Raw genomic sequence first — 144,179 nt, forward strand, 5'->3', positions numbered from 1 at the left:
GGACCAGGCTCTATACTGAGTGGTCTAGAGGAGGAGGGCAGGTGTCTATGGGTGGGCCAGACTCTATACTGAGTGGTCTAGAGGAGGAGGGCCGGCATCTATCAGAGGACCAGACTCTATACCGAGTGGTCTGGAGGAGGAGGGCCGGCATCTATCAGAGGACCAGACTCCATACTGTTTGGTCTAGAGGAGGAGGGCCGGCGGGTCTATGGGGAACCAGACTCTATAGTGAGTGGTCTGCAGGAGGAGGGCCGGCGTCTATCGGAGGACCAGACTCCATACTGAGTGGTCTAGAGGAGGAGGGCCGGCGTCTATCAGAGGACCAGACTCTATACCGAGTGGTCTAGAGGAGGAGGGCCGGCATCTATCAGAGGACCAGACTCCATACTGTTTGGTCTAGAGGAGGAGGGCCGGCGGGTCTATGGGGAACCAGACTCTATACTGAGTGGTCTAGAGGAGGAGGGCTGGCGTCTATCAGAGGACCAGACTCTATACTGAGTGGTCTAGAGGAGGAGGGCCGGTGTCTATCGGAGGACCAGGCTCTATACTGAGTGTTCTGAAGGAGGAGGGCCGGCGCCTATGGGGAACCAGACTCTATACTGAGTGGTCTGGAGGAGGAGGGCCGGCATCTATCAGAGGACTAGACTCTATACTGAGTGGTCTAGAGGAGGAGGGCAGGAGTCTATTGGAGGACCAGACTCCATACTGAGTGGGCTGGAGGAGGAGGGCCGGCGTCTAACAGAGGACCTGACTCTATACTGAGTGGGCTAGAGGAGGAGGGCCGGCGTCTATCGGAGGACCAGACTCTATACTGAGTGGTGTAGAGGAGGAGGGCCGGCGTCTATCGGAGGACCAGACTCTATACCGAGTGGTCTAGAGGAGGAAGGACGGTGTCTGTCAGAGGACCAGACTCTATACTGAGCGGTCTAGAGGAGGATGGCAGTCGTCTATCGGAGAATCAGACTCCATACTGAGTGGTCTGGAGGAGGAGGGCCAGCGTCTAACAGAGGACCTGACTCTATACTGAGTGGTCTAGAGGAGGAGGGCCGGCATTTATCGGAGGACCAGACTCCATACTGAGTGGTCTGGAGGAGGAGGGCAGGCGTCTATCCAAGGTCCAGACTCTATACTGAGTGGTCTAGAGGAGGAGGGCCGGCGTCTATCAGAGGACCAGACTCTATACTGAGCAGTCTAGAGGAGGAGGGCCGGCGTCTATCGGAGAACCAGACTCCATACTGAGAGGTCTGGAGGAGGAGGGCCGGCGTCTATCGAGGACCAGACTCTATACTGAGAGGTCTGGAGGAGGAGGGCCGGCGTCTATCGGAGGACCAGACTCTATACTGAGAGGTCTGGAGGAGGAGGGCCGGCGTCTATCGAGGACCAGACTCCATACTGAGTGGGCTAGAGGAGGAGGGCCGGCGTCTGTCGAGGACCAGACTCCATACTGAGTGGTCTAGAGGGGGGGGCGGCATCTGTGATAGAACCAGACTCCATACTGAGTGGTAAGGGTTCGGTTTCAGGGAAAGCAATTTAAGTACTATCAGATATCACAGTTCAACTAACTTAGTGTGAGTGAAACACCATGAAAAGGGGTCTCACTGCAACCCCAGTGGTGTAATAAAACTTTAGGGGGCCCCCTTCAAAGTACAGGCAGGGTGCCCCTTTCCCCACACTACGGACCCAGTCTGGAGCTCTCAGGCCAGGAACCAGCCAGTGCCGGAGGGGGCCCCTAGAGCTCTCCGCTCCCCCGTGGGAGTTGCAGGGACTTTTGATACACCACTGCGCAACCCTTCCCACCAAATATACTCAAGGGCTCAGCAACAAATAAAACTCATCAGCAAAGATCTGACAGACAATGACCATCAGCGCCATGTACACAGGAGTCTTAAAAAATACACATAAAGTCTCGTTTGCAACCATCAGACAAGACCCATCAACAAAGCTGGTGTGGTGTGGTCGAAGCCCAACGCCGGGGCAGGTACCTAGTAAACTCAGGGGCAGATTTACAAGCCCCGTACGCCACATTTGCGCCGCCGCTGTGTCACTTTTGTGACGCAGCGGTGGCGCAAAGCCAACGCCATGCTGCAGGGTATTTATAACGTGACGCATCTAGGGTGATGCATCATGTTGTAAAGTCCTGCGCCACATATGGGCGTTCCGGCGCAGGTGGGGCGTTCCAGCGCAGGAGCGCCTCCTAAAAGTGGCTGAGTGAAATCTACAAGATTTCACTCAGTCACTTTTCCGGCCATGCTGCGTCGAAACCCTGCGCCTGCTTGAAGCAGGCGTAAGGATTGACGCAGCATGTTAGGCATAGGGGCACCCCGAGCCTTGCTGGAGCTGCGTCGCGCTTGCGACGCGACTCCAGCAATGCGTCACCTTTACGGCAGCAGATGCGTCACGCATCTGTCTATTCTTGCCCCATGGTGCGCCGCATTATAAATGCGGCGCATCCATGGTGGCGCAATAGGTGTCTGCCATGACGCAAAATAACTGGGGCGTTCCTGCTGATATGCAGGGATGCGCCAGTTATTGTAAATCTGCCCCTGAGTGTTTTGAGAAGCAGTAAAGAGGGTTTTCATGAATACAACATATGAAAAGCTTAAAATTAAATAAAATTAATGTTATGTTTGTGAATATCTGAATGAACAAAAAATGTATATCTTAGAACCATAAAAAGAGCCCTTCATGTCTAACAAAATAATGACACTGAGTGAAAAAAAGAACTGAAGTTGTCTGGACGTTAAGAATGGCTGTGTGCTGGCACTGGGCACTGTCGTGTCGTGATGCAGTCTAGTGGTTGGGGGGCGGAGCTAGGAAGGAGGAACAGGAATAGGAGGGACAAGGACTGAAGGGGCAGTCATGAGCAGAGCATGAAGGAATAAAGATGCAGTGAATATACTCTCCGGCTCCTGTGGTAATTAAGGGGAAGGCATGACAATGGCGACGAGGGTGGGATGGTAACTGAAGCCCACATTGCCAAGACCCCTGCCGCCCGTGGACGGCCAAGAAAACAGAGAGCCTGCAGCCTGTGTCAGCGCAGCGCGTGAGGAGCGCGAAAACGGAAGGCTCCACATGCCGTGCCTGAATGCTGCCCAGAATTCAATAGAGCTGCTTGCACTGTCAGAGGGCCACCGGAGTGTCCCTAATTCGGGAGGAATAGCCAGCAGACCCGGTGAGTCTGCAGCCTGTGTCGGCATAGCCTACGGGGGTTTAGAATCAGGATCACCCCTCGCAGTGCCTGCGTATGCCGCCCAAAGCGCTGTGTCAAAGACACTGCTGCCCGTGCCCCAGACCCACCGATCAATATAGCGGAGGTATTGCCCGCTGACCTGTGTACCTCCGGAGAGTGGCCCGACACCCGAGAGCCTGCAGGGGTTCCAACGCGATGCTCGGAAAGAGCACGGAAATATCGCAGAGCACCCTGTGAGCCAAAGAAAAGCTGCCGAGAACCGTCACTCACCCCAAGCCCAGCCGCGTGAAGATTGACCCGGCTGAAAACGTGGAGGAAACGTGGAAGGCATTGAAAGAGAGAAAGCGAAGACCGGACTCAAGACCGCCTGCCGAGAGCACCAAAGAGGTGTGAGGTGAGTCCTGAGTGATCACGCTCCCAAGTGATGAGTCAGAAAACCAGAGACTTTAGATTTGGCACTCACATTAAGAAAATCTTGAGTAAATATAAGCACAGTCTGTCTCGAGCGGCGGCCATCTTAGAGTCAGGCGCCAGCCATAGGCCCCCATTGAATTGTATATGTCGGCCATGCTAGAGTCAGGCAGTTGTGGAACCTGCCAACAAGTGTGAGAAAATACAACCCTCTGAAGTCAACAGAAAAACACAAGTAAAGGCAAGAGGCTTAACAAAGAAACAAGCACAGGCAAGTGCAAGTAAGAGCAATAAGCAAAGTGCAAGAGACGGAATAAGACCGACACACATACGAGACTGCGTAAACACAAGAAATAGAATAAAGAAACAAACAGCGGTGAAGACGAGAGGAAACCACAAGAGGCGCTGGCAAACACAAGAGAACAAGCCTGGTGAGCGCACACAACAAATATAAGCAAACACGAACAACCACGCGCAACAACTACGCCAACGGCTGAGTGACGACCAAGTTGATCTCAAGAAATCAAGTCCGTCTACCTGAAGCCTGCGTACTACACCATCATGCCTGTGAGGAAAGACACGCATAAACCCAACTCCTGCATTGGAGTACCTCCTCCAGTGCCACAGACCAACGCCCACTGTTTAGGTCCTGAATGGTCAAGGTGGCTGGAGTCATTGGACGAATTCCTCACAACGACCGGTGAGCAGAGGGATAGCAGACGTCGACTACTACTGCTTCAGCTGGTGGGTCACGAAGGCCGACGTTTAATCAAAACATTTTTAGCAAAAGACACAGAGACATATAGAGGACTCAGAGAGACGCTGCTCGCTCATTTTTACGCGAAGGAAGACGTGGACCATGAACGCACTGTTTTCAACGCAGCACGGCAGGAACCATTAGAATCCTTACCAAGCTTTATTACCCGGCTGCAACGTCTAGTGAAATGTTGCCACTTCGACACCTTCACAAATGAAGATGCTATCCGACTGCGGGTGATTGAAGGCTGTTCAAAACCCGACACCAAGCGCAAGATCATTCAAGGGCGGTTCTCGCTAAAAGAGATCATCAGGAGAGCCGAAATTGGAGAGCGGGTCACAGCGAGGGAAGCGTCCAAAGAATTCCACCAGGACGCAGGAAACAATAAGAGAAGAAAGGAGACGTCCCCCATGTCCACGAGGAAAGCTCAGGAGTCAAACAAAACCCGAGAGAGGGAGGGCGAAAGCGGACTAGAGGCAAGATGTCATGAGAGACAAAGTGACAGGGAAGCAGGAAACAAAAAGAGAAGAAAGGAGACATCCCCCATGTCCGCGAGGAAGGCCCAGGAGACAAACAAAACCCGAGAGAGGGAGGGCGAAGGCGGACCAGAGACAAGACACCATGAAAGACGAAGTGACAGGGAACTCCCTGAGTCACCAACACAAAGGACAATGGATAAGGGTGTACGAAAGACTGGGACAGCCAGGAACAACCGGATTGACATAACGCCGAGAAGTCACTCACCACACTACTCTGGAGACATATCAAACAGTGACACAGACCACACAGAGGAGACCGACGACAGTCGACTCAACGGTTATGAGGAAAGGACCAAACACAGGCGAGGGGACAAGCCACGCCATCCCCAGAAACCGATATACACATACACTCGAATGACTCAAGACGCATACGCTCAAGCCATCTGTGATCAGGAGAAAACAGAGAAGAGTTGAATATTATCCCAAGACCAAACCAAGGAAGTAAATACGGGGCTAGCAAACAAACCCGTCACAGCAATAACACAAAAGATGCACCCAGAGGAGTGCCTCCTCGATAGCATCGACTCCAAGAGTGTGTCATCGCTTCAAGAGAGGCACCCAGAGGAGTACCTCCTCGACAGCGTCAACTCTAGGAGTGCGTCATCGACCGATTCAGAAAGCATGTCCGGACAATCACTTAAATCATCAGAATCCTGGTACCGACAACAGTCACGGTGTCCACCACTTGAAAACACTGGGGAAGCAAAGACCGTCGTCCCTGTCCGAAACAACACACCTCAGGCCAACAACCTGCAATGCCTGAACTCTCCACAAGACAACATGCCATGCCAGCCCCAGGAACATCATGAAGTGAAGAATATACCGTCACCGCTGAAGGGGTCAGCAAGGCTTACACAAAAGGGACACAAAAGAAGCACAGATGCCGCTGACTGTACCCACTGGGCGGGAAGGGACCACCCAGTCACCCTACCCAGAGGGGCCAACCCGTTGGGAAAGAGAGGTCACTATCATCAGTCAGAAGGGAAACGTGCACCTGGGTTATCTGGTATGCCCGTCCACAGACAGGAGGACAGGGAGACCCCTGACCGAATAAGACAACGAGAAATAGAAGTGCATGCAGGCGCTCGGAATAAAACTAAAACAACGGACACATGTGTAAGAGATCAATTGCCACTCAAACAAGAACTACAAAAGAAAACGGACAGCCGACATCTAGCGGAGCCATCCACAGCCACATCACAAGAAGTGACACTCCTGTCAAGACAGCCGGAAAGACACAATGAAGTATCTCCAACAGACTGCACCCTGCCGACACCTGAGAAACAGACCGAGTTTGAGTTTGTAATGGAGATGGGTTCCATGACTCAAACAGGCGGGCCGCAGCCCTGTGCAGCTGATCAAGGAACTATAGACGCTTTGAGAATCAACTTTGTTTTGTTAAAAAGGGGGGAGATGTCGTGTCGTGATGCAGTCTAGTGGTTGGGGGCGGAGCTAGGAAGGAGGAACAGGAATAGGAGGGACAAGGACTGAAGGGGCAGTCATGAGCAGAGCATGAAGGAATAAAGATGCAGTGAATATACTCTCCGGCTCCTGTGGTAATTAAGGGGAAGGCATGACAGGCACCACACACAACCACACAGGATCACGAGGTTCACACCTAAGGTCGTATCTCAACCATAACTCCCACCCACCATTCACTCACACACACAGCCCCACATTACACAATCTACAAGATGAAGGGTTACCTAGAAAAATATTACAGATGAAGAGACTCACTTTTCTAGGACCAAAAATCTATGACGTCATGCAATGTTCTATGCACCATCATACACTGACTTAAAAGGGTATGTAATAAACCATGATACCTCATGACCACCGCAACAGGCTGACCAATCAGCTCACCAATGGCAAATATTGTCACGAAATACTAATACGTTTTCAGACATAAAAAAACAGACGAACCACCTTCATTTCAGTCAGTGTCACTCTGAATACGTCATCGGCCAGTCATGCATACTCACTGTGTCATGTGCATCTCAGTCTCACTCTTCCCAAGCGTTGGAGGCTGAGGTGGAGTTTATAGGGGAGATGACACAAAGGGACAATCTGTTTTTCATCCGACCCCCGCCCCCCGACCCCCCCCACACACACACACATACACACACCTTCAATCTTCCCTTTAACTTCGTTTTTTTTCAGTGAATAGATGTCTCCCCCTCGTACACTGGCGGAGGGGCCTCTGATTGGCCCCGCGCTGCTGCCTGCGCGCTGCGCGCCTCGGGGCGCTCGCAACGCGGCGGCGCTGTCAGCTCCACCTTCGCCGACTATTGAGAGAATGAATCCGATCAGCCTTTATTTTGCCGGGGGGTGTTTTGCGGCGACGGTGTTATTACTTCGGCATCTTTGCTTACAGTTGCTTTGCATCGAGCGCTGCCGTATCATTCACAATAATTACCCTGCCCATTCAGGCGTTGCATCTTGTTGACAAAATTATCTTTATTTTGTATGTTTTTCTGTTGTTGTTGGTTCACACGAGAACGCGCTGCAGAGGAATTACCGCGTGATTAGCAGCTGAAACAAGGCGCCTGATTAGCCGCGGCTCATCAGCCCCCGTTACCGCCACGAATGCGCCGAGGAGAAACCTGCGAAGCGCCGCGTTTATCACCCGGCGCTGTGCGCCCCCCCGGGGAGCGGCCGGAGGAGGCAGGGGCCGCGGCGGGCCAGCCAAGGGCTCCCGGCGCAGGTGGAGGCTTACCCTGCACCGCTGGGGGCTCATCCTGCACAGCTGGAGCTCACTAGCCACGGGCCACCTACACAGCTGGGGCCTCACTAGCCAAGGGCTCTCAGCACAGCTGAGGACTCACCCTGCACAGCTGAAGCTCACTAGCCAAGGGCTCCCTGCACAGCTGAGGACTCACCCTGCACAGCTGGGGGCTCACTCTGCACAGCAGGGGGCTTACCCTGCACCGCTGGGGGCTCATCCTGCACATCTGGAGCTCACTGGCCAAGGGCTCCCTGCACAGCTGAGGACTCACCCTGCACAGCTGGGGGCTCACCCTGCACAGCTGGAGCTCACTAGCCACGGGCTCCCTGCACAGCTGAGGACTCACCCTGCACAGCTGAAGCTCACTAGCCAAGGGCTCCCTGCACAGCTGAGGACTCACCCTGCACAGCTGGGGGCTCACTCTGCACAGCAGGGGGCTTACCCTGCACCGCTGGGGGCTCATCCTGCACATCTGGAGCTCACTGGCCAAGGGCTCCCTGCACAGCTGAGGACTCACCCTGCACAGCTGGGGGCTCACCCTGCACATTTAGGGGCTCACAAGCCAGGGGTTTCCTGCACAGCTGGGGGCTCACTAGCCAAGTCTTCCCGGCACAGCTGGGGCTCACCATGCACACCTGGGGGCTCACCCTGCAAAACTGGGCTCACTGGCCAAGGGCTCCCGGCACAGCTGGGGGCTCACCCTGCACAGCTGGGGGCTCACTAGCCAAGGGTCCCGGCACAGCTGGGGGCTCACTAGCCAAGGGCTCCCGGCACAGCTGGGGGCTCACTATCCAAGGGCTCCGGCACAGCTGGGGGCTTACTAGCCAAGGGCTCCCGGCACAGCTGGGGGCTCACTAGCCAAGGGCTCCGGCACAGCTGGGGGCTCCCGGCACAGGTGGGGGCTCACTAGCCAAGGGCTCCCGGCACAGATGGGGGCTCAATAGCCAAGGGCTCCCGGCACAGCTGGGGGCTCACTATCCAAGGGCTCCGGCACAGCTGGGGGCTTACTAGCCAAGGGCTCCCGGCACAGCTGGGGGCTCACTAGCCAAGGGCTCCGGCACAGCTGGGGACTCACACGCGAAGGGCTCCCTGCAAAGCTTGGGGCTCACTAGCCAAGGGTGGTGGCTGCAGAACCAACATTAATGGCAAACTCTTATATGGCTCCCACTCTAAATAGTATTTTGTAAAGGGGCCATGATTCAGAGTGGGGCCCTGCTGGCTCCTACCTTCCTCCTCTGGCGGTAGAGCATGAGTTTTGGTTACCGGAGGGTGAGTCCTGTTTCATGGATCCACCGATGGCCGATACTCAAAGCATGAATGAGATTGTTCTATTCCTAAGGTGCCCATCTGTGGCGTCTCTAGTATGTTACCAGAGTGAAGGCTGCAGTCAGTTGGTGGTGTTTCATGTTAAGTTTCATGGTGCCCAGAGGGCAGGAGTGATGTGATCATGTCTGGATCAAAGGGACAGAAAAAATGCACTAAAGCCCAACAGAAAACACCCCAAAATAATACAATGTTAAACTGCACACAATACACACCACAGACAATACAATATCAGTAAACAGAAAATCATATTAAAACTAGAAAGTTACTGATCCAGGAGCCCCACAGAGCTGGTAACAGCTTCACAGTGTCTGTGTTTAGTGGCTGAGCCTCAGTGGGTGTGGTTTATATGTTTGTCCTCTCTGTAGGGATTTGTGGTGTGCCTTTGCTGTTGGAAGTAAGCAACTTAAGAAAGAGGAATGTAGTAAGAGTCTTCGGTCTTGACATAAAATCATGGTAGTTGGTAGGTGCTCCCCTTCGAATGCTATTCGTCTTTGCCATGCCTCATGGGCATCTCCTTGGAGGAGGTTGCGGTGGTGTGAGGCTGGAAGTTGAGGCATAAATCTATGGAGCAATCCAGATCATTGGGAGGGAAACAAAACGGAATGTGTCGGGGAAACTTAGAGAATGATAAACAATTGAAGGAGTATACCCCGCAGAAGAAAAATATCAACGAGATACGAAGAGGACACCAAAGGAAATATGTTTCCTTTTTAGGAAGACCCCTCACTCGCCAACCTAGTTGGAAACATGCTTCATCATTGGGGTCCCACCCAAGTAGCTGAGTGGTGTGGCTCACTGGTTAGAGGTGGCAGACCCGAGAGCAGAGAACGGCCTGGGACCAGGGTTCGATTCCCGACGCGGCAGGGTCTTGGACCAGGATCAGCAGACTCAATAATTCTCGCCTCGGTGCCTACTATAACCAGGGATCACACTCGGCAACTCTGGGCATTAAGCTTGCCTCATCTCCACAACGCCCCCTCACAAACGCCGGGGATGCCTGGTTTCACCTTGGAGACTCCCAGGAGGGACTATCTCACAGGGAAATCCAGGACGGGTTCCCCAGCGGTCTATAGCGATACGAGGCCTGCGGTGCGGGTAGCAGTGCGCTTTACAAGACACACAATTTAATTTTCATTTAAGAAAAATATCAACGAGATACGAAGAGGACACCAAAGGAAATATGTTTCCTTTTTAGGAAGACCCCTCACTCGCCAACCTAGTTGGTGACATGCTTCATCATTGGGGTCCCACCCGAGTAGCCGAATGCTTCCCGGGTGTGCTTCAACACCTGATTATAGTGGAGCAGGTTATTCGCAACAATGGTGCAATTGAGTGAAATAGTGAATTAAAATAGTTTTATTTAACTCCCTAAGACTTTAATATGGAGCAATAAGACAAGGTTAAAAACAAAGTGAGACACCTAGATAGGCTAAATTTACCCGTGGTATCTATATAAAAGAAGAAGTGATCATGGTCTACATGTTTCAACCTATTGGTGATATTACCAGGTTTTCATCAGGACCTATCTCGGTGACCCGAGCGGTATGCACATTCTAAGATGCACCCTACTCTGGGTCAGTCGTCAGACACGCCCTATACTTACAGTATGACAATCCCTCAGCCTTCTGTGAAAGGGAAAGTAATCTGAAAGAAACAATGAACAATCACACGTTGTTGGGATTGTTAACATGTGCATTTGACCATAAGTTGGTCATTGCGATCCTCTCGTACGGGGTCCAAATGAGCTTTCTAATGTAGTGCACACGGTGTTGCACACTTTCCATGCACAGCGTATTACGGTGTGCAAAGCAATATCACTGATTGCTGAGTGGACAGCTACAAAATGGAGGAAGGAAGGACATTTGTCCAAGTTTATGCACATGGGAATGTTGTGGTGAAAAGGTTACTGGCACAACACCTCACTGATTACGGTGTATGAAGCACCACTTGAAGGTTTTTTTCCTCTAGATATAACCGACAGTGATATAACCAATTTGTACTTGGTCACCAAATCATTACGTTAGTCTTGATATTATGTAGGGTTTGATATGGCCAAACTTATGATGACATTGTATTGTTTTTGTCAATGCAGAGATAGTTTAAGGCACATATAGATATGATAGAAAAGGTGCTTGATAACATTAGTTAATTGACCCTATATGTTTCAAACAGAATATGTGAGAGACCTGTCAGAGGGAGAATTTGTTATATGTGGACAATCTAAATATCCAACGTAGTTCCTTTTCGAATAAGCGTTGTTGGATCAGTTCTCCGGTTTTGATCTGTTCTATTATTGTCCATTTCATATCATTTGTAGTATGGTTGACCTGGAGGAAATGTTCTGTGAGTTTTGTTGTCACTTTTTTGCACCTGATGGTGCTGTGATGATCACATATTCTTTGTTTGATTTTTCTACCCGTCATACCCACGTATTTCAGGCCGCATGGGCAAGTTATGAGGTAAACAATGTTCACAATGTTGCAATTCATGCGTGCTTATTGTGTCCAGATTTTTCCAGGTTCCAGGATGAGGGTTTTTGTTGCGGTGTTAAGGTGGCACACACTGCAAGTGCCACAGGGAAAGTGGCCTTTGATGTTGTGTAGGCCTCATGCGTTAAGTACAGTTGGTGGATTGTCTTGTTCTTTTCTTCCGGGACTTGTGTTCACCAATGTATCTTTCAAACTCTGCGCTTTCCTGAAGGAGAAGAAAGGTTTCTCCCAGAGCAGGTTGCCTGTCGGGAGAATACCCCAATGTTTATTGATAGAGCATGTCACCTGGTTAGAGGCCGTACTATAAGTGGCGACACGTGTCAATGGTGTTTCTTCCACTGTAGATCGTTTATCCTCTAAGAGTGCATCTCTAGGTTGGTTGCGAGCACGTTTTTGACCTTGTTCAATATTTTTTCTGGGAAGCCTCTTTCTGATAGTTTTTTGGTGAGGTCTGCTGCTTGGGTGAGGTAATCAGCAATTTTGCTGCAATTGCGACGCACTCTAAAGTATTGGCCGTATGGCAGATTTTCCCTCAATGCCCCGTTTTCTTTTGTGATCACGACCAGGAACATCATGATTTTTGGATCAATCACGTGGGTGACTCTCAAGTTCCTATCGCAGGTATTTATCCATGAGGTTAAATCCATTAAGATGCTGTTAGGTCCTTGCCAAATGACCAGGACATCAATGTTTCTCTTACAAAACAAAATGTATGAAGAGAAAGGGTTGATGTCACTCAGTTTGAATTTGTTTTCAAAGTCGAAGACGTAGAGCCCGGCCACACTTGGGGTGAATGTGCTGCCCATTGAAGCCCCGCCGATTTGGAGGTACAGGTCCCCCTCAAATTCAAAAAATTCCTTTTCAGGACTAGTGTGGCGCATTCAAGGATGAAGCGTTTGGATGTTCTATACGTCCATTCTGTCTCATCAAGTGCTTTTCTCAGCATCTCGAAGGTATCATCTTGCGGAATGCTGGTGTAGAGGCTTTCTATATCGAAGTTCACTTGTCTCGTCTACTGTGAAATCATTCAAGAGGATCAATAAGCTCTTGGTATCTTTTAAATAAGTTTCTGTGTTTTGCACCAATGTTTTCCGAAAAAAAATCACAAAACCGCGATAGGGGTTCTAAGAGAGATCCTATTCCAGAGACGATAGGTCTGCCCGGTGGAGGGTTTTTGTTTTTGTGCATTTTGGACAGCGTGTAGACTTGGAGAATGACAGAGTAACAATAGAAAGGATATGAAAACACATACACCACCAAACCAAGGAATTCAATACACAACAGGGTACGAAAAGAACTAAAAGGAAACATGAAAAATAAGCAAAAGTAAAGAAGAGAATTGAAAAGGACCAAGGAATCATCATGAGCTACAAGAAGGATGGAAGTGTGTGAAAACTGATTGTGTGGGACTTTAAAGACAACATCTTCCTGTAACCACCAGAAAGATGTGTCCAACTTCAAGAGAACAAAAGGCACAAAATTGATGGACGGAATGCAGAACAAATCAAAACATTCACCCCAGTCAAGAGATCTGGGTTAAATACATTATTCTTTTGCTCACCCTGCCACCCCAGTTTAGAACTGGCCATATGCAAATCAGTCTTGACCCTGTGCCTCATGGGAACAGTCCAGCCCGAACTGCTAAGCCAGGTCTTCCCTGAACTGGAAACAAGCATCCAAGGACCGGTTTCTGGCTATCAGCCTTCATCAGCCCGGATAGCTTGAATCCAGTGGCACAGTGAGCCCGGGACACACGTCTGGGCATACCCGGCGCACTTAGGGTGAGAGAGCAAAAGACACACAATTGATGGACGGAAGGCAGAACATTGGTCACCCCGAGTGGGACGGGTATGCCCAGATGTGAGTCCGGTGCTCTGCATGCCACTGGAGTCACGCTATCCTGGCTGATGAGGGCATTTGTAAGAGAAGGCTGGGTGCTTCCAACCTCCTTGCTTCTTCCATCCATGTCTTTTTTGGCATTCGCTGCTCGCGACACGCGAAAGAGAGGATGTGAACAAGTGCAGTCACAAACCACGAGTGATGACGCGGAGCTCTGAGAGAGGGATGCCAGGTTTACCTGCTACAAATCCACGCTTCACACCTTGCCGCTCTGGGCTTCTCAAGTCTGCACGAGCGCTTCCCCGGAGGAGCCCTCCTGTCAGCAAATAATGAAATTAATCCGATTTGTGAGTGGGGTGTTAAAAGACGGGCTGTGCGCCCCCATCCCTTCCCCTGCAGCCGGTGTAACCCTAGAGGCCCCCCTGGTTACTGGCGCGAAACCCCAGCTAATCCCGCCCCATCTGGGGCTAATCTCAGGGGGCAAATGTAATACTTTCCAACAAAAGCGCTAGATCCCTTTCCAGCGTGGGAGGGGCGCCTCGCGAGGACCGGGGGGGCCTATAAAGGGCCCTTTATGCGCGCGGAGCCGGGAGGCCTCTCCCGTTGCAGGCGCCGAGGAGGCCCCACGGCCTGGGTTAAATTTTTTGACCCGGGCCTGGTCCCCGGACACCTTTGTTACTGCTGCGCCTCTGTCCCGAAGTAAACACCGCGCGGGGGCAAGGAAACAGTTTGTTTTACTTGAGGACAGAAAGGGCCAGGGTAATTGGGCTGGGATGATTGACGGCGCCAAAGGAGGCAACATGGCCGATGAAGTGCGTAATGTAGTGGTAGGGACTCCTGCAGGGAGAGGGTGGCCCCGCTGCTTTGAGGGGCTGCAGCCTCTCAGGCAGAGAGGAGGGATGGGGCAGGTACCGTCGGCCCCTCACCTGCACACTCAACCACCGCTTGGGCGGTATGGTGCACATATAGGGAGCAGCGGGTCCGAGGAGTCAGCTGGAGGGGAGGAGGGGTGGGACACCCGGAGCACACACACAGCAGGTTGTAGAGGGGCCAGGCACCCTTTAACACAAATAGAGTTTATACTCTAGACTAAACTGCAAGAAACTGGATAAACAAACAGTGCTTAGAAAACCAAACCTCCAGAATATTACGGAACAGTGGGAAACTCATGGTGACTGTGCCCCAGATGTGCAGCACACAGCAGGAATCTAATGCACCGTACCCCAGATGTACAGCACATACCAGGAATCTAAGGCACTGTGCCCAGATGTACACACACAACAGGAATCAAATGCACACTGTACCCCAGATGTGCAGCACACAGCAGGAATCTAATGCACCGTACCCCAGATGTGCAGCACATAGCAGGAATCTAAAGCACAATGTACCCCACATGTGCAGCACGCAGCAGGAATCTAATGCACCGTACCCCAGATGTGCAGCACAATACAGGAATCTAATGCACTGTACCCCAGATGTGCAGAACATAGCAGGAATCTAAGGTACCGTACCCCAGATGTGCAGCACATAGCAGGAATCAAATGCAGCGTACCCCAGATGTGCAGCACATAGCAGGAATCTGATGTACCGTACCCCAGATGTGCAGCACATAGCAGGAATCTAATGCACCGTACCCCAGATGTGCAGCACATAGCAGGAATCGAATGCACCGTACCCCAGATGTGCAGCACATAGCAGGAATCTGATGTACCGTACCCCAGATGTGCAGCACATAGCAGGAATGTAAGGCACTGTGCCCCAGATGAACCCACACAAAAGGAATCTAATGCATACTGTACCCCAGATGTAACCACACACAACAGGAATCTAAAGCACACTGTACCCCAGATGTGCAGCACATAGCAGGTATCTAATGCACACAGTACCCCAGATTTCCCCACACAACAGGAATCTAATGCACTGTACCCCAGATGTACCCACACACATAATCTAATGCACTACCTCTGATGTACTGACACACAGGAATCTAATGCACTGCACCCCAGATGTAACCACACACAGGACTTTAATGCACACTGTACCCCACATATACCCCACACACAGGAATCTAAGGCACTGTGCCCCAGATGTTCCCCACATGACCGGAATCGAATGCACTGTGTCCCACATATACCCCCCACACAGGAATCTAAGGCACACTGCACCCCAGATGTACCCCACACAACAGGGGTCTAAGACACTGTACCCCAGATGTCAAGTCAAGTCAAGTCAGGGACATTTGTATAGCGCACAAATCACAGCACACAATAAGAATCTAATGCACTATACCCCAGATGTAGCCCACACAATAGTGCGAAATTCTGCTTCGAAACCGACTCTTGACAAGCAGCTGCTAAAGCCTGCTTTAATATCAAGTCTTGACAACAGCTGTGAAAGCCTGCTTCAATACCAAATCTCGACATGCAGTTGCAATAGTCTGCTTTGATACCAAGTCTTGACAAGCAGGTGCTAAAACCTGCTTCAATACCGAGTCTTGACAAGCAGCTGCAAAAGCCTGCTTCGATACCGAGCCTTGACAGGCAGCTGCGAAAGCCTGCTTTAATAGCAAGTCTTGACAAGCAGCTGTGAAATTCAGCTTTAATAGCAAGTCTTGACAAGCAGCTGTGAAAGCCTGCTTCAATACCGAGTCTTGACAAGCAGCTACGAAAGCCTGCTTCTATACCGAATCTTGACAAGTAGCTGCGAAAGTGTGCTTCAATACCTAGTCTTGACAAGGAGCTGCAAAGTCTGCTTCAATACCAAGTCTTGACAAGTAGCTACGAAAGCCTGCTTCAATACAGAGTCTTGACAAGTAGCTGCGAAGTCTGCTTCAATACCGAGTCTTGACAAGTAGCTGCGAAAGTGTGCTTCAATACCGAGTCTTGACAAGCAGCTGCGAAAGTCTGCTTCGATACCGAGACTTGACAAGTAGCTGCGAAGTCTGCTTCAATACCGAGTCTTGACAAGTAGCTACGAAAGCCTGCTTCGATACCGAGACTTGACAAGCAGCTGCGAAAGTCTGCTTCGATACCGAGTCTTGACAAGTAGCTACGAAAGCCTGCTTCGATACCGAGACTTGACAAGCAGCTGCGAAAGTCTGCTTCGATACCGAGTCTTGACAAGTAGCTGCGAAGTCTGCTTCAATACCGAGTCTTGACAAGCAGCTGCGAAAGTCTGCTTCGATACCGAGACTTGACAAGTAGCTGCGAAGTCTGCTTCAATACCAAGTCTTGACAAACATCTGCGAAAGCCTGCTTCAATACCGAGTCTTGACAAGCAGCTGCGAAAGCCTGCTTTAATACCGAGTCTTGACAAGTAGCTGCGAAAGTTTGCTTCAATACCAAGGCTTGACAAGCAGTTGCAAAAGTGTGCTTCAATACTGAGTCTTGACAAGCAGCTACAAAAGCCTGCTTCAATATCAAGGCTTGACAAGCAGTTGCAAAAGTTTGCTTCGATACCGAGTCTTGACAAGCAGGTGCAAAAGCCTGCTTCGATACTAAGTTGAGGAAAAACAGCCCAAATTACAACCGATGCCCAGGCTGCTGGCACAAGACGCCTCTTATTTCCCATTTTGAACAGTTACCAAATAAAGAGACGGGCGCTGGAAGCGGGAGTGCAAGAACAGATTTTTATTTCTCATGAGGAGAGCCTGTCATTTCGGACACGCGCACAATGTCTTCAAGAGGTGCTCTAACAAGTTTCTCTGAGGCTCCGTCTTTTATACACAGGTTTATGATGCACAAACATTCCTTATTGCAATAAAGGCACTTTGAAGTACGAAAAGCTACGTTTGGGATCCCAGCTTCAGGCCTATTCCCATACCTGTCGCTCGGATGTCGTTTCCCCTCCCAAATGTAACAAGTGATTGTAATCTTGCAGCCGGACATTCCAACAGGACACGAGGGCAAGACGGGGTGGTCAGATCTAAGGTTGGGCAGGCGATAAGATCGGGCACTTCGGTTGGTGTATCACGTTTTGCTATGCGGGGCCGGGGGGGGGGGGGTACATCCATGAGGCTTTGTTTTATGACTTGGGACCGGGTCGAGAGGCCAGGTGTAGCCGGGGGGGGTCATCAGAAGAGGGGAAGGGTGTTCCTGGGAGGAATGCAGGGGGTGTCGGTCAGGCAGGGGTGTCACTTTTAGAGCAGGGTCGTGCAGAGACGAGAGGGTTTTATGGCCTATGCATGAGAGAGCGGGGGTGTTCAACGGGGGGGGGGGCGTGCTGGGGATTTAACAAACGGGCAGAGAGGCCTTGGTGCCTAAAATGGCTGTCGTGTACGTGCGTGCATGGGCCTATGCTGGCGGGATGATGCGGTCAATGCTTCGCGGTATTCGTTCTGCTTACAGCGAGGGGTATGGTGAACACAAATGAACGCCGCTTATGTACATATACATTGTCATTTTCCACAGTCACCGCTTTTTAACATAAGTTAGTTCATTTCCGTGTTTATCATAACTGACGGGGTGTACATATAGCCATGTGTGGTCAATGAAATAGCGTTTGTCAATACTGGCGGATTGCATATAACCATGTGCAGTCGATGCGATAGACGAGGTGCAATACATATGAATTTATATTTGTCGTGTTATATATGCGAGTCTAGAGATCGGTATACTACTCAGTCGGAGTCAATCAAGGAAATGTTCCGACACATTATGGAACCATGTTCTGACTCTCTCTCCGGCGGTATCAATGTACAGTTAAAAGTGACCGATGAAACATTTTGAAAGCAATACAAAGTGGTTGAGGGAGGAATTCAGTTCAATACAAGCAATTAGTCAGGGGGGGGGGGGGTAGAAAGTTCAGTAAGGGGAGGGGGGGTCTTCGCCACAGTGTCTTTTTAGCAGCGAGCCATCACTGGTAGGCTCTAGTAGTTCGTTTTCTTCCGTTGGCGCTGTTGAGCACCGGCGGTGGAGCTATAGGTCCAGCTCGGATCCATCCTTACACGTCGCAGGGTGCGATCTGTCCTCTGCTGTTAGACCACAGACCTGTTTCCTAACTAATCTTTTTAAGGGTGCCTCATGCTGGGCACCTGCATTTCTTTCTCCTTCCGTGGCAAACCCTATTCTACCTAAATGCTGTTCTTCTTCTCTGAGTCAAAATCCATGTGAAAAAAGGGGGGGTTGTCGGATAATCGAGGGAAGAGAGGGCAGAGTGGGATCAGATCTTTGAGACAAACCAAGGGAGCAAAGGATAACGAGCAGGCAGGCCCATCAATCGGGCTCAAAGGGGCGGGGACTTCTGGCACGCGTGGGTCAGCAAGCAGAGGGCTTCAAGGCAGCCCTCCATCCTTTCATTTTCCGTGTTTGAGAGTGGTGCCTCGTCCCGCGTCTCGTTGCTCTGCGGCTCCACCTTTGGTCGAGGTCACATGTGCTTCATGATCTGCGGCCAGGCTGTGCGTCACGTCCGGCCCCTCTCCTCCGGTGATTGTGTATCTTTGAATGGGTACAAAACAAGCTTTAGAGAAGTGGCAGGAGAAGACATTTATACATTTCAATTCCGCCCCCAATCTTAAGTAGTTGGGGATACGTTCATCGGTCACGGTCAGAAGTTATCACTATGGAGTATGTATGCGGGCATTTCTACTGAGTTTGTACTAAGTCTATTTGGCGTTCATTCATGACGTATATGGAGAGAAGTCAGACTCCTATCAACTGCGTATTCCATCAAACTCGAAATCGGATCCTTCGGTAGAGACTCGTCTTTCTAACCCGAGCCCTGGCAGTCTTCTATCATCATGAGAGAGGGACAGAGGCTAAACATTCTTTTCTCGGGGAGCAACGGTTAATCAGGGTCATCAGTTATACTTCTGGATATGGAGCTGGGGTCAATCGGGAGAAACGAGGACGCTTTGGACATCCGTACTTAGGTGCAGAGAGGTGGGGCAATCTGGGCATTGGGGATTGTGTTTCTAACGAACTGAGAACAGAAGGCCACTGACATATAGTCCCCCTATAAAAAAAGGCCAGATTAGGGGACATCAGTCGTCTTACCTGTCCTTTCCTTCTTAGCCAATTCAAGTTCCATCATTTTACAGAAAGGAGAGGTAGTAATATGGCAAATTACAATTGTTTTAGTTTCTGTCAATTTTGCCGAACACCTTTGTGTTCAAAAACCAATTAGGCTTGTGCCGGCGGGGCACAACGTTACCACACAAAGGAAGAGGGAACAGGGGGACCCTCAGAGAGAGAGTCGTCCGCATTTTAAACGAACTATTCGGTACACGTACGACATGGAGAGAGAGAGAAAGAGAGAGAGAGAAACGTGTACAATAATAGGCCATTTAGTGCGCACACAACACAGAACAGCAAGGGTCAAGTTATATAGAAACACAGGCTGAGGGACGACGTAGATCCATACATTACGTACACATGAATTCAGGCGGGGGGGGGATAGTACATGTATTATATACAAAAATCCAAGACAAAACATAGAACAGTACTTGGCCAAAAAGATTTCTTCCTGCATGCTGCGCATCCTTAGTATCCTACTTAATTCATCTGGCTGCCTTTGCTGGTGGCCTCGGTTGCAAATACTTACACCTTTGTCAATTGTTCGGGAACTAACCTGGTCGGGCTAATACTCACGGTGGGATCTTCGAATCATTTTTAGCGAATGGGTATCCAGGCTGAGGCAACGGAGGGTGTCAGTCGGGAGAACAATGGGGCAGCTTTGAGTTTCATGTCTATGAGGGTGCAAGAAGGAGGTGGTAAATCTTAAACATTGACAATATTCCTAGTCTTCCAGGAGGAGGGTACTTGGGTAAACCTCACCCCAGAATATTCCTGAACCTTTCCCTATTTAGTTACCGTATGAATTTACTCATGGGTGCACGTCATTCTTGGTTGCATTATTTGGGGTGCCGGTTGGAGTCATATTTTGTCATACTGCAATAACCCGCCAAGTTTCTGCTTCAGGCCACCCTTCCAGTCGCTGGGTTCAGAGAGAGAGACAGTCGTTTCTAAGTAAGGGAGTGCTATATCTTTGTTGGTTCGTCGTGTATAGGCACCATGTTCAGACCCCTTTTCCCCATTCCATCGGCCGTTCGATCATCACTTAAGTCATACATAAAGCATTTCTCTTATCAATCCAAACGTGTGCAACGTGTATTCAGTCGAGCTATACACATCAGGGCATACACGCGTGCATTCATATCACACAAATTCGTCATGTTCTCAGGGGCAGTCCCCATAGATAATATACAATTTTTCCGTGCGGAACCATGGCGTGTTGCTTAGGTCTTCTCCATACTTTAGTCGACGTTCCGATGTGACCTGCAGAAAAGAAGGGAAAAAGAAGGGGTGGGGGCAGTGTTTTAAAACACATCAGCGCGCATAAACCCGAAAATGCTTTTACTTACCACATACTCGACCTATCTCCGCGGGATGCAGTCCCTTTCATCTCGGCGTTTAAGCCCAGAGGGACCGGTAGTGCGGGAGAGATAATCATTGATGGACCGTGTATTGCATAGATCGCCCAAGTGTGGTATTACGGATCGTGTGTAGGGAAGGGTCAAAACAAAGGGCAGTCAGTGTAAAGTGGGGGGTGAACTCGTGCTCTCCTTCGAGGAGGAGGGATGGTCTACAGTGGTACAGGGTCGTTTTTGTTCATCAGGCACGGAAACTAGAGGGGCTAGGTGGCATTCCTTCGGAGTGGCTTAGGGGCATCTGAAACAACTTCCCTGATACATGTGGCATATAAAGTAAAGGTTAAATACCGGGACCTTTATCGATTGCTTTACGTTGCACAAAAATAAAAAATAAAAATAAAAAAACACACACAACAAACCTGGACCATTCACATTTGCAATATTTCTGTGTACTTTGCTTTTTAACCTTTAAGTAATCGAGTTGCTTCATTTCACCTGTATTTTACTTATATCGGAAACAGTGGCCATTTATTCGAAACTTACCAATCTAAGCGCTACAACTATGTTTGCTTTTCAAAAAACCTTTATTTAAAAATGTTGGCGCACAAATACGGGCCTACAACCACGTGGGCCGGCCACGGAGCAGACTGGAACTGTACATGAGGGGATATTTATTTGAGGAAAATGTAACGGAGTCGGTGGTCGTTGATTTCATAAAGGTGCGACAAGTGCAATAAACTCATATCGAAAATTCATTGTGGGCAAGTACCATAAGTGTCGAAAATTCGAACTTTCAATAATACGGTAATCAATGACGCGTCAGAACTTAATATCAATTCATTGTCCGAATGTTCAATCAGTACCCATCCCCTCCCGCCATGCGCTTCAAAAACTGCATATATATCTCATGATATCAAGGCTGAGCAACCGGAACACAACAGGGAGTTGCGAGTTTCATTTGTACCGGCGCCATTTTGGGTGAGGTCAGGCAGTTCCAAGTATAGTCAAAATGTCTCCACCAACTCGTGGTTGGACCAGAGCCTCTTTCGGCAGTCCAAAAGTTTCGTTAAAGGGCAACAGAAGGGGCCGTCGATATGAACCATCAGTCAAAGGGGGGAGGGAGGCAACAATCTTTCCTACCGGGTCATACTGGTGTTCCACCGGAACTGATCAAATCGGTAGTCTGCAGGATTTTGGTCATTCAAACTGAGGCTGGCGCCAGCATGAGAGCGCCAACGTCTCGTGGCTACGTCTTGGTTGTTCCGCGGGCAATCATGGCAGTCATTCCCCATCGGGGGGGCCCGCGGGGGTCGGGGGCCCCTGCAGTTCTCGTAGAATCTTCAAAGCTGAGGAGAACGCTTCTGGACGGGGGACTCATTTTCTAGCTGACAAGCGACCAGGCCATCTTTGCACGCCAGGCCCAATCCTGCAGAGTCGACCGCCATTTTATGAGTTCCGCGGCAACCGGCAGTCGCTGGATCGCAAGAGCAGACGGACTCCAGCCTGTCGGGCGTGGCGTTGCACCGCAAGAGGGGTGGGCGCAACTCAGCTGGGTGACTGTACCGCAGGAGCGGACGCAACTCATCTTGGTGAGTGAGGCGCAGGGGTGCAGCGCTGTGTCCCAAGAGTGGGAGGAACTCAGCTGGTTCGGGCGAAGCGCCGTTGTATCGCAACAGTGGACGAGACCCCGCTGGGTGAGTGGAGCGTTGCTGCACCGTAAAAGTGGACGAACCCTTGTCGGGTGAGTGGAGCGTTGCTGCACCGCAAGAGTGGACGAACCCTTGTCGGGTGAGTAGAGCGTTGGGGGTGCAGCTGAGGGGCCTCCACCTGGGGAGGTGGGAGAGGCTCGTCCGCGCCGCCTCTCCCTCCCAGTGCACCCCACGCCGTCTCCTGGCGCTGACATTCGTGATGGCCGGACCAGGCGATGAGAGAGGGGGGGGGGTCGGAGGCATAAGCAAGACATCCCCCCCCCGTGGCCTGCAAGGCGCCAGAAGAGGATGGGAAGACCAGTACATTCCGGGCCATCCACCCCACGACCTCTCCGGCCGATGGCGGCCAGCCGGGCCCCGCCCTGCACGTGTCGAAGCCTCGTCTTCCGGATGGGCGTAACCGTGGACCTGTTGCACTTCGGGAGCTTCCGGAATGGGGGTAGGTATCTGCTGACTTGTATCTATCTTATGTTACCGTTATTGGGCGTGGCGGGCGGTGGGACAGACATGTTTGGAACAGTGAGGGGCGGCGGAGCCTAGCTACCTCGTGGCTGCCGTGATGTCAAGCTTGGCTTCTCTCACCACTTTCATGTTTCTTATTGCGGGCTATTTCTAACGTTTCTTATTTCTAGCGAAGTCAAAAAAAAACTCATCAGTGGCCTACTGATTTTGCTCGAATTCCTTTTCTAGTGTGTTTCGTGCTAAAGTTTCTGTTAACAGGATACGGTGATTACTTCGTATTTTACATATGTCTTTTTTATTAGGGGCGCCCTCCGGTTGAGCCAGATGATCTACCTCTAATAAATGGTCCGGGTGGGACTAGTTTACCAATCAGTGGGGAGTAGATAGGCATGACAGATTACAACGGGGGACAAAGGTCTGCATTACCTACCTCTCACTACTTGCAAAGACTAGACAGAATATTTCTATTCCACGTTATTTGCAAACAGAGAATACCTCAAAAGAACTATTCCTTGAACAATAAATGTCCAGATAATCAATCAATCAGTGGGGAGAAAAACAGGCATGACGGATTACAACGGGGGACAAAAGTCCGCATTACCTATCCTTCGCTATCTGCAAAGGGAGACAGAATATTCCTATTCTTCTCTGTTTGTAGACAGGGAATATCTCAAAAGAGCGATAATCGATAAAAAAATCGATAACAAACAATCAGTGGGGAGAAAGATAGGCATGACGGATTACAATGGGGGACAAAAGTCTGCATTACCTACCCTTCACTATCTGCAAAGGGAGACAGAATATTCCTATTCTTCCCCGTTTGTAGACAGCGAATGTCTCAAAGAGCAACAGAGCAACCAATCAATCAGTGGGGAGACAAACAGGCATGACGGATTACAACGGGGGACAAAAGTCTGCATTACCTATCCTTCACTATTTGCAAAGAGAGAGGAACGTTCCTATTCGTCGCTGTTTGCAAACAGAGAATGTCTCAAAGAGAACCAATACTTCAAGTAGCAACCAAGGCTAAATGAACCAATCAATGAACAATACCAGTATTTAAATACCGATTCCAATATAAACAATCAATCAATCAATCAGTCAGATGGATAAAGCCATCCTATCAATCAGACGTAAAGACGTCCTACTTAACCTTACCCGGACCGGACCGTGTGGACAGTTCTTCGCCTTCCCTTTCCAGCGCCCGATCGTTCTCTTACTCCATGTTTTTACCGCAGCATTCCTGTGGGATCCCAGTCAGGACAGTAGGTCGCTTGAGAGAGGTCCGTTCGGAATCGGTGAAGTTCATTCAATCGGCAGCCGGACGAGGGCCCTCTCAAGGCAGGTATACTCCAATCGTTCAGATGTTCACCCCATCGTCTGGACCTCTCTTACCGGACCTTATGTCGCTGATGGGCCCCGCGTTGGGACGCCAATTGAGGAAAAACAGCCCAAATTACAACCGATGCCCAGGCTGCTGGCACAAGACGCCTCTTAGTTCCCATTTTGAACAGTTACCAAATAAAGAGACGGGCGCTGGAAGCGGGAGTGCAAGAACAGATTTTTATTTCTCATGAGGAGAGCCTGTCATTTCGGACATGCGCACAATGTCTTCAAGAGGTGCTCTAACAAGTTTCTCTGAGGCTCCGTCTTTTATACACAGGTTTATGATGCACAAACATTCCTTATTGCAATAAAGGCACTTTGAAGTACGAAAAGGCACGTTTGGGATCCCAGCTTCAGGCCTATTCCCATACCTGTCGCTCGGATGTCGTTTCCCCTCCCAAATGTAACAAGTGATTGTAATCTTGCAGCCGGACATTCCAACAGGACACGAGGGCAAGAGGGGGTGGTCAGATCTAAGGTTGGGCAAGGCGATAAGATCGGGCACTTCGGTTGGTGTATCACGTTTTGCTATGCGGGGCCAGGGGGGGGTACATCCATGAGGCTTTGTTTTATGACTTGGGACCGGGTCGAGAGGCCAGGTGTAGCCGGGGGGCTCATCAGAAGAGGGGAAGGGTGTTCCTGGGAGGAATGCAGGGGGTGTCGGTCAGGCAGGGGTGTCACTTTTAGAGCAGGGTCGCGCAGAGGGAGAGGGTTTTATGGCCTATGCATGAGAGAGCGGGGGTGTTCAATGGGGGGGGGGGCGTGCTGGGGATTTAACAAACGGGCAGAGAGGCCTTGGTGCCTAAAATGGCTGTCGTGTACGTGCGTGCATGGGCCTATGCTGGCGGGATGATGCAGTCAATGCTTCACGGTATTCGTTCTGCTTACAGCGAGGGGTATGGTGAACACAAATGAACGCCGCTTAAGTACATATACATTGTCATTTTCCACAAAGTCTTAACAAGTAGCTGCGAAAGTTTGCTTCGATACCGAGACTTGACAAGTAGCTGCGAAGTCTGCTTCAATACCAAGTCTTGACAAACATCTGTGAAAGCCTGCTTCAATACCGAGTCTTGACAAGCAGCTGCGAAAGCCTGCTTCTATACCGAATCTTGACAAGCAGCTGCGAAAGTCTGCTTCGATACCAAGTCTTGACAAGTAGCTGCAAAAGTTTGCTTCGATACCGAGTCTTGACAAGTAGCTGCAAAAGTTTGCTTCGATACCGAGTCTTGACAAGTAGCTGCAAAAGTTTGCTTCAATACCGAGTCTTGACATGTAGCTGCAAAAGTTTGCTTTGATCCCGAGTCTTGACCAGTAGCTACGAAAGCCTGCTTTAATACCGAGTCTTGACAAGTAGCTACGAAAACCTGCTTCAATACCAAGTCTTGACAAGTAGCTACGAAAGCCCGCTTCAATACCGAGTCTTGACAAGTAGCTACGAAAGCCTGCTTCAATACCGAGTCTTGACAAGTAGCTAGAAAGCCTGCTTCAATACCGAGTCTTGACAAGTAGCTACGAAAGCCTGCTTCAATACCGAGTCTTGACAAGTAGCTGTGAAAGCCTGCTTGGATACCGAGTCTTGGCAAGTAGCTGCAAAAGCCTGCTTCGATACCGAGTCATGACAAGCAGCTGCAAAAGCCTGCTTCAATACCGAGTCTTGGCAAGTAGCTGTGAAAGCCTGCTTCAATAGCGAGTCTTGACAAGTAGCTACGAAAGCCTGCTTCAATACCGAGTCTTCACAGGTAGCTACGAAAGCCTGCTTCAATGCCGAGTCTTGACAAGTAGCTACGAAAGCCTGCTTCAATACCGAGTCTTGACAAGTAGCTACGAAAGCCTGCTTCAATAGCGAGTCTTGACAAGTAGCTACGAAAGCCTGCTTCGATACCGAGTCTTGACAAGCAGCTGTGAAAGTCTGCTTCAATACCGAGTCTTGACAAGCAGCTACGAAAGCCTGCTTCAACCCTAAGTCTTTACAAGCAGCTTTTAAAGCCTGTTTTGATGCTAATTCATGACAAGCACCTGCTAAAGCCTGCTTCGATACCTAGTTTGGGGGCCTGTCCAGTGAGCAACTTTTAAAGCTTTCAGTGCAAAAGTACTTGCCGGGTCGTATTGACACCATGGTTAATTAGGGAGAATCTGAAATATTAACTTAAAAAAAGATACTGAAACTCTTTCCAGTGCAGCAGTAGAAGGGATGTGAGTGATGTTAGGTCTGACTGCATGGAATTTGCTACCAAAAAGACATTCTATTTTGAAGATATGTTTATTCTTTACTGTTGTCCATCCAAGGAAATATATGAACTTTACTGCTACAACTTTTGATGTGAGTTAGCTTGTGAGCTTAAAGGTCTATGGACAAAGTAGTGGGGCTTGTTCTCTCTAGGGCTAAATAATGGTGGTTTCTCTCTTGTGACTTTAAAGAAAAAAAGCATGGTTCCTTGTCCTTGTCGTCTGATAGGGACTATTTGTTGAATGAGCTTGACAACGGTTAGGGAGTGATGACTCATACCCCTTTTTCTCAAATTTGGCCGATCTCATTACTTAACCCCTTGCTTGCGGGGCTAATTCTCCCGCTGTGCTGGGGGGCGCGCACAGCACCCCGGTGCTCATGACGAGCTCAGCTCGTCACGGCCACACCCGTTTCTGTAGAACGTTCAGCACAGCGGGGTAATTAGTCCCGTGTGCGAGTGTTGAGCATGGGAGGGGTTAATTACTTCCACTGAGAAGCACTAAGTGGGACTGTGGACAGATTTTAGGCTGTCTCAGGTATTTTTCACCTCCATTTGTTTCTCTATGTCACAGTTATCTCCTGTTCCGGCCAAATATTTGGTCCCGGCTTAGGATGTAGAAGACCAGCGTAGTGTACCGTGGGAGTTGAAGTCCAAGGAGGTTTAGCCATTATGGGAGACTATATGGGATACTAATGCACATGCGTGGCCGCCCGCGCATGCGCATTAGGATCTAAGACGGCGGCGCCGGCGGCGCGATGACGAGCGGGAGCCCCAGGGTCGCGGCGGACAAGGTAAGTGGTTTTATAATTCATTTATATATTCATGTAAGCATTTAGGGAGGGCGGGAGGGAGGCGGGTGGCGGGCAACTTCGCTACGCCCACGAAGTGGGCATAGTGTTGCCTGCTTCGCCTACTTTGCAAAGGGCGAAGTGGGCAACACTACGCCCACTTCGTGGGCGTAGCGAAGTTGCCCGCCCAGGGTTAATTGTGACATCCTCTTCATCAAAGAGACATGGCTGGGAGAAAGTCAGCCCTAACCTGATGATTAACATTCCAGGTAAATTGAGATTATCCGAGCAGATATTCCCCACTGACTCTCTGTGAAATCTGGTTTGAAGAGCCTTCATTGGCTCCCTGTCAGAGAAAGAATTGAATTTAAGACCCTTTGCATTACTCATCGAGCATATTGGAAAACTGGTGCTGTCATCAATCACTCACTGATCACTCCCTACAACGCGACCAGACAGCTCAGATCGTCATCCTCTCTCCTGGTGACAGTACCCAGGATTAAGAGAGTCAGATGTGGAGGTCGGTCGTTTTCATCTAATGCCTCAATACTCTGGAATTCCCTCCCTTATCATTTACGATCAGAGTTCAATTTACTCTCCTTTCGTAAACAATTAAAAACCCTGCTTTTTAATAAAACTGATTAATTCCTAAACTGCTTCCTGCCCGCGCAGTCTGCAGCGCTAGGATGCCTCAGGGTAGCTATCGCGCTCTATAAATGGTCTTTTTTATTTAATTTAATTTCAGATAGACAGGTGGCGGAGTCGCTGTTATTTGCCGATCCGATGTAAGTTATATTCTTTTACCGCACTTTCGGGGCCTAAATGTGAGCACTAACAGTGAAACAAGCTGCAAAAAGTGACTTGGACAGTGTAATTTATCAGCCACCAAGAGGGAAGGATTTGTTTGAATCCCACCTATAGAACAATACATTATCTTCCATGTCCCTGAGAATATATTATACACATCCTTGGAGACTTTAACTAGTCGTTTGATGCTAGAGATGGACTTTGGACAAATCTCTTGTTAAGCTTATCACCTGAAAGGTCATGAGCCTGTCTAGATTTTAAGGTATTATCAGCCAGTGGGGTTTACCGGGACATTGGCAGTGGACTGGTCATGGTTTTGTCTGATGTTAACCACACCACTCCTGTTTTCAAGCTCAACAGCAAATCACTTGTTGAATAAAGACATTTCAAAAAGATTGAAAAGGAAAACCTTAAAGATGTCTTAAGGCATCATGCTATTGAAGAGAAGTGTGGCTCAGTGGTTAGAGGCGGCAGACCCGGAATCTGAGATCGACTGTGGACCAGGGTTCGATTCCCCGCCTCGGCGGGTCTCGGGCTCATAAATTCCACGGTCTCGACAATTCTCGCTCCGGTGCCTACTCGACTCACGGGGTCACACTCTGCGACTCTGGGCAATAGCTTGCTTAATCTCCACATCGGCCCCTCGCGGCGGGATGCCTGGCTTTCACCTTGTGGATACCCTGCCGGGGTTTCTCACAGGGGAATACCAGGACGGGTTCCCTAAGCAAGCGCGGAGATGCCCCAGGGTAAGTCCTGCGCTATATAAGTTTCATACATTTACATTTACTATCTATCAGAGACAGTGGAATGATATAACAACAGCTGGATTATGTTTGTGGACACGTGTGCACCTCTTCAACTTAAGGAAATGGAAAAAGAATGCTTGATTGGCATCAGTGCTCAAAGAAACAAGGAAAAAGGTAATATCTCCATTAGAAACTGGGGAAAAAGAAAATCATCTACTAATCTAGATGCATTAAGGACCTGTAGAAACGGATGCAAAAACATATTTGCTTAAACGTTCTCTTGACTTGTCAGCAATGTTAGGCACGGCCAACCCTGGCTGACTTCTAAAGATCATGGGGGAAATGAGTGGGGTCCAGAGGCGTAGATTGGATTGAATTTGAATCTTATCTGAACAGTCACTCTCAGCAAATAAAGTTGTTGCTCTCTCTCTCCAGCTCGTCTCCACTTCAGCAAGTAGTTCTTCACTATACTTTTCCTGATGCTTTTCAACTTGTACACTGAAAACCAAATTTCCCTTCTGAAAAAATCCCGCCTCGATGAAACACATCTGCTAGACTGCTGGCCTCCTGCTGCTGAAAGCACTCAAATTCCTAGGGTTCCCTTCAACACTGGGGGTGAATGTTTGACAATATTCAACATTCTGTCTATTCTTTTTGTGTTGCATTTTCACCCTGAGTGGGAAGGGTTTGCTCAGACGTGGGTGTCTTGCTCACTACACCACTGGGGTCAAGCTATCCTGACTAATGAGGGCTGGAAGTCCGAAACCGGTCCTAGGATGCTTGATTCTGGTCCAGGGAAGACCTGGCTCGGCAGTTCGGTCTGGACTGTTCCCATGAGGCACAGGGTCAAGAGTGATTTGCAAATGGCCATGTCTGAACTGGGGTGGCGGAGTGAGCAAAATAACGATGGATTAAACCCAGATCTGTGACTGGGGGTGAATGTTTGACAATGTTCAACATTCGGTCCATCATCTTATTGTGTCGCGTTCCCTTCAACAAACCCAAGTCTACATCTCAAGAATGATGCTCTAGCAAGAGAAGTGCAATACCAAAGCAGACTCCTTCCAGGGATGAATCCCCCATAGCATCAGAGGCCTGAACTTGTGGTTCAGTCTCTAGGCCTTCCAAGGTGTCCTTATGGCAGCTTGTTACTGATCACCATCCGGGGTATTTAATTTGCCCCTTTAAAAGCCGCCCTCTGAGTCACAGCTTGTCTACTGGCTGCAGAAGATCAGACCACATCACCTCAGCCTTGGTCACTCTAAACTAGTGTCTGATAGAAGCAAGAAAGGTAATCAAACTGGCATGTATTGTGATAAGGTTACGCATTAAGGGTCTGCAAATTACCTAGGACATAAAGCGGGAATTCCAGGAGGCGTTCTCTCTCTCTGAAGAACAGACTGTCCATGCCTGGAAACTCCAGCCCTAAAACAGGTAATAACTCTGAAACAGGGTTCCTCAGTGAGTACTCAATCAATCAATCAATCAATCAATAGAATTTGTATAGCGCGCTACTCACCCGTCAGGGTCTCAAGGCGCTGAGGGGGGGTCGCTACTGCTCGAACAACCAGGTCTTAAGTTGTTTCCTGAAGGAGAGATGGTCCAGGGTCAGCTGAAGGTGGGTGGTGAGGGAGATCCATGTCTTGGCTGCCAGGTAGGAGAAGGATCTTCCTCCGACGGTGGATTTGCGGATTCGTGGGACGGAGGCGAGGGCGAGGCTGGCAGAACGGAGCAGGTGGGTGGGTGTGTAGAATGTGAGTCGGCTGTTGAGGTACTTCGGGCCTGTGTCGTGGAGAGCCTTGTGTGTGTGGGTGAGGAGTCTGAACGTGATCCTCTTGTTGACGGGGAGCCAGTGCAGGTCTTTCAGGTGGGCCGAGATGTGACTGTGGCGAGGGATGTCCAGGATGAGTCGTGCTGAGGTGTTCTGTATGCGCTGGAGTCTTTTCTGGAGTTTGGCTGTGGTTCCAGAGTAGAGGGTGTTCCCGTAGTCCAGACGGCTGGTGACGAGGGCCTGGGTGACCGTCTTCCTGGTTTCGGTGGGGATCCACCAGAAGATCTTTCGGAGCATGCGCAGGGTGTTGAAGCAGGATGATGAGACGGCGTTGACTTGCTTGGTCATCGTGAGGGATGAGTCCAGGATGAAGCCCAGGTTGCGTGCGTGGTCCGTTGGCTTCGGTGCGGTGCCCAGGGCAGGGGGCTACCAGGATTCGTCCCAGATGGAGGGAGCTGGTCCGAGGATGAGGACTTCCGTCTTGTCTGAGTTCAGTTTCAGACGGCTGAGCTTCATCCATTCCGCGACATCTTTCATTCCTTCCTGGAGGTTGGCTTTGGCAGTGGCGGGGTCGTTGGTGAGGGAGAGGATCAGCTGGGTGTCATCTGCGTAGGAGATGATGTTGAGGTTGTGTTGGCGTGCGATGGCTGCGAGAGGGCTCATGTAGACTTTGAAGAGGGTGGGGCTGAGTGAGCATCCTTGCAGAACGCCGCAGATGACTTCGGTGGCCATGGATCGGAAGGGCGGGAGGCGGACTCTCTGGGTTCTTCCGTCGAGGAACGAGATGATCCACTCCAGGGCCGCTTCTTGGATTCCGGTGTTGCTGAGGCGCTGTATCAGGGTGCGGTGGAATACAGTGTCGAAGGCTGCTGAGAGGTCCAGAAGGATGAGGGCAGCAGTTTCTCCGTTGTCGAGCAGGGACCTGATGTCGTCGGTGACTGCGATGAGGGCGGTCTCGGTGCTGTGGTTTGCTCAGAACCCGGACTGTGAGGGGTCGAGGGATCCGTTGGTCTCGAGGAAGGCGGAGAGTTGTCTGTTGACGGTCTTCTCGACATCTTTGGCTGGAAAGGGGAGGAGTGAGATGGGGTGGAAGTTTTTTAGGTCCGTGGGGTCCGCGGTGGGTTTCTTCAGGAGGACGCTCAGTTCAGCATGTTTCCAACTCTCCGGGAAGGTGGCGGATGCGAAGGAGCTGTTGATGATGTTCCGGAGTTGGGGTGCGATGATGGAGTCGGCTTTGTTGAAGATGTGGTGTGGGCAAGGGTCGGTAGGGGAGCCGAAGTGGATGGTGTTCATCAGGCAGATGGTGTCTTCAGTGCTGACCGGGGTCGAGGTGCGGAGGGTGGTGGTGAGCTGGTCGGCGGTGATCTTACTCCAGCTTCTGCGGGGAACCTGTTGCGGGTGGTGGTGGGTCATGGTTCTCCTGAAGCTGAAGTGGATGCAGCTGTGGTCTGTCCAATGTAGTCCGGTTGAGTGGCTGAAGGAGATGTGCTTGCTGGAGGAGAAGATGGAGTCGAGCGTGTGGCCGGTGTAGTGGGTGGGGGTGTTCACCAGTTGTTTGAGTCCGAGGTTGGCGAGGTTGTCCAGCAGGGTGGCGGTGTTGCTGTCCTTGTTGTTCTCCAGGTGGAAGTTGAGGTCCCCTAGGAGGATGTAGTCTGTGGAGGTGAGGGCGTGTGGACTGACGAAGTCAGCGATGGCTTCGCTGAATTGTGTGCATGGTCCCGGGGGTCTGTAGATGAGGGTGCCTCTGAGGGTGGTCTTGGGGTCGGTGTGTATCTGGAAGTGGAGGTGCTCGGCGGCGGTGAGGGTGTCGCCGGAGTTGGTCGTGATGGGGATGGTGTTTCTGTGGACGATGGCAATGCCTCCTCCGGTTTGGTTGACGTGGTCCCTCCGGGTGATCTTGTAGCCCTCCGGGATGGCTATGGTGATGTCAGGGGCCGAGGAGGCGTTCATCCATGTTTCTGTGAGGAAGGCGACGTCTGGTGATGTGGAGTCGAGGAGGTTCCAGAGTTCGACGGCGTGCCTGTGGACGGAGCGGGTGTTGAGCAGGATGCACTTGAGGTGGTTGTTGCTGGGGCTCGGCGTGGCGGGTGTGGTGCAGGTTCGGAGGCAGGTGAATTGGCAGGCTTGGCAGGTGAAGGGTCCGTGGGTGCGTTTCAGGGTGGCTCGGTAGCAGACGGGGTTCTGACCGGCATTGAGTGCGTGGAGGGTGGCGTTGTCGTAAGTTCGTCGGGTGCGCTGGCATCGACGAGGGCCAGGGGTTCTGGAACTGGGCGCGGTCCAGGCGTGGAGGGGCGTAGACTGGCTTGCCTTTGGTGCGCCATTGGCGCACCAACGGCGCGCCCACTGCGCGTGACCGCTGCGCATACGCGTGGACTCCGCCATAAATGGCGTAGTGGGAGGGAGGAGCAGCTGGGAGGCGGGAGCGGGGTGGTGAATAGGAGGGGGATAGGGTACAGAAGAAAAAAGGGGGGCGGGGCCGCGGGGGAGCAGCGGCAGGGATCGGGGGAGCGGGGGAAAACCAGCGGGTAAAAGGCGGCAGAGGCAGCATAAAAATCGGAGAGATACAGGGGCACAACGGTCAGACAATTAAAACAAAATTAGACACAACAGCAGAGAAAAACACAACCAAGGGGCACTTGAGCCCTGGGGGCAGCGACGAACAGGCGGCAGCAGCAGGGGGAACCGGCGCACTCAGGAGGAGCCACGCGGCGGGTGGAGCGACCGGCTCTGACAAGGTCAGGTCAGGTCACAGTTCCCCGTCGCGTGTCCACCGCCTAAATAGCCAGTGGGAGGGAGGAGCAGCTGGGAGGCGGGAGCGAGGTGGCGAATAGGAGGGGGAGAGGGTACAGAAGAAAAAGGGGGGCGGGCCGCGGGGGAGCAGGGGCAGGGAGCGGGGGAAAACCAGCAGGTAACAGGCGGCAGAGAAGCACAAAAATCGGAGAGATACAGGTGCACAACGGTCAGACAATTACAACAAAATTAGGCACAACAGCAGAGAAAAACACAACCAAGGGGCACCTGACCCCTGGGGGCAGCGGCGGACAGGCGGCAGCAGCAGGGGGAACCGGCGCACTCAGGAGGAGCCACGCGGCGGGTGGAGCGACCGGCTCTGACAAGGTCAGGTCACAGCTCTCCGTCGCCTGTCTACCGCCTAAATACCAGCGGGAGGGAGGAGCAGCTGGGAGGCAGGAGCGGGGTGGCGAATAGGAGGGGGAGAGGGTACAGAAGAAAAAGGGGGGCGGGCCGCGGGGGAGCAGCGGCAGGGATCGGGGGAGCGGGGGAAAACCAGCAGGTAACAGGCGGCAGAGAAGCACAAAAATCGGAGAGATACAGGGGCACAATGGTCAGACAATTAAAACAAAATTAGGCACAACAGCAGAGAAAAACACAACCAAGGTGCACCTGACCCCTGGGGGCAGCGGCGGACAGGCGGCAGCAGCAGGGGGAACCGGCGCACTCAGGCGGAGCCACGCGGCGGGTGGAGCGACCGGCTCTGACAAGGTCAGGTCAGGTCACAGCTCCCCGTCGCGTGTCCACCGCCTAAATACCAGTGGGAGGGAGTAGCAGCTGGGAGGCAGGAGCGGGGTGGCGAATAGGAGGGGGAGAGGGTACAGAAGAAAAAGGGGGGCGGGGCCGCGGGGGAGCAGCGGCAGGGATCGGGGGAGCGGGGGAAAACCAGCAGGTAACAGGCGGCAGAGAAGCACAAAAATCGGAGAGATACAGGGGCACAACGGTCAGACAATTAAAACAAAATTAGGCACAACAGCAGAGAAAAACACAACCAAGGGGCACCTGACTCCTGGGGGCAGCGGCGGACAGGCGGCAGCAGCAGGGGGAACCGGCGCACTCAGGCGGAGCCACGCGGCGGGTGGAGCGACCGGCTCTGACAAGGTCAGGGTCTGAAACTGCATTCCACCCACTGTCAGAACAAATCCCTCACATGACACTTATAATAAAGATCTTAAAGTGCTGCTCTTTCAAAGGCACTTCCAGCTGTGAGTGGGTGAATGAGGATCTGGGAGGACAGATAAGAAAATCTGAACTGAGACTTTTGTTCTTCACTTTGGGTGAGAATTTCCTTATTTTAGTGTGAGTAGCACATACTATCCGTACTCCACTTTCAGATGTATCCTTTGTACTTCTGCTATCTGTGTACACTACATTTACTCCAGCTCCTATGTAAAGTACTCTGCCCCGTGTAATACTGTTGACTCATCATAAACCTGTATATAAACAAAAATAAAAAATATAAGTAATTATAAATAAATTTAAGTAAATGAAAAAGTACTTTGCCTTTAGTATAGAAAAGCTACCAATTCGTTGAAAAAGTTGTAAATGTCTCCAGATAAAGAGATGTGGAAAATATTAATTATTCGTTAGATTGGTGAACTGAGGTCCAGTCGGACTGTAGAAACAAAGTAGGAGGTATCGGGCAGAATACTGTGTCAAAAATCTCGAGGAGCAAAATATCGAGAAGGTAAGTGCAAATATGTAAGTATAGATTTACTATTCGGAACTCCACATCTACGTACCTTGAAGATACAAATATCACCACGGTGCCGATATGGTATATATAGTGACACTGTACTTACCTATGTATAACCTCACCATATGTTTGTGTTGAATATTTTTGACAGGATATTTGTGTTTTCGATATTCTGTCTAAATACCCAAGATATCAGAGGCAGAATTCTGAGTAAAGGTGAAGTAACTAGTCGAACCACTCTTAAACAACAAGTTACTAAGTTATTACCTAAACAGGCTGTCATGTCTGTCAAACATACATTTAAACTTTTATAATGAGCCCCTGCACATCCTATTGGGGGAAACTAAGATACAATTCCACACCTATGTTGATGGCACCAAGTGGAACCATGAACTCTTTGGAGAAAGAGAAATTGACAGAAAATAATGAATAATATTCACAGGCTAAGGGGATTATTACGAGTACGGCGGGTACCTTGTGGTGGCGGTTGACCACCGCCACCCCTGCGGGTCTGCCTGCTGTATTGCGTTGGTGGCGATCAGACTGCCTCCTTCACTGGGATCCAGGATCCCGCAGCACTAACAGTGTGGAAAGGGGCAGGAATATGCTGGCAGTGCTGATGCCGGCACCACTGAGCTTATTCCGTGTTGCATTTCCACCGCCCATTTCATGGTGGTGACCCCGCCATGAAAAGGTGGGTGGGCATGCAGGCAAGGGAGCCCTATTAGGGCCCTAGGCTGAATCTGCACCTTGGGGTGCATGCAGGGGGTGTGCTCCCATGGAATTGCACTCTCATTCCTGCACAGTGTGGCATGTACGACATGGTGCATGTCACACCGTGCAGAAATGTGCTACAGGTACTCTCACTGCGGCGGTCTGCTGGAAAGGCTCTCCAATGAGCCTAACACAGCCGCCACTGTGAGATCGCCGCAGCACCATCCACCCAACCCAGATTCAACACGGAATCTGGCAGGCGGGTGCACCACAGGATTGCCAGTCCTCCTGGCAGCAAAGCGGGGATATGGGAAGTTACAACGCCTGCCATTATATCGCATGCTGTTGAAACGCAAACTTTTACTCCGACTTGACCTTGCCCAAGGGCCGAGTCACTCCTCCTTGCCGCCTACTCCTCCTGATCGGGCACGCCCCTGCTGCTGCCTCCTGCAGGGTTCGGGCCCCCTGAGCCCCGCCAGCGCTCTGCTTGTGGTTGTACATTATTTGACATTGTTTTATTCAGCCTGTAATTCAGCTTACTGTTGCTCCTCTGCCTTTTTAGTTTTTTTCCTTCCTATAACTTTATTATCGGACCGGACACCCCCCTCCCACCCCCCACTCTTGCCTTCTGTGGCCTGGTTTCTCCTGCCGCTTCCCCGCGGCCAAGCCCCCTCGCCGCCCCGCTATCACCTGCCAGCCGCGCCTCCTCCCCCACCTCATATGGAGACCGCCACCCGGACGCGCAGCGGCGTGCACAGCGGACGCGCGCAGCAGGCCCGTGCAGTGGGCGCGCCTAAGGTAAGCCCGTCTGCGCCCGTCCGTGCCCAGACCATGCCCAGCGCCAGAACCCCTGGATCCCGAAGCTGCCACAAGACCAGATTGCACTACGACTCCAGCGCCCTCCAAGCACTCAACACCGGACGTGACCACTCCTGCTACCGGGCCACCCCGAAGCACACCCAAGGGCCCTTCACCTGCCAGAACTGCAGCTTCACCAGCATCCAGCCAGCTAAACCATCAACAAGAGAACCCAACCACCTCCAATGCATCCTCCTCAACACCTGATCCGCCCGCAAGCACGCCATCGAACTCTGGGACCTCCTAGACTCAACCACCCCGGACGTCGCCTAACTGACAGAGACCTGGCTGAACGCCACCTCGGCACCAGACATCGCCATAGCCATCCCTGAGGGCTACAAGATCTCCCGCAGAGACCACACCAATGGAGTGGGAGGGGGAATCGCCATCATCCACAAGGAAACCCTCAGAATCTGGACCAACACTGAAGACACCCTCACCACCGCCGAGCACATGCACTTCCAGATTCACACCGACCCCAACACCACCCTCAGAGGAACATTCGTCTACAGACCACCCGGACCCCGACCACATTTCAGCGACACCATCGCCGACCTCATCAGCACCCACGTTCTCGCCTCCACAGACTACATACTCCTCAGGGACCTGAACTTCCACCTCGAGAACAACAACGATGCCAACTCCACCGCCCTGATCGACAACCTCGCCAACCTCGGACTCAAACACCACGTGACGACACCCACCCACACCGCCGGACATACACTGGACCCCATCTTCTCTGCAAGTCCCCACGTCTCCTTGAACCACACCACCAAACCCCACTGGACCGACCACAGATGCGTCCACTTCACCTTCAGGAAACCCACCACACACCACCGCACCAAACAGTTGCCACGCCGCTGCTGGGGCAAAGTCACCAAGGACCAACTGACTACCGCCCTCGCCCTGAGACCACCCGCCGACCCCACCGACCCCGACACCGCCGCCACCAACCTCAAACAGTGGATCAACAACTGCGCCGATACCCTCGCCCCACTCAAGACCACCGCAACCAATCACACCAACAAGAAAGCCGCGTGGTTCACCGAAGACCTCCGGACCACCAAGCACACCTGTCGGAAGCTGGTGAAGAAATGGCTCTGTGACCATTCACCAGGCAGCTACGCAGCCCAAAAGAACGCCACCCGTAAACACCACCAACTCATCAGGACCGCCAAGAGGATCGCCTTCAAGGACCGCCTAGACAACAACGCACACAACTCCATAGAGCTCTTCATCATCGTGAAAGAACTCTCCAACCCCAGCTCCAACACCAACGACATCCCACCTTCACAGGACCTATGCGACTCACTGGCCACCTTCTTTCACCGCAAGACCACCGACATCCACGACAGCTTCAACTCCGACACCCCCACATCCACCGCCGAGACACCCACCCCTGCGACCTCCACCCGCACCAGTCGCCTGACCGCCTGGACCAACGTCAGCGACGAAGACACCATCAAGACCATGAACTCCATCCACTCCGGATCCCCATCTGACCCATGCCCTCACCACGTTTTCAATGAAGCCAGCGCTGCCATCGCACACCATCTCCGAAAAACAGTCAACTACTCCTTCGAGAAGGCAACCTTCCCAGAGAGCTGGAAGCATGCCGAGATCAACGCCCTACAGAAGAAACACGAGGCGGACCCCAAGGACCGCAAGAACTACCGGCCCATCTCCCTGCTCCCCTTCCCGGTGAAAGTCACGGAGAAGATTGTCAACAGACAGCTCACCCGCTACCTCGAAGACAACAACATCCTGGACCCATCCCAGTCCGGCTTCCACAGCAACGACAGCACCGAGACCGCCCTCATCGCCGCCACCCACGACATCAGGATCCTGATGGACAAAGGAGAAACAGCCACCCTCATCCTTCTGGACCTATCAGCAGCCTTCGACATGGTTTGCCACCGCACCCTAACAGTGCGCCTCCATGACGCCGGAATCCAAGAGAAGGCCCTGGCTTGGACCACATCCTTCCTTGTCGGCAGAACCCAGAGCGTCCACCTCCCATCCTTTCGCTCCAAGACCACCGAGATCATCTGCGGCGTCCCACAGGGATCCTCCCTCAGCTCGACGCTGTTCAACATCTACATGGCACCACTCACCCGCATCGCACGACAACATAACCTCAACATCATCTCCTACGCCGATGACACCCAGCTGATCATATCCCTCACCGAAGATCCTCACACCGCCAAAGCCAACCTCCACAGAGGAATGAAGTCCGTCGCCGAATGGATGAAGCACAGCAGACTGAAGCTGAATTCAGACAAGACGGAGGTCCTCATCCTCGGCTCCACCCCCTCAGCCTGGGACAACTCCTGGTGGCCAACATCACTAGGAACACCCCCAGAACCCACCGACCATGCACGCAACCTGGGGATCATCCTAGACTCTGCCCTCTCCATGACCAAGCAAGTCAATGCAGTCTCAGCGTCCTGCTTCAAAACCCTCCGAATGCTCCGCAGAATCTTCAAATGGATCCCCTCGAACACTAGAAGGACTGTCACCCATGCGCTCATCACCAGCAGACTGGACTACGCCCTCTATGCAGGAACAACAACTAAGCTCCTGAAGCGGCTGCAACGCATACAGAACGCCACGGCACGACTGATCCTTGACATCCCACGACGCAGCCACATCACACCCCACCTGAGAGACCTGCACTGGCTCCCCGTCGACAAGATGATCACCTTCAAACTCCTCATCCACCCACACAAAGCCCTCCACAACGCCGGACCAGTATACCTCAACGACCGACTCACCTTCCACACCCCCACCCGCAGCCTCCGCTCTGCCAACCTCGCCCTCGCCACAGTTCCTTGCATCCAGAAAACAACCGCAGGCGGCAGATTCTTCTACTACCTCGCCGCCAAGACCTGGAACGCTCTCCCTACCAACCTACGACAGACCCAGGACCTGCTGGCCTTCAGGAGACTCCTCAAGACCTGGCTCTTCGATCAGTAGCGGCGCCCCCTCCCCCCACCCCCAGCGCCTTGAGACCCTCACGGGTACGTAGCGCACTTTACAAATGGATTTTGTTGTTGTTGACTTTCTGTTGGGGGGAGAGCTGGAAGTTGGAATAGATTCATTTTCTATTCCAACTCCATTGTGTGCAACAGTAGGGAAGGTGTTGGAGTTAAATCCAACACCTTCTACCCACTGCTGCACACCTTTTGTGTTGCAATGGCATGCGATGTAATGGCATGCGTTGTAATTGGTGGCGTTGTTAAGGTTGTTTCCCGCGAAGCAGTGGCGGTACTACAGGATGACCACCATACTGGTAATCAGGTCCTAAGTCAGAGTTGAATAAATGAAAATTCTCTGAGTCTTAATCGAGGGAAGACTGGATTTGTACAGATTAGATTGTATATAAAGAGTAAATGGTTGTTTGCTGTGGCAGCTTTAGAGTTGAAGGTTGCTAGATTGGCACCAAGTCGACCCCCAAGATGCTGGGTGCTCTCTTTGATAAACAAATGTTATTAAATTATCAAGAAAAAGAAGGGATTGCCTCCATTAGCTGCCACATTAAACTTCTGTGGATGATCAGACCTCTGCTTGAAGAAACTGCTAGGGCAGCTATTGGCTTCTAAATCCAAATCAATAAATTACATGATTTGGAGAACTCCCCAGCCAGGGCAGCTCTAGGTTCTGGCTGAAGTTATCTGTGGAAAAAGAGAATTAATTTCAAGACTTTGAAACGGGCTCATAAGTAGGCCTGGCCAAATGTTTTGTTACGCCAGCGTAATCTATCATTATTTCAGTATTTTCCCATTATTCTTGTAAGGCAAAATTCCTGAAATAATGTTAATGTGTAATGCCATATAATTATGCACCATTCATAGTAAAGATTTACTGCAAATATATGGGAACAATGACAACAACAGAACGTGATGGGCAGTTGATTGTGGTGTTTTTGTTTTATTGCATTCTTTTTTTTGTGCACAAAATGCATTCTTTCATCAAAAGGGAACACAAAGAGGCATTTTGCACTAAAATATAGCACCATATGGCAGTTTTTAATTTTGTCTAATTGCACACAATGTTGCTTAATTTTTCCAAAGTACATGAATAGCCGCTGAATATTTGAAAAGAAGATTGCAGATTCATGATCCTCCACAAAAATTCCGTTTAAGGAGTAAACATTTGAAACAATATAAGAAGGCAAAGGTTAGAGAAGGAGGCTGAAAGCTTCAAGCCAATGCTACAGTGTTATACAAGTCTTTTCTTTTGGACCTCCACTCCTTTAGGAAGAAGCTAAAAACTCTTCTACATTAAGGTCTTAGTGTTGCACTTCGGAAAACAAGAATAATGAACTGACCCTGTCAACAGAAGCTGAAGACTATTCAAAACAATCAAGCATTGCATCAACCTGACCCTCCTATCCCACATTCCACTGACGAGTGCCACGCCATGAGCCACTTCTTAACTGAAAAATACAGAAGCTCTGACAGCACATTGACAACACCAAGACAACTCACCTTATAACTGCTATACTTACGTGTTGATTACTACAATGGTCGTCCTTTGAATCCCTGTACCTCACAGACTTCAGTGACACCCTCAACTCCCTCACAGAAACCACCCATGAAGATAATGTTTTACCTTTGTCCATCATCAAAGCCCTCTCGGGAGAAGATCCCTTACTTTGTGACCACCATTGTCCAAGTCTCCATCACTCAAGGCATCTTTCCTGAAGCTCTCAAAACAGGCCAGATCATCCCATTCTGCCAGCCTAGCCAACTACCTTCCCATCACAGTCCTACTCTTCATCAGCAAGATCATTGAAAAAGCCGTCTATGCTCAGCTTCAAGGTGACGTCACCTCCAGACATCTCCTATGCAACTATCAATCTAACTTCAGATCATATTACAGCAGGGAGACGGCTACCTTAAAAATCATGGCCGACTGTTGGACCTGGGGTTACCAGTCCACATAGGGTAGCCTGGCACAGAGTAGGAATGGCTATTCTCAAAGGCAAATTGTGTTGTGCTTATATCAATCACTTCTAACACGCCTCCCCCCCAGCTGAAAGTGGGGAGAGCTACCCAACCCCTTGGGAGTTCTCATGACTAAGGCGGAAATATCTAGAGAGACCGTCTGCATTGGCGTGGTCCACTCCAGGCCGATGTTCCACCCGGAAGTCCATTCGCTGTAGGGAGATGGACCATCTCAACAACTTGGGATTCTCCCCCTTCATTTGCATCAGCCAACGAAGGGGTCGGTGGTCAGTCTGTACAAGGAAGTGCGAGCCAAACAAGTATGGCCGCAGCTTCTTCAGAGCCCATACCACCGTAAAGGCTTCCCGCTCTATCGCACTCCACCTCTGTTCCCGGGGAAGCAGTCTCCTGGACAGGAAAACAGGTTGGTCCAGACCCTCTTCATTGAGTTGCGATAACACTGCCCCAATGCCATGTTCTGATGCATCTGTTTGGAAAATGAATTCCTTTGAGAAATCCGGGGCCCTTAAGACAGGAGCCCCACACATTGCTTGTTTGAGGGTGTCAAAAGGGGGTTGACACGCCGCTGTCCAGACTACCCGTCGAGGTTGCTTCTTGGAAGTGAGTTCAGTTAGTGGTGCAACAATTGTGCCATACCCTTTCACAAAGCGACGGTAATATCCTGTGAGGCCCAAGAATGCTCGGACCTCGGTTTGGGTCTTAAGGTCCACTAAGTAGGTGGCCTTGCCCTTCTTCTCAATCACCTCAAAGGGACCTGTCCAGCAATCCTGGAGGGCACTAAGCTCTCCAGGCTCCATCACCCACACTTTCTGGCCAGGCTCCAACTCCACCGGGTGAGCATTGTGGTCATACCACTCTTTCATCATTGCCTGGCTGGCTTCCAAGTTGTCTGAAGCTTGCTTCCACAACTTAGCCATTTGGCTCCAGAAGGCCAGCATGTAGCTCACCACATCCTGGGGAAGCTTTCTGGGAGTCTTTTCCCATCCGTCTTTCACCAGGCTGAGAGGTCCACGAACAGGGTGCCCATACAGAAGTTCGAAGGGTTGAAGCCCACTCCTTTCTGTGACACTTCCCTGTATGAGAACAACAGACAGGGCAGGAGGACGTCCCGTTACCTCCACAGGCTCTCAGGCAGACTTCTGATCATGCCCTTCAAGGTTTTATTGAACGTTTCCACCAGACCATTGGTCTGGGGGTGGTAGGGGGTGGAGAACCGGTAGGTGACCCCACACTCCTTCCACTTAGCCCGCATGTAGGCTGACATGAAGTTGGTCCCCCTGTTGGACACAACTTCCTTGGGGAAACCCACTTGGGTAGAAATCCCCATCAGGGCCCTGGCCACTGAAGGTGCAGTAACGGCCCTCAAAGGAATTGCCTCTGGGTACCGAGTGGCGTGATCCACCAGAACCAGGATGAACCTGTGACCAGCTGAAGTGGGTGGATCCAACGGCCCAACAATGTCGATGCCGACCCTTTCAAAGGGGGTGCTAATGACAGGTAGTGGTTCCAGGGGAGCTTTTAGCTTCACCCCTGTTTTCCCACTGGCTTGGCAAGACACACACATCCTACAGTAAGTGTCGGATGCCACCCTCATTGAGGCCAATAGAAGTAGGGGACAAGCCGGGCAAAGGTCTTGTCCTGACCCAGGTGTCCTGCCAAGGGTATCTCGTGAGCCAATTCTAAGAGAAAGGCTCGGTAACGTTGGGAGACAACCAAGGCCCGTGACGAACCATGCACTGGAGCCTTGGGTTCACGGTAGAGAAGACCATCCTCCCAGTAAATGTGGAAGTTCCCTGCAATGTTACCTGCTGCCTGGGCTTCGGCCTGTCGCCTCACACCCTCAAGGGTAGGGCACTCCTTCTGGCCCTGACGAAACTCTTCCCTGGTAGGCCCCCCCTCCACATGCCAATTGGCAGGGAGAGGTAGGTTCTCCAGGGAGACAACATCCCCCTCCGTGGCCTATCCATCTCACGGGGCATGGATGCTAAGGTAGGAGTCTCCTGTCCCCGGATCTTTCCCTTTTTGGCAGCTGGCTGGGCCTTTGTTCCAGCCCAGGCGAACTCCTCCTCCGGATAGTCGCGGACCTTGTGCTGGCACAGGCCCAGTCAGGTGTACCCAGCATCTCTGAGTGAGTCCGGTATTCCACCTCCTTCCAAGCATTGTGCTCCATATCATTCCCCAACAGACAATCAACCGGCACGGCAGGGCTTACGGCAACTCAAAGAGGACCTGCGACCCCTTTCCACTCAAAGGGAGCTTCGGCCACAGGGTAGTGGCCCATTCTGCCATCAGTCATCGCGGCGGGGTGGAGTACGTTTGGGATCACCTGCTCTGGGGACACCAGATGACTCCTTACCATAGTCATACTGGCACCTGTGTCCCTCAGAGCTTCCCCTCTTTGGCCATTGATGGTGACCCACTGCCCATACTTGGTAGTATTCGGGGGCACCTGGATCTTAGGAACCATCTCCCGATCTCCCAGGGACACTAAGGTGACTCCCGCCCACTCCCCTCCCTTATCTAAGGGCAACTCCTCCCCGAGCAGTACACTAGCTACTCCCGGGGCTTTTCCTCCAGTGGGAGGGGGTGGTCTCTTTGGGCACTTGACATCTCCTTTGTAGTGCCCAACCCCACCACACTCATAGCAGCGGACAACCCTTGGCTGCTGACTATGGTCAGTATGAGGGTTTCTCGGCGGGTTGGCCCTAGGAGGGAATCTTGATCCCTTTCCTTGGAAACTGTTTTGGGGGCCTTTTGAGAACTCCCTCTTTTTAACTCCCCCCTCTTTCTTCGGGGGAGCGCCCAGTCCAGTCCTTTGTGAATCCCCTCCAGTCCCCTTCGAGGACACCCGGGTACTAGCCCAGATGTCCACCTCCTCAGCAAACTTCCGGGGACTGGTCAGCTTGCTGTCCACCAGGTGTTGTCGCAGCTCTGGAAAACATTTCTCGAGTAGGTTCCTTTTTAGGATTAGATCATACAACCCCTCATAGTCCCCCACCTCGCTGCCTTGCACCCAACCCTCTAAGGCCTTCTTGGCATAGTCTAGGAAATCCACCCAGTCTGTTTAGCCAGTTTATGGCTGTTCCTGAATTTCTGTCTGTATTTCTCAGGAGTCAGCCCAAACTTCCTTATCAGTGCCACTTTCATGGTGGGGTAGTTAGTCTGTTCCTCCTGCTCTAGGGCTAGAAGTGCATCCCTCCCCACTGTAGGCATATATTTGTACAGGCCACCCCCCCCCCCAGTGACTTTCTGATATCCCATGGGCTCTTAGCGAGACCTCATAGGCAGCCAGCCATTTTGCAATATCGTCCCCTGCACTGTAACTGGCGACTACATCTTTTGGCAAGTAGTGTCTGGGTTCCCTGACTATTTCTTTAGGTATGCTGCCACCAACAGGAGTACTAGGAGTCCCCATTTGCAGGGCCTTGAGGTCTAACTCCTTTAAACTCAATTCATGAGCCATGCTCTTTTCCTCCCTCTCCTTCTCCAACCTAGCTAGCTCCCACTTCAACTGCCTTTTCTCTCTCCGGTCAGCTAATTCGGCTTCGGTCAAGCTCCTTACAGAGACACTACTACACTCCCTCGAAAGTGTCCTAGGACCTGTTAGTAGGTTCCCCCCTTCGGTTTGGCACAGTACATCCACTCCAATGACAATGTCCCGATCCCCCTCTTCCTCCTCCTCCTTCCCATCTGCATGGGCTGCCACCCATGCTCTCAAGCTGGTTTGGAGTTCCCCCTTTTTCGCACCACGCTTGAAGAACACCCCTTTTCTCTGGCAAAATTCCCTGAGTTGGGCGCAGTGTAGGTCTCCAACTCCTCCAATTCAAATTACATTTTGCCAACGGGGTCTCAGACAGTCACTTTGAAGAATTCAAGAAAGGGGCGTTAATTAAGGGCTACCTCCACCCACCACCAGAAGAGAATTTAGAAAAAAACAAAACTTCTAATCAGGGAGTCCGCTAGGAGAAAAATCCAGGTGTAGGCACGTGGTGCACACTAAGCTACTCTAAGTGGATGCAAGCACACGCTCTGATCCCACCACTGAACACCAATTATGTTGGGCCTGGGGTTACCAGTCCAAAAAGGGTAGCCTGGCACAGAGTAGGAATGGCTATTCGCAGAGGCAAATTGTGTGCTTACATCAATCACTTACAGTAACCCAGCGCCCAACCACTAAAAATAAATGACACCACACCAATTTAGAAAAATACGGACGACTTTTATGAAAGTTCTTTAAGTTCTCTTGTTCCGTTAATCTTAATATGGTTACACACATAAGGCACCTTCCCCATCAGTTTTCTGTACCAATAAAGTCTCAGCAATACATTGTTCCCCAGAATCAATGGATTAAGCAATTACACTTTGTGAGACCTGTCTGCTTTTGGGGGTCCTCTCACAACTATGATTTATTTTGTCCCCTTTGGCCTCCGAGTGTTATTATCTTTTTCTTTTATGTCCACCCAGATTTTTGGTTGTCAGCATTGACTGTGGGGCTAGGTGTTCCTTGAGTAGGACGTCGTACCTTATCCTTGAGGCCTAGTCATCTACCTGAAAATTTAGTGAGAACCCTGAAACCTAAAATGGAGTCCACCAACTGCCATAACAGACAACACAACCAAGCTGACCCATTGAGTTGCATGAGGAAGGTTCTGGAACCATCTGGCAGGTTCCAATGGACTAGGGTCAGCCTATAAAAGGCCAGTACTCAGGTGGCCATTTTGTGTAAGTCTGAGACCAGAGACAAAGCATTGTCCAGTGTGGAGGGAGGCGAATTGCAGAGGAGAGCTTTTGCACCAGCAGGGGCACAATTGACCTGTGGCCGATTGTGTTCTACTCGGATGTGACCCCTTTGGATCCGACCAAACCCCACTGAGACTGGGTCTTTCACCTCAAAATCACCGGAGATTTCCTTGGTGAACTTTGATCCGAACGGGGGTTCATACACCCCGGGGACCTGTCCTCTGCTAATCTCCTTCGGTTTCCCTGTGGACTCGGCACCCTGGTGATGAGGTTGTGAGCGGAAGGAGCAAGCGCCGTGTTTCCAAGGCACACTCACCGGGTGAGGAGAGCAGCAGTGTCTGCGGCAGCTGCCGAGCGGAAATCCCACCAACTTGCGGGGAACTCTGTGAGGTGGCATTGGTGGTCCCAAGTTGTTTCTGTACTGCGGAGCAGGCGGAGTTGAAGACGGACCAACGACAACAAAGGCGGAGCGAGTGAAGAGTTTCCGGAGCTGTGAAGGTGCGTCTGCGCAGTGGAAGGAACAGCGCCCGCCTTGGTGAGGAGATCGTGTGGAGCTGCGAAGGTGAGCCTGCGCAGTGGGAGGAACAGCGACCGACCCGGCGCGGAGATCGGGAAGAGCTGTGACGCGTCCTGCTACCGCCGCTGCCGGGGAACGTCCCATTCTTGACCTGGCCGCTGTGGGGGAGCGTCATCTGCCGGGCCCTAGGTGAGCTTGGTTCTGAGACTGGTTTCCACAGTTCGACGGACTCCGGCAGTGCCCAAAAGTAAGCTGGGACCTTGCTGGGGGGAGAAGGGTGGAATCGGCTCTTGGAGGGGCAGTGCTCGAAAGGGGTGACGGGCGATTCCCGTGTGAATTAGAAGCCGGCCAGAGTATTTCCCTGAACTTGACTTGCACAATACGAGTAAGCCTGTAGAGGACCAAGCCTGATAACTACGAGGAGAGGGAGAGAAACGAGTGGAACTCGTAAGGGGCTGTGGGTTAGAAAACAAGGAGTTGTGGGGAGATAGGTACAATCTCCTTCATAGGGAAGTGTGTAGATACCATCCTCCAATCTGAGGTGACAGTGTGATCAGAACCTACCAAGCTGCCTAAAGGTTAGCGGGGGTAATGTTACTTGGGCCAAAGTGAAATGTGATGTTAATCTGCCCATTCTTTCCTAGTGTAACAGCCGTGTCAACCCTTGTGAAGTATTGTGTACAGTGAATGTTAAAAGTGAACCGTACCTGAAGCAGCGGGGGTGAAGTATACACTGGTTCCTTCTTGGGAATCCTTTATTAATCTTTCTGGAAGCAACTGAATTGTATTGATTTCTCTAAAAAGTAGAAGGAGGGTCATGTAAATTGTAATTGCAACGTGTAATGTAACGAAACGTAAGAAGTGATAAGAATTGCATTCATTTAAAAGGTGTTGTACTAATGTATTAAGAAAGCTATCAAACCAAAGAGAACAGAGTCTATTTTTATAAAGTACGAACCTTATTTTCCTAACAAGGTGTAGTGTTATTTTTGGAATGGATGGGCGCTGAGTTCCTGAGAGGTTTTACGCAAACCTACACATTAGCCTTTGGAATTAGTCTTCCCCTCTGTGCCATTCTACCCACGTGTTGGCTAGGAAAACCCTAGTTGTTACTTCTAATTAGGCGATTCCTGGGTTGCTTGGATATGGTTCAATGGTAAACATTTCACATTAAATCAGATGAGCAAAATCATACATTAGGACAGTTTAGAGACCACCTTGTATAACTTCTTTAGCTGAATTAAATTAGGTGCTTGCTCAACAGATGCCAGATTTATTCCCCCCTCCCTCTCTGTCAGAATGAGAGTGGTAGGAAATTCAGCCTGTATCTTACATGGATTCAAAGGTCTTGAAACACCCTGGCCCCTAGGGTCACTTTACTAATCAGCCAGCGATAGCACTAGATCAAGCAGTTCTCAAGTCACAATTTTAGTAGTCTTGCCAGATTGGGCTCCCCTGGCCAGCACAACAGTTTCAGTAGGGTTCCTCCGGGCAGACCAACCACTAGGACCTGTGGCGTAGGTTTCTGTTATTAAGGCCCTCACCAGCCCCCAGATCCCTGCTTACTTGTGGCTAAGGGTTCTTATGTTCCAAGTCAACTGTCTCTGGCAGCTCAAAATAGCTCAAATCTCACCGCCAGCACTGTTGTCCTGCATCTACTCCCTCGCAGACCAGGCCGCTCTACCTCGGCGCCTGCAGTGAAGGGAAGATGCTCTCGCTGATGGTACCGCTGAATTCGCCTCACCTCGGCTCCTCACCAGGGCGCTTCCGTCGGTTCGCTAAAGATCCGCGCTACTGGGCCTGCGCGGGTGAACAAGGACTCCAGCGCGGCGCCGCCTTTTTCCTCAGGCAGCTGGCAGGCCCTCCTCCGGACCCACCCGCCAGCAGCTATCTCCTCGATGGTACTCCGCCCCCTGGGAGTAGTGTCTAACCCTCTACAGGGCCTGCACCAACATGGGTCACTACCGCTTCACCCCGCCGCTTGTTCCACTTCCACCTCAAAGCGGCGGCGGCTCCCGGACACCTCTTTCACCGGCTCTTCCCCTCTACCCTCCAGTAGGGAGCCTTCACAACCTCCTGGGACACCGCCCGCGTCACAACCGCAGTCCAGGCGGCCCTCACCACAGTGACCACGCTACCCACCAATAAGTCTCTGGAGAGGGAAGACGACTTCCCGGCAGCGCTTCATGGCACCGGTGAGAGGAGACAGGGGGGTACGGGAGTAGGCTGGATTTATTATTTTATTTTATTTTTTACATTTGTATGGCGCACAGCTACCCAAGAAGGGTTTCCCGGCGCCGATGATTCTTCTATGAACGGAGGTAATGGTGAGGCATGGGGACTTATTGCTGAAAGAGCCAGGTCTTTATGTTCTTTCTGAAGCTGGCGTAATTTTCTTCCTTTCGGATATTAGGGGGAAGTTTGTTCCACAAGGAAGGCCCTAGTACAGAGAAAGATCTACCTCCTATTCTTGCCAGTTTGAATCTCGGGGTCGAAAAGTTTGCTGCGGTAAGAGAACGCAGTTCTCTTCCCGGGGTGTAGGGGGTCGCTAAGGATAGGAGATACTTGGGTGCTGTGCTGGATTTTATCCTAAACATGTAGCTCAGGGCTTTGAACCTAACCCGGTTCTCTACCCTGAGCCAATGTAGGTTCTTCAAATGTTTAGACACGCTAGCCGTTTTAGGAATTTTACAGAGTAATCTTGCAGCCGAGTTTTGGACCAGCTGTAGGCGTTTGATGACTGCTTGATTCGAACCCAGGTAGAGAATGTTGCCGTAGTCAAGCCGAGATGTAATTAAGGCATTGACTACGGTCTTTTGTGTTGCAGGGGGCAGCATCCAGAGGATTTTTCTCAACCATCTCAAGATAGTGAAGCAGAGGCCTACTACTTTATTTGCTTGAAGTTTCATCGAGAGAGTATTGTCGATGATGACCCCAAGATTTCTAACGTGGGTAGCAGGGATGGGGATATTGCCTAGCTCCGCAGGCCAATGCGAGGCATTCCAAAGGTGTTTATTTTTCCCCAAGAGGAGGATTTCTGTTTTTTCACCGTTCAGCTTCAGCTGGTTTGTAGACATCCAGCTGAAGATTTTTTCTAGCCCTAATTTGAGGGTGGATGGAGCCGTCGGTTTGGACTCTGACAGTGAGAAGACGATCTGAGAGTCGTCGGCATATGTCATCAGGATGAGTCCCGCCCTGTCTGCCAAATCTGCCAGGGGTCTAAGGTACAAATTAAAAAACAAAGGGCTTAAAATGGAGCCCTGGGGTACGCCGTGCGGGGTACTGAACGTGTCCGAACAGTCGATGGGGGATGAAAACTGAAAGGTTCTCTGGGACAAGAAAGACTCAATCCATTTGAGCGCTTTGCCCTGTATACCGTTTCTCCCGAGCGTGGCCAGGAGTTTGGCGTGGGAGATGGTATCGAAAGCCGCACTCAAATCAAGCAAAATGAGTGCGACTGTCTGGCCATCATCTAGGAGTTTCCTGATAGTTTCGGTTACTCCCAGCAGAGCGGTTTCGGTGGAAAAACCCGCTCTGAAGCCAGACTGAGACGGGTGGAGGAGCGAATTTTCTTCGGTGAAGAGGGTGAGGGCAGAGTGGATGTGTCTTTCAAGTAATTTTGAAAAAATGGGGAGGAGTGAGATGGGTCGGTAATTTGCCGGTAATTCTGGGTCTGCAGAGGGTTTTTTCAAAAGTGGACAGACCATCGCATGTTTCCAGATTGATGGTACTATGGAGAGCTGGAGGGAAGAATTAAGGCTTTCAGCAATGATGGTTAAGGCTGGGTCATCCAGTTGTCTGAAAACAGAGGCGGGTAATGGATCGCAGGGGGAGCCAGATTTGACAGTCTTAAGAGTGGATTTCAATGATTCCAGGGTGAATTGGGGCCAGTGGTCAAGGGTGTTAGAGTTTGTTGTCCTTAGGGGCATTTCCTCTCTGGGATCATGAGCAGGGGTGTTCCTGGTGATGTCAAAAATGATTTTCTCAATTTTATCGGTGAAGAAAGACGCAAGGGCTTGGCATTTTGTTTTGTCCAGAGGGCGAGTTTTAGCAGCCGTGTTTGCGCCAGCAAGGTCTTTAACTGTATTAAACAGCGTTCTTGCCTTGTTTGGCGCCGTGTCAATGGTCTTTGCCACATAAGAGGCACGCGCTTTAGCACATGCAGAGTGATACTCGTTTCTGGCTTTGTGGTATGCCACTTTTTTGTCATGAGCATAGTCTTTGCGCCACTTTCTTTCTAGCACTTTACATTTTGATTTTTCAATTTTTAGGTTTTCATTGAACCATGGTGCTGGGGGACGGTGGATGTTACTCTTTAGACGGGAGAGGGGGAGACAGTTCTCACTGGCCTTTTCAAGCCAGGCGTGAGTGGATGTGGCGATACTTTCCATATCATGGCCAAAGGTCGGGGATGCATGGCTAGTGTATTATTAAATTTTTCCACATCTAGCATCTTCCAATTTCTCATGGAAGATGTCGGGCAGGGGTTATTTGGTTTCGAGGGTAATGACAGTTTTAGGCAGAATTGAACAAGGTGATGATCTGACCATCCGGTAGGGGACGTATTAAGCCATTTCAGTTCCGGGATATTGGAAAAGATGGGGTCCAACAAGTGTCCTGCCCGGTGAGTAGGCCCAGAGTTGAGTAGTGTTAGATTCAATGCTACTAGATCATCCATCAAATTATTGCAAGTCACATTAGCAGGGTCGTCAAAATGTAGATTTAGATATGGGATAGAGAAGGGTGTAAAGTTCCCTCAGTCCTGTCCCTAACCTTACGAAGCTTCTCAGAGTTCTTTGGTCAGTTCCCTTTCACTGGATAGCGGGGCAGAACTTTCCGCTCAGCTCAACCCCTTTCCAGCGGTCTCACAGATTCACCCCAGTGTCAGGGGTCAGTTCCTCTTGATTGGTGTGGACCCTATGTCCAGGTTCATCAGAGTGCAAATAAGTAGGGCCAGGTCTATGGTTAGAGGGGCGGTGACAGCAGTAAGGAAGCAACCCTTAAAGTAAGAAGTCAACCCTCTGAGTGTCCCAACCCCCTAGCGCCATAGCCTGCACTCCAACTGGCTCTTAGGTGATAAAATGGCCGCCCAGGTTCTGGCCTTATATACCCTAGGTCCAGTTAACTGGAAGGGGCCAGAAGGTTCTAGATTCCTCTAACTAGTCTATGGGCCAGTCCCTGAGGTAAAAGTCTTTGACAGTTGGCAGCCACCATTTTGTAATTGATTTCCTCACTACCACCTCCATTTTAAAAGAACACCTGTGCCCCTCATGGTGTAAAAAATAACTAGGCACCCAGAGCTCTAAGGACAACACCATAATTTTTAGTGGACACAAAAATAAAAGAAAGTTAGGAGGTGAGAAGGGAACAAAATAAATAGGAGGGACCACCCAAAGGGCTGACAGGTCTAACACCGACCATCTCCTGGACACAGATAAAGATTATCATTGGCTCCTGTTATTACTGGACCTTTCAGCTGCCTTCAGAACCATCGACCACCCCAACCTCAGACATACCCTGAAGTCTCAGATGGAATTCACTGGACACATCCTTCACTGGTTCTCCTCCTCACTTTTTGACCACAACACTTTGTTCACACGGGCACCTTCAAGTCTCAGAAGATTCTCATCACCTGCTGAGTTCCCCAAGCATCCCACCTTGAGCCACAGTCATCTTCAACCTCCAAACAGCACACCTTGGAACTCTGCTCACCAATAACAGTATTAAAATTCACCAATATGCCGAAAACTCACAACTATATTTGAAAGTCTCCTCAGCTATAGACATCCAACTCCTCGAACACTGCCTGTACCTCACCCCGGTCTGGATATCCTGCAGCTTCCCGAAGAATAACAGAATTCCTGCTATTCACCAAAAACAACAAGCAGCAACCACTCCAAACCTGGCTAAACAACATGAACCTGGACGGATTCAAACCCCAACTTTCACCCAATGCCAAGTCTGGCAGATTCACCCTGGTCTCTGATCTCACCCTCAAGGAGCATATGACCCAAAAAACCCCAAAACAGCTTAGTATCAGCTCACACTGCTAAAGAAAGTGAAACCATTACTCTCAGAAAGTGACTTCAGAACGGTCATTCTCTCTGTGGGGCCAGGGTGGTTTCTGAACCTGGATCGACATCCTCCTAGACAACACACTGGTCTCTATAAGCCTATCCTACATCGAGCAGTATGTCTTAGCAAAGGCCTGGAGAAAATGTCCGCATCACCCCACCTCAATCAATCAATCATATCATTTGTAAAGCGCACTACTCACCCGTGAGGGTCTCAAGGCGCTGGGGTGGGGAATGCTGCTACTGCTCGAAAAGCCAGGTCTTGAGGAGTTTTCTGAAGGTCAGCAGGTCTTGGGTCTGCCGTAGGTGGATGGGGAGGGTGTTCCAGGTTTTGGCGGTGAGGTGGGAGATGGAACCACACTTGCTCCCCGTGCCAGAGTTGCATCATCTTTAAAACCAGCAGCACCTTCTAGCCATCAAGCATCACGACTGGCACCCCTGCCTATCTGGCTGACAAGCCCACATCTGTGGTGGCTCTCGGTGCATGCGCAGCCAAGACGCTATCATAGCAGAGGTGAAGACGTGCAAACATTAAAAACGAGGCAACAAGCCTTCTTCATTTATGCATCAAGAATCTGAACGGATATCCCCCGTTCAACAGGACTGCTCCAACCCTGCTCTGATTTAGGAAAGAGGCAAAGATGGGCCTATTTCAAGGGCACAACATCATGACAGAGTAATAAGAAACCAGCTACCTCACCAATAACACACTGTGAGGATTGTTGTGTATTATATTGTGTGGTTGTGAGATCTCACAGTGTTATACATTCTTGGCTTGAATGAATGAATGGGATTTGTTGAGTGTACGGCTACTCAGAAGAGTGTCCCAGCACTATGCGGAGTGTAAGAAAAGGAAAGGGGTGCTGAGACACTAAAGAGTAAAGTGTGAGGTCATGCATTTTTTTCCCAATAGGCCCCTTGGCTTCAATTTGATGCAGTGCCACTGGAAGCCTATTCCAGGCTTGTGGTCCAAGAAGGGAAAAGGATCTGCCTCCTGTTTTAGGTGGCCACACGAAGACCGTAGGTTTCTCTTGGGTATGTAATGGCATATCCTGGATGACAGGTAACCCGGGCCATTGCTCCGTGCATTACCAGGAGGGTTTTGAATAATATCCACTTACTCACAGGAGCCAGTGCAGGACCCTCAAATGCAGCGACATATGGTCCCGGCTTGGTAGATTGAGCACAGACGAGCCGCCACATTTTGGACCATTTGCAATTTCCTCAGCAAATAATGTGGGAGACCGGCATAAAGGACGTTGACGTAGGCCAACCCGACATAATCAAGGACAGGGTCACTGGTGTCCTCACTGGTACAGAGAGAAAATGCAAAACATTTTTTGCCATGGGCAAAAGACCAAAACACGTGCCAACTATCCCGCTGACTTGGTTATACAGGGTCATCTGTTTATCACACTTAACTCCCAAGTTTTTGATCGCATCCACTTCCAGGTCGGGCAGAGAGGCCCTGTGCAGCCTGTGTGCTAGCAAGTTTAGGTTGGCCTTGTAACCAAAACTGAGAACCTCTGACTTATCTGTATTACATTTCAGTTGATTGATGTTCATCCAGTTAAAAACTGTGGATTGACTGTTTTTAATGACATCTGGGGCAAATAGCTCGCCTTTTGTTAAAGGAAAAGACGAGCTGTGTATCATCTGCACACGATATTATCTTGGCCCCAAAAAACTCGACCAGGGCTGCCAGTGGTGTCATGTAGATGTAATGCATCGTGGGGCTGAGGACGAGCCTCCTACATTGACACAGCTGTTGCCAGATGAAAAAGGAGGCAGTCAGACTTCCTGGCCTCTGTCTTCAAGAAAAGATTTTAGCCACTTGAGCCTTTGGTCCAGTCAGGCTCATCTGCAAGTCCTTTTGCTCAACCCTGGGTATCCGTGGCTTCGAGCAGTAAGGCTTAAACAAAGGAACTAGTGAACATCATTGAAAGCACCAAACAACGAAATAAGAAAGTAATGCAACATGAAAGGAATCCAACACCAATTTATAAAAATAGTTTTTATTTTTATGAATTTTTAGATACCAAGATGAGTGAAATCTACCGAAGGGTTCTGGATATATAGATTTTTAAAGTAAATGTACATCTCAGCTTTTTACTCCAAAGTCCAAACAAGCATTGGTAACTTTAAAGTGCAGAAACTTTTTTAAAGTTTGAAAGTGTGTTCAGCTACTCCGGCCCGACTTAGGCGACCAGTTCCAGGGGGGAGAAGATGGAGTGTTTGGAGTTTACCTGGTCACTAAAGCAGTCTCAAGTCAAGTTCCACGCTTTACATCAAGACCGCCCTCGACTTCAATGGAATGGTCCTGATGCTTGGGATACAGGATGCCCTCCGTGCTATGAGGTCAACGAGGGTGCCCCTATGGTATTCCTCGGTCCACGGGTAAGGTGGGGCAACTTTGGACACAGAGGTGAGTCTCCCTCAAAGTCCTCTTTGAGTCAGTAGAAGACCAGCTGCGGCTCGGCTACAGCTCTCCATACACAGCGGGTCCAGCGGTTTCCTTTGGTGAGGGCTGGTGTCCGTCTTTGGCCATCAACCTGGACGCGGATGACCCTCTCAGGTGCAGCAGACTCCGGTGCAACTTTTGGCCGTCGAGAATTGGTCTCTTGGTTTGCACGCCCGTGGTTAGCCGCAAATCGAGGAATGTGGCTACTGACTTGCCGGTGTGGACTACAGCTTTGATGGCCCTGGTGCTGGTTCCAGGAGGTCAGTTAACTGACCATTGAAGTCGCTTTTTTGGTCCGGGGCTCCGAGCAACTTTTCCATGAGCCAGGAACCACAGGCACCGTTCTCTCTTTGCTAGCCCAAGGAGTAGCAGGTGCAGTCCAGCAGTCAGTGTAGCCCCACTTGCCAGTCCTTATTTGGTCCTTTCTCCAGTTTCGTTGTGATCTGAGGTTTAGGGTGCCAGTGGTGCCCTATTTATGCCCAGAAAGTACCCTGGGGGATGATGTGGTCACTAGCCACTAGTCTACGATGGTCCCTTCCATCCTGTGACCACGTCTAGCTATGTGTGACATGTAGCAATCCCAGGCAGCACTATCCTGCCTACTCTCAGGATGTATGAACCTTCCTTGGATGTTAGGAGCTTGAAAGCCTACCCTAGAGGTGTGGCTATCTGTGGGCCACACCGCTCATGAGAAAACAAGTTAGGCCACTAGTCTCCCCTCTGTGTTCCCACTTCCATCCTGACTACAAGACCAAAGGGGCAGCCCTACATGACTGTGATGGCCAGTTCCGCACCAAAGGCAGCTTCTCCTTGGAAGCTTGCCTTTTGGGCCAACACCCTGAGTAGCTTCCTGTCAGGGGATGGTAACACTTTCCTCTGTAGCAGGCCTCCACTGCTCCTAAGCCTGGGAGTCATTTACACGACTCCCAGGAGGGCAGAGGGCTGTCTGGTGGCCAGGAACTGTGTGAGGCCACTGGATAAACTAGGCAACAGAGTGGCAACTTTCTAAAAGTTGCCTTTCCTTAAAAGTGACAGCAAATTCTACTTGGGCACGAGTCAGATTTAATGCCAAGAATAATAGGCTACCTTTAAGTACCTATTTTAATAGTCCCATTCAGAAGTTGAGAATTCGGCCGGTAACTCTGTGTTAGTCAATTGGGCTACTCACTTTTCCACAGCAAAAATGACTATTTGGAAGTTTTGCCGTTACGACGTATTAAAAGTATATGTCCTACTTCATAATAATATGCTCCCTGCCTTGGGGCTCTATAGACCTTCCTAAGGTGAGACTTATAGATATATTGTTAAGGTAAGTGGGGAATTTGTCATTGGTTTAAATTGCAAAGTCGAACTAGCAGTTTAAAACTGCTCTTCCATGGTGCAGTGCCAGGCTGGGAGCCATTTTGTACCTTGTCACACGCAGGGTGGCACAATCGGTGCTGCAGCCCTGGGTGGACATTTCTACTTACAGGCCCTGGGTGCCCTGGGTACCATATACTAGGGACTTTAAAGTAAGTCAGCTTATGTCAATTGGGTATAGCCAATTTAACATACTTTAAATGAAGGGTTAGAACACTTCCACTGTGGTGTGGTTAGCAGCCTCCATGCACTCTCAGAGTCAAAATAACAGCAGCATCAGTCCAAATTGTTGGGGGTGAGCATGCAAAAAAAGGTCTTTACTCACACATGTTGACTTTGATCAGGTACAACACTCTGCTGTCTTTTCATCTAGGTTCATGATATATGATGTTATATTTATCTCGTGCGCTGAGCTCGTGCCTGCCCTTGGTTGCCAGGCTCCGAGACCAATGCTCGAGCGTCCGTGAATAGCCGTTAGAGGCAGTTCGTGTCCTGACACTGTTGGTCGGGTTTCTTCTACGTTGTAGCTTGTTAATAAAGCTATCTCCTCAAACGACCCTCCTGTTTCCCGTGATCATTTACAACATTTTATGGCGACTTCGAAGACGGGGAATGAAGCGAGGAGGAAACCCGACTGAATTTAGATGAAAAGCGGAAAGCGGAAAACAAGCTGTTTCGAGTGCAGGACAACAGTACAGTAAGCCACACTGTTACTGAACATTTTTCTCGGAGGAGGTACGTGCAGTACATTTAATTTGACATTTTAACTTAAGAGAAAGGAAAGAAACTCACCGCATGAGTCAACGTTGACACCGGTGATTAAGGGAACTGCTGAAGTAACTCTGCGCATGCTCGTTAGTGAAGCAAGAGCGATCTCTCAGGCATTTAAAAGGGAAATACCGCTTAAAAGGGCAAAACACAGTCTGTGGGCCCGCTCCTGCACGAACAGTGAAAACGAGCATTTAACCCTTTGGAGTTACAAAACTGAGAAGTCCGTTTTGACATTTAAAAAAAAAAAAGGGGACAATATTAACAGCTGTGACACGCACACATTGTGGTAAAGGGCTGAAGTGTGTCACATTGTCAACTGTGATACACACACACGGTGATATGGAAATACCTTCAACAACTGTGATACACTCACACTATTATAGGAACATACTGAATCAAGTGTATTTGTGAAAGTAATAATTAATAGTAAAGGGGGAATATTTCATGCTAAAAATGAGTGTGAGCAATTCAATCCAAGCTCCAACTCCGTTTCTAAGCATTCCTGGGGAACCCTCCATGGAGTGGGATGACTGGTGTGAAGCATTTGAAAATTACATCATAGCTTTAGACGGAACAAAATTTTCTGCAGTTAGAAAGAAGGCATTGTTGTTAGAGGCACTAGGAAAAGAGGGGCAGAGAATTTATAAATATTTACCGAATCCACCAGTTGACATTGATGACGTTTATAAAGATGCGCTATTTAGATTGTACACTAGATTTGCAAAACAGGAAAATGTAGTTATGCGCAGACACAAATTTTACACTGCTCCCCAGAAACAAAATGAAACTATAGATGAGTTTGTCTCAAGGTTAAGAGAGTTATCTATAAAGTGTCAGTTTGGCAACATACAGGAAGAGATGATTAGAGATCAGTTGATAGTGCAATGTTTTAGTAAAAAAACACAAGAGAAGTTATGGGCAGCAAGGAACCCAACCCTAACAGAAGCTATCACTATAGCTAAGGTAGTGGAGGAAAGCGATAGGTGTATGAGAAAATTAAAAGCAATTCAATAGATGGGTAACCAAGAGATTACCACCTTGCAAAGTGAAACGAGTGGATCTGTTAATGCAATAAATGTTAAGCATGGGTTAGTTACTAAAGGAAGCAAAGCAACCACTTCATACAATAAGCCGGTCACACAAAACAAATACAAACAAAATACACGTGCCTGTAATAGGTGTGGTAGTCCCTTCCACCTAGCTGATTCGAAGAATTGTGGGGCTCTAACCAGGGATTGCCTGAAATATGGAAAAAGGGGACACTTTGCACGCATGTGCAGAACTGGCAACTTCAACAAGGTTGCCATGGTAGAGTGTGAGGGGAATGAAGAGGAAGCAGAAGTCATGATGATCATGTCAGAAGGAGATATCAATAGTGTTGAGAACATTGTGTTAGCGAGACCAAAAGCAGAATTTGGTATAAATGGGGAAATCTTGACACTCATGGTAGACACAGGTTCACTTTATACTATAATTCCGAAGTTGCTTTTTGAAACACCCTGTGCAAAGGTTAAGTTAATTGCTTCCGATGTGATTTTGAAAGGATATCAGGGTGTGAGCATTGAGGTACTTGGTTTCTTTGAGACATGCATCACATTCAAAGGGAGAGTCACACAGGGCAAAATCTATGTATCCCCTCATGGACCGGCAATTCTAGGATGGTTACACCAATACGACTTACACATCAGGGTGGACCCAAGAGCTGACCCGCCGGTATTGTGTGTTGCTGATGATAAAATACCAGATAAAATACCAGACTTGGCAGAGGGTATGAAGAGTATTTTGAGCAGTCATTCAAAGGTGTTCAGTGAAAAGCTGGGGGAAGCTATAGGTTATCAACATGTCATTAAAACTAGGAAATGTTTTACACCTATAAAGCATGTAGCACGTAAAATACCCTTATCAGCTAGGGAGGAAGTAAGGAAAATAATCAAACAATTACTAGATGATGATATAATTGAACCGGTTGAAGCAACACAATGGTTAAGTCCTGTGGTTATCACACAGAAACCGGACAAATCGTTGCGTTTCTGTGTGGACTTGAGAAGTGGGAATAAAGCTGTAATTATGGACAGTTTTCCACTTCCTAACATTAATGAGATTGTGTCAACTCTAAGTGGTGGTAAGGTATTTTCAAAACTCGACCTAAGAAATGCATACCACCAAATTAAGCTTCATCCTAGTTCAAAGGAATACACGGCGTTCATTACTCCTGAGGGCACCTACCAATTCAAGAGACTTCCTTTTGGATTATGTTCAGCAGCAAGTGCTTTTCAAAGAATAATTACAGACGTCTTAAAAGGAATTGAACGTGTTGTATTTTTCCAGGATGACATTTTGATACATGGCTTGGATTTAAATGAACATAATTTAATTTTGGACAAGGTGCTGACATGCATTACAAAAGCTGGATTAACTTTAAGAAAAGAAAAATGTGTCTTTGCAGTGAACAAAGTGGACTACCTGGGATACCATGTTAGTGGGCGTGGCATCCAACCAAAGCAAGATCTGGTTAGTGCTATATGCAATGTATCTGAGCCAGACGACAAGGACAAATTGCGCTCATTCATGGGCATGGTAGAATATTATGCGAAATTTGTGGAAAATTTTGCAGGGAAAGTCGAACCTTTAAGGAATATCTTGAGGAAGGGGAAGGGCTTTGTTTGGGGGAGTGAACAAAAAAATGCATTTGAGTTAATTAAGAATGATATTTTGAGTGCAAATGTCCTTTCAAGTTTTGTGCAAACCTTACCCACTATACTTACTGTTGATGCAAGTTCAATTGGAATTGGGGCAGTTTTAATGCAAAAAAATGGTGGGCAGTTGAATACTATTGCGTTTGCATCCCGTTCGTTGACAGAAAGTGAAAGGAATTATTCTGTCATCGAGCGGGAGGCACTGGCGGCTGCATGGGCTACCAGATACTTTCGGATTTATTTGTGGGGAATCACTTTTGTACTAAGAACTGACCATAAACCACTCCTGAGAGTACTAGCCCCTGGGGGAACTAAGAATTGTTCGGGAAGGTTAGCTAGACTTGCTGTCTGTGTCCAGGATTTTTTGTGTAATGTAGAGTATGTACCGGGCTGGCGCAACAATGTGGCAGATTGCTTATCAAGGTTACCTGACACCAAGGCAGAATCAAGGGAATTGGTAACGGAGAATGTGGTAGCATTTTTGGAAGATTTATCTGTGGACCTTCATTCTTCAATATCAAAGGAAGAGTGGGTGGAAGCCATGAAGAAGGATCAAGTCATGCAGGGTCTAATTAAGATGTGCAAAGAGGGAGTGTCCAGGATGAGCACTGTAACCTCTTCATTGAGACCGTATGTACAACTACAAGATGAGATTTCTATGCAGGGGGATTTTGTCTTAGTTAGAGGTGAAAATTACATACCTCCTGAATCACTCAGAACCCGCATAGTTGCTTTGGCCCATGAAGGCCATTTGGGCCAAACGCTCACTGCGAAACGTGTTAAAGAAAAATTCTGGTGGCCTGGGATAGACTCTTTAGTCAAATCTTGGGTGGAGCAATGTGAACTTTGCAGGGAATCAGAAAAAAGATTACAGGTGGGAACTGCAGGAAGTCCTTCACTAGGTAGAGTGGTGTCTGATGATGGTGTATGGAAAAAGGTTTGCATTGACTTTATTGGTCCTTTTCATGAGCTGCAGGACAGCGAAAGATTTGCCATGGTTTTGGTGGATTCAGCTTCAAGGTGGGTAGAAGTTGCTTTTTTGAGGAACATTAGTTCACAGGCTACCATTAAGGTGCTTAGTGAGATTTTTAGGCGAGAAGGCATCCCTTCAGTGCTTCTGTCAGACAATGGCACTCAGCTAACCTCTAAGGAAATGGAAGAATACTTTGCTCATGTGGGGTTAAAACATTTACGCACCTCACTATACAACCCGCAAAGCAATGGCTTGTGCGAGAGGGTGAACAGGTTGGTCAAAGGCACTATGCAACTTGCATTAGCTTCCAATCGCCCTGTACAAGGGGAAATTAAAGAAATGCTCTGGGCATATCGGACCACTTTACATCAGAATATGACGAAGACACCGTTTGAACTTATGAGGGGCAGGTCAGCAGGTACCAAGTTAGTTCCTACTTGGCTACATAAACCTACTAAGGAGATGGATCAGGTCAGGGGTAAATGTAATAAGACCAACATATCTGTAGGAGATCTGGTTAAAGTAAAGCCTGGTGGTAATCAGAGAATGTTCAACAAATTTAGGGGACCATTTCAGGTGAAATCGGTGTGCAATAACTATGTTAAGCTACAAAATGGGCAAACTTGGAATCTCCGCAGCGTTGCTCTTTATCAAAAGAAGGATAGCCAACAGAGTTTGGGTTTGTCACAACCAAGTGTCAAAAAGGTGGTTGTACCTAAAGAGCAAAGACCTGTTCGTAAGAGAGTTTCACCTGCTTACCTAAAGGACTTCGTGTAAATGTTTAGGAAAGGAGTGGGTTATTATATATTGTTACAACGGTATAACATCAATTACTGTGTTTTCTTTTTGTTGTGTTAACTCACAAGATTAGGGGCCAGATGTAGGTAGGCTTTTACCGGTCGGTAACGGCCGAATTCGGCCGTTACCGACCGGTAAAAGGCATTTGAGATGTAGGGGGCAGAATCGGTAAATTTACCGTTCTGTAAATTTACCGATAGGTAATTTTACAGAATCTGTAAATATACCGGTCGGTAAATTTACTGACCGGTATATTTACAGAATCTGTAAAATCGATATGTAGGTGGGACTCTTATGAGTCCCACAAGGCCTTAGAAATCGGTATTTTACCATCAAATTCAATTTGATGGTGAAATACCGATTCAGGTGTGCATGCAAATGTGCGCATGCACACCTGTGCCATATGACAGGCAGACCTGCCCTTAGGGCAGGTATGCCTGCCATATGGCCCCCGAACCTTTTTTGGGGGTGCTAGAGGGTGTCAAAGTGACACCCCCTGCACCCTTGCCAAAAATCTGTATTTACCGATCGGTAAATACCGACCTGTAATGCCCCATTCATTCCTATGGGCTTCATAGCCCATAGGAATGAATGGAGCATTACAGGTCGGTATTTACCGATCGGTAAATACCGACTTTTACCGATTCGGTAAATAAACATCTGGATTTCCCTACATCTCCCCCCTTCATATTTACCGACTTTTAAATACCGAATCGGTAAAATTCGGTATTTAAGGGTCGGTAAATATGCTTTACCTACATCTAGCCCTAGATGATGTATTTCTTTATTTTGTGCATTTGTTATGTTAACTTTATTGTTCTCTGCCAAAGGAAAGGAGATGTGTTATATTTATCTCGTGCGCTGAGCTCGTGCCTGCCCTTGGTTGCCAGGCTCCGAGACCAATGCTCGAGCGTCCGTGAATAGCCGTTAGAGGCAGTTCGTGTCCTGACACTGTTGGTCGGGTTTCTTCTACGTTGTAGCTTGTTAATAAAGCTATCTCCTCAAACGACCCTCCTGTTTCCCGTGATCATTTACAACATATGAATACCTCATGGGTGCACACAAGCTTCAAAGGAATCCAAGGGGCATATTATCAAGCCCATTTTTGCCGCTTTTGCAGCCGTTTTTGGCTGAAAAGCAGCGATTATTCAATTGCAGTATTAACAAGGAAACGCTAGCGCGTGTTTCCTTGTCTTAGCACCCATTCCAGTTACGCCGTGCCACGCATCGCTAATGAAATGCAAAGAGGGCATTCCCGGGCAACACAACAGGGAAAAATTGCAAACCGCACATCACGGTATTAACAACCCTGACACCCATAGCGATATTGAAACCCTCGCTAATCCCACTTATCGCTAACGTCCAGGGCTCGAGTCGGGGTACCACTCGGGTGGACGGCTTCCCCCCACTTATTTTACCGGGTGGACGCCGTTCCCCCTGCCAAACAGCTGGACTTCACTCTTTGGCCTCTCTGGGGCGAGATCAGAACTCACAGAACGCTGCACACGCGCTGACTTCTCGGATGCAATCGCATCTAAGGGGTGAGCTTGGGGAGGCAATGAGCCCGATGGGGCAAGCCACCTGTTGTGACGTCACTTCCTGTCATGACGTCACTTCCGGTGACAGCGCCCCCCCACTTCTTTTTTTAGGACTTGTGCCCTGCTAACGTCTGATAAATTTCAGACTTAGCTATATGTGTAAAGGGGGGTGTATTGTCAGGCTACGACCACCATGGGCTATCAACTAGGAATTCCCTATAGCTGCAGGAATATCGCTGGTTTTCCAGCGATATTCCCGCATTTCACTGACTATAGCTGGTTTTTTTATCCCCTAGGTGATTAGCCTTGTTAATAACGTGCTAACTGGGCGATAAAAATCGGCGATAATTAAAATCGCAGTGAGCGTGCATAGCAATATTTATCGCATTTTCTTGTTAATATGCCCACAACTTTTGAAGAGCCTGACCGCCAATTTGGGCACAAGATGATCATTTTAAGGATATCTATATGCAAATATCTGCCTATCCCTCAGACAAAGTTCACATGCAGAATGAAAATGCCCTTCTTTGCCCTCCAAAATCACTTCACGTGATGCCATCAGGGTCAAGGGTAGTACGACAACACTTCCTGTGATACAAGTGATATTTCAACAAGCCAGTGATGTCAACCTCTGGTGGTGTCATTGATTGGAGCAGAGAGGGAGGCCTTGTCATATCTTTTACGTTTCCCACGGCGTTTTGGGAAGTTTTTATCAACTGTGTTGTGATTGTTGGTGGAAAGTCATAAAACTGAAAAGACACTAGTGCCTGGGTGCCCATATGTAAAATAAATAGAAACACAGAAGGCATACACATTAAAGATATGCATTTCAGAATAATGTTCTAACTTTAAATGAATTCCATGGGGACTAAGGAACTCTGGAGCTAAGGGCTAGATGTAGGAACCCTAATACTGGTTGGTAATGGCCGAACGGCCGAAATTACCGAATTTAGGCCGTTACCTACCGGTATTAGGCATTTGGGATGTAGGTGGCTACATTTCAGATTCGGTAATTTACGGAATCGGTATTTAAGAATTCGGTAAATTACCGAATTCTTAAATACCGATTCGGTAAATTACCGAATCTGAAATGTAGGAAGCACTCAAGTGAGTGCTTTTCACCTGTAAGGATTCGCTATTTACCAACAACTACAAGTTGGTGTTAAATAACGAAAACCGTTAAAAAAGCAATTTTGTGTTTTTTTAACAGTGCCATGTGGCAGGCATACATGCCCTTAGGACATGTATGTGTGCCACATGTGCACCCATGCACTATTCAGGGGTGCAACAGGGTGTCAATGTGACACCCTGCCAACGGTATTCCCCATTCATTCCTATGGGCCTGGAGGCCCATAGGAATGAATGGGGAAAACCGATTCGGTAAATACCGAATCAGTATTTACCGAATTTTACAGATTCGGTAAAAATTACCGTATTAATACCTACATACCATTTACCCATTCTAAAATACCGAATCGGTAACATTCGGTATTTTAGAATCGGTAAATGGTATTTACCTACATCTGGCCCAAAGTTCTCAGCAGGGACTGCTGTTGCTCGGCCAATTCCCCTGGTCTGAGATCTGTTTTAGTTACGTTCTAACAAGTCAAGTCCTGGGCATCAAAGTATGTTTTAGTTTCCATAACTCCGAGCTGTAAACGGAGCAGAGGCGCTTCTCGCGGGATGATGTCAGATGCCATCAGACGTGTATACCTTCCCGTTCCATCATGGTCGCCCTCAGCTAAACAAGGGGCTCAATTAATAGGCCGGCAGGTCGTTTTTCTCCTTTTATTTGAAAATGTTTCGGCATATCCCTCACATTTCATTTTTAGTAGCAAAATAACCCGATGTGGGACATTAATGAATGCGCAGAGACAGTTTGATAAACGGCGGGTTCACTGCCAAGAAACCTCTCCTGCGCACTAAAATAAATCATTACCAGGCTAAACGGGTGGGCTGCAGTGTGGTCATGGCATTAATGTATACTTCTTAAAGGGGAACATCAAAGTGGTATTTAATTCCTTAATTCAGGCAAAAACACTTGCTGTACTTCAAGGTTTCTCACTGCTATAGTTTTTATATCTGTTTCCACATGGTTGGAAGCAAATTTTGCAACGGATGCAACTTTTTTTTGCACCCTTTGCCAACCTTTCTGAAAGATTTTAGGCCATATGTATGAAGCAAATTCGCATTTGCCAATGCCGAAATTCGCAGAATTTCGGCGTTTGCGATTACGAATTTGCCAAATGGTATGTATAAAGGAAAATCTGGTGCAAAACAAGGAATCGCAAAATTTGCGATCCCTTATTTTGCAATTGCATTTAAGGAATCGCAAATTTTGTGATTCCTTAAATGCAATGTATGAAGCAAAAAAAAAATGCAAATTGTCCTTAAGGAATCGCAAATGACCACCAACTTCAAGTTGGTGGTAATTTGCGAATTCCTTGAAAAATGCACATTTTTGCATTTTTCAAAGTGCCATGTGACGCACATACATGCCCTTAGGGCATGTATGTGCGCCACATGTGCACCCATGCTTATTTCAGGGGTGCAACAGGGTGTCCTTTGGACACCCCTGCATCCTTGAAATTATTCTCAATTTGTGATTCTCAAATTGCGAATCGCAAATTGAGAATAACTTCCCATTCATTCCTATGGGCCTCCTGGCCCATAGAAATGAATGGGAAAGTATTCCTTAATTGCGTTTCGCAATTTGCTAATCGCAATTAAGGAATACTAAGAATTCGCAAAAATATTGCAAATTTGTACATACATCCCAATTTGCGATTCTGAAATAGCGATTTCTAAAAAAATCGCTATTTCAGAATCGCAAATCAGGTTGATGATACATATGGCCCTTTGTAACTAGGACAATTTGCAAAATGTTTTGCTTCTGGCTAACGAGAAGGAAAACAATAGTGTTTATGACAATTTATGTGGCGCGTGATCTTATTTCACAGTTAACATATTGTTTTTGCATAACCAGGAATTTAAGGAAGACAGCACATAGTTACCAGATTAAATTCCGAATTCTATGTAAACTGCAGTTCGTGGAAGGATGACAAAGTGTCATGATTCCGAGTTCTGCAATCATTTTCGAACCTCCAAGGTTTTCACCTTACACACTTTGGTACCTGGGAAAAAGACCAGAAAAATGGGAAAATATGTCGAATTCCGTGTGTTAAATACTAATTTTGCATGCTATGCTTATTTCCGTGTGAAAAACTTGGGGGCATATTTACAACGGCTTTATCTCCGCTTATTTGGCTTAAAAAGCCAAAAAAGCGGAGATAAAACTATCACCCTATTTACAAGAGGGTGCAAACATGCATAATCGCATGTTAGCACCCTTTTCCCAACGCCTCCCTTTGCATCTCTAATGAGATGCAAAGTGGGCGTCACTGGGCGTTCCCCGGATGGACAACCTTGCAAATATCGCTGATGTTCACATTGCGATATTTACAAGGCTGTAACAGCATTTTAGTACCTGTTCGTTGCCGCTGTTTTCTCCAAAAACTAACGTCTGCTAAAATGCAGACTTACCTATCCCTAACTTTGGGGTGGATTATGCTGATACGACCCTGTGGGTCGTATCAGCAAGGGTATCGCAGTTTTGCAGGGAACATCGCTGGAAAACCAGCGATGTTCCCAGCAAAACAACGATAACCTCGCTATCCCTGGAATTTTTATCGCCCTGGAGTAACGCATTGTCAATAACACACAACCAGGGCAATAAATTCCAGAGATAGCCTGCGATAATAAAATTATCACTAAGCACGGCCAGCGATAATTATCACTGGCTGTTGATAATATGCCCCATGGTATTTACCACATCTGATAAATGCATTACCAAGGATTACCTGTATTTACCAGAAGCGGTAAATACTTTACCCTTTTGTGACCTACTCAAACTTCAGGCCATATTTCCTTTCTGAAATGAGGGCTGTAATGTGCCATGCATAAGACACTGGCCTTAACTGCCTCATACAGCAAGACCTCTGACCTCCTGAGCAGTCACTGCCCCCCCCCCGTCCGCAGCTCCACAGTTAAGTGCCCTCTTTTCTCCTCTCTTTCTCTTTTTTGCCTCTTTTCTACTTGCACATCTCTATAGTTTTTGCCTCTTTCTTCTTTGCCCCATTTTTCTCTTGTTTCCCTCTTTTCTCTTTGTCCTGTTTTTATCTCCTTTTGTTGCTACTTTTTTTCAGTTTTTTCCTCTCTTCTCTTTGCTTCGTTTTTTTCTTCTTTTCTCTTACTCTGTTTGCCTCCTTTTTCTTTGCCTACTTTTCTCTGTTTACCTCCTTTCCTCTCTTGCCAGTCTCACTCCCTCTTCCCACTTCCCGTGCTCCCCACCGCTGCTGCCCCTGCGGCCCCCCAGCGTGTCACTCCCACTCCCAACTCCCAGCTGATCGCCCTCCCCCGACCCCTACTTAATGGCGTCCACTGCGCGGTCGTGCCACTGGTCCACCAAAGGCAAGCCAGTCTACACCTATCCGTGTCCCGAATGAGACCAGCGCCAGAGACCCTGATCTTCTGACCCCCCGCCATTACCACTCCAGCACTCTTAACCCTGTAAACAACAACAACAACCAGCTCTCGACCCCGAGCAACACCAAAGGGCCGATCTCCTGATGACAATGGCGCCGCACCTTCATCCACCTCTGGACACCTGCTGCAACCCCCAGCCCACCGGATGCCAGCGCACACAAACCACTGAAATGTATCCTCCTCAATGTATGCTTCCGCCACTGATATGCCACAGAAATCTGGGACCTCCTCAAAACACACACGTCCGATGTCGCCTTTCTCACAGAGACCTGGACCAATGCCAGCGCCGGACCTGACATAGCAACCGCCATTTCAAAAGGATACAAGATCTTTAGGAAAGACCGCCCCATTTGCCCAGGAGGAGTGAGGTTCCGTAAAAATCGTTACGACGTTTTGGGCACCGCCGAATATGGACGAATGTGGTATCAATGAACCGTAAATGACGAGTTGTGTAAGTGTACGCGTTTTCGCCATACTACTCAGAAGAGCTCCTCACAATTACAGGTTTCCTTAAATGGACGCTCGGGTTCCATTTTAGATACGGCATCCATTTTGTTGCTTGCCCTCACGTAGTCAGCGAACAGGCAACTGTCCGCATCGTGACCCTTTTGTTCCCAAGCTTCACGGAAGAAGCATATGCCTTTTCATGCATCTTTTATGGGTAGGGGGAGGACACTGCTAAAGCAGTTGTCTCCGCTCGGAGGTGATCCTGCCGTGCCGGTCTATTGTTTCAGCCTCGCACGTGCTGGGATCAAGTCCTTTTAGGCTACGATTACGCATCCAATATTATCCTCACACTCCCTCTTCCCTGTTGTCTGACTTCCTTGCCGCTGTTCTTGTGTCTTTCTCTTGTTTATTTACAACTCAAGTGGAATGTACCTAATGGTGGGAAGATGTGCTTTTACAGTTGGAACTGGTGATGTTAATGTAATTATGTTCCGGTGCTCTGAATACATGAAAGCGATCCTTTGAATTATACTGTGGGAAATGAGTTGTAACCTTTTGCTTACATATTGTGCAATGACAAAATCCTGTATAAAAGAGAGCGACTCACATATGCAAAGGGAGCAGACTCTCAGAACCTACACTCTGTTGTACTTCTTGTGACTTTTGCCTCCCTGCAGTAATAAACCCTGATCTCTGACGCACAAGGAAGTGTCCCGTGTCTCTGTCTTTAGTGCGCCAGAACAGGTATCTCACGAAGGTTCTAGGTGTTGTCCCCTGGCACCGCTGGGCCTTAAATAGCCCAGTCCTTCAGTTGGCACCCAACGCGGGGCGACATCGGCGGTACCGGTCCAAAGCCTGACGATTGTGTGGAACTTCGTGTGAAATCTCCGAGGAAAAGGTGCACCCCGCTTCATCGATCCTGTTGTCGAAATAAGTGGTCCGAAGATTTTTCCCGCGAAGATTCCCGCCTCCTGACGGCTGCGACGGACCGATGCCCCGACTGTCGACCTGTTTTCGACGCCTGGCGTAGACCTTTCGTACAAGCGAGACGATAGACGGGCCTTCCTGGTGACGCCATTGAAGCCCTCAGTTAAGTATTTGTGGGTCGCTCCCAGTCCTTAGTTGTTGTTACAGCTTGTTAAAGCTTTGTTGTCTGCATAATTCCAGTGCATTTGTGGTTCTTAGTTGTTGGTTCTTAGTTGTTATTTGACAATTGCAATTGCCAAAAACCGAGGGTTTTGTTTTTCACGAAGAATTAGTGCTTCGGTAACCCTTGAAGTTTGATACTAGGTTAGTGTACATGATGCCTAGCCATAGTGGTTTTCTTGGTTTCTTTAAATGTTGCAACAAGGATTCCCGGTTGGAGGACTCGTGTCCGATACCTCCAGTTGGAACTCCGATATATGAGCTCTATAGTCGACATGGTGTGGGCCCTATTATATATAATAAATATTGGGTCCGTTACACGAAAAAAGATGGTGTCCTTAGTTGGCCACCGCACGGAAGTTTTGAACTTGCGATTTTAGATAATCTTGAAGCTAAATTGTTTAAAAAGAAAGCTAGGCCAGCTATGTTTGATTCCTTTCGGTTGTGGCGTAAAGAGGCCAAGCAGAAAGAAATCAAACAGTCTAAAAGGAATCGAAGAGACGGTATGGTCCCGATAATGCAAGTTGTACAACAATGTCAGCGAGATAAAGAAGAAAAAGAAATAGAAGTTTCTACTAGATTACATCATATGAGGATAGACAAATGTTATCCGGTTTTATCAACTAGTCAGGATAAGAAAGAAGAGGATTCAAAGGAGGATCCCTTGTTAGCATATTTGATGAAATCGCCGCCCCCTTATGCACAGGGTGCTACGGCCCCTGTAGTTCCTCCTGTAGTTCCGCCTGTTGTTCCTCCTGTTGCCCCCCCCCCGTTGTTCCGGCGGCTGCGGGTCAGCCCGTTGTTGGTCCTACGTTTGTCCCACCACCTGTCTCTATTCCTACTGCTCCTTTGCCTGTACCTTCTCAGCCTCTTGTCCCTGCCACCCCGACTATCTTGCCTGCTTCTGCTGTGTCTGCCTTCACTTCAAACGTTGTGGCTCCTGTTCTCCTTTCTCCTTCTGTTCGTAATCGTATCCCTAACACTGTTGCTACCCTTTATTCACCGCTTTCTGGTCAATTATTTCCATCCGATACTTCTGAAACTCCCCAAAGACGGAGTCAGATCCCTAGTGGAAGGGAGAAAGAGACGTTAGTGACAATGGCACATAGGTGGATAAGACATCCTGCCAACTACCCTCCACGCATGGTTTTCGAGACGTTTTCTCAGTTTAATGAGCCTACACAGAGATTCGTGTTCGAAGAAATGTGTAACTTTTTGAGGGAACAATGGTATAATGACAATTTAGATAACGTACCACCCGATATGATTGAACTTCAGAGTCAGTTTTCGAACGGTATGATTGTAGGTGGCGATGTACGACGTGCCTTAGAGCGATTGTTATCCTTTAGATCCACAGTGCCTTCTCGTGTGTCATTTAATGATGACGACTTAGAAACTTGGAAAGCGGCTCCTGGTCAGTATCCTATGAGAGAAGTTCCGCCAGTATACATGCCAGGTGATCCTAATGCTAATCCTGTGGTTCCTCCATATTTCCAGAGAGTTTGGATACACCTCCCATGGAAGCAATCAGAAGTATTGCAGGTCAAACAGTCCTTGCCTGATCCACGCAAGAATCCGGCGGGTTACTATAAGGAGTTGTCTCAATTGGTAGATGCTACTATTATGAACCTTGCCGACATCGACATGCTGTTCGGTAATGTTGTACCACAGCCGGTTTGGGCGAAAATTCGTCAGGAAAATCATGCGAATGAGTTAGGCGGTGATTGGGCTGCAATAATAGCGGCTGATGGCCGACAAGTTGGTGGGGCTAAGCCGGAGCAGGTCATTTCGGATCTGCCCCAGAGAATAATTACGTTCATGAAAACGCTTATGCCGGCGATGAGGGTAAACTGGGATAAATTAGCAGCTTGTAAGCAGAAGAAGGACGAGAGTGTCTCTGATTTCTTTACTAGATTCGAAGAGGCATAGTGGTCAAGATATGGGCACTGAGGGAGGCCAACGGTTGTTTGTTGACAAATTCGTGTTGAATTTGTTGCCTGAACTAAGCAACAAATTGAAAAACTCAGAAAGTGCATGGGCTGTTTCAACCACTGCACAGATATTAGCAACGGCTCAATATTATGAGAATAGGGAAAAAGAAGAAAGTGATCGAGTAGATAAGAAAACGAAGGAGCTCAAAACGAAGGTTTTGTTGCAGCAAGCGTATCCTCCGCGTTCAAATCACACTGATTTGCAACAGCAATATAGGCCACAATCGCAATCCTCCAGAATACAGTCACGTCCTGACTCCTCTGACTTCAGATCTATGCTTGGGTATAACCAGTGTGCATATTGTAGAAGAGAGGGGCATATAAAATATGATTGTCCCGCTTTGCGTGACCGCCTTAATGGTGTGTCGGCACGAGGGGTTCGTGGTGGTCCTCAACAAGCATCTCGAGGTAGAGGTCGCGGTGCCTTTCAAAATCAGACTGAGCGCCCTAATACGTACTCGGACGCGAATAATTGTTTTGACCAGCGAAATGTAAGGTCCGATAAATCAGCGCAGTATTACGCGGACGACTATTACGTTGAACATGAGACTGTTGTAAACGATCGTTACTAGGACAGCCACCGACAGAGAGAGGGAGTAGTATCAGTTCCGGTTGATCAGAGTGGGCCTTACGTCGCAGTTGCTACATATGGCGTAGTTGAGCCTTTTCTGCTAGACACTGGTGCGACGAAAAGTTCCATCATGCATTCGAAACTCCCTGGCGCACCTTTGTCCGGCTTAACAAATGTTTCCGTTGGATTCTCTGGCACCCCTGTTAGCAATCCTGTTTCTAGCCCTTTGCCCCTTGCAATTGGCCCTCGTGAGCTAGAGGCTCCATTGATTCTATCTACTGGTTGTGGTGAGAATCTTTTGGGTCTGGATTTGCTGAAACGGTTATACGCGACTTTGTATTGCTCTCCTGAAGGAGTGGAGCTTACATTAGGTCGGAGAGTAATCTCTCCTATGTACTTGTCGATCGATAAACTCCCACCGGAATTGAGCTCCCTTCCTGCGTCTCTATGGGCCACAGGTCCCAATGACGTGGGTCTATTGGACATCCCACCTTATATGATCAAGCTGAAACCAAATGTGCGATTGCCACGTATACCACAGTATCGTATCTCCATTGAGGGAGAACGGGCGCTATTAACGATTGTACACGATCTGATCGAAAAGGGTGTAGTTGAAGAAACTCGGGGAAATGTGTGTAATAGTCCTGTGTTACCCATTTTAAAACGAACTGATCCATCTAAACCTCCTGTGTACCGTTTCATAATCGATTTGAGAGAAGTAAATAAAATCGTGATTCCACAATACCCCGTGGTACCTGATATCACGACTTTGTTAACCCTGATTCCAGTGTCTGCCTCCTGGTTCACGGTGATCGACCTAAAGAATGCTTTCTTTAGTATCCCGATTGCTGAGGAAAGCAGAGATCTATTTGGATTCTCATTAGGAGGTCGCAGTTTTAGACTGAAACGCGCACCACAGGGCTATTGTGAGAGTCCGTCGATCTACAGTCAAGCCCTTAAAAGCCAACTTGATTCATTTATATTACCGGCAGGCGCAGCCTTGATTCAGTACGTTGACGACCTGTTGGTCGCCGCTGATACCGAAGATATTTGTAGAACTGCTACTGTATCATTGTTGCGGCATTTATGTGACTTACATCACAAGGTGTCACCTTCCAAGCTGCAATATTGTTGCCAAGAAGTAACTTACTTAGGTCACTTATTGTCAAAAGAAGGGAGAAGGTTGACCCCAGAGAGAATTGCAGCGATTACCCGAATGACTGTGCCAAAAACTCAGAGAGATGTACGTGCCTTTCTAGGTATCACGTCATACTGCAGACAATGGATCCCAAATTTTTCACTATTGGCGAAACCATTGTTAGCTCTCACGTGCAAGGATGTTCCGACTCCTTTGCCATGGACTGGAGAGTGTCAAAAAGGTTTTTCTGAATTACGTGATGCGTTGTGTTCGGCTCCTGTGTTAGGTACTCCTGATTACAGTGAGCCGTTTACACTGTACGTTCACGAGAGGGATGGTTGTGCGTTGAGTGTTCTGGCGCAACAATTTGGTGACAAACAGCGCCCATGCGCATATTTTTCTTCGACCTTAGACCCAGTAGCTAGAGCTTTGCCGAGTTGTTTAAGAGCAACAGCGGCAGCTGCGGCGTCCATTCGACAGTCCGCAGGTCTGGTCATGGATAATATGCTTACGGTGATGGTTCCGCATGCAGTTGACACTCTCTTGAACCAAACGAAAACTCAACATTTGACGAGCGCAAGGTTGTCTGGGTATGAGCTGACGTTACTGGCTAGTCACATACGGATAAAACGGTGTAATGTGTTGAACCCAGCAACATTATTGCCGATCCATACAGAGTTGAGTGAGGTAGCACCACATGACTGTTATCTGAGAACCGAAGAGGAAACAAAAGGTCGTATTGACCTAAAAGATACTCCATTGGTAGATCCCGATGGTACTTTGTATGTTGATGGTTCCTGTTTTAAGTTACCGAATGGTGATGCGACGACTGCGTATGCTGTAGTGACGTTGAGAACGGTTGTGGAATCTACGAGATTAAATCAGAACTCGGCTCAGGCAGCTGAGTTGGTCGCATTTACGAGAGCGTGTGTGTTGTCCAGAGGAAAGCGGGTGAATGTGTTCACAGACAGCCAGTATGCTTTTGGTGTGGCACATAGTTTTGGGCGATTGTGGAAAGAAAGAGGATTCTTAACATCGCATGGTACAAAGATTCAGCATGGACAGCTTGTGAATGACCTTTTAGATGCACTCACATTGCCTAAACAGGTGGCCATAATTAAATGTAGTGCGCATCGAAAAGTGACAGATGATGTTGGTCGTGGTAATGCGTTTGCAGATGAGACTGCTAAGGAGACAGCGAAAGATCTGACAAATCGAATGTATGTTACAAGTTCAGTGAGATGGCCTGCAGAAACTAGTATGTGTGAGGACACAGTGGAGAGTGTGAAGGAAATACAGAATGAGGCCACTGAAATGGAAAAGACTAAGTGGAAAGAAAGCACGGGAAAATTAGATGAGGATGGATGTTGGGTTGATTTGTCAGAGAAGCAGAGATGGATGTTACCGGATGCATATGTGCTTGCTGTTGTTACAATGGCCCATGGCACAGCACATATTAACTCGAAGGGCATATGCAAGTTGTTGTCTCCTGTATGGAAGAATGATGGGATTACTAAATGTGCAGAGAGAGTGGTTAAGAATTGCATGGTATGTTTGATGCATAATCCCGGTAAGGGCACCCACACTCCACCTGGTCATTTTGCCCCTCCTACATGTCCTTTCGAAGTTATCCAATTAGACTTCATCCACATGGAGAGATGCAATAATTTAAAGTATGTGCTGGTTGTGGTTTGTGCGTTCTCCAGATGGATTGAGGCTTACCCTCTTAAGGATAATACTGCCCTATCCACAGCTAAAATTCTGCTCAAAGAGTATTTCCCCAGGTACGGCATGCCTCGGATTGTATGGTCGGACAACGGAAGTGAGTTTGTGGGAAGCGTGATGAAGAGTGTGTGTCGTGGTTTAGGAATATCCCAGAAATTTCATAGTGCTAATCATCCTCAGTCAGCGGGTTTGGTGGAAGGATACAATGGCACCCTGAAACTAAAACTTGCTAAAATTCAGGCAACAACTGGTTTATCATGGCCTGACGCTTTGCCTCTAGCTCTCTTATCGACCAGGGCTACTGTACACTCACGAGTAGGGCTTAGCCCATATGAGATTGTGTTCGGCCGTCCTGCGAACATTTGGGGGGTTCCGAGGCCTAAAGAATTGAACAGACTTGAATATCCAATGTTAATTGATTATCTATATGATCTGACTGCTAAATTGAGTTTGATTCATCAACAGGTCTTTGAGGCTCTGCCGTCACAAACAGAGGGTCCTGGTCATCGGCTCCAACCAGGGGACTGGGTCCTCACTAGAAATTTCGGACGAAAACGCCATCTTGAGCCGAGATTTGTGGGACCCTTCCAGGTGCTACTAGCAACGAGGACGGCGGTTCGACTGGAGGGACGGAAACACTGGGTGCATGCCACCCACACCAAGAAGGTTCCGCTTCCTCTGCCGGCAGACACATGGATACGTAAAGGTTTTTCCTCGTCTGAAAATGACATTCCCCAGCGCTTTGTCCAATTTAGCGAAGCTCAGACCATAGGGAACACTTCAGTTTTATCTGACACCCCTGTTGATTCCTCTCAAACAATTTCCTTTCCTTCAACATTGGGGAATACAAGTGCTGAACAATTGCCTGGACAATCGAACACTCTTTCGCCATCCAATCCACTGTTTGAAGATCAGACTCGACCCGGAAGAAACCGATACTTTCTTCGTACACGCAATAAGAATGAATAAATTGTTGTAAATTGTTATCATTTTGATTTCAAAATACCCCCTCACAATCTGCCTTGACCATTGTGGACATTTTATTATGTATGTATTTCTTTTCCAGAACAGCTAGGAGACATATATGAAATTGATTATTTAACTGATTCAAACCTGCCATCTGGGTTGGCCGTAGGGCCGCACGGGCACTTCCTTCTGTTTAGCAGTTATTGACATTAGGTCAATTTCTTTTGTCGATTTCCGGGAACCCCTGGGAATTGATAATCGCTACCCAGAGTGAAGTGCGTCAAGAACGTTGCGGACGGTTGTTAGAGGATGGAGTTCTCCAAGCTGACGAAGATAAAGGAAAAGACGGTGCAAAGATCTAAATTGTACAGCACATTTCGAGCAAAGTGTTTTTTATTACAGGTTTTCATGTTGTTCCTAACTGTTTCTATGCTGCTGGTGGGTGGAGTATATTTTGGTTTTCTATCATTGCTGCCTTCTGCCTTACCCACCTCTCCTTCTCATGATCTAAATGTCGTCCCTACTGTTTCTCCACATTCTTTTCACCTACTGCCTCAACATGAACAAGTCAGACGTGCGGAATTTAGAAACAATTCCTTTGTGCAACTTTTGCATCAGCATCAGTTGGTGGTAAATACTACAAACTGTTGGGTGTGTGGGCTAATGCCACATACCATGGACAGGGGTATCCCATACTTGGTCCTTCCGTACAGCCCCCAAGGGTGAGTTCGGGCATTCCAAACCATGTTCCGTAGTGCACTAGATTCCTACCCCCATCGAGAGCCACGCTCAGCAAACTTTGGTCCTGGCCCGTATCACAAGTCTCTAATGATAGCTATTGCCGATCTAAATAGAGATATCTTCGATACGTCACTTATCCCAGAAGAGGAGGTGCAAACCTATAAGTACCTTAGTGAGGCTGAGTATAGTATATCAGTGGGTGATAGGCAGCTTAAAAGCTCATCTCCAATCTGGATTGTACCTCACCTAGGCCACTTTTGTCTGCAAGGTCGTGGCCGAAATCCAAGAGCCCAGCTTGGGAAGAGTGCTTGTGTGGATACTTACGTTCTACCGATGCTCTCTTCCCCTGTCTTTCTGACTGCCAAGGGTACCTATTTTGTATGTTATGACCGAGCATATACGTGGTTACCACATGACTTCTCAGGTACCTGCTATATTGCAAATCTCTTGCCCCCGACTTTCACTGTTGCTGCCGACTATCACAAAACCAGAGTTGTGAGAGGTGTTATTAGTAAAGAGGATACTTCCGGTCAAGAAGCAGGAGACTTCTTCAAGGGTTTTCTACCGTTTTGGGGCCCCATGGTCAATAGCAGAAATCTGAGACTGTTTACTCGTGTAGTAGAGTCAACTGCTAACATAACTGCAAGTGCCCTTGGTAACCTGACAGCAGAGCTTCAAGCGGATAGGCTTATGACGTTACAGAACCGTATGGTTCTAGACGTTGTACTAGCAGATAGAGGTGGTGTGTGTAAGGTCATCCATTCGAGCTGCTGCATTTTTATACCTGATAACGCTCCAACTGTCTATCAAGCCATCTCAAAGTTGCATAAAATCTCGGAGTCCATACACGAGGACGAGGGAGATTGGACGCTTCTAGGATGGTTTTGGGGTCTAATGTCGACTTGGGGTTGGAAGATTCTGATGATTATAGGGGTTGTAGTGACATTTCTGTTCACGTGTTGTCTTTGTGTACAGTGTGGTCCTGCCTTATGTGGCCTTTGTGCCACAGCGTGTATAAGAAGGCCACCTGTTTCCAAGGAGGCATTGATGGATAGAGTTATGTTCCAACAACATCTGAATGATCTGATGAATATCGAGATCGACTCCGACTTCGACTAGTTCTTGCCTACATGAGGGCAAAAGGAGCGTCTGAGGTTCCGTAAAAATCTTTACGACGTTTTGGGCACCGCCGAATATGGACGAATGTGGTATCAATGAACCGTAAATGACGAGTTGTGTAAGTGTACGCGTTTTCGCCATACTACTCAGAAGAGCTCCTCACAATTACAGGTTTCCTTAAATGGACGCTCGGGTTCCATTTTAGATACGGCATCCATTTTGTTGCTTGCCCTCACGTAGTCAGCGAACAGGCAACTGTCTGCATCGTGACCCTTTTGTTCCCAAGCTTCACGGAAGAAGCATATGCCTTTTCATGCGTCTTTTATGGGTAGGGGGAGGACACTGCTAAAGCAGTTGTCTCCGCTCGGAGGTGATCCTGCCGTGCCGGTCTATTGTTTCAGCCTCGCACGTGCTGGGATCAAGTCCTTTTAGGCTACGATTACGCATCCAATATTATCCTCACACTCCCTCTTCCCTGTTGTCTGACTTCCTTGCAGCTGTTCTTGTGTCTTTCTCTTGTTTATTTACAACTCAAGTGGAATGTACCTAATGGTGGGAAGATGTGCTTTTACAGTTGGTACTGGTGATGTTAATGTAATTATGTTCCGGTGCTCTGAATACATGAAAGCGATCCTTTGAATTATACTGTGGGAAATTAGTTGTAACCTTTTGCTTACATATTGTGCAATGACAAAATCCTGTATAAAAGAGATCGACTCACATATGCAAAGGGAGCAGACTCTCAGAACCTACACTCTGTTGTACTTCTTGTGACTTTTGCCTCCCTGCAGTAATAAACCCTGATCTCTGACGCACAAGGAAGTGTCCCGTGTCTCTGTCTTTAGTGCGCCAGAACAGGTATCTCACGAAGGTTCTAGGTGTTGTCCCCTGGCACCGCTGGGCCTTAAATAGCCCAGTCCTTCAGGAGGCCTCGCTATCATCCACAAATGCTCCCTCCTCATGACAACCACAGACTCAGATGGTCTGGCCCTCCATGGAGAACATCCACTTCCAGATCCAGACCACCCTAGAATGACACTCTTGGTTCTGTAATTCTCAAACCTGACTCCATTTTAGTCTTGCCCTCACGTAGGCCTATGAAGTAGGCCCAACGAACAAGTGGTCTGCCCTTCTGAGTTCGTGCATATATTAACTTGGGTTTTTCTGACTCTGAATGAACTGCAGAGAGAGTAACCCTTTTCACCTGAAACTGACCTTTTGCAAAAACCAGTTTCACAAGCTGATCGTTGTCTGAGTTTTTCAATCACTGTTCAGAACCTCGTTAACCTTTAGTTTCCTTGCACATATCTTATCCTAAACAATATCTAAATTGTATCTTTCCTTACGACTTTCTTTTCTAAACATAGGTTTTTGCCATGTGTCGTGACTGCCATCTGGTGTTGCCTTTTACTAGGCCTCAGAAGTTAGTCTGCGAGCAAAGCAGTCTGACCTTTTTTAGGCCATATATACATTAACTAAGGTTTTGTTCGTGCACTGGAGTTAATTTCAGAATCTGGCCTTTCACCTAGAAATTGACCCTGCCAAGCCAATTTCCCTGCAAGATCGTTATCCACTTTTCCCAATCACCATTCAAGACATTTTTTAACTTTTAAGTTTCTTTACGTTTCTGTTATCTTGCACATTATCGGAAACTACTTTTCTTTACTGTTTCTTCATTTCATGGGTTACGCTTTCAATTAAGGGTTTGTTCGGCCCTTCCAGATTATTATTTAGATATGCCTAAATATTAACTTGTGGGTTGGGACACTGTAAAATGAGCTTTACTGTATGATGCTGTGTGATGTCATGTATTTTCTATTGGTTGAATTTTGGTGCAGGGGCGTGCATTTTAAATGTACCTTTTTGTGTATAAATAGGGATATCTCGCCTTAGTAAAATTGAGCAGTTTCTTGAGTTGTACACCGTGTTGTATTACTGGGATTTCTGCTACTGGCTGTAGCTAATAAATTTGATCTCTGACGCCACCTAGAAGTATTCAGTGTCTCTGTATACCAAGGCAAGGGAACCCAGAGGACTTTGGGCGTGTCCCTGGCGCCGCTGGGTACTTGAAAACCCAGTTCTTAAGTTGGCACGGCCGACGTGGGACGACTTCATTGGTACCGGTCCAAGCCCGAAGATTGCGAGGAGCCACGTGAGGAAACTCTGGAGGAGGGCCCCCACTTCATCGACCCCTGCATGTCGACGTAGACCAAAGGTCTTTTCTGCGAGGCTTCCCGCTTTCCAACGGCTACGAAGGACTGCTGCCCTGACTGTCACCTTGCCTTGGACCCTCCGATTGATGTTCATAAAGCGAGACGATAGACGGTCTTCTGGTGGCGTGACAGATATTTGGTTAAGTATAAGTGGGTCGCTCCCACAACTTTGTTTGGTTCCTTGGTTTTGATTTGGTTGCTGCAGTACCCAAAGCCGAAGGGCTTGTATATTTACGAGTGTATCATTTTTTGATTCCCTTTGAAGTTTGAAACCAGACTAGTGAGCAAGATGCCTGGTCTTGGTAAATTTGGTAATTGGTTTGTTTGTGGTAGTAACAGGGATTCCCGATTGGAGGATTCATGTCCGATACCTCCGGTTGGAACTCCTACTTATGACCTCTATTCAAAACACGGAGTGGGCCCTATTATTTATAATGAAGTTGGGTCCACTACACTAAAAATGATGGTGTTTTGCAATGGCCCCCACATGGTAGTTTTGAAACAGAGATTTTAGACAATCTAGAAGTTAAGCTATTTAAGAAGAAAGCCCGGCCGGCAATGTTTGACTCTTTCCGCCTTTGGCGTAAGGAAGCCAAACAGAGAGAAATTAAACAAGCAAAGAGAGATAGGAAAGATAAGATTATGTCAGTATTACAAGCTGCTAGACAGTTTAAGGAAGATGGAGAAGAGCGTGCGAGTGAAGTTTTAGTTAGACAGCGTTGCATGGCCATAGATAAATGTTATCCGGCCTTGTCGTCTTCTCCTCCAAAAGTGATTGAAGACCTTGAAAAAGATCCGTTGATCTCTCATTTACTGAGATTGCCACCTCCCTATGTGCAGGGTGCTACTGCGCCTCTGTTACCCCTGGTTGTTCCAACCTTTGTTGTTCAACCTCCTGCTGTTGTTCAGCCACCCGGTGCTCCACAGATGGTTTTGCCTCCTCCTGCGCAACCCATTCTAGGGTCGCCAACCTTGCTATCAGCTTTGCCTCAAACTCCTTTGCCTTCTGCTTCTGCATCTTCGATTTCTACTGTTCTTGTCCCTACACCTTCTTTGCCTCAGAATACTTATTCTCCTGTTCTTATGTCTACTTCTTCCCCTTCTGCTCGAAAACGAATGACCGAGACTGTTGTTAATCTGTTGTCACCATTGTTTGGGTCACTGGATATGTCCCCTGTTTTGGAGCGTAAGCAGAGTCGTAGTCAGCTTCCTGGTTCTGAGGACCGGGCTGTGTTGGATTTGTTGGCTCGTAAATAGATTATAAATGCCTCAAGGTATAGTTTGCCAGCAGTTATGGATGTTTTCTTTCAGTGGGAGCCGTCTAAGCAAAGGTATGTTTTTAATATGATGTGTATGTTTTTGCGTCAGGAATGGGAAGATAATGATTTGGGTTTGATCCCGCAGGAACTACTTGATGTTCAGTCGGATTTTGCTAAAGGGATGATAGTAGAATCTGATATTACAGACGCCGTAGAGACGATACTGGCTTTTAGGTCTAGCCTTCCGCCTCAGACATTGTACGAACCTGATTCTTCTGTTAGAAGAAAAGCGAGACAGTATCCAATGAGAGAAGTTCCCCCAATTTGGAAGGAAGGGGACCCAAACGCTAATCCAGTTATTCTGCCGCATTTTCAGCGAATGTGGGTACATGTCCCTTGGAAGAGAGCAGAGGTCTTGGCTCTTAAGCAGACCTTACCTGACCCTCGTAAGAATCCTGCTGGTTATTACAAGGAGTTGTCCCAGACAGTTGAAGCATGTATTATGAATTTAGCTGACATCGATATGTTGATGGGTAATGTAGTCCCTCAACCCTTGTGGGCGAAGATTCGTCATGAGAATCATGCTGCTGAATTAGGTGATACCTGGGCGAATATTGTTGCTGCAGATGGTAGACAGGAGGGAGGTGCTAAACCTGAACCTCTAGTTTCAGATTTACCAGGTAGAATTATTAATCTGATGAAAACGATGATGCCCGCTTTACGAGTGAATTGGGATAAGTTAGCAGTATGTAAGCAGAAGAAAGACGAGAGTGTATCTGATTTCTTCACTAGGTTTGAAGAGACGTTTATTGATCATAGTGGTCAGGATATGAGTACGGAGGGTGGTCAAAGGTTGTTTGTGGATAAATTTGTCTTTAATTTGCTTCCCGAACTTTCTAATAAGTTAAAGGACTCTGAGAGTTCATGGGCTGTCTCTTTGTCGGCCCAGATATTGGCTACTGCACAATATTACGAGAATAGGGATAAAGATGAGAAGGATAAAGTGGAGAAGAAAACGAAAGAGTTAAAGATGAAAGTTCTTTTGCAGCAAGCTTATCCGCCTCGTCAGAATCAGCCTCAGTTTCAGCAACCTTCACAATTTCAGAGATTGTTACAGAAGCCTGAGCCTTATGTTCAGCGATTCTTTCCTGGCCCTAATCAGTGTGCTTATTGCAGAGAGGAAGGTCATTACAAGAATAGTTGCCCGGCTTTGTTACAGCATGCGAATGGTGTATCTGGTCAGAGAGGTCGTGGTAGTTTTCAGCAAGCTCCTAGGGGTAGGGGACGTGGTGTGTTTCCCCAGAATGAGCGTTCCACTTCCCTACAGAATTCTGCTCATTATTTTGACAGACAGAATGTTCCTAGTGGTCAGTCTGCCCAGTATTATGTTGAGGATTACTATGTCGAATGTGAGTGTTCTGGTTATAATGATAACTAGGACAGCCAAGGACAAAGTGAGGGAGTAGTGTCAGTTCCAGTAGACCAGAGAGGACCTTATGTTGAAGTGATTACATCAGGTGTGGTAGAACCTTTTCTTTTGGATACTGGTGCGATGAAGAGTTCTATTATGCACTCTAAACTTCCTGGCGCACCTTTGTCTGGCTTGACCAATGTTTCAGTAGGATTTTCAGGCGCCCCAGTTCGTAATCCGGTTTCTAGTCCTTTGTCCCTTTCGATTGGCCCTTGTGAATTGGAAGCTCCACTTATTTTAATGACTGGTTGTGGTGAGAATCTGTTGGGTTTGGACTTGCTGAAAAGATTGTATGCAACATTGCATTGTTCTCCTTCGGGAGTACAACTTACCCTTGGTAAGAAAGTGATTTCCCCAATGTATTTGTCTAAGGATTGTTTGCCACTGGAATTGCGTTCGCTTCCTGATACACATTGGGCTACAGGTCCAAATGATGTTGGTCTTTTGCAGATTCCTCCGTATGTTGTTACTCTTAAGTCGAATGCTAGGCTACCTCGTATTTCCCAATACAAGATTTCAAGCGATGGTGAGAGAGCTCTTTTAGCGATTGTTTATGATCTGGTTGAGAAGGGTGTAGTTGAGAAAACGAGAGGTAATGTGTGTAACAGTCCTGTTTTGCCTGTTCTTAAACATACTGATGCTTCTCAGCCACCTGTGTACCGGTTTGTGATCGACCTTCGAGAGGTAAACAAGATAGTCGTGCCACAGTTTCCTGTGGTACCTGATATCACTGCTTTGTTGACTTTGATTCCTGCTTCGGCAGCTTGGTTTTCTGTCATCGATTTGAAGAATGCTTTCTTCAGTATTCCTATTGCTGAGGAGAGCAGGGATATTTTTGGCTTCTCATTAGGAGGCGAAGCTTCCGGTTTAAGAGAGCTCCCCAAGGTTATTGTGAAAGTCCCTCCATCTATAGTCAAGCGTTGAAAACTCAGCTTGACGGTTTTGTGTTACCTGTTGGTGCTACTCTTATTCAGTACGTCGATGATTTGTTGATTACTGATGGTGATGAAAAGATTTGTAAAGAGGCTACTCTTTCTTTGTTGCGGTATTTGTCTGACCTTCATCATAAAGTGTCACCTTCAAAGTTGCAACAGTGACCGCCTGGATTCCATCCTACACGGTCGCTCCCCCACGCTCCCCTGCTCAATAGATTTGCAGCACCTACAACGCAGCTGAAGCCCCTGCACCTACAGACCTACAGACTGCGCCTGGTATTGTAGCGCCAAACAGATAAACCGCGCTTAGAAGATATTGCTGGTGTAGCGTTTTGGATACTTTTGTATCACTCATTTTACCGCGCTTTGTGCTTGTAGCGCTGTGATTACAACAGCGAGTATTGTAGCTGCATTGGATACTTTGTATCACTCATTTTACCGCGCTTCGTGCTTGTAGCGCTGTGATTACAACAGCGAGTATTGTAGCTGCATTGGATACTTTTATATCAATCATTTACATCGCGCTTTGTGCTTTGCTTGGTGAATAGCGCTTTTAGTGGAGAATTAGTCTGCTGTACCTAGGAGCCTTAGACTGCTTGCTGGCGTGCATTGTGCTGTGCCCTCGCAGTTTTCACTTTCGTTTCTGCCCTCCATTTTGGTGTTGTGATATCCCCTGACCCGCCTCCACGATCCCGCCTCCCAGCTGACCCTCCCACACACGTAGAATTCACCGTCCTCAGACCGATCCTAGCTGTGACCGCCTGGATTCCATCCTACACGGTCGCTCCCCCACGCTCCCCTGCTCAATAGATTTGCAGCACCTACAACGCAGCTGAAGCCCCTGCACCTACAGACCTACAGACTGCGCCTGGTATTGTAGCGCCAAACAGATAAACCGCGCTTAGAAGATATTGCTGGTGTAGCGTTTTGGATACTTTTGTATCACTCATTTTACCGCGCTTTGTGCTTGTAGCGCTGTGATTACAACAGCGAGTATTGTAGCTGCATTGGATACTTTGTATCACTCATTTTACCGCGCTTCCTGCTTGTAGCGCTGTGATTACAACAGCGAGTATTGTAGCTGCATTGGATACTTTTATATCAATCATTTACATCGCGCTTTGTGCTTTGCTTGGTGAATAGCGCTTTTAGTGGAGAATTAGTCTGCTGTACCTAGGAGCCTTAGACTGCTTGCTGGCGTGCATTGTGCTGTGCCCTCGCAGTTTTCACTTTCGTTTCTGCCCTCCATTTTGGTGTTGTGATATCCCCTGACCCGCCTCCACGATCCCGCCTCCCAGCTGACCCTCCCACACACGTAGAATTCACCGTCCTCAGACCGATCCTAGCTGTGACCGCCTGGATTCCATCCTACACGGTCGCTCCCCCACGCTCCCCTGCTCAATAGATTTGCAGCACCTACAACGCAGCTGAAGCCCCTGCACCTACAGACCTACAGACTGCGCCTGGTATTGTAGCGCCAAACAGATAAACCGCGCTTAGAAGATATTGCTGGTGTAGCGTTTTGGATACTTTTGTATCACTCATTTTACCGCGCTTTGTGCTTGTAGCGCTGTGATTACAACAGCGAGTATTGTAGCTGCATTGGATACTTTGTATCACTCATTTTACCGCGCTTCGTGCTTGTAGCGCTGTGATTACAACAGCGAGTATTGTAGCTGCATTGGATACTTTTATATCAATCATTTACATCGCGCTTTGTGCTTTGCTTGGTGAATAGCGCTTTTAGTGGAGAATTAGTCTGCTGTACCTAGGAGCCTTAGACTGCTTGCTGGCGTGCATTGTGCTGTGCCCTCGCAGTTTTCACTTTCGTTTCTGCCCTCCATTTTGGTGTTGTGATATCCCCTGACCCGCCTCCACGATCCCGCCTCCCAGCTGACCCTCCCACACTCCGCCCCCTCCACCATCCATTAATGGCCAATGTCCCCACGCGCAGCGTCCACGCGCTACGGCCTCGCCGAAGGTGCGCCAAAGGTAAGCCCGTCTACGCCCGTCCGCGCCTGGACCGCGCCCAGCGCCAGACCCCCTGGCCCTCGCATTGCCCAGCCCTCCCGCATTTCCTACGATGCCACCACCCTACTAGCCCTTAACCCCGGCCGCTCCCCCAACTGCATCCAAGCCGCTCCTGGACACACCCATGGACCTTTCTCATGCTACTCCTGCAAATTCATCGGCTCCGACAACAACTCCGCTACGACCACACCACAGATTCCCGACCCCAACCACCTACAATGCATCCTTCTCAACACCAGATCGATCCACAGCCACGCCATTGACCTATGGAATCTACTAGACACCATCTCTCCGGACGTCGCCTTCCTAACAGAAACATGGATGAACGCCTCCTCCGCCCCAGACATCACCATTGCCATCCCAGAAGATTATAAGATCATACGCAAGGACCGTACCGGCCACACAGGAGGAGGAATCGCTATCGTCCATAAGAAATCCATCCACATCTCAACCAGCTCAGACGTCAATCTCGCCAACTCTGAACACCTTCACTTCCAGATCCACATCGACCCCAAGACCACACTCAGAGGCACCCTCCTTTACAGGCCACCAGGACCCCGCGCACAATTTAGTGAGGACATCACGGACTTCATCACTCCACACGCGCTCCCCTCCAAAGATTACATCCTTCTGGGAGACCTCAATTTTCACCTTGAAAAGAACAACGACCGCAACTCCACCACCCTTTTGGACAACCTCGCCAACCTCGGACTTAAACAACTGGTCACTTCCCCCACCCACATCGCAGGTCACACCCTCGACCCCATCTTCACCTCCAGCAATCATGTCTCCTTCAGCCACACTACGGCTCTCCTCTGGACTGACCACAGCTGCGTTCACTTTAACTACAACAAGCCCAAACCCAACAACCACCCCCTACCAACTCTGCAAAGAAACTGGAACAAAATCACCATCGACCAGATCTCCTCATCGCTTCTGCTAAACCCCCCAACTCACTCCTCAAACCCCGACCAAGCCGCCACCAACCTCACCCTATGGTTATCCAACAGCGCCGACATCCTAGCACCACTGAAAAAACGACAAAGCAAACTTGGCAGCAAGAAGGCCTCATGGTTCAACGATGATCTTAAGAAATCCAAGAAACTCTGCCGCTCCCTTGAGAAGGCCTGGAAAAAAGACCCAACCACCAGCACCAAGGACGCCTTCAAAAACGCCACCCGCATACACCACCAACTGATCCGAAAGGCCAAGAAAACCGCCTTCAAGGACCGACTAGATAACAACGCCCACAACAGCAAGGAACTTTTCAACATCGTCAAGGAATTTACCAATCCCTCGGCCAACTCTAACGACATCACCCCCTCTCAAGCCCTCTGCGACTCCCTAGCTTCATTCTTCCACAACAAAATTGCAGACATCCACAACAGCTTCGACAACCAACCCGGAGACCAACCCACCCAACCATCTGCTGGACCTTCACCCCCCTCGAACATCCTTAATGACTGGAACCCAATCTCCACTGAGGACACCATCCGCCTGATGAACTCCATCCACTCAGGATCCCCCACAGACCCTTGCCCTCACCACATCTTCAACAAAGCAGACTCCATCATAGCACCGCACCTCCGAGACGTCATCAACTGCTCCTTCAACTCCGCCACCTTCCCGGAAAGCTGGAAACACGCTGAACTCAGCGCCCTTCTGAAAAAACCCACTGCGGACCCCACTGAACTCAAAAATTACCGCCCCATCTCGCTCCTTCCATTCCCGGCCAAAGTCATCGAAAAAGCTGTCAACAACCAGCTCGCCGCCTTCCTCGAAGCCAACAAATCCCTCGACTCCTCACAGTCCGGCTTCCGAGCAAAACACAGCACTGAGACCGCCCTCATCGCAGCAACAGACGACATTCGAACTCTACTGGACAATGGAGACACAGTCGCCCTCATCCTCCTCGACCTCTCCGCAGCCTTCGACACAGTCTGCCATAGCACCCTTCTACAGCGCCTCAGAAACATCGGAATCCAAGGAAAAGCACTAGAATGGATCACCTCGTTCCTCACCGAAAGAACCCAGAGAGTCCGCCTTCCACCATTCAAGTCAGAGGCCACTGAAGTCATCTGCGGCGTACCACAAGGATCTTCACTCAGCCCCACCCTCTTCAACGTGTACATGAGCCCCCTCGCGGTCATCGCACGCCAACACAACCTCAACATCATCTCCTACGCGGATGACACTCAACTGATCCTATCACTCACCAATGACCCTAGCACCGCCAAAACTAACCTACACGAAGGAATGAAAGAAGTAGCCGAATGGATGAAACACAGCCGTCTGAAACTGAACTCAGATAAAACAGAAGTCCTCATCTTAGGTACCTCCCCCTCCGCATGGGACGACTCTTGGTGGCCAGAAGCCCTTGGAAAAGCACCCATCCCGACAGACCACGCACGGAACCTGGGCGTCATCCTGGATTCCTCACTTTCAATGAACAGACAAGTCAACGCCGTCTCCTCATCCTGCTTCAACATTCTTCGCATGCTCAAAAAAACATTTCGTTGGATCCCCACCGAAACTAGGAAAACGGTCACCCACGCTCTGGTCACGAGCCGACTGGACTATGGTAACACCCTCTACGCCGGGACTACCGCTAAACTCCAGAAAAGACTCCAACGAATCCAAAACGCCTCAGCCAGGCTCATATTAGACATCCCGTGTAAAGAACATATCTCTGGTCACCTGAAAAACCTCCACTGGCTTCCCGTCAATAAGAGGATCACTTTCCGGCTCCTAACCCACGCACACAAAGCACTCTACGAAATCGGTCCAGAATGCCTCAACACACGACTGTCCTTCTACACCCCCTCCCGCCAGCTACGATCATCCAACCAAGCCCTTGCCACTGTACCTCGCATCAACAAAACCACCATGGGAGGTAGATCCTTCTCCTACCTGGCAGCTAAAACCTGGAACTCACTTCCCACTTACCTTCGCCTTACCCAGAACCACCTAGCATTCAGAAAGCAACTTAAAACGTGGATTTTCGACAAGTAATTCCCCACCCCCCCTCAAGCGCCTTGAGACCCTCTGGGTATGTAGTGCGCTATACAAATTCTCTGACTTGACTTGACTTGACTTGTCGCCAAGAAGTGACCTACTTAGGTCATCTCTTGTCGAAGGAGGGAAGGAGATTGACCCCAGAAGGAATTCAAGCAATTGCGCAAATGAATGTGCCATCCATGCAGAGAGAAGTGCGTGCCTTTTTAGGTATTACATCGTATTGTTGACAGTGGATCCCCAATTTTTCACTGTTGGCGAAACCTCTGTTAGCGTTGACTCTGAAAGATACTCCGCATCCTCTTCCTTGGTCTGACGAATGTCAGAAAAGTTTTTCTGAACTACGCGATGCATTGTGTTCGGCTCCTGTGTTGGGTACTCCAGACTATAGTAAGCCTTTCACGTTGTACGTGCACAAGAGAGAAGGTTGTGCGTTGTCAGTGTTGACACAACCATTTGGGGACAAGCAGCGTCCATGCGCGTATTTTTCAACAACGTTAGACCCAGTTGCTAAGGCGTTGCCGAGTTGTCTGAGAGCTACAGCTGCAGCGACTGTTTCTATCCGACAGTCTGCTGGTTTGGTAATGGACAATACGTTGATTGTGATGGTCCCACATGCAGTGGATACCTTATTGAACAGGACTAAGACACAGCACCTTACTAGTGCACGTCTGTCAGGTTACGAGTTGACATTGTTGGCTAGTCATGTTCACATTAAACGATGTAATGTGCTGAATCCAGCTACGTTGTTACCGATCTCTACAGAGACGGATCCTCAGGAACAGCATGATTGTTTTCTTCGTACAGAGGAAGAAACGAAAGCTAGAGTTGACCTGAGGGATACTCCCCTTAAGGATGTTGATGGTACCCTATGGGTAGATGATTCGTGTTTTAAGCTTCCGAATGGTGAAACGACTGCAGCGTATGCTATTACAACTTTACATACAGTTGTTGAGACAGCACGCATACCACAGAATTCTGCGCAAGCAGCAGAGTTGATTGCACTGACTAGAGCGTGTGTGTTGTCAGAAGGAAAGCGAGTGAATGTTTACACCGATAGTCAGTATGCGTTTGGAGTTGCCCATAGTTTTGGGCGTTTGTGGAGAGAGCGTGGGTTCCTTACTTCGCATGGGACAAAAATACAGCATGGGCAGTTGGTGAATGAACTTTTGGAATCTCTCACTCTCCCAAAGCAGATTGCGATTGTGAAGTGTAGTGCGCATAAGAAAGTTATGGACGATGTTGGTCGAGGGAATGCGTTTGCAGATGAAGTTGCGAAGGAAACGGCGAAAGACATGATGAGACATATGTATGTTGCAGGCCCAGCTAATTGGGTTATGGCTGGTGGAATGTGTGAAGACTCAATAGAAAGTGTGAAAATGATTCAGGCTGAAGCAACTGAGAAAGAAGTGAGTGTTTGGAGAGAAACTACGGGTATGTTGGATTCAACAGGTTGTTGGGTTGAGTTGTCAGAGCACCAGCGATGGTTATTACCAGATGCGTATGTGCTTCCAGTTGTTACAATGGCCCATGGATTGGCTCACATTAGTTCAAAAGGGATATGCAAGTTGTTGGCTCCGGTATGGCAGAATAGTGGAATTCCCAAATGTGCAGAGAATCTGGTCAAGAATTGTATGGTGTGTTTGATGCATAATCCTGGCAAGGGAACTCCAACTCCTGCAGGTCATTTTGCTCCTCCAACGTATCCGTTCGAGGTTCTACAAATAGATTATATACACATGGAAAGATGCAATAACTTGAAGTATGTCCTTGTGGTTGTTTGTGCCTTTTCCAGATGGATAGAGGCCTACCCCCTAAAGGATAATACTGCCTTGTCTACTGCCAAGGTTTTGCTCAAAGAATTTTTCCCTAGGTATGGAATGCCACGGATTGTATGGTCTGACAATGGAAGTGAGTTTGTGGGTCAGATAATGAAGAAAGTGTGTGCGGGCTTGGGCATCAAGCAGAAATTTCATGCTGCGAATCACCCACAGTCAGCGGGTTTGGTTGAGGGTTATAATGGGACATTGAAGCTTAAGTTAGCGAAAGTGCAAGCAAGCACTGGCCTTACATGGCCCGATGCTTTGCCGTTGGCTCTTATGTCGACAAGGACAACAGTGCATTCTCGTGTGGGACTTAGCCCATATGAGTTTGTGTTTGGGCGTCCTGCCAACGTTTGGGGTGTCCCTAGACCGAAGGAATATAGCGACATCGAACATCCTATGCTAATTGACTACTTGCACGATTTGACTATTAAACTGCGTGTCCTTCATCAACAGGTCCACAACCAGCTCCCATCAGCATCTGTGGACCCAGGCCATACCCTCAATCCAGGACAATGGGTGCTCGTGCGTAACTTCCAACGAACAAAGAACCTACAGCCTCGTTGGACTGGTCCCCACCAAATTCTTTTGGCTACTCCGACTGCTGTTAAGGTGTTTGGAAAAAAGAATTGGGTGCACGCTGCCCATACGAAGCGCGTACCCCTGCCTTTGCCGTACGACACTTGGGTTAGAGAGGGTGTGGGAGATTTTAAAGGAGAACGTGTCCCTAGGTTTGTCCCTTTTAGTGACGCACAGCTTGAATGGACTCAATCTGAACTGGAAAATGACAATGTGTTGCAAGAAGCTGTTCCTCCACGTTTGAGATTGGACACTACCGAACCTGAACTTTTGTTTACGGACCGAACTGTGCCGACTAAATTACGTTACAACCTCCGATCTCGGAATAAATAAAGAGACTTTGAACATTATTTTTTTCCACACTGAGATCAAAAAGAGACAATTTCTTCGAGTATTTTGCATTTGACTTTTGTTTTTCTTTTTCTCTTGCTTTTCTGAAATTGTATTATGGTTTTCTGTTAAATTTTTGATTGGTTACCATTTGCCAGTTGCAGGGTCATGTAGGAGTACCAACGGTTCAGGACTTGCGGTGTCCCTACGACCTGCTAATAATCACAGCTGAAGTACTCTGTCAAGATTGCGTGAGCAACATTAGAAAATGAAGATTGTATTGAGGAATGACGATAAAAGGCAAGAGATGAAAAACCGATATTATAGAATGTTGTTCTCCAAGTGTGGTATAGCTTTATCTATTTTAATACTTTTATGTTTTCTATTAGCTACTATATTCTGGTTTGTTCCTTCTACACAATTGACGTCTGCACCAACTTCTCAACCTATGCTTTCCTTTACCACTGTTTCTTCGCACCAATTTCATACTTTGCCTGAACACGAACAGATAAGGAGATCAGAGTTTGTCAACAATTTGTTTATTCAGCTGTTGCATCAGCATCAGTTAGTAGTCAATACCACTAATTGTTGGGTGTGTGGTCTTATGCCTCATACAACAGATAGAGGCATGCCATATTTGGTTTTGCCCTTTAGTTTTAATGCTTCTGCATGGGCTTTCCAGACTATGTTCATCTATGCAAATGAGGTATATCCTTTACGTTCCATGAAAGACAATCCGAGCAATAGTGCCTTGATAAAGGGAATAGCCGATATGATCAGAGATATTGATGCGTACAAGGCTATCCCTAAGGATGAGGTGCTGCCTTACATTGGTTGGAATGTGACTGGATACAGTGCTAAGTTGACAGAGAAGGAGAGACGAAAAAGGTCTCCTCCTATTTGGATTGTGCAACATCGAGGTCAATTTTGCTTACAGGGTAATGGTCGGAATCCAAGAGCTCAGTTAGGTAAAAGTGTTTGTGATCACACCTACGTTTATGCATCCAGAACTTCTCCACCGTTTGTGCCAGCTAAAGGTACATATTTTGTTTGTCACGCCAGAGCCTACAGTTGGTTGCCACCTGATTTTTCAGGAACGTGTTATGTGGTGTTTCTGCTTCCCCCGACATATACTGCCTCCTCAGACTATCATAGAACAAGATATGGTAGAGGTGACTTCGATCAGGAAGATACTGCTGCACAGGAAGTAGGAGACTTCTTTAAGGGTTTCCTGCCCTTTTGGGGTCCTATGATGAATAGTAGGCATATTCGACAGCTTGTCCGCGTAGTTGAAGCTACCATTAACAAAACAGCTGGAGCGTTGAGTAATATTACAGTGGACCTTCAAGCGGACCGCCTTATGACTTTGCAGAACCGTATGGTTTTAGATATTATACTTGCAGATCGAGGAGGAGTATACAAATTGATCGGATCCAGTTGCTGTATATACATACCAGATAATGCCCCGAAGGTGTACCAGGCCATCTCTAGATTGCACAAGATCTCTGAGTCTATTCACGTAGACGAAGGAGATTGGTCATTGGCAGGATGGTTTTGGGGACTACTGTCCACATGAGGATGGAAGATCTTGACGTTCCTTGGTATGGTTTTGGCTATTCTCTTCTCTTGTTGCCTTTGCATCCAGTGTGGTCCCGCCATTTGTAGTCTTTGTGCTACAATCTGTGTGAGAAGACCCGTCCCAAGAGAAGTGAAGGATAATAAGATGATGTTACAGCAACACCTTGATGACCTGATGAGAATAGATATAGACCTAGATTCAGATTGACATGAGTTTAGGTTATTACCTAAGTAATGGCAAAAGGAGGGTCTGTGGTTCTGTAATTCTCAAACCTGACTCCATTTTAGTCTTGCACTCACGTAGGCCTGTGAAGTAGGCCCAACGAACAAGTGGTCTGCCCTTCTGAGTTCGTGCATATATTAACTTGGGTTTTTCTGACTGTGAATGAACTGCAGAGAGAGTAACCCTTTTCACCTGAAACTGACCTTTTGCAAAAACCAGTTTCACTAGCTGATCGTTGTCTGAGTTTTTCAATCACTGTTCAGAACCTCGTTAACCTTTAGTTTCCTTGCACAAATCTTATCCTAAACAATATCTAAATTGTTTCTTTCCTTACGACTTTCTTTTCTAAACATGGGTTTTTGCCATGTGTCGTGACTGCCATCTGGTGTTGCCTTTTACTAGGCCTCAGAAGTTAGTCTGCGAGCAAAGCAGTCTGACCTTTTTTGGGTCATATATACATTAACTAAGGTTTTATTCGTGCACTGGAGTTAATTTCAGAAGCTGGCCTTTCACCTAGAAATTGACCCTGCCAAGCCAATTTCCCTGCAAGATCGTTATCCACTTTTTCCAATCACCATTCAAGACATTTGTTAACTTTTATGTTTCTTTACGTTTCTGTTATCTTGCACATTATCTGAAACTACTTTTCTTTACTGTTTCTTCATTTCATGGGTTACGCTTTCAATTAAGGGTTTGTTCGGCCCTTCCAGATTATTTAGATATGCCTAAATATTAACTTGTGGGTTGGGACACTGTAAAATGAGCTTTACTGTATGATGCTGTGTGATGTCATGTATTTTCTATTGGTTGAATTTTGGTGCAGGGGCATGCATTTTAAATGTACCTTTTTGTGTATAAATAGGGATGTCTCACCTTAGTAAAATTGAGCAGTTTCTTGAGTTGTACACCGTGTTGTATTACTGGGATTTCTGCTACTGGCTGCAGCTAATAAATTTGATCTCTGACGCCACCTAGAAGTATTCAGTGTCTCTGTATACCAAGGCAAGGGAACTCAGAGGACTTTGGGCGTGTCCCTGGCGCCGCTGGGTACTTGAAAACCCAGTTCTTCACACTCCGCGAAACCCTCGTCTACAGACCACCTGGCCCTGTGCCCCGCTCACCAATATCACAGCAACCTCATCACTCCCCACGCCCTCGCCTCCACATACTACATCCTACTTAGAGACCTAAACTTCCACCGGGACAACCACATTGACTCCAACACCACTGCCCTCCTAGAGAACCTCACCAACATAGGACTGAAGCAACTTGTCACCCACCACTCGCACAGCTGGACACATACTCAACCCCGTCTTCAGAGAACTGCATCTCCATCAGCCACACCACAGAACAGCTCTGGACGGACCACCACTGTATCCATTTCTCTTTTAGAAAACTTGGTGTTCGCAAGCATGCGCACCGACCCCCACACAGATTCTGTAACTAAGTCTCAGAGGAAGACCTCACCTCCGCCCTCACAAGCACCCCACCCCCCACTATGACAGACAGCAACACCGCGGCAAGCAACGTCCACTGATGGATCATCAACTGTATCAACACACTTGCCCCTCTCCAGTAGACCACAAGACAACACAACAAGAAAGCAGTGGGGGCTCCTCGAAGGAGTGCTGCGGGGCCATGAGGCGGGGCGTGGGAGGGGCAGGGTGGGGGGTAGTAAACTCCAGCATACAGCTGAATGGAGTTGAGTAAAGAAATAAATAAAGAAACGAAATTACATTGCACGCTGCATCGCAGATTTGGCGTTGCAGCGCAAGCAATGTAATTAGTTTTATTTATTTTTTCATGTACTCAGCTCCGTTCAGCCCAATTCCGAAGTTGACTACCCCCCACCCTGCCCCTTCACTGCAACGTCCCACTGCCCCGCAGCACTCCCTCGACTAGCCGCCACTGCAAGAAAGCAAACTGATTCACAACGGCTCTCCAAGAATCCAAGCACTCCTACCGGTGGCTGGAAAGACTTGGAGAAACAGCAATTCTCCTGAATCACGCACTGCCTACAAAACCGCCGCCACGGCACACCACCAACTCATCAAAGCCACAAAGAAGAATTTTCTTCAAGACAGAATCCTCTCCAATGCCCACAACACCAAGGAACTCTTCTCCATCATACATGAATTTACCAAACCCAACAGTGAAACAACGGACGTCCCTCCCTCCCAAGACCTCTGCAACAGACTCAGCTCCTTCTTTCACCTAAAGATCTAGATGCTCTACGATAGCTTTGATGACCAAGCCATCTGCACCACCCCAACCCCTGACCCCAGTGACACCACCCAGCAGATCCTACTTATGTGGACTACACTCACGACAGAAGACACCGTAAGACCCTGAAGAGCATCCACTCCAGAGCACCTTCGGACCCTGCCCATCTCACATCTTCTACAGGGCTGCCACAGCCATCACACCCAAGATACGCTGGACAATCAACGGCTCTCTCGAGACCACCACTTTCCCCAACGACTGGAAGCATGCCAAAGTCAACCCCCCCCCTTGAAGAAACCCTCAGCAGACCCAACAGACCTCAAGAACTTCAGGCCCATCTCGCTGCTTCCTTTCTCAGCCAAGGTCATCGAGTAGGCCATCAACACCCAGCTAGCATACTTCATAGAAGCCAACAACTTCCTAGACACCTCCAAACTGGATTCCACAACAACTCCTACACCAATATCACCCTCCTTGCGGCCACAGATGACATCCACAATCTCCTCGACCAAGGCCAAATAGCAGCCCTCATCCTCCAGGACCTTTTAGCAGTCTTTGGCACTGTCTCCCACCCCACACTCGTGACCAGACTCCACGACACCGGCATCCAAGGAAAGGCCCTAGACTGGATACACTCATTTCTCACTGGCAGATCGCAGAGAATAGGACTCCCTCCCCTCATCTCGAAACCAACAGAGACCAAGGATCCTACCCCAGCCCCACCCTATTCAACATCTACATGGCACCCCTTGCAACCATCTCCATAAACCATGGGCTCAACATCGCCTCCTACACCGATGATACCCAAATCATCCTCTCACTCACCAAGGAAACTGACATCGCTAGGCACAACTTCCAAAATGGGATGAAAGCTGTTGCAACCTGTATGAAGAACAGGTGCCTGACACTCAAATCAGAGAAAACAGAAGTCATCTTCCTCAGCTCCACCCCCTCAACATGGGACGCCACCTAGTGGCCCTCTGCCCTCGGAAACCCACCCACCCACCCTGACAGACCGTGCACGCAACCTCTGCATCATACTGGACTCATCGCTCACAATGAATCACCAGAACAATGCCATCTCCTCCGCGTGCTTCATCACCCTAAGCATACCACTTAAAACATTCAATACCCGCCGACTCCAGGAAAACAGTCACTCGGTCCCTCATGACTAGCGTATGGGACTATGGCAACGCTGTCTACACCAGAATCAACAAGGTACTCCTCCAAAAACTCCAGACCGCCCAGAACGCCGCATCCAGACTAATCCGCGATATCCCACGACACAACCACATCACCCAACACCTCCGCAATCTCCACTGGCTCCCAGTCAAAAGAAGGATAACTTTCAAGCTGCTCACGCATGCATACAAGGCCCTCCACAACATCAGACCTCAATACCTCAACAACCCCCTCTCCTTCCACACACCCAGGTGAAACCTATGATCAGTCGACCTCTCCCTAGCCATCTTCCCACGCGTCCACAGGAACAGAGCGGGTGTATGGTCCTTCTCCCACCTTGCAGACAGGACATGGAACGAGCTCCCCCTCTACCTCCGGCGAAGCCCGACACTGGACCAATTCAGGAAAGACCTCAAGACCTGGCTCTTTGAATGACCCCAAAGGAGCTGTACCCCCACTCCCCTGCGCCTTGAGACCCTAACAGGTGAGTAGCGTGCTTTATAAACACTGATTGATTGATTGATTCTGGAGTCCCTGTTATTACTCCCCTTAACTTTGCCCCCAGAATTCCTGTACAGATGTTCAGTGGATGGAATTTATTTATTTATTTAGAAAGTTTTATATAGCATGAACATAACCACTGAGGGTATCAGAGCGCTTTACGGATTATGCAACATGAAGGGTACAATCAAACAAAACAGAGTCTGAGATTCTTGTGAGGGTACAAGCAAACACAACAGAATCAACAAAGCGACAAATGCAGTCTAAAATTGTCCGACATTCTCGTGGGCCAGGCACCTGTGCCACAGTCAACGGCTATGGACCCAGCATAGGTATTACAAGCGTCGTCCTGAAGTTCCCCTAACAAATTAGGGATTCTCAGGTGTTAGACTTGTCAACCTCAGGGTGGTCTTCCCCCAAACTGTTTGCCTTCACTCCTCCTATTTTTCTGGAATTCGTTTTTGCAGGTCGTAGGACTCTGTGCACTTTACAACTGCTAACCAGTGCTAATTCACTCCCCTAAACATGGTAAAATTGACTTACACCCAATTAGAACATTTAATGTACTTATATCTCCCTTATAGAGGGGTAGTACAAGTGGGTGTCATGTTCTAAAGGCATTTTACCCCTTCTGCCTCAGCTATACTGGTTATTCAAGGCCCTCCGCTTCATGATAGCCCCTTGCAATAACTCACACTCAGGGCCTTTAACAACTAATATAGCCCTCGGGTATAGGCAATGATACTATACATAGTGTTTCCCACCAAACATGGTTGCAGACTCATTTCATGCAATAAGAACTATAATATGTTCTTCTTTCTTCCATTTTTAGGGCCATATTTACAACATTTTGGTGCAGTGCCGCAAGGATTTTTTGATGCGCAGCCCTGCCTCAAAAGAAAAGGGCAGGAATGCACCGTATCTATGAGAGAAGGCACAATCGTGTCCTCTTTCACAGCACAGGAGCACTAAAGGCTATGATGCACCAATGCAGGCACCTTTGCACTATGGTGCGAGGGTGTCTGCATTGAAATCAGGTTGTTTTAAGGAGGAAGGGACACCTTCCTGCACAAAAACAACCCTAAAGCCACTCCTGGTGAGGCGCAGGGTTTTGACACATTCTCAGATTTAAGCGGTACAAAACAGGGTGCTCAGACGTGAGTCCCTCGCTCACTTTGCCACTGGATTCAAGCAAGCCGGGCTGAAGACGGCTGAAATGCCAGAAACCGGTCCTCGGAAGCTTGTTTCTGGTCCAGGGAAGACATGGCTTGGCAGTTCGGGCTGGACTGTTCCCATGAGGCACAGGGTCAGACTGATTTGCATATGGCCATGTCTGAACTGGGGTGGCAGAGTGGGCTAAAGAACGGTGATGGATTAAACCAAGATCTTTTGACTGGGTGTGGGTGTTTGATTGGTTCAGATGCTCCGTCCATCACCACCCCCTTTTGTACAGCTTTGGCCGCCATAAGTGTGGCAGGGTATGCTCAGACGTGAGTCCCTTGCTCACTTTGCCACTGGATTCAAGCAAGCCTGGCTGAAGATGGCTGTAATGCCAGAAACCGGTCCTCGGAAGCTTGTTTCCGGTCCAGGGAAGGCATGGCTTGGCAGTTCGGGCTGGACTGTTCCCATGAGGCACAGGGTCAGACTGATTTGCATATGGCCATGTCTGAACTGGGGTGGCAGAGTGGGCTAAAGAACGTTTTGTACCGCATTCTCAGATTTAGGCTTTGTTTTAAATCTGAGAAAGTGTCAAATACCATGGGCATTCAGTGGGAACACCTCTACAACACCCATGGCACTGTTCCCCGAGGCGGTGTGAGGCAACGCAGCGACTTGCGCTGCGTTGCCTGACACCACATCTACGAGTAAACACTTTCACGAGATGGGGGGGACTAGGAGCAAGTTTGGAAAAGGAGGGTAGGTCCTGTACCTGTGCTCCTGAGACAATGTGCTATAACAAGATGTTAACAGTTCCTAAGGAAAAATAGGACAAGAACTCCACAACCAGGCTACGTTTCTGAGTGACTTGTGAGTGTCTCCAAATAACGGTTGAATGTGCTTGGAGTGGGGATAGACCTCATGATATCTCTTGTGCCCTCACACACCCGTGCGAGTAAATAGCATCATCATTGGGCAGTGCTCCTTGTTAAGTATGGGACAAATTTGCGAATTCGCAGTCCGCGAATTCGTGCGAAATGGCAAAAAAATTCACGAGTTCGCGAATTTTCCCGCAAACTCGTGGATTTTTGTGCCTTTTGCACAAATATGTGACCACATGTGCCTGTAACTTTGCCAGCGCTCCAAAAGGCGCCGAGGTCCCTTGAGTCAGCTGGCCATTATAGTGGGGACGGGCGGGAAGACGTTTCATACCGCTAGTGTGTGGTGGACGGGGCCAAACGGGCGGGGCTTCTATGCGAGTTCACATGCATCTTGTTTATAAAGGGTCAGAGACAGAGCAGAGCAGCAGATGAGGAGAAAGCAGCCTCCTGGTCACAGGAGCTACACATAGACAGCGCTCGGGAAACTCATGGATGCAAAAATACGTTTGGCTCAGGACCCCAGAATCCTTCAGATGTCCAAGATAGCTCTGCTGCGCATGTTGGTACAAAGCCATTCTGATCCTGCTCAGTGGGTTCAGGCGCATGCAGCTGCTGCTGCTGGACAATGTCCCACCTCATACTAAACTGCCCCATACAGACATATGCTGGCGCTGGGCAGTAGGGTGCAGTGGCATGCGGGTGCTCCACGCCTGGTACATGTGCATACCGGTGCCAGGGGGACACGTGTTTATTGGTGCTGTGTAGCAAGTTATGACTTTACATTTTGACTGAACCAGACGGCGGTACCGCCTACACGGATCAGGAGCATCCAGGCACCAGACTTCATGGTGCAAGAGCATAATGGTGCTGTGCGGTACGGTATATATGTACTGGGGGCAGGGGGCACTTAGCACAATGTGTGCTCACACTCAGAGGGCTCCCAGGCAATTGAGCACAAATGATTTTCACAATGAGAGGGTTCCGGGGCAGTTCAGCAGCACGAGGGCTCAAACCCACTGGGCCCCGGGGCAGTTCAGTAGCGCGTGGGCTCAAAACCCCTGGGCAGCTCAGCAGCACGGAGGCTCACACTCACACGGTTCCTGGGCAGTTTAGTAGCGCCACCCTCTGGTTCATCACTGCCACCCTCTGGTTCATCACTGCCACCCTCTGGTTCATCACTGCCACCCTCTGGTTCACCACTGCCACCCTCTGGTTCATCACTGCCACCCTCTGGTTCACCACTGCCACCCTCTGGTTCACCACTGTCACCCTCTGGTTCATCACTGCCACCATCTGTTTCACACTGCCACCCTCTGGTTCATCACTGTCACCCTCTGGTTCATCACTGCCACCCTCTGGTTCATCACAGCACCCTCTGGTTCACCACTGCCACCCTCTGGTTCACCACTGCCACCCTCTGCTTCATCACTGCCACCCTCTGGTTCATCACTGCCACCCTCTGGTTCGCCACTGCCACCCTCTGGATCATCACTGCCACCCTCTGGTTCATCTCTGCAACCCTCTGGTTCATCACTGCCACCCTCTGGTTCACCACTGCCACCCTCTGGTTGATCACTGCCATCCTCTGGTTCATCACAGCACCCTCTGGTTCACCACTGCCACCCTCTGGTTCATCAATGCCACCCTCTGGTTTATCACAGCTCCCTCTGGTTCACCACTGCCACCCTCTGGTTCATCACTGCCACCCTCTGGTTCATCACAGCTCCCTCTGGTTCACCACTGCCACCCTCTGGTTCATCACTGCCACCCTCTGGTTCATCACTGCCACCCTCTGGTTCACCACTGCCACCCTCTGGTTCACCATTGCCACCCTCTGGTTCACCCCTGTCACCATCTGGTTCATCACAGCGCCCTCTGGTTCACCACTGTCACCCTCTGGTTCACCACTGTCACCCTCTGGTTCATCACTGCCACCCTATGGTTCATCACTGCCACCCTCTGGTTCATCACTGCCACCCTCTGGTTCATCACTGCCACCCTCTGGTTCATCATTGCAACTCTCTGGTTCACCACTGCCACCCTCTGGTTCACCACTGCCACCCTTTGGTTCACCCCTGCCACCCTCTGGTTCATCACTGCCACCCTCTGGTTCATCATTGCCACCCTCTGGTTCACCACTGCCACCCTCTGGTTCATCACTGCCACTCTCTGGTCTCTGGTTCATCACAGCACCCTCTGGTTCACCACTGCCACCCTCTGGTTCATCTCTGCCACCCTCTAGTTCATCACTAACACCCTCTGGTTCACCACTGCCACCCTCTGGTTCTCCACTGCCACCCTCTGGTTCACCCCTGCCACCATCTGGTTCATCACAGCACCCTCTGGTTCACCACTGTCACCCTCTGGTTCACCACTGTCACCCTCTGGTTCACCACTGTCATCCTCTAGTTCATCACTGCCACCCTCTGGTTCACCACTGCCACCCTCTGGTTCACCACTGCCACCCTCAGGTTCACCCCTGCCACCATCTGGTTAATCACTTCCACCATCTGGTTCATCACTGTCACCCTCTGGTTCATCACTGCCATCCTCTGGTTCACCACTGCCACCCTCTGGTTCACCACTGCCACCCTCTGGTTCACCACTGACACCCTCAGTTTCACCACTGCCACCCCCTGGTTCATCACTGCCACCCTCTGGTTCACCACTGCCACGCTCTGGTTCATCACTGTCACCCTCTGGTTCATCACTGCCACCCTCTGGTTCATCACTGCCACCCTCTGGTTCATCACAGCACCCTCTGGTTCACCACTGCCACCCCCTGGTTCACCACTGCCACCCTCTGGTTCATCACAGCAACCTCTGGTTCACAACTGCACCTTCTGGTTCATCGCAGCACCCTCTGGTTCACCACTGTAGATTATGGGGAGAAAGCACACCTGCCCAGCCTCAACTGGGGGCTGGTTAATGTGTTACTGAATTTGAGCTTCAAGTCCGGCACCTGCTTCCTTATCTGTAAGTGCTTCCTGTTGTGGTTTCATTTTTGTGACAGCCTTGAGCATTGTGCCATACTTGTAACTATTCTCTGACCCTGCTTCAAGGGTCAGAGCAGGGTCAGAGAATAGTTGCAAGTAGGCAACAACTCTGGAGGCGCCGCTCAGGAAGCACTTACAGGGTTACAGGAGGTGCCCAGGTTGAAGTTAATTTCTTTGTAACCATTTTGTAAATGGTTACAAAGAAATTAGATTCAACTTGGGCACCTCCTGTAACCCTGTAAGTGCTTCATGTACTTCAGTTTTTGAAAATCCGTCCCGTATGTGATTTCTCGTATTTTTCTGCAATTTCGCGAGATTCGTGGACTGCGAAATTGCAGAAAACCCACAAATTCCGCGAACGGAACAGATTTTACGCCCATGCTTACTCCTCGTGGGGGTGGCGCTGCAGTCCCTCATGGGCCCTACAAGAGGGATCTTTGATGGAGATCTTTTTAGGAGGTGCCGTACTTGTGCATGAGGGTGTATAGGCCAAGTACATTGGTGCAAGTGGAGGTAAAATTACCTCTAGGTACCCAGATAAGTTTAATAATGGCTCCGTAGGGTAAGTTAACAGGGTAGTTGGGGTTGGAGACTCTCTAGTGGATCTCTGTGCGCTTCATCAGAACCGTGTGCATCAAGTGATAACTAGTTGGAGTCAGGGACAGACACCCTACACTGTATAAATAATAAAAGAGAGAGCAAGAGTGAGAGAGAGGAACAGAGAGAGCGAGCGAAGGAGGAAGGAAGAAGGAAGAGAGAGCTAAAGTGTGAGAGAGAGGAATGGTGAAAGAGGGAGGAAGAGAGACCAAGAGTGAGACAGGAATGGAGAGATCGAAAGAGGGAGGAGGGAAGAGAGAGCAAGCGTGAGAGAGGAACATAGAGAGGGAGGAAGAAAGGAAGGAATATGGAAGAGAGAGAAACAGCATGAGAGACAGGAATAGAGAGAGTGAGAGGAAGTAAGAGACAGCAAGAGTGAGAGAGACTAAGGAAGTGGTAACATGAGCGAGAGAAGGAGGGGGCATGGAGAAAGAGGGAAGAAAGAAGACGGAAGAGAGAATAAGAGTGAGAGAGAGAGTGAGAGACAAAGGAAGCTGTAATAAGAGGAAGAGAAGAAGGGGCCATGGAAAGAGAAAGAGTGTGAGGGAGGAAGGACAACGGAAGAAAGAGTAAGAGTGAGTGAGAGAGATGAAACAAGTGGTAACAAGAGAGAGAGAATGAGGAGACAAAAAGAGAGATAGGGAGGAAGGAAGAGAGAAGAGAGAGGAAGAGTGAGAGAGACAGGAAGGAAGTTGTAATAAGAGAGGGAGAATGAGGGAGGCAGGGAGAGCGCTGGAGGAGGGAGGGAGGGAGCGCGGAGGAGGGAGCGCAGCTCACTTAGTTTAGCATGACAATGCCCTCCTGGAGGGCCTGGTGAGGAGAGGTGTCTCTCCACTCTTACCCTGCAGCACTTAACCTTTCCTTTCAGCCGTGAGCGGGAGCCGCACCGAGTCGAGTGCAGCACCGCAGACCCCCGCTGACATAACGAGTGCGGCGGGGGCTGAATGCCTCTGATTGTGAGGCCGCATCGCGGCTCGCAGCCAGCGGCCTGTAGGCGCTGTGCAGCGCTTAGAGCTGCGGGGGGTTGGCTTCTGGGAGGAACGTTTGGATAATCGACTCACTCTGGCCTCCCAGCTCCCTCGTCTATCTCTCTCTCTCTCTCTCTCTCTCTCTCTCCCTCTCTCTCTCTCTCTCTCTCTCTCTCTCCCTCTCTCTCTCTCTCTCTCACACACACACACACTTTGTCTTTCTCGCTCTATGAATCTCCTTTATCCTCCTTTCTTCTAAGATTTACACTCTCTCCCTTCTCTCCCCTTCCTATCTCTAAATTTTCTCTCTGATTTTCTCTCCTTTGTGCCTCCTTCTCTCAGATTCCTTTCTGTCTTTATTTCCGGCCTCTTTCTCTCTTGCTCCTATTTTTTTCCTCGCTCTAGGAATAATTTCTTTATGTCTCTTTCACATATCCATCCATCCAGCCATCCATCCATCCATCCATCCGTCCATCCTTCCATCTGTCCAACCGTCCCTCAGTCTATCTATCTGTCTGTCTATCTATCTATCTATCTATCTATCTATCTATCTATCTATCTATCTATCTATCTATCTATCTATCTATCTATCTATCTATCTATCTATCTATCTATCTATCTATCTATCTATCTATCTATCTATCTATCTACCCCTCTGCCTGTCTATCCATCCGTCCATCCCTCAATCCGTCCATCCGTCCGTCCGTCTGTCTGTCTATCTACCCCTCTGTCTGTCTATCCATCCATCCGTCCCTCTGTATATCCACGAATGTTCTCTTCCGCTTTCACTCCTTCCGCCCCTCTACCTCTGGCTTTCTCTTTTCTTGTCCAACCCTTCTTCTGCTCAAGTCAGTTCAAGTCAGTCCTGCTTCGTTGACAAGACATATGGGTTATAATTGTTGTAAAGCTTTCCTGATTCGCAGGTTTTGGGGCAGACTTATCTGGGGACCGCAAACCGACATGTACTTTACCCTTTCTGCTAGCTCTGGACTTCCCCTCAGCAGAGAGTTAGGGGCAGCAGATTTACAAGCCTCTTGCAACACTTTTGCGCCACAGCAGCGTCACATTTTGTGATGCAGTGGTGGGCCACATTGTAGCCCATTTACAACGTCACGCATCTAGGGAGATGCGTCACTTTGTAAAGCCCTGCGCCACATTACACCTGCGTCAGGTATAATTGTGTTCCCACACAAAAAAGGCCATGTAGAACTGACCCAGTGAAATTTACAACATTTCACTGCGTCACTTTATGCCTTCACTGCGTCAAAATCCCTACGTCTGCTCAGACCAGGCGTAAGGATTGACGTTGGGCTTTTTGAATGGGACTCACCTATCTGTTGAGGCACAATGCTGGAGTTGCGTCACTTTCATGAGCAATTCCAGCGATGCGTCACTTTTGTGCTGAAAGATGCGTCAACATTTCAGACACACCTGTTAATCCTTGCGCCATGGAGCCCTGTGTTGTAAATACGGCGCATCCATGGTGGCGCAAGGACTTTAGGCCCTGGCACAAGGCTACTGATGCATCGATGCAGATGCGTCAGTTCCTTGTAAATTAGTCCCTCAATCTTGAACCTCCTCACGCCTTGTTAGGTTGATGATGTGGTGGTCAGGTTACCCATTTCAGATGTTTCTTGTTTCCCCATGTGTGAGTATAGGACTGCTAAGCCACTGAGGGTCCTTGTTTCCCCATGTGGGAGTATAGGACTGCTTCCCCGATGTTTGTTTATGGGAGATCTAAGCCACTGAGGTTCCTTGTTTCTCCATGTTTGTGTGTTTGAGCGCTAAGCCTTTGATGTTCCTTGTTTTCTCATGTTTGTGTGTAGGAGCGCTAAGCTACTATTGTTCCTTGTTGCCCTATGTTTGTGTGTAGGAGCGGTAAGCCACTATTATTCCTTGTTTTCCCATGTTTGTGTGTAGGAGTGGTGGCCACTGAGGTTCCTTGTTTCCCCATGATATTGTATGTGTCCTGAGCCACTGATGTTCCTTGTTTTCCCATGTTTGTCTGTAGGAGCGCTAAACAACTGAGGTTCATTTTTTTCTCATGTTTGTGCACCTGAGCTCTAAGCCAATGACTTTCCTTGTTACATCTTGTTTGTGTATAGGAGTGAGCCTGTGAGGTTCCTAGTTTCCTCATGTTTATGTGTAGTGTGGTAAGCCTCTGAGGTTCCTTGTTCCCTCATGTTTGTGTGTAGGAGCGCTAAGCCACTGAGGTTCCTTGTTTCTCCATGTTTGTGTGTAGGAGCGCTAAGCCATTGAGGTTCCTTATTTTTTCATGTTAGTGTATAGGCGCGGTAATCCACTGATGTTCCTTGTTTTCCCATTTTTGTGTGTAGGAGTGCTAAACCACTGAGGTTTCTTGTTTCTCCATGTTTGTGTGTAGTAGCGCTAAGCCAATGAGCTTCCTTGTTTCCTCATGTTTGTGTGTAGGAGCGCTAAGCCACTGATGTTCCTTGTTTTTCCATGTTTGTGTGTAGAAGCGGTAAGCCACTGATGTTCCTTGTTTTCCCATGTTTGTGTGTCGGAGCGCTAAGCCACTGAGGTTCCTTATTTTCCCATGTTTGTGTGTAAGAGCGGTAAGCCACTGAGGTTCCATATTTCCCCATGTTATTGTATGTGTCCTAAGCCTCTGATGTTCCTTGTTGCCCCATGTTTGTGTGTAGGAGCGCTAAGCCACTGAGGTTCCTTGTTTCTCCATGTTTGTGTGTAGGAGCGCTAAGCCACTGAGGTTCCTTGTTTCTCCATGTTTGTGTGTATGAGCGCTAAGCCACTAAGGTTCCTTGTTCCCTCATGTTTGTGTGTAGGAGCGCTAAGCCATTGAGTTTCATTGTGTCCTCATGTTTGTGTATAGGGGGTGCTAAAACACTGAGGTTCCTTGTTTCTCCATGTTTCTGTGTTTGAGCACTAAGCCACGGAGGTTCCTTGTCACTCCATGTTTGTGTATAGGAGTGCTAAGCCACTGAGGTTCCTTGTTTCTCCATGTTTGTGTGTAGGAGCGCTAAGCCACTGAGGTTCTTTGTTTCTCCATGTTTGTGTGTAGGAGCACTAAGTCACTGAGGTTCCTTGTTTCCTCATGTTTGTGTGTAGGAGCACTAAGCCACTGAGGTTCCTTGTTTCTCCATGTTTGTGTGTTTGAGCGCTAAGCCACGGAGGTTCCTTGCTTCCCCATGTTTGTGTGTAGGAGCACTAAGCCACTGAGGTTCCTTGTTTCTCCATGTTTGTGTGTAGGAGCACTAAGCCACTGAGGTTCCTTGTTTCTCCATGTTTGTGTGTAGGAGCACTAAGCCACTGAGGTTCCTTGTTTCTCCATGTTTGTGTGTTTGAGCGCTAAGCCACTGAGGTTCCTTGCTTCCCCATGTTTGTGTGTAGGAGCACTAAGCCACTGAGGTTCCTTGTTTCTCCATGTTTGTGTGTAGGAGCGCAAAGCCACTGAGGTTCCTTGTTTCTCCATGTTTGTGTGTAGGAGCACTAAGCCACTGAGGTTCCTTGTTTCTCCATGTTTGTGTGTAGGAGCACTAAGCCACTGAGGTTCCTTGTTTCTCCCTGTTTGTATGTAGGAGCGGTAAGCCACTGAGGTTCCTTGTTTCTCCATGTTTGTGTGTAGGAGCACTAAGCCACTGAGGTTCCTTGTTTCTCCATGTTTGTGTGTAGGAGCGCTAAGCCACTGAGGTTCCTTGTTTCTCCATGTTTGTGTGTTTGAGCGCTAAGCCACTGAGGTTCCTTGTTTCTCCATGTTTGTGTGTTTGAGCGCTAAGCCATTGATGTTCATTGTGTCCTCATGTTTGTGTATAGGGGGCGGTAAGTCACTGAGGTTCCTTGTTTCTCCCTGTTTGTATGTAGGAGCGGTAAGCCACTGAGGTTCCTTGTTTCTCCATGTTTGTGTGTAGGAGCACTAAGCCACTGAGGTTCCTTGTTTCTCCATGTTTGTGTGTAGGAGCGCTAAGCCACTGAGGTTCCTTTTTTCTCCATGTTTGTGTGTTTGAGCGCTAAGCCACTGAGGTTCCTTGTTTCTCCATGTTTGTGTGTTTGAGCGCTAAGCCATTGATGTTCATTGTGTCCTCATGTTTGTGTATAGGGGGCGCTAAGTCACTGAGGTTCCTTGTTCCCTCATGTTTGTGGATAGGAGCGCTATGCCACTGAGGTTCCTTGTTTTCAATGTTTGTGTGTTTGAGAGTGTAGTAACTGGGTCCAGACGAGTAGAGGATCTTTAGATGTTTATTTGTAGTTAGTTACAGGTCATCGGGTTAAATCCAATACAAGACCCCACCAGGAGCAGCCAGCATGCTGCTCAGCCCTTCTCAATATACATCTCTGGCTCCCAACATTCTGAAACACATCATTGGATGAACATTCCACTGGCAGAGCAAGAGATTGCATGAATAACATCAAAGCCAGTATATAACATATCCCATTTCCTTCCATATAAAAACAATAAAGAGAGAGAAGAGAGAGGAAACCAAGATAGAGGAAAGACAAAGAGTAAATCAGAAACATCGCAAACCATGGGAGAAAAGAGCAACCAAAAGAAGATGCAAAAATAAAAGTGAAGACAACAGAGAAAAAAGACAAAAGGTGAGAAAACCATCCTCCCTTCTACCACAACAAAAGAAACGAAAAGAGAAAACACCAACAACTACCTCAAGATATACTTGCTGGCCAGGCATGTATAAAAAGAGACCAGTCATGCCAGACACTAGGTTTCAGGTTTCATACGTCTTTATTTCGATTCTTACATCATAAAAGACAATTTGTACAGTAAAATTCATGGACTACAAAATGGATAAGACAACATATTTACCTAGAACATTTCATCATTAAAAATAAAACAATTAAACAATTTATTAAAGACCCAATGTATGAAAGCCCTAAAAAAAAATTATCAATCAAGTGCCTGCAGGTGTCTGTAGGTGTCTGGCTCGGATGATCCATGCCCACCCCAGATACTTGGCCACCCCTATTACCACCATCTCTGAAGTATTAGTACGTAGCGCCCACAGAGCTTCAGTGCTCCCTTTAATTTTCATTTTACAACAAATAGGCCTGATCCATTTAGTTCTAGGGGCATGATAAGTTGGACATGCAAAGACGAAGTGACCCACACTCTCCCTTTGGTCAACACACCATGGGCAGAGCTCATTAGAAAGACCGGACCAATTTTTTGTAAAATATCTTACTGGCAGGGACCCAACTCGAAATTGATGATATAGTTTTTTATCTAGAGTTTTTGTAATGATGTCCCAGTAATTCTCCAGTAGAGGGTCTAGTTTATGGGCCAGAAATCTGCCTGTCAAGCTGGTAACATTAGATTGCACAATGGATGGAAGTTTAACAGATGCCCAGTAGAGTGCTTTGAAGGCTTGCTTTGACGGGAATATAGTAGAGCCTGGAGAAACCCATAGGTCATTAAGACCCATGTCCTCCAAAATTGATTTCACCTCACGTAGCCAAGGAATGTTACTAGAACCCAGTAATGATCTCACATCCAACAATTCACTTGCGAAGAGACTTAGATCCGGAGACGTCCAGATCCGTCTCCACAGCGCCACTAGCCGATAACGCGCCATCTCGTTTATCGGTTTGCAGCCCATGTCCAGCAAAAGTGGTTTGATTGGTGTGGATTGCGGGAGACCTACCAAATTCCGCAAGAATTTGTTTTGTACTTTTACCAATGGCGAAAGGTCCCTGTAACCCCATAGGTCAGCCCCATACAAAATGGCAGAACTAATCTTGGCCTAATAAATCCTAAGCACTGGTTTAACCCGCTTAGTTAATGACAATTTTTGTTCCTGGATTAAACAGCCTGTGAGGCGTGCAAATTTTAAGTGGAGTACGTCAATCTGGGGTTTCCAGCGGAGGCGATAATCTATAGTTACTCCAAGGTAAGTCATAGCCTCAACTTGTTCGAGACTTGCACCATTCAACGTAACAAAACTTTTAGTGGGGCGATTTTTAGTTAAGACCATAAATTTGGTCTTGCTCACGTTGATTTGCAGAACATTTAACTTGCAAAACTCCTCAAACCTGTTTAATGCCGTTTGCAACCCTCCACGTGTCTTTGAGAGGAGTAAAGTATCATCTGCAAAGATGAGCATTGGAAATTTAGTCCCACCTAAGCATGGTGCATTCGTTGGGGTTTCGGCAAAAAACTTCACCACCTGATCGATGAACAATAAAAAAAGGGTCGGTGCCATGACGCACCCTTGTCGAACACCTCGTGTTACAGGAAAACTATCTGTTACCTGCCCCTGGCCTCCCCACCTTACCCTTGCAAAATTGTCCTCGTGTAATCTGATCACAAGGTCTAATAAGTCTAACGGTAATCCCAGGTTTCTCAAGACTTCCCACATCTTAGCTCTTGGCACAAGATCAAAGGCCGACCTCAGATCTATAAAGGCGGCATAGATGTGTCCACCGCCCATCAGCACCACCTTCCAGTAAATTAGAGTGAGTCTGAATACCTGATCGATGGTGCTGATGCCTGATCTGAAGCCCGCCTGTAATGGGGAAAGAACGTTTTCCATCTCCATCCATCCCTGAACTCTCGCAAGGACCATCCTGGCAAAGATTTTTTGCAGTGAATCAATTAAACTGATGGGGCGGTAATTTCCCGGTGCCGAACGGTCCCCTTTTTTAAAGATTGGGAGAATTTCCGCCCCTTTCCAGGACTCTGGAATCCTTGCTCCTTTGGTGATTGCATTAGCAATCAGAGTTATATAGGGAACCCATAGTTGGAGATCTGTTTTAAAAAGATCCGCCGGAATAGAATCCATCCCTGGCGCTTTCCCCGATTGGACCAGTCTGAGAGCAGACTCAGTATCAAAGGTTGTAAAGATCAACGAGTGACTAAGAGTAAGGTGAATAACTGTCTGCGTCCCTTCCCCATTAAGAGATTGCGGATTAGGATCCTTAAACTGTTGTGAGTAAAATTCCACCCAGTCTTCCACAGACACATGGTTTGCTGGAGTTTGGGAGTCGGGGTTCCTGCCCCATTTCAAAATTTCCCAGAATTTAGCCTGGTTTGGGGATAGACATGCCTCAAAAAGATTGGACCAATGGCACTCATCCCACTCTCTCTTTGCCTCCCACTGTGTTTTTTTATACGTTTTGCGTGCCATTTTAATATCACTGGTGACCCGTGATTTAATAGCTGCGATTAAATAGCTATGTTCTACCCTACAGTTCTTATTGTACCATTTTTTCAAAGAACCCATTCCCATCTCTTTCCCTTGTTTATTAGGAAGAGTCAGCAGGGCCTTGAGTTTAGTAAAATACTGTTCATGGAGATCACTAATCTGGGAAGCAGCATCCAAAATGGATGATACATTCAACATGGCACTCAGTGTCATCGAAACTTCCTTTGATATGCCATCTAACAAGGTGGCATCATTCACGGCCCTGCACCATTTTACCCTTCTTCTATCATTGGTTAGGACGGCCTCGGCCGTTATACACGAGGCTAGTTGGGGCCTAATCAAATTGCATGGGAACTTAAGGCTTGTGACCAATGGGTTGTGGTCGCTTTCTGGGCGAACCACAACTTCCATATCGACCAGGAGTGACCAGTATTCAATTTTAATCAGGATATAATCTAGCCTACTTTTGCTAACCCGGTTGTCAAAAGTGGGGCGACCAACCTTATCAGAGGGTGAGCGCCCGTTAGCCGCTCTCAGACCCCACTCCAAACACAACCCTGACCAGTGAAGTGCGGCCTCGGTCCCCTTCTTGATTTTATTCAGGGCCAACTTCGGGATGTTCCACACTGCATCTACCTCGGACCCCAAGTCCTCCTCTTCACTGAACAGGGGTTCAAAGGTACAGTTTAGGTCCCCTGCTAAGAGAATTAATTTGTCTCTCCCGATTAAATCAAGATAGGAGTCCAATTCGTTAACAACAACCGGACAGCGCCCACCAGGGCAACCTCGGGCATAGATATTAATAACTACTATGACCTGATGGTTCTTCTTTCGTAATTTGATTCCCAAAAGTTCTGGGTTATCCACTACAATTTCTGTTGGATTATAATCAATAGACTGTCTAACCCAAATCACAAGACCCCCAGAAGCTCTACCTTTGGGACCCTGGATCGCAGGTTTGTAAAAATTTAGAAACCCTACCCGATATATTGGATCAGGGGCCCAACTCTCTTGAAAGATTAAAATATCAAAGTTATCAATAAAGTCTGTCCAATCCTCAGAGCCCACACGCCCCTTTAGCCCTGCGATGTTCCATGAGGCCATTTTGAGCGGCGTACCCTGACTGACGGGTGCAACAAGACCCGAAACACACTGCTCTGAACATATGTTCCGACCAATGCTCGGGGAACAAGCAACCGACCGCATGCCGTCTACATAATTTACTAAGGCTGTAACTGACACCTTCTCCAAATTTTCTCCCTCCCGGCTTGCTGCCACATTGTCTACTACATCAACCCTTCTGTCATAGTTTCCACATTCACTCCCTCCGTCACATACGGAATGGAGTCAATCAATACCCTCCAAACCAGATAAGGGTTCAAAACGATTATACAAGCGAGGATAGAAAGGGGAATGAGGGAACCCTGCAAATTGGGATCTACCAACAAAGCTATTCGGCATCAAAGGGTTGGCACACTATATCTTTTAGGATAAAAATAGCCAAGACCCAGTGACTGTACATCACCCACCCTCCCATACCTTGCATCTCTACGAATATAGTCCACCACCCAAGGATCTCTAAAGTTTATGATAATACAATACCCTTCTAGATCCTTTACACAGTGTTCCACCCAATCAACTCTTCTCACATTCAGTATGTCTGTAACGGAGGACGGTGGAAGGGGACGATTGTTATTTAGCCAAAAAACAACTTTGTTTTTAAGGTCCCCATAAGATTCGGTTTGGCCCTCCCTACAGGGTGAGACACCTGTTAAAATAATTGTATATGGGGTAGCTTCAATGGGTAGGTCTGTGCGAGTGGGTCCCCGTTTATTAGCCTTCAATAGTGGAGGGGCTGGATTAGGAGTAGCACTCCCCACTACTCGTGAATTTGTTTTAGAATTCATAGAAGGAATAGAACCACCCCTCACATGGTCCTGGGAACAAATTGTGGGTGTTGGTATGAAGTTGCTTTGGGGGGCCGGGGGATTGGATTTAAAACTGGCCTTCTTAGGTTTTAAGACCTGTGGGCATGGTGCCGGTGCGGGGGTGATGACATTATGAGGGTTCCCGACTCCAGAACCCATACTAGCAGGGTTATTTATAGCTGGCCGAGTAGTTGCTGACTTACCAGGAGCTAAGACGGACTGCTTACTGCTAGCAACTACTCCCTGAGTTTTAGGTTTAATAGTTCTAATAGTGTTGGACACAACCTTTTGGTCATTAACCAGACTTTTTAACAGACCAGTGTTAGTATTAACAAGGTTCTCAAGGATGTCCAATTTTGAGTGCATAAGTCTGGTTCTTTCCAATAGGGGCAGCATAAGCCTTTTAAATAGTACTTCCATTTTACCGAGTAGTCCCTCATCACCACTACAACTCGCGGGATAGGGGTCAGAAGAGCCAAATTGGACTTGCGAGGAGGGTAGGAGATCCCTATCTGACAAAGAAGACTGTAGGCGAGTATAGGGTTCTAGAATAATTGGAGGCTGGGGAGAGTCAATTATTTTGGGTATTTTCGAGATACCTCCCCTCTGACAATCCTTTCTTCGTTTTCTACGTTTCCTTTTACCAGATAGATTTATGGGCGAATCCCCGAGTGACGAGGAATCTAGTTGGGATTGGCTAACCAAGTGTACACTCCCCCCCTCCACACTCCTGGAATGCTCACTAGAACTCGTATCACTGTCGGAGGGAATCAAAGACAGGCCCTCTGCCTCGCAGTGTATATCCACCAGAACCGGAACCAGGGATGGAATAGTACCTGGTGCCGTATTTTTAGGACTTGGTGCCATTGCAAGGGGTCCTAACAAAGAGCGTTTCCCGCTAATCAGATCAAGTGAGAGCCATTTTTCTGCAAAAGCAATCTCCTTCTCCAGGATTCCTGTGGCCTTAGTAATAAAGGCATCCAAGGGGCCAGTAACCACCCCCTTTGTAGTCTGTAGTTGAACAGAGCGTTCCTTCCCGGAACGTAAAGGCATAATAGTGACAGCTAGTGACAGAAATCAAACCGGGAACTAATACTAATATGTTCGCGATTACTCACTTTATATGGGAAATAAGAGCCAGGGGGGGTGGCCCAACCCAACCTCGCCCGACCACGGACGGCCACAGACGGCCCCGCGCTTGTCCCGGGCTTCTCCTGGGACGCTCCCGCGCGCTCCCGCGCAGCGGCAGTAGGTTCTACTATTATTGGTTAAGGACCGCCTAGGGGGCGGGCAAACAGGGAGAGCGGGCCCGGTGTAAGCAGTTGGCCAGTCAGGGACTCCTGGGATATGGAGTCCCTGCAGTTAGGCTTGCAGCCCTGTGTAAAGCCCCAAGACTCCCCAGCCGCCACACAGATGACAAGTCCACCGCAGACTCCCTCGACGAAGCGGGACCCGCGCAGCGGGTCCGGCAAGGAGTTGGGTAGAAGTGCTGAATCAAAGGACAAACAGCCCCACACAAGGTCCAAAACAAGGTCTACTCAGGTCAGGGTCGATGCGCTATCCCGTGATAGCGGGGGTAGAAGCAGTTTATAAATCCAGCCTGTGCGGAGGGGGCGGGGCAAACAGGGAGAGCGGGCCAGGTGTAAGCAGTTGGCCAGTCAGGGACTCCTGGGATATGGAGTCCCTGCAGTTATGCTCGCAGCCCTGTGTAAAGCCCCAAGACTCCCCAGCCGCCACACAGATGACAAGTCCCCCTCAGACTCCCTCGACGAAGCGGGACCCGCACAGCGGGTCCGGCGAGGAGTTGGGTAGAAGCGCTGAATCAAAGGACAAACAGCCCCACACAAGGTCCAAAACAAGGTCCACTCAGGTCAGGGTCGATGCGCTATCCCGTGATAGCGGGGGTAGAAGCAGTTTATAAATCTAGCCTGTGCGGAGGGGGCGGGGCAAACAGGGAGAGCGGGCCAGGTGTAAGCAGTTGGCCAGTCAGGGACTCCTGGGATATGGAGTCCCTGCAGTTATGCTCGCAGCCCTGTGTTAAGCCCCAAGACTCCCCAGCCGCCACACAGATGACAAGTCCCCCGCAGACTCCCTCGACGAAGCAGGACCCGCGCAGCGGGTCCGGCGAGGAGTTGGGTAGAAGCGCTGAATCAAAGGACAAACAGCCCCACACAAGGTCCAAAACAAGGTCCACTCAGGTCAGGGTCGATGAGCTATCCCAGACACTAACAAATAGTAGGAAAAGAAAACCTCCAATGAACAAAAGAACACCACAGCAAGAGAAAAACAGAGAAGAACAAAGAAGAATAGAATCCAGAATTCACAGATGACACCAATAAGAGATAACAAAAGTAAAACTGGGCTGAAACCGGAAATAGTGAGACAACTAAAATAAATCACTCATACTTACCATAAGATCAGTGGAACGCCTATCGCGGAGATATTTGTACTCCTCCCCTGGTAGAGACCCCTGATGTTCCCTTATCACCCTAGGTTGGCGTTCCTGAAAGTTCGTATACTGTCCTTTGGCTTGATTGCCCTCCCCGCTGTCCCCCCGCCTTGACTCATCCTACTGATTGTAACTTTGTATTCCTGATTAGTGGGTTTCCCCCCCCTCTAGGGCTGACTCTGTGTGTTACTCCTTCGCCTTGTTTTAGGTGTTTGTTACTTTTGGTTGTGATTTAAAATAAGAAAATTGTCCTATCCTGTTCCATATTATGGGCGGCATTTTGTATCCGGTTCGTGCCAGACCGCCGGGGTGGTGACCACTGTTTTATACCACATTATGCTCCGATTTTTAGCGGCCAGCCCGTGCGGTTGTAGGCCCATTTCTGTAAACATAATTTTGTTGCTCAATAAAAGTTTTTAACCAAAAAAAAAAAAAAAAAAATACTTCCCATAAGTTAAAATCTCAATATAACAAATAATGACGTTGAATACCTTAGAGATGCACTCAGGAGTGAGTGTAGACAGCCTTTAGAAGATGAACAGCTTTTTAAGTTGAACAGACTGTACTACGTACACTGGAACTGGCACTTTGCGTTGAAGGCAACCGGTGGGAGGTCACTGGTGGGGTCAAGGATGCCAGTTGAAGGTAGAAACTTAGCTTAAGTTACTGTTAAGTCTGTAGTTGAATTAGATTGAGGTTTGAAGAGGTGAAAGGTGTAGGTTCTTTTGATGATTGTAAATTGTGGTAACTGGGTCCAGACGAGTAGAGGATCTTTAGATGTTTGTTTGTAGTTAGTTACAGGTCATCAGGTAAAATCCAATACAAGACCCCACCAGGAGCAGCCAGCATGCTGCTCAGCCCTTCTCAACTGACATCACTGGCTCCCAACATTCTAAAACACATCATTGGATGAACATTCCACTGGCAGAGCAAGAGATTGCATGAATAACATCAAAGCCAGGATATAACAGAGAGCAAAGCCACTGAGGTTCCTTGTTTCTCTTTATGTTTGTATGTAGGAGCGCTAAGTCACTGAGGTTCCTTGTTTCTCCATGTTTGTGTGTAGGAGCGCTAAGCCACTGAGGTTCCTTGTTTCTCCCTGTTTGTGTGTAGGAGCGCTAAGCCACTGAGGTTCCTTGTTTCTCCCTGTTTGTGTGTAGGAGCGCTAAGCCACTGAGGTTCCTTGTTTCTCCCTGTTTGTGTGTAGGAGCGCTAAGCCACTGCGGTTCCTTGTTTCTCCCTGTTTGTGTGTAGAAGCGCTAAGCCACTGAGGTTCCTTGTTTCTCCCTGTTTGTGTGTAGGAGCGTTAAGCCACTGCGGTTCCTTGTTTCTCCCTGTTTGTGTGTAGGAGCGCTAAGCCACTGAGGTTCCTTGTTTCTCCCTGTTTGTGTGTAGGAGCGCTAAGCCACTGCGGTTCCTTGTTTCTCCCTGTTTGTGTGTAGGAGCGCTAAGCCACTGCGGTTCCTTGTTTCTCCCTGTTTGTGTGTAGGAGCGCTAAGCCACTGAGGTTCCTTGTTTCTCCATGTTTGTGTGTAGGAGCGCTAAGCCACTGAGGTTCCTTGTTTCTCCCTGTTTGTGTGTAGGAGCGTTAAGCCACTGCGGTTCCTCGTTTCTCCCTGTTTGTGTGTAGGAGCGCTAAGCCACTGCGGTTCCTTGTTTCTCCCTGTTTGTGTGTAGGAGCGCTAAGCCACTGCGGTTCCTTGTTTCTCCCTGTTTGTGTGTAGAAGCGCTAAGCCACTGAGGTTCCTTGTTTCTCCCTGTTTGTGTGTAGGAGCGTTAAGCCACTGCGGTTCCTTGTTTCTCCCTGTTTGTGTGTAGGAGCGTTAAGCCACTGCGGTTCCTTGTTTCTCCCTGTTTGTGTGTAGGAGCGCTAAGCCACTGCGGTTCCTTGTTTCTCCCTGTTTGTGTGTAGGAGCGCTAAGCCACTGCGGTTCCTTGTTTCTCCCTGTTTGTGTGTAGGAGCGCTAAGCCACTGAGGTTCCTTGTTTCTCCATGTTTGTGTGTAGGAGCGCTAAGCCACTGAGGTTCCTTGTTTCTCCATGTTTGTGTGTAGGAGCGCTAAGCCACTGAGGTTCCTTGTTTCTCCCTGTTTGTGTGTAGGAGCGTTAAGCCACTGCGGTTCCTCGTTTCTCCCTGTTTGTGTGTAGGAGCGCTAAGCCACTGCGGTTCCTTGTTTCTCCATGTTTGTGTGTTGAATGGGTTTCCGGGACCCGTGCTTTCCTCTGCAGGGCCTCCTCTGTTGTATGGGGCTGTGTCTCGCAGGTGATTCCTGGCACCGATCAGAGAGTTCCGTGCTCCTCTCTCATTGGTGATGAGGGAGCAGGCCTCCCCTCTATCCGTAGTGATGACATTGATCCGTGCTTTCTCTATACCCCTCGCATAAGAAGTGCACAGTGGATTGGACATATGCAAACTGTGTGTCGATTACTTTCATCGCATCTTTTGTGGCTTCACAGATGCCACTGCATTGCCTGTGCAGGCTGGAACTCTGTGCACGATGATGTTTGCAGCTGTTGAACCGGCTAGTGCAGAAGATGTTTACATTTGAGTTTCCTGGGCATACTGTACCCTATACCCTGCAATAGGCATTCTCCTTCTGGATACTTGCGAATGAAATCTATTAACTGATTTGTGCAGGTGGTTTGTGTTTCCATTCCATTTGCTTCCGCAATCAACTCTACTTGTCTCTGTCTCTTGCAACTCTACCTCGCTTACTAATAGCACTCTTTTCCCTCAAATTATATGTATAATATATACATATATACATATATATATGTATATATATATATATATATATATATATATATATCACTCACGTCAACACCAGCGTGTCCCTTTCCAATCGTCGCGGAAAGAACTACACAGGAGCCGTGGCCTCAGTCAAGGTGCAGATTTAATTTCCAGACACAAACGTCCTACGCGTTTCGGAGTGAAACTACTCCTTCATCACGGGCAAAAATTGTGCATTTCAACAATACTAATAAAGTAAAATAATGTGTCACGTGATACAACAACATAAACAAAATACTTCGTTCTTATACTTTCTTGTGAAAATTCATTCATGACATAATACATTATTTACAGATGAGTGACAACTTACTAAAGTGTTCAGCAATCATGTATATATATCATATATATTTGTCATTTGAGCTGTCATCAGTGATGTCATCAGTGATGCCACTGACCATGTCATGAGTGATGTAATATGTGATGTCATCAGCAGTGTATTGCGGATATGCGAGTTATATTTAGCTGAACTAACTATAACGGGGGAATTTCTCTGGTTTTATACGAGTGAAATGTCCAACTAACTATGACTTTCCCTAAAACCAATGTTTTTTTCAGTGAATTTCTAAAGTTTTTTAAATGCTAATATCTAACTATAACATGTCTGAAACCTATGTTTTTTTAAGTGAATATATATGTATATATATATATATGTATATTTATGTATATACATATATATTAAACACATTAAAAGTCGTCACTGTGCAGTTATGGTTCAGCCACACTTTCCAAAGAAGAAGCATTTTATGATTTGCGTATATCTTCAGAACCCATAAACGGATTTGCACCAAATGTGGCAATCGCTTAGCATACTCAGCAAAGGTCTGCTGTGCCAATTTTCATGTAGATCCTCGCAAGGAAAAATGTTAAGAGGGTGGTCCAAAAAAGATGTACTTCTCCAAATGAATTCTAATGGAAATGTTTTTTAAAAATCAACCCTATCCGTATTGCTCCCTTAAAGCAGATCGGAAAGTGTCCCATATGGCCTGGCAAAAACATTTAAATACAGAAAACCAGGATTCCTTATCCCATAATTTGAACCCTAACAGTTACTATAAAAGGAAAGAACAAAGATGTCCATATGACTCTAAATGAGAGAGAACTTACATAATCGGGGAAATATCCCGTACTGATCCTAGAGAGAGTTTCAAAAATCAATACAAGGTCCTGATGTAAGCCGAAGACCCAGGAGGGCGAAAATATGGCTGAAACATGTTGACCAAATGTTTTTTTTCATGATATAGATGTGTAGGACATCCTAACACTTACCTAAACACATTGTGTACCTCTTTTTAATCTTGCTACTATCCCTAGTAGTCTTTAAATAAACTCAAGTATTTTTGGCTGGCTAGTAGGCAAGTTTAACTGGTTTTTTTTATAGAAAGGATCCCGTCAAGTCTCTGACATGAGAGACGTCTCCTCCCGGTAGAGATGAAGACCCAATTATGTCACTTTCAGCCATAAGTACGTCAGTGGAAAAAATACCACTGACTGAACATTACTGTTGAGGGTCCCACCAAGTACTCAGTTGGCGATCTCCGAGTCCAATTTCCTCTTCCACTCTCCTTGACTGTGTATTGTACTACAAGGGAAGCCGAGTGGAAAGACTTCAAGCTTCTCCCTCCCCTCTTTTATTGTTGAACAAGACATTGTGTTCACACCTACAGCCCAAACTGCTAAGGAGACTTACACTAAACTTGGCTCAAAAGTAGAACTTTACTCAGAAGGCGTGCTTTTGTTTCTTTTGGGGTAAATTCATTTAGTAGTTTGTGAGATAAGCATTTGAATAGTTGCTCTTTGGGTTTTAGAGGGTGAACACTTGTCCATATCTGTGCCATTTAAAATCACTACTCATGATTCATAATTAACCCTGGGTGTAATACTATGCTATGCTTGTGAGCGTGCGTAGTTTACGCTACTACGCACTAAACAAATTGCACATAGCACAGTGCAAAACGCATAGCGGGCATTTTTTGCTTGCTCGCGGTCCTCAACGTCAAGTTGGCGACCGCGAGCGAGCTAAATCAACATCTCGGCGATACTTTTTCCTCGTTCGCAATCAGCAAAATTAAGTTGCCGATCGCGAGCGTGGAAAATTAACCTCCTGGCGAGATTCTCAACGCGGGGAGGTCAGGTTTCTCATTGCGAGTGGTCGCGTATGCCCGCGACCGCTCTCGATGAGAAACTACCAGTTCGCATTGAGAAAGCTACCGCTCGAGGATAAATCTACTCGAGTGGCAGAAAACAACCGTTTGCACTGTGCAAGATGCCATTTACAATGATTGCACAGTGCGAACAGCATTTCTCTACCACACTACGCAGTTCGCGTAGCTACGCGTAGCATGCATAGTGTGAAGTGTACTTTGCGTAGCTACATGTAGCACTATTATGCAAACTACACCCAGGGTCATGATTCCTACCAATCACATCACATTTAAACACTTTCGACAAATGTGATTGTCTAGAGATACTCTTATTTTTTTTTTCACTTTGAAAATCGCAAATTGATTCCAATGTGTGATTTTTCGCGCTGTGGGATAACATTTTCCCAGTCATAAGAGGCCAGCCTCCCAAGAGGAATGCTGGGTGATACCCAAAGGCCAGGAAAACTCGAGTCCCTCACCAGGAAAAATTGATGAACTGTCAAGCGATTTCGCAATCAAAAATCGAACGCATTCCCGATTCGACCTAAAATTTGCAAATGATTCACTTTTGCTCAGCAAACAAAATCCACAGGAAAGGCCCCTCCCCTCAATGACTCCCCTTGCATCCCCATCACAATATCTTCCCTTCCCTGTCTCTTTTTCTTTCTCTGCTTCCTCACACTCTCTGTCTCTCACCAAAGTATCTCTTTACTGTTTCTCTTACCTCTAATTCCACTCTTAAACACCCCTCATTAAGAGTGGGACCCTCCTGTACATTCAAGTGTTGCTGAAATATAACAAGAATAATGAAAAATATGCAGGATAAGGAACATACTACTAGAAGACAAACTGTGTATGATGTGATGACTTCTGAAATGTAATACAATGTCATAATAGTCTGTATTGTTTACATGAAGAAACTCAATAAAATGTTGTTTAAAACAAAAAGAGTGGGACCCTCTGCACACCTCCATTCCATGGCTTCCCTCGCATCCTCCCAGCCCTCCCAGGATCCCCCTTCCCTGTCTCTTTTCCTTCCTCTCCTCCCTCACACTCTCTGTCTCTCTCCAAAGTATCTCTTTGCTATCTCTCTTACCTCTTACTCCACTCTTAAACACCCCTCAGTAAGAACCTCTGCACACCTCCCCTCCATGACTCCCCTCGCATTCTCTCAGCCCTCCCAGTATCCCCCTTCCCTGTCTTTTTTCCTTTCTCTCCTCCCCCACACTCTCCATCTACCACCAAAGTATCTCTTTGCTATCTCTGTTAACTCTTACTCCACTCTTAAACTCCCCTCATTAAGAGTTGGACCCTCTACACACCTCCCCTCCATGGCTCCCCTTTCACTCTTCCAACCCTCACAATATCACACCTTCCCTGTATCTTTTCCTTTCTTTGATCCCTCATACACTTCTTCTAACACCAAAGTATCTCTTTACTATCTCTCTTACCTCTTACTCCACTCGTAAACAACCTTCATTATGAGTGAGGCCCTCTGCACACCACCCCTCCCCCCATGGTGCCCCTTCGCATTCTCCCATCACAATATCATCCCTTCCCTCTTTTCCTTTCTCTGACCCTTCACACTCTCCTTCTAACACCAAAGTATCTCTTTCCTATCTCTCTTACCTCTTACTCCACTCTTAAACACCCCTCATTAAGACTCACTGCACACTTCACCTCCCCTCCCCTTCACGGCCCCCTGGCATTCTCCCATCCCTGAAACAACAAAAGAAATAGGCTGTTCCCCAAAGTGCGTAGAATAGGCGTAACCAAGGCAGAGAAAAGGCTCCGGTCTCTCTATCTCCACCGCGCGGGTAGGTGATGTGTCAACGTCCGTCGTGCGGACAGGTACCTGACCCTTGGGTGCCAGCACACTTGAGAAGTGTGGCTCACTGGTTAGAGCGGCAGACTCTGAAGCAAAGATCAGGCCCGGGACCAGGTTTCAAGTCCCGACACGGCAGGGTCTTGGGCTCAATGTCCGCGGACTCGATAATTCTCGCATCGGCGCCTACTCTAATCATGGGTCCCACGCTGTAACTCTGGGCAATAGCTTGCTTAATCTCCACAACGGCCCCTACAACACTGGGATGCCTGGCTTCACCTTGGGGGTGGCCCAGGAGAGGCATCTCACAGGGAGAGCCAGGAAGGGTTCCACAGCGTTATACAGCGCCGGGACGCCCCGTTGGGGCAGCTGTGCGCTTTACAAAATACACTACAAGACTGTTGACGCCTGAATTCGGTCTTAGTAGGGTCCCACTAAGACTCAGCATGACCATCCGGCCTGCTTGTCAATTCCAAGTGGAAGGTAGCATTTGCCCCTTCCTCTTTGTGTAGCACTCACTCATTTCTCTAGGTCCTGACGAATTGCACCTCTTGCATGAAACATGTCGACCACTCGATAGATTACACACCACTAGATCCTAGCACCAGCGTGTATAAATCTCCTTACTGTTTTTAATAACGTAGTAAACCACACCATTAAATATTTCGCCGTGGATTTGCTAACTTTTTTTAATTCCCACACTCACACTTGTCTGCACTTCCCTAAAGCCCTCATACCCACATGCACCTACTGGCAGGAACAGAAGATCTCCGATAAAGAGCCCCTTCGCGGGTGCCCGTCGGACATTGCAATCCAGAATTCACAGATGACACCAATAAGAGATAACAAAAGTAAAACTGGGCTGAAACCGGAAATAGTGAGACAACTAAAATAAATCACTCATACTTCCCATAAGTTAAAATCTCAATATAACAAATAATGACGTTGAATACCTTAGAGATGCACTCGGGAGTGAGTGTAGACAGCCTTTAGAAGATGAACAGCTTTTTAAGTTGAACAGACTGTGCTGCGTACACTGGAACTGGCACTTTGCGTTGAAGGCAACCGGTGGGAGGTCACTGGTGGGGTCAAGGATGCCAGTTGAAGGTAGAAACTTAGCTTAAGTTACTGTTAAGTCTGTAGTTGAATTAGATTGAGGTTTGAAGAGGTGAAAGGTGTAGGTTCTTTTGATGATTGTAAATTGTGGTAACTGGGTCCAGGCGAGTAGAGGATCTTTAGAAGTTTGTTTGTAGTTAGTTACAGGTCATCAGGTAAAATCCAATACAAGACCCCACCAGGAGCAGCCAGCATGCTGCTCAGCCCTTCTCAACTGACATCACTGGCTCCCAACATTCTAAAACACATCATTGGATGAACATTCCACTGGCAGAGCAAGAGATTGCATGAATAACATCAAAGCCAGGATATAACAGAGAGCAAAGCCACTGAGGTTCCTTGTTTCTCTTTATGTTTGTATGTAGGAGCACTATGTCACTGAGGTTCCTTGTTTCTCCATGTTTGTGTGTAGGAGCGCTAAGCCACTGAGGTTCCTTGTTTCTCCATGTTTGTGTGTTTGAGCGCTAAGCCACTGCGGTTCCTTGTTTCTCCCTGTTTGTGTGTAGAAGCGCTAAGCCACTGAGGTTCCTTGTTTCTCCCTGTTTGTGTGTAGGAGCGTTAAGCCACTGCGGTTCCTCGTTTCTCCCTGTTTGTGTGTAGGAGCGCTAAGCCACTGCGGTTCCTTGTTTCTCCATGTTTGTGTGTTTGAGCGCTAAGCCACTGCGGTTCCTTGTTTCTCCCTGTTTGTGTGTAGAAGCGCTAAGCCACTGCGGTTCCTTGTTTCTCCATGTTTGTGTGTTTGAGCGCTAAGCCACTGAGGTTCCTTGTTTCTCCCTGTTTGTGTGTAGGAGCGTTAAGCCACTGCGGTTCCTCGTTTCTCCCTGTTTGTGTGTAGGAGCGCTAAGCCACTGCGGTTCCTTGTTTCTCCCTGTTTGTGTGTAGGAGCGTTAAGCCACTGCGGTTCCTCGTTTCTCCCTGTTTGTGTGTAGGAGCGCTAAGCCACTGCGGTTCCTTGTTTCTCCCTGTTTGTGTGTAGAAGCGCTAAGCCACTGAGGTTCCTTGTTTCTCCCTGTTTGTGTGTAGGAGCGTTAAGCCACTGCGGTTCCTTGTTTCTCCCTGTTTGTGTGTAGGAGCGCTAAGCCACTGAGGTTCCTTGTTTCTCCCTGTTTGTGTGTAGGAGCGCTAAGCCACTGCGGTTCCTTGTTTCTCCCTGTTTGTGTGTAGAAGCGCTAAGCCACTGAGGTTCCTTGTTTCTCCCTGTTTGTGTGTAGGAGCGTTAAGCCACTGCGGTTCCTTGTTTCTCCCTGTTTGTGTGTAGGAGCGCTAAGCCACTGAGGTTCCTTGTTTCTCCCTGTTTGTGTGTAGGAGCGCTAAGCCACTGCGGTTCCTTGTTTCTCCCTGTTTGTGTGTAGGAGTGCTAAGCCACTGCGGTTCCTTGTTTCTCCCTGTTTGTGTGTAGGAGCGCTAAGCCACTGAGGTTCCTTGTTTCTCCATGTTTGTGTGTAGGAGCGCTAAGCCACTGAGGTTCCTTGTTTCTCCCTGTTTGTGTGTAGGAGCGTTAAGCCACTGCGGTTCCTCGTTTCTCCCTGTTTGTGTGTAGGAGCGCTAAGCCACTGCGGTTCCTTGTTTCTCCATGTTTGTGTGTTGAATGGGTTTCCGGGACCCGTGCTTTCCTCTGCAGGGCCTCCTCTGTTGTATGGGGCTGTGTCTCGCAGGTGATTCCTGGCACCGATCAGAGAGTTCCGTGCTCCTCTCTCATTGGTGATGAGGGAGCAGGCCTCCCCTCTATCCGTAGTGATGACATTGATCCGTGCTTTCTCTATACCCCTCGCATAAGAAGTGCACAGTGGATTGGACATATGCAAACTGTGTGTCGATTACTTTCATCGCATCTTTTGTGGCTTCACAGATGCCACTGCATTGCCTGTGCAGGCTGGAACTCTGTGCACGATGATGTTTGCAGCTGTTGAACCGGCTCGTGCAGAAGATGTTTACATTTGAGTTTCCTGGGCATACTGTACCCTATACCCTGCAATAGGCATTCTCCTTCTGGATACTTGCGAATGAAATCTATTAACTGATTTGTGCAGGTGGTTTGTGTTTCCATTCCATTTGCTTCCGCAATCAACTCTACTTGTCTCTGTCTCTTGCAACTCTACCTCGCTTACTAATAGCACTCTTTTCCCTCAAATTATATGTATAATATATACATATATACATATATATATGTATATATATATATATATATATATATATATATATATATATATATATCACTCACGTCAACACCAGCGTGTCCCTTTCCAATCGTCGCGGAAAGAACTACACAGGAGCCGTGGCCTCAGTCAAGGTGCAGATTTAATTTCCAGACACAAACGTCCTACGCGTTTCGGAGTGAAACTACTCCTTCATCACGGGCAAAAATTGTGCATTTCAACAATACTAATAAAGTAAAATAATGTGTCACGTGATACAACAACATAAACAAAATACTTTGTTCTTATACTTTCTTGTGAAAATTCATTCATGACATAATACATTATTTACAGATGAGTGACAACTTACTAAAGTGTTCAGCAATCATGTATATATATCATATATATTTGTCATTTGAGCTGTCATCAGTGATGTCATCAGTGATGCCACTGACCATGTCATGAGTGATGTAATATGTGATGTCATCAGCAGTGTATTGCGGATATGCGAGTTATATTTAGCTGAACTAACTATAACGGGGGAATTTCTCTGGTTTTATACGAGTGAAATGTCCAACTAACTATGACTTTCCCTAAAACCAATGTTTTTTTCAGTGAATTTCTAAAGTTTTTTAAATGCTAATATCTAACTATAACATGTCTGAAACCTATGTTTTTTTAAGTGAATATATATGTATATATATATATATGTATATTTATGTATATACATATATATTAAACACATTAAAAGTCGTCACTGTGCAGTTATGGTTCAGCCACACTTTCCAAAGAAGAAGCATTTTATGATTTGCGTATATCTTCAGAACCCATAAACGGATTTGCACCAAATGTGGCAATCGCTTAGCATACTCAGCAAAGGTCTGCTGTGCCAATTTTCATGTAGATCCTCGCAAGGAAAAATGTTAAGAGGGTGGTCCAAAAAAGATGTACTTCTCCAAATGAATTCTAATGGAAATGTTTTTTAAAAATCAACCCTATCCGTATTGCTCCCTTAAAGCAGATCGGAAAGTGTCCCATATGGCCTGGCAAAAACATTTAAATACAGAAAACCAGGATTCCTTATCCCATAATTTGAACCCTAACAGTTACTATAAAAGGAAAGAACAAAGATGTCCATATGACTCTAAATGAGAGAGAACTTACATAATCGGGGAAATATCCCGTACTGATCCTAGAGAGAGTTTCAAAAATCAATACAAGGTCCTGATGTAAGCCGAAGACCCAGGAGGGCGAAAATATGGCTGAAACATGTTGACCAAATGTTTTTTTTCATGATATAGATGTGTAGGACATCCTAACACTTACCTAAACACATTGTGTACCTCTTTTTAATCTTGCTACTATCCCTAGTAGTCTTTAAATAAACTCAAGTATTTTTGGCTGGCTAGTAGGCAAGTTTAACTGGTTTTTTTTATAGAAAGGATCCCGTCAAGTCTCTGACATGAGAGACGTCTCCTCCCGGTAGAGATGAAGACCCAATTATGTCACTTTCAGCCATAAGTACGTCAGTGGAAAAAATACCACTGACTGAACATTACTGTTGAGGGTCCCACCAAGTACTCAGTTGGCGATCTCCGAGTCCAATTTCCTCTTCCACTCTCCTTGACTGTGTATTGTACTACAAGGGAAGCCGAGTGGAAAGACTTCAAGCTTCTCCCTCCCCTCTTTTATTGTTGAACAAGACATTGTGTTCACACCTACAGCCCAAACTGCTAAGGAGACTTACACTAAACTTGGCTCAAAAGTAGAACTTTACTCAGAAGGCGTGCTTTTGTTTCTTTTGGGGTAAATTCATTTAGTAGTTTGTGAGATAAGCATTTGAATAGTTGCTCTTTGGGTTTTAGAGGGTGAACACTTGTCCATATCTGTGCCATTTAAAATCACTACTCATGATTCATAATTAACCCTGGGTGTAATACTATGCTATGCTTGTGAGCGTGCGTAGTTTACGCTACTACGCACTAAACAAATTGCACATAGCACAGTGCAAAACGCATAGCGGGCATTTTTTGCTTGCTCGCGGTCCTCAACGTCAAGTTGGCGACCGCGAGCGAGCTAAATCAACATCTCGGCGATACTTTTTCCTCGTTCGCAATCAGCAAAATTAAGTTGCCGATCGCGAGCGTGGAAAATTAACCTCCTGGCGAGATTCTCAACGCGGGGAGGTCAGGTTTCTCATTGCGAGTGGTCGCGTATGCCCGCGACCGCTCTCGATGAGAAACTACCAGTTCGCATTGAGAAAGCTACCGCTCGAGGATAAATCTACTCGAGTGGCAGAAAACAACCGTTTGCACTGTGCAAGATGCCATTTACAATGATTGCACAGTGCGAACAGCATTTCTCTACCACACTACGCAGTTCGCGTAGCTACGCGTAGCATGCATAGTGTGAAGTGTACTTTGCGTAGCTACATGTAGCACTATTATGCAAACTACACCCAGGGTCATGATTCCTACCAATCACATCACATTTAAACACTTTCGACAAATGTGATTGTCTAGAGATACTCTTATTTTTTTTTTCACTTTGAAAATCGCAAATTGATTCCAATGTGTGATTTTTCGCGCTGTGGGATAACATTTTCCCAGTCATAAGAGGCCAGCCTCCCAAGAGGAATGCTGGGTGATACCCAAAGGCCAGGAAAACTCGAGTCCCTCACCAGGAAAAATTGATGAACTGTCAAGCGATTTCGCAATCAAAAATCGAACGCATTCCCGATTCGACCTAAAATTTGCAAATGATTCACTTTTGCTCAGCAAACAAAATCCACAGGAAAGGCCCCTCCCCTCAATGACTCCCCTTGCATCCCCATCACAATATCTTCTCTTCCCTGTCTCTTTTTCTTTCTCTGCTTCCTCACACTCTCTGTCTCTCACCAAAGTATCTCTTTACTGTTTCTCTTACCTCTAATTCCACTCTTAAACACCCCTCATTAAGAGTGGGACCCTCCTGTACATTCAAGTGTTGCTGAAATATAACAAGAATAATGAAAAATATGCAGGATAAGGAACATACTACTAGAAGACAAACTGTGTATGATGTGATGACTTCTGAAATGTAATACAATGTCATAATAGTCTGTATTGTTTACATGAAGAAACTCAATAAAATGTTGTTTAAAACAAAAAGAGTGGGACCCTCTGCACACCTCCATTCCATGGCTTCCCTCGCATCCTCCCAGCCCTCCCAGGATCCCCCTTCCCTGTCTCTTTTCCTTTCTCTCCTCCCTCACACTCTCTGTCTCTCTCCAAAGTATCTCTTTGCTATCTCTCTTACCTCTTACTCCACTCTTAAACACCCCTCAGTAAGAACCTCTGCACACCTCCCCTCCATGACTCCCCTCGCATTCTCCCAGCCCTCCCAGTATCCCCCTTCCCTGTCTCTTTTCCTTCCTCTCCTCCCTCACACTCTCCATCTACCACCAAAGTATCTCTTTGCTATCTCTGTTAACTCTTACTCCACTCTTAAACTCCCCTCATTAAGAGTGGGACCCTCTGCACACCTCCCCTCCATGGCTCCCCTTTCACTCTTCCAACCCTCACAATATCACACCTTCCCTGTATCTTTTCCTTTCTTTGATCCCTCACACATTCCTTCTAACACCAAAGTATCTCTTTACTATCTCTCTTACCTCTTACTCCACTCGTAAACAACCTTCATTATGAGTGAGGCCCTCTGCACACCACCCCTCCCCCCATGGTGCCCCTTCGCATTCTCCCATCACAATATCATCCCTTCCCTCTTTTCCTTTCTCTTACCCTTCACACTCTCCTTCTAACACCAAAGTATCTCTTTCCTATCTCTCTTACCTCTTACTCCACTCTTAAACACCCCTCATTAAGACTCACTGCACACTTCACCTCCCCTCCCCTTCACGGCCCCCTGGCATTCTCCCATCCCTGAAACAACAAAAGAAATAGGCTGTTCCCCAAAGTGCGTAGAATAGGCGTAACCAAGGCAGAGAAAAGGCTCCGGTCTCTCTATCTCCACCGCGCGGGTAGGTGATGTGTCAACGTCCGTCGTGCGGACAGGTACCTGACCCTTGGGTGCCAGCACACTTGAGAAGTGTGGCTCACTGGTTAGAGCGGCAGACTCTGAAGCAAAGATCAGGCCCGGACCAGGGTTCAAGTCCCGACGCGGCAGGGTCTTGGGCTCAATGTCCGCGGACTCGATAATTCTCGCATCGGCGCCTACTCTAATCATGGGTCCCACGCTGTAACTCTGGGCAATAGCTTGCTTAATCTCCACAACGGCCCCTACAACACTGGGATGCCTGGCTTCACCTTGGGGGTGCCCAGGAGAGGCATCTCACAGGGAGAGCCAGGAAGGGTTCCACAGCGTTATACAGCGCCGGGACGCCCCGTTGGGGCAGCTGTGCGCTATACAAAATACACTACAAGACTGTTGACGCCTGAATTCGGTCTTAGTAGGGTCCCACTAAGACTCAGCATGACCATCCGGCCTGCTTGTCAATTCCAAGTGGAAGGTAGTATTTGCCCCTTCCTCTTTGTGTAGCACTCACTCATTTCTCTAGGTCCTGACGAATTGCACCTCTTGCATGAAACATGTCGACCACTCGATAGATTACACACCACTAGATCCTAGCACCAGCGTGTATAAATCTCCTTACTGTTTTTAATAAGGTAGTAAACCACACCATTAAATAATTCGCCGTGGATTTGCTAACTTTTTTTAATTCCCACACTCACACTTGTCTGCACTTCCCTAAAGCCCTCATACCCACATGCACCTACTGGCAGGAACAGAAGATCTCCGATAAAGAGCCCCATTTTTGGGAGTCCGTCAGACATTGCAGCGCCAGTCTGACGAGGAGCAGAACGCAAATGATGAAGCATGAGACCTAGCTCGCTGGGTGTGTGAGGGTTTTAGTTCCGAAAGGGGGATTCTCCTCCCTCCTTTGGTGTCTCCCCCCTTTCTTTTCTCTGGCTTGGTTACGCCTATTCTACGCACTTTGGGGAACAGCGTATTTCTTTTGTTGTTTCAGTACTAGGGCGCGTACGCTGGACCCCGTTAAACATTGCCCTTCGGGATCCCCCCCTTTTTGTTGAATTCTCCCATCCCTCACAGTGTCATCTCTTCCTGTCTCTTCTTTCCCTCCTTCCCTCCTCTCCCTGCCTCTCCTCCAGTTCTCATCCCAGTACCTCTGCCTCCCTCCCTCCCTCTCCACCTCCCAGACCATGAGTGTGATGTCTGCGAGATGCAAACACCACGCAAGTTTAAAATACACCCGCATCTGTCACGTCAGCCTGGCGCAATCTGGCTCTTTAAAGTCAAGCAGTTCCAAACATTCCTAAATATTTTTAGAGCCGCAGAAGAGGTTTGGACTGACAAGGGGCTGAGAGAGCCCCCCCTCCACCTCCTGATGATCTGGCCTCTCAGCTCCTTCTGTTGAAAGGATGCCCCCACCCCGCCCCTCTGGCACTGAGTGCATCTCAAGGAGTGAGGAGGCAGGGCCCCTCCCAACCCCCAGCACTGAGTGCATCTCAAGGAGTGAGGAGGCAGGGCCCCTCCCAACCCTCGGGCACTGAGTGCAGCTCATGAGGTGAGGAGGCAAGACCCCCACCCTGCTCTCTGGCACTGAGTGCATCTCAAGGAGTGAGGAGGCAGGGCCCCTCCCAACCACCCAGCACTGAGTGCATCTCAAGGAGTGAGGAGGCAGGGCCCCTCCCAACCCCCCAGTACTGACTGCATCTCAAAGGGTGAGGAGGCAGGGCCCCCTCCCAGCCCTCGGGCACTGAGTGCATCTCAAGGAGTGAGGAGGCAGGGCCCCCTCCCTACCTCCCAGCACTGAGTGCATCTCAAGAGGTGAAGAGGCAGGGCCCCTCCCAACCCCCCAGTACTGAGTGCATCTCAAGGAGTGAGGAGGCAGGGCCCCTCGCAACCCCCCAGCACTGAGTGCATCTCAAGGGGTGAGGAGGCAGGGCACCTCCCAACCCCCAGCACTGAGTGCATCTCAAGGAGTGAAGAGGCAGGGCCCCTCCCAACCCCCCAGCACTGAGTGCATCTCAAGGAGTGAAGAGGCAGGGCCCCTCCCAACCCCCCAGCACTGAGTGCATCTCAAGGAGTGAAGAGGCAGGGCCCCTCCCAACCGCCAGCACTGAGTGCATCTCAAGGAGTGAGGAGGCAGGGCCCCTCCCAACCCCCCAGCACTGAGTGCATCTGAAGGGGTGAGGAGGCAGGGCCCCCTCCCAACCCGCTGGCACTGAGTGCAGCTCATGGAGTGAGGAGGCAGGGTCCCTCCCAACCCTCGGGCACTGAGTGCATCTCAAGGGGTGAAGAGGCAGGGTCCCCTCCCAACCCCCCAGCACTGAGTGCATCTCAAGGAGTGAGGAGGCAGCGCCCCTCCCAACCCTCGGGCACTGAGTGCATCTCAAGGAGTGAGGAGGCCGGGCCCCCTCCCAATCCTCGGGCACTGAGTGCATCTCAAGGAGTAAAGAGGCAGGGCCCCTCCCAACCCCAAGCACTGAGTGCATCTCATGAAGAGAGAAAGCAGGGCCCCTCCCAGCCCTCGGGCACTGAGTGCATCTCAAGGAGCGAGGAGGCAGGCCCCCTCCCAACCCTCTGGCACTGAGTGCAGCTCATGAAGTGAGAAAGCAGGGCCCCTCCCAGCCCTAGGGCACTGAGTGCATCTCAAGGAGTGAGAAAGCAGGGCCCCTCCCAACCCTCGGGCACTGAGTGCATCTCAAGGAGTGAAGACGCAGGGTCCCCTCCCAACCCCCCAGTACTGAGTGCAACTCATAGATTGAGGAGGGAGGACCTCCTCCCAACCCCCCAGCACTGAGTGCATCTCAAGGAGTGAGGAGGCAGGGCCCCTCCCAACCCTCGGGCACTGAGTGCATCTCAAGGAGTGAGGAGGCAGGCCCCCCTACAATCCTTCTAGTACTGAGTTCAGCTCATGAAGTGAGAAGGCGGGGTCCCTCCCAACCCTCGGGCACTGAGTGCATCTCAAGGGGTGAAGAGGCACGGTCCCCTCCCAACCCCCCAGCACTGACTGCATCTCAAGGACTGAGGAGACAGGCCCCCACCCAACCCCCCAGCACTGAGTGCATCTCAAGGAGTGAGGAGGCAGGGCCCCTCCTAACCCCCCAGCACTGAGTGCATCTCAAGGAGTGAGGAGGCAGGGCCCCTCCCAACCCCCAGCACTGAGTGCATCTCAAGGAGTGAGGAGGCAGGGCCCCTCCCAACCCCCCAGCACTGAGTGCATCTCAAGGAGTGAGGAGGCAGGGCCCCTCCCAACCCCCCAGCACTGAGTGCATCTCAAGGAGTGAGGAGGCAAGGCCCCCTCCCAACCCTCGGGCACTGAGTGCATCTCAAGGAGTGAGGAGGCAGGGCCACTCCCAACCCTCGGGCACTGAGTGCATCTCAAAGAGTGAGGAGGCAGGGCCCCTCTCAACCCCCCAGCACTGAGTGTATCTCAAGGGGTGAGGAGGCAGGGCCCCTCCCAGCCCTCGGGCACTGAGTGCATCTCAAGGAGTGAGGAGGCAGGCCCCCCTACAATCCTTCTAGTACTGAGTTCAGCTCATGGAGTGAGAAGGCGGGGTCCATCCCAACCCTCGGGCACTGAGTGCATCTCAAGGGGTGAAGAGGCACGGTCCCCTCCCAACCCCCCAGCACTGACTGCATCTCAAGGAGTGAGGAGACAGGCCCCCACCCAACCCCCCAGCACTGAGTGCATCTCAAGGAGTGAGGAGGCAGGGCCCCTCCTAACCCCCCAGCACTGAGTGCATCTCAAGGAGTGAGGAGGCAGGGCCCCTCCCAACCCCCAGCACTGAGTGCATCTCAAGGAGTGAGGAGGCAGGGCCCCTCCCAACCCCCCAGCACTGAGTGCATCTCAAGGAGTGAGGAGGCAGGGCCCCTCCCAACCCTCCAGCACTGAGTGCATCTCAAGGAGTGAGGAGGCAAGGCCCCCTCCCAACCCTCGGGCACTGAGTGCATCTCAAGGAGTGAGGAGGCAGGGCCCCTCCCAACCCTCGAGCACTGAGTGCATCTCAAAGAGTGAGGAGGCAGGGCCCCTCTCAACCCCCCAGCACTGAGTGTATCTCAAGGGGTGAGGAGGCAGGGCCCCTCCCAGCCCTCGGGCACTGAGTGCCTCTCAAGGAGTGAGGAGGCAGGGCCCCTCCCAACCCTTTGACACTGAGTGCATCTCAAGGAGTGAGGAGGCAGGGCCCCTCCCAACCCCCCTGCACTGAGTGCATCTCAAGGAGTGAGGAGGCAGTGCCCCCTCCCAACCCTCTGACTGTTAGAAGGCGACCTCAGGGGAGGGCAGGAAGTGTACCTGACCACCCTGGGACCCACCTCCCTAGTTACAAAGACGAGCACTGGCGGGAGACTTCTCAGGTGGGAGAGTCTCGAATCTAGGGTCGTACACACTACACAAGCACCACACGACAAAGAGACACCACACCGTAGCTTCTTGAGAACGTTTCTTTATCTCGTGATTCAAAGGATCTTTATGATCGACAAAGGCAGGTAGTTGCAACTAGAGCCAGGGCTCAAAGAGTCTCGGTCAGGGTAGGGGTAGCGGGACAGTCTTACGGGATCAGTTTCAATATCGGTGCGTAACCGGCGCACAGCTCTCAATCCTCGAGCCGGGGGATACGATGCGATCTTTGGGATCCTGCCGGACCAGGAGAGTCAGGGAGCCGCGAGTCACTCAGCAGGGCTCAAGCACGATGTCGGAGGTCTTACGATCTTCAGGGGAGCCGCGAGTCACTCAGCATGGCTCAAGCACGATGTCGGAGGTCTTACGTTCTTCAGGGGAGCCGCGAGTCACTCAGCAGGGCTCAGGTACGGTGTCGGAGGTCTTACGATCTTCAGCGGAGCCGCGAGTCACTGAGCAGGGCTCAGGTGTTCCAAAGTTGCAAGGGAGCCGCGAGTCACTCAGCAGGGCTCAGGTGGTTCCAGCAGAAGTCCTTCTCTGCCAAGCGAGCCGTGACCACGTCAGCAGGGCTCTCGTCGTTCCAGAATCGAATCTCTTGATAGTCCCGGAGCATCCCCAGTTATAGGACGACTCCTCTCTGATCTCCGGAGTTCTGGTATCCTGGGGTCTTAGCACCTGAGGGCCGCTTGTTGGGGTTTCCTGCCACGCGGCCCTTTGATCCATTCATGTCAGGTTTGGGAGGGGTCCCAGGCACACAGCAGGCGTGGAGCCAGCCCTCAGGGTGGCCGGAGGGCGATTGAAACCCATCTCTCGGGGGGAGGTTGGAGGTGTGAGAGAAACTGTTCCTCCCTCTCTCACTCAAGGGGAGCACGCTGTCCTCCAGCCAAGGTGGCGCCTCTCGGCCTAGGCCGCACTGGATCGGGCAGCCATCTTAGGGGCCGGGAAGTGGGCACGGACGGGGAAGTCCGTGGATGTGTGTGTGTAACATGGAGGGAAGGGTCGGCTAGGCTGGGGGACTCAGGGGTCTGTTGTGGTGTAAAGCTCAGAAGGGTGTTGCTACGGGTCAGGGAGGACCACGCCACGAGGCCGGGTCTAACATGCGTCCCCCAGCTGAAAGTCGGGGAGAACTACCCATCCTCTTGCGGGTTCTCTTTGCTGAGGCGGAAGAACCTGGAGAGGCCGTCAGCGTTGGCGTGGTTGTTACCAGGGCGATGCTCTACAGTGAAATCCATCCCCTGGAGGGAGATCGACCATCGCAGTAGTTTGGGGTTCTCGCCCCTCATCTGCATCAACCACCGCAATGGTCGATGATCCGTCTGGACTCGGAAATGGGTCCCGAAGAAGTAGGGCCGTAACTTCTTTAGGGCCCAGACTACTGCGAACGCTTCTCGTTCGATGGTGCTCCACCTCTGCTCTCTGGGGAGTAGCTTCCGGCTAAGGAAGACTACAGGCTGGTCTAGACCTTTCTCATTTAGTTGGGATAGCACGGCCCCAATGCCGTGTTCCGAAGCATCAGTCTGTACCACAAACTCTTTTGAGTAGTCAGGGGCTCGTAGCATGGGGGCAGTACACATGGCTTTCTTGAGGGCGTCGAACGCCTCTTGGCAGGCGGGGGTCCACTGCACCTTCTTGGGCTGCTTTTTGGACGTTAGTTCTGTGAGGGGACCTACGAGGCTGCCGTAACTCCTGATGAACCTCCGGTAGTAGCCGGTGAGGCCCAGGAAGGCTCGGACCTCTGTTTGGGTGGTTGGTGGTTCCCAGGTTAAGATGGCGTCGATCTTAGGCTGTAAAGGGGCGATTCGCCCGCTTCCTACCTGGTGTCCCAGGTAGACCACCGATCCTTGCCCAATCTGGCATTTGCTAGCTTTCACTGTGAGGCCTGCTTGGCGCAGGGCCATCAGCACCCTCCGGAGGTGCTGGAGGTGCTCACTCCATTCCGAACTGAAAACCGCGATATCGTCCAGATATGCGGCACTGAACTCTTCCAACCCGGCCAGGACTCTGTTTACCAGTCTCTGAAAAGTGGCCGGGGCATTTTTCATCCCGAAGGGCATCACGCGAAAGCGATAGTGCCCATCCGGGTTGGAGAAGGCGGACCGCTCCTTGGCTCCCTCTGTGAGCGCAATTTGCCAGTATCCGCAGGTCAAGTCAAAGGTGCTGAGAAAATGAGCAGACCCGAGACGGTCAATGAGCTCATCAGCGCGGGGGATAGGGTGAGCGTCGGCTCGGGTGATGGCATTGAGCCCCCGGTAGTCCACGCAGAATCTCAGTTCAGGGGCGAGACCAGGGGCAGCAGCTTTTGGGACCAGCACCACTGGGCTGGCCCAGGGGCTGTCTGAGGGTTCGACCACTCCCAAGGACAACATCTTAGAGACCTCGGCCTGGATGAAGGACTGGACTCGATCGGGTACTCGGTAGGCTCGGTGTCGCACCGGCTGGCTGTCTCCGGAGTCCACGTCGTGGACACACCAGTCGGTGACCTTGGGGATGAGGGAAAACAGGTCAGAGAACTGCCCCAAGAGCTGGCGGCAGTCTTCGCGTTACTGGAGAGTGAGGGAGGAGGAGAGTTTCACTCCTTCCACTGAGCCATCTTTCTCTTTGGTGCACAGGAGGTCAGGGAGAGGCTCCATTTCCTCTTCCGCCCCGTCATCTGTGGCCAACAGTAGACTCAGCTCCGTCCGCACGAAGTGAGGCTTGAGGCGGTTCACATGCAGGACCCGCAGAGGGTTCCGGGGGGACTGGACATCCACCAAGTACGTGACTTGGCTTTTCCGCTCAATCACCTTGAAGGGCCCCGTCCACTTATCTTGGAGGGCGCAAGGTTTTACTGGGGCCATGACCCATACCTGCTGGCCCGGCTGGAACTCGACCAGAGTGGCATTCTGGTCGTACCAGCGCTTCATTTCTTCCTGGCTCGCCTCCAGGTTGGCCTCGGCCAGCTCTCGGAACTTCCGAGTCTGGTTTCGGAGGGTCAGAATGTACCGGAACACCTCCTGAGGAGGGTCTTGGGGCGCCGCCTCCCAACCTTCTCTGACCAGGCTGAGGGGCCCCCACGGACAGGGTGTCCGTACAGTAATTCAAACGGGCTGTACCCCAAGGATTTCTGGGGGACTTCCCGGTAGGCGAACAAGAGGCAGGGGAGCAGGACGTCCCAATTACGCCGGAGGGGCTCCTCTAGGCCCATGATCATCCCCTTTAGAGTCCGGTTAAACCGCTCTACTAGGCCTTTTCCTTGGGGGTGGTATGGAGTGGTGAACCGATGGGACACTCCACATTGCTGCCAAAGGGACGTCATGTACCGGGAGATAAAGTTCGGCCCGCGGTCGCTCACGACCTCTCGGGGAAATCCTACACGGGAAAAGATTCCCATCAGCGCCCGGCCCACCACGGGGGCCGTGACGGTGCGTAGGGGGATGGCTTCAGGGTATCGGGTGGCATGGTCCACTAGGACGAGGATGAAGCGGTGACCTTGAGAGGTCTTGGGGTCCAGTGGCCCCACAATGTCAATTCCCACCCGCTCAAAGGCATACTGACGACGGGGAATGGTTGGAGGGGAGCCTTGCGCTTTCCTCCGCTTTTTCCACTGGCCTGGCACGTGGGACAGGACTTGCAGTGGGCCTCTACGTTTGCTTTCATTTTGGGCCAATAGAAGTGCGTGACCAGGCGGCTATACGTCTTGTCTCGGCCCAAGTGGCCTGCTAGGGGTACATCGTGGGCCAAGCCCAGGAGGAAGTCTCGGAAGCGTAGGGGTACCACGAGCACCCGGGCTGACCCTAGCTCCGCTGACTTCTGTTCGCTGTAAAGGAGGTCATTCTCCCAGTACAGCCAATGTGTTCCGGATTGGTTGCCCGCGGTCTGGGCTTCGGCCTGTTGCCGGGGTCCGACCAGGGAAGGACAGGTAGCTTGCTCCCGGCAGAACTCCTCTCGGGAGGGGCCCCACTCGTGGCGCCACTGCTCCAATTCGGGCAGATCACCCAGCTCGGTGATCTGTGCGGGGTCGGGGCGTATGGGTTCGTTGTCAGCGACATCTTCTCCTCGTGGGGAGAGGTCGGAGGTCTCGGCTGGATCGGCCCTGTCACCATCCACCGGGGGGAGGCTGGCAGTGTCGTCCTCGACTCCCCCGTCGGGGGGCAGTCGGGCTGCCATCGATCGGGTGGTGGCGCACACCCACTCGGGAAGACCCATCATCCCGAGGTGGGTTCGGCGCTCAACTTGCTTCCATGGAGAACTTTCCAGGTCATTCCCCAGGAGGCAATCAACAGACTGGGAGGTCCGTACTGCTACTTTTAATTTACCTGCTACTCCTTCCCACTCGAATGGTATCAGGGCCACCTTACACAAGCTCTCAGTGTTATCTGCTGAAATTACAGGGCACAGGACATTGGGGAGGATCTGGTCTTCTCGCACTAAATGGCTAAGGACACCTGTGATGCTGGCTCCGGTTTCACGGAGGGCCTCCACTCGGTGGCCATTCACTGTTACTAACTGGCGGTAATTCTTGGTGTTGGTATGCAGGGCTTTCCCGGGGACCATCTCCCTATCTCCCAGGGATACTAGGGTCATGGCAGTAGGTTCCCATTCCTCGGTGTCCTCAAACTCCTCCCCTAGAGCTACATTCGCTATCTGCCTAGCCGGGGGAGTTGTGGTAGGGCTACGTGGGGCCATGGGACATTGGGGATCACTGGCGTAGTTCCCGGGCTTTTGACATCTAAAACATGTGATGTCACTCTATGCTGTCTACCTGGGGGACCGGCAGTAGCTGGTGGAGGTGCGGGGAAATTCGGCGGTGGGTTTCTCGGGGGGCTACGCTGGGGACCGGACTGGGCTTCCCTGGGTCCTCCTTGGTTTCCCCCCCTCTCTGGCAGGGTGGTCCTTGACTGGTGCGGGAGTAGTCTCCTACGGGGTCCCGGGAGACCCGGGTGTTCACCCAGCGATCTGCCTCGACGGCCAGATTCCTCAGATCTGCGAGCTTGCTGTCGAGCAGATGCTGGCGTAGTTCCACAAAACAATTCGCGGACAAATGTTCCCACAGCATGAGGTCAGTTAGTTCTTCCACGGTGGTCACTTTGCTGCCCTTGACCCATCCTTCCAATGCTCTGCTAAAAAAGTTTACGTATTCTACCCAGGTGGTGCCAGGAATCTTTTTGCAGTCCCTGAACCGCTGGCAGTACATTTCTGGGGTGAGGCCGTATCTCGTCAGGAGGGCATCCTTCATGTGGCTGTAGGAAGTCTGCACGGAGGACGGTAGATCGAGCAGGGTGCCTCTCCCCTCGCTCAGGAATCGACCCCACAATCCGGCCCCCCAATCTTTCTCTGGGACTCGGTGGGAGGTCATGGCAACTTCGTAGGCCTTGAACCATTGCTGGATGTCGTCATTTTTGTAATATTCTTTGACCACCTCTTTGGGGATGTGGACTTTCGGCTCTGCCGGGGGTCCGATCTCTCGGTTCCCCGGGGGCCGGTTCTCTTCACTCCTCGCCTTGAGCTCGAGCTCTCTCAAACTTCGCTCGTGCTCCAGCTGAAGTCTCTTCCCTTCCTGCTCCTGCTGGAGTTTCTTCTCTTCTAATTCTCCTTGTACTTTCATTTGCTCGACCGCAAGTTTCTTTTCTGCCAATTTTATTTCGCCTTCGATCTTCAGTTTTGCCATCTCGAGCTCGTGGTGGCAACTTCTTTCTCGATCCGCGAGCGTTTCCGGGGATAGGCCCCCGTCTGGTACGATGCTTCGTACCTGGCTGCTGCTGCTTTCTGTCTGGGGGAGTCCCGGTACGTCTGGCTGCGCCGCCGCTCCTTCTGTGCGGGGGACTCCGGACTCCACCTAAGCTTTCAATGCTTTCTGCATGTCTTCCTTTGTTTTGAGGCCAGTGGTAGCGATTCCCAGTTCTTTGCAGAATTCCTTTAGTTCTTTGTGCGTGTACTTCTCCAGTTGTTCTACCCGGAATGCAGTACTCGCGTCGACTTCAATGGTACTCATGGTGGTTTCTTCTGTCGTCTTTGCTCTGTAGTTTATTTATTTATTATTTATTTGCGGGTTTCTAGAGCGCATGGCTGCCCGTGAGCGTCCCAGCGCTAATGATAGAGTAGGCGGAAACAGATGAGTGGATTTAAGGGAACAGCCAGGTCTTCAGGAGCCTGCGAAAGGAGAGAAGATTGGGCTGGGACCGAATGTCCAGTGGAAGTGCGTTCCAAAGTCTGGAGGCGTTGTACGAAAACAAGCGTCCTCCTGATCGGGACTTCTTGATCCTGGGTGTTGTCGTCAGGTGAAGATGTGTTGAACGAAGGGTTCTACTAGTTTTATGTGGAATGATGAAGTCTTTTAGGATAGGAGGGGCTTTACCATGCAAGATTTTATGGGTGATACACAAGACCTTGAAGTGTATCCTTTCGAGTATTGGCAGCCAGTGCAGTAACCTGAGAGCCGGCTTCGCTGAGCAGCGGTTGTTGGTGCCCGTAAGAATCCGCGCGGCAGTATTTTGTACAACCTGCAGTTTGGCTGTCACTTTCTTTGGGGCGCCAAGATAAAGTGCATTTCCGTAGTCCAGTCTGGACAGTATAAGGCCCTGAATCAGGAGCTTTCTGGACTGTGAAGGCAGCAGTGGAAGAATTTTTCGCGCGGTGCGAAGGAGGCCGAAGCAGGCCCCGGCTGTTTTCCTGGCTTGAGTGTTAAGTGTTAGGCCTTGATCCAGCCAAATCCCAAGGCTTTTGATGTCGGACTTTGGGGTTGGGGGTTGGCCCATACATGGCGGCCACAGCGTCTCAGGACGGAAATGTGACTGATTGCCCATAACCAGGATCTCCGTCTTATCGCTGTTAAGCTTAAGATTGGACCTGGCCATCCAGCTGGTTATATCCTTCAGACAGGAGTGCAGATCGGTGGAGGGAAGTTCCTGTTGGCTTAGTGATACCACAAGCTGGGTATCATCAGCATATATCAGGAGCTTAATACCGTAGGGGGTGACGATTTTTTCAAGTGGGGACATGTACACATTAAAAAGTGTCGGGCTCAGGGAAGAGCCCTGGGGGACACCACAAAGAAGTGGGGTTGTGTTGGAGCTAAAATTGGCCTCAGCTACCTGAAATGACCGATTATACAGAAAGGACTTAAGCCAAGATAAAGCAAGTCCTGAAATGCCCAGATCTCTCAATCGCTGAAGCAGCGTAAGGTGATTGACGGTGTCGAAGGCTGCACTCAGGTCCAGGAGGATCACTGCCACTGATCCCCCTGCATCAATGATCTTCCTAGCCTCTTCAACCACCGCCATCATCGCCGTCTCCGTACTCTGGCCAGGTCGGAATCCCGTTTGTGAAGGTTTAAGTAGGTCGTTTTCTTCTAGGTAGCCCGATAGTTGGCGATTGATAAATTTCTCAGCCATTTTGCTGATACCTGGCAGAAGAGAGATAGGCCGAAAATTATTCATCTCCGTAGAGTCGAGATTGTTTTTTTTTGGAAGGGCCTTGACTACTGCCTTCTTCCAACTCAGGGGTACGATCCCCTGTGATAGAGAGATGTTAATCAAGTTTGCTATAGGGGCCAAAATATAAGGTGCAACTGATTTTAGAATATGTAGTGGGGCAGGGTCAAGCGGGGAGCCGATTTTGATTGACTGAAAGATAGGAGAGAGGGTTTCGGTTGTGATGGGACCAAACCTATCCAATCTATGCTCAACTTGCTGTGTTACTAATGAGGGAGGCTCCGATAAATCAGTCGGGCTATCAGCGGGGAGATGCTTCAAGATTTTTTGGATCTTCTGATCGAAGAACTCGGCAAGCTCATTGCAACGATTGACCGAGGGGGCTATCGGACAGGGGGGGTCGGGGACTTTTAAAAGTTTTTTCATTATTTGAAAGGTCTCTTTTGATGAATTTGTAGAGGATTTAATTTTTTCTGCAAAGAAGGCAGCTTGCGCCTGTTTCAATGCTTTTTTATAGTTTAGTATCGAAAGTTTATAGTCCTGTTTCCTACCGGGATCATAATCCTTCCTCCACGCCCTTTCGGCCTTCTTGCAAAGTTTTTTTAGGAGGCGAACCTCCTTAGTGAACCAAGGCGAGGTGGCTTTTTCGCGAGAATTGGGGGTGAGTTTTTTTGGGACGACTGCGTCCAAAGAGTTTTCAATCCATGTAGTAAACATTGTATCCGCTTCCGTGGGGTCTGCTCCGAATGTAGGAGGGGAAGATTCCAGCGTATGCTTCCAGTTATCTATGTTCAGTTTTGACCATGGGCGAGTGAGCTTACAGGAAGCTAGTCTGTGATGGTTGGTGGTCGGAAACCGCCAATTAAACAGGATAAGAGAGTGGTCTGACCATGGGAGTGGGATAGGTGCGTGTACTTTAAGAACTGTGATATTGGATAAAATAGGTTCCAAAAGGTGCCCCATGGAGTGCGTGGGTTGATGGTTTCCAAGTAAAAGCTGTGATGTTGCTAAGTCCAGTGTCAGTTCCGTGGCTCGACTATCTTCTTTATTATTGAAATGGATATTTAGGTCCCCTAAAATCATAAAATTAGGGAGAGTGCTGGCCAAGGACAATGATGTTTCCGTGAGTGAGCTGCAGAACTGTCCAACTGCCCCTGGGGGGCGATAAATTAGGAGTCCAGAAAGCGATTTACAAGGGGAAACTTGAATGATGAAAAATGCGTTTTCGCAGTCTTGTATAGGATTGCTGTGAACTCGGCAGGAGAGATTCTCCTTATGTATTATCGCTATCCCACCCCCTTTTCTCTGGCTCCGATCAAGATGTTGAATGAGAAAACCTGAGGGCAGAGCTAGGACAATGTCAGGGTCAGAATCTGGAGATAGCCATGTCTCAGTTAGAAACAGTATCTCCAGTTTGTGTTCTTCAAGAAGTATGTTGATTTCTAGTGCGTGTTTCGGCAGGGATCTGCAATTTAGCAGTGCCATGTTAAGGATGGTGTGGTGTGGGCGATGTAATACCTGAGTAGAGAACACATATGGGCAGTGAAGGCAATGCTTATAAGGGCCATCAGGTGTAAGTGAACGCAGACATTAGGGAGAAATAGACTGTCTCAGTTGTAACAGGGAGTCCCTGGAGTACTCTGGTAGGGTAGAGGGTGAGGGGGTCATAGTACTAAGCCCTAGGGCCGGTCTGGCGCGGACGGGCGCAGACGCGCTTACCTCTGGCGCACCTCCGGCGCGCCATCTGCGCGCACGCTGCGCTCGTCCGCTGCGCGTACGATTTAGGGAGGGCATGTTATAGTGGGTGGCCCAAATCGCCCTCACCACTAGTCCGCCGACCGTGATTCCCCTCAAGATGGCGCCTGTATCAGAGCGCTCGAGATCCTGAATCCGCGTCCCTAGTGACCCAAAATCGGCCACCTGAGGGCGTGTGGACCCTCGGGTAGAATGAGTGGAGGTAGGGGGAAGTGAGGGGGATTTTAAAAGTGCACAGAGATCGTGCCGTGCTATAAGTAATTTTTTTAAATTTCACACAAGTAACAGTAGTGCGTTAGTCGTGTACTGTACGATCACTAGATTGCGGCTCGTATCCCGTCGCTTGCCACCAATGTTAGAAGGCGACCTCAGGGGAGGGCAGGAAGTGTACCTGACCACCCTGGGACCCACCTCCCTAGTTACAAAGACGAGCACTGGCGGGAGACTTCTCAGGGGGGAGAGTCTCGAATGTAGGGTCGTACACACTACACAAGCACCACACGACAAAGAGACACCACACCGTAGCTTCTTGAGAACGTTTATTTATCTCGTGATTCAAAGGATCTTTATGATCGACAAAGGCAGGTAGTTGCAACTAGAGCCAGGGCTCAAGGAGTCTCGGTCAGGGTAGGGGTAGCGGGACAGTCTTACGGGATCAGTGTCAATATCGGTGCGTAACCGGCGCACAGCTCTCAATCCTCGAGCCGGGGGATACGATGCGATCTTTGGGGTCCAGCCGGACCAGGAGAGTCAGGGAGCAGCGAGTCACTCAGCAGGGCTGGAGCACGATGTCGGAGGTCTTATGATCTTCAGGGGAGCCGCGAGTCACTCAGCATGGCTCAAGCACGATGTCGGAGGTCTTACGTTCTTCAGGGGAGCCGCGAGTCAATCAGCAGGGCTCAGGTACGGTGTCGGAGGTCTTACGATCTTCAGGGGAGCCGCGAGTCACTCAGCAGGGCTCAGGTGTTCCAAAGTTGCAAGGGAGCCGCGAGTCACTCAGCAGGGCTCAGGTGGTTCCAGCAGAAGTCCTTCTCTGCCAAGCGAGCCACGACCACGTCAGCAGGGCTCTCGTCATTCCAGAATCGAATCTCTTGATAGTCCCGGAGCATCCCCAGTTATAGGACGATTCCTCTCTGATCTCCGGAGTTCTGGTATCCTGGGGTCTTAGCACCTGAGGGCCGCTTGTTGGGGTTTCCTGCCACGCGGCCCTTTGATCCATTCATG

This window comes from Lissotriton helveticus, chromosome 9 (assembly GCF_964261635.1).
Source record: "Lissotriton helveticus chromosome 9, aLisHel1.1, whole genome shotgun sequence".
NCBI lineage: Eukaryota > Metazoa > Chordata > Amphibia > Caudata > Salamandridae > Lissotriton > Lissotriton helveticus.